The sequence below is a fragment of the Mus caroli genome, unplaced genomic scaffold, assembly GCF_978045245.1.
Source record: "Mus caroli unplaced genomic scaffold, Mus_caroli_1 scaffold_1, whole genome shotgun sequence".
NCBI lineage: Eukaryota > Metazoa > Chordata > Mammalia > Rodentia > Muridae > Mus > Mus caroli.
Genome location: NW_028227256.1, coordinates 127,208,191 through 127,350,334, shown reverse-complemented (window position 1 = coordinate 127,350,334; position 142,144 = coordinate 127,208,191). Strand labels below are relative to the sequence as shown.

The 142,144-nt window shown below is 43.9% G+C and overlaps 5 protein-coding genes and 1 long non-coding RNA gene across 14 annotated transcripts in view; 3 read left to right on the top strand and 3 right to left on the bottom strand.

The window, feature by feature from the left end:
- Positions 1-6,839: 6,839 nt before the first annotated feature.
- On the bottom strand, positions 6,840-22,155 carry Fcamr (Fc alpha and mu receptor). Its single transcript, XM_085834631.1, has 6 exons — positions 22,071-22,155; positions 14,660-14,998; positions 12,979-13,735; positions 12,252-12,370; positions 11,701-11,865; positions 6,840-7,214 (listed from the first exon to the last, which is right to left on the bottom strand). The coding sequence occupies exons 1-5, from the start codon at positions 22,153-22,155 to the stop codon at positions 11,711-11,713; spliced, it is 1,455 nt and encodes a 484-aa protein (XP_085690757.1). The 3' UTR covers positions 6,840-7,214; positions 11,701-11,710.
- A 39,738-nt stretch (positions 22,156-61,893) lies between these two features.
- LOC110300820 (uncharacterized) lies at positions 61,894-89,829 on the top strand. The gene is made up of 3 exons (XR_002378638.2): positions 61,894-62,274; positions 77,795-77,894; positions 89,597-89,829. It is a non-coding gene; the product is annotated as an uncharacterized LOC110300820 (long non-coding RNA).
- CUNH1orf116 (chromosome unknown C1orf116 homolog) lies at positions 78,457-91,165 on the bottom strand. The gene is made up of 4 exons (XM_021171086.3): positions 90,782-91,165; positions 85,319-85,504; positions 81,866-82,046; positions 78,457-80,723 (listed from the first exon to the last, which is right to left on the bottom strand). Exons 2-4 carry the CDS (start codon positions 85,421-85,423, stop codon positions 79,195-79,197), a joined length of 1,815 nt encoding a protein of 604 aa, XP_021026745.1. The 5' UTR covers positions 85,424-85,504; positions 90,782-91,165; the 3' UTR covers positions 78,457-79,194.
- Positions 91,166-98,852: 7,687 nt separating this feature from the next.
- Yod1 (YOD1 deubiquitinase) lies at positions 98,853-105,739 on the bottom strand. The gene is made up of 2 exons (XM_021165618.2): positions 105,302-105,739; positions 98,853-104,451 (listed from the first exon to the last, which is right to left on the bottom strand). Exons 1-2 carry the CDS (start codon positions 105,627-105,629, stop codon positions 103,748-103,750), a joined length of 1,032 nt encoding a protein of 343 aa, XP_021021277.1. The 5' UTR covers positions 105,630-105,739; the 3' UTR covers positions 98,853-103,747.
- A 547-nt stretch (positions 105,740-106,286) lies between these two features.
- Pfkfb2 (6-phosphofructo-2-kinase/fructose-2,6-biphosphatase 2) lies at positions 106,287-134,464 on the top strand. Of its 9 annotated transcripts, none has more exons than XM_029474219.2 (17): positions 107,241-107,377; positions 108,595-108,705; positions 115,059-115,184; positions 115,654-115,750; positions 116,142-116,208; positions 116,343-116,417; positions 116,654-116,710; positions 117,622-117,746; positions 120,722-120,929; positions 121,306-121,452; positions 122,311-122,415; positions 123,081-123,210; positions 123,946-124,008; positions 124,453-124,517; positions 125,097-125,276; positions 125,893-125,961; positions 132,081-134,464. In XM_029474219.2, the coding sequence occupies exons 2-17, from the start codon at positions 108,615-108,617 to the stop codon at positions 132,144-132,146; spliced, it is 1,671 nt and encodes a 556-aa protein (XP_029330079.1). In that variant the 5' UTR covers positions 107,241-107,377; positions 108,595-108,614; the 3' UTR covers positions 132,147-134,464. The 9 variants fall into 9 exon arrangements, with proteins under 9 accessions (XP_085696999.1, XP_085696998.1, XP_029330079.1 ...); XM_029474233.2 differs by having other exon boundaries at positions 125,889-125,961; positions 132,081-134,463; XM_085840873.1 differs by lacking the exons at positions 107,241-107,377; positions 132,081-134,464 and adding an exon at positions 106,287-106,365 and having other exon boundaries at positions 125,889-130,984.
- Positions 134,465-139,405: 4,941 nt separating this feature from the next.
- Positions 139,406-142,144, top strand: part of C4bpb (complement component 4 binding protein beta) — a 7,527-nt gene continuing 4,788 nt past the window's right edge. Inside the window, 4 exon segments of the mRNA XM_085834627.1 lie at positions 139,406-139,409; positions 139,982-140,103; positions 140,105-140,159; positions 140,734-140,827. Coding sequence (XP_085690753.1) covers positions 139,406-139,409; positions 139,982-140,103; positions 140,105-140,159; positions 140,734-140,827 — 275 coding nt within the window.

The window sequence follows — 142,144 nt, the reverse complement described above, 5'->3', positions numbered from 1 at the left end:
TGAATGTGGAGAGAGCCCTGACCTGGCTATTGATAGAAGAAGACTCCCACGAGCTGAGTGGAGATAGCAACTCCTTTCCTCACTACAGCAAGTCCAGGTCATGACCTATTTGGGTCTTCCAGATATTCTCCAGATAATCATAGCCTTCCTGTGTCACACAAATGAAGCCTATTGTTCCACATACATTCCTCTACACCCTCACAACCTCTCCCGCCCCCTTGAAGTTGTATGAACTGTACCTGGGCAGGGCTCACCAGCTCTTCTTTCAAGAGTCTTAATTTCCAAGAAGGGGAAGGGGAAAAGGAGAAACAAGGGCTAGAGAAACAGGAAGGTCAGGCAGAACTCACTCATGTGCACTAACCACCAGACAAGCACAGATTTTTGATGGCAAGAAGAGAAACTATTTTTTATTACAGAGCTCAATTGAAGATCGTAAATCCACAATCTGATGGATGCAAGAAAAATAAAAATCATGGTCACTTTCAGGAAAGCTCAGGCCAAATCAATGGCATTTCAGATTGGATTTCTTTTTCTGTTGGTCTTCCTTTCCCTCCTCTGGGTGGCAACACTACTGCTGGGTCTGTGATTTGGGTCTTGGTTTGCTGCAATGCTGTGCTGGTCTTGTTCCTCAAAAAGAAAAAGTGGTTTTGTGACCCAAGATCGAACTCCCACCTGGTCAGAGGGCCCATTCCAAGGGCTTTGGAGTATCCCCACTCTGGGCTTTCTTGTTGCTATGGCTCAGCTCAGTAGGACTTTGGGGCTTCTAAGCCCTCCTTTGTTGTGATTGTGTAGTGGATTGACTGATCTGTAGCTTCCTGTGGCCTCTTGGAAAACCATGCTCCCATAATGCCTATGTGTTATCTTTTGAACTTCAGAGCTCTCATGTCGTTGGAAGGAAAATGGGGAATGGCAAGACGGTGGACCACTGGTAGTTTAGAGAGGACAGGCAGTATTGCAGCCCGTTGTCTCTGGAACCTCTAAACTGTCTAGATATCATTGTTAATCTCCTCTCTTCTGAAGCTCAGACTCAGAGCCATGGTGGCAAGCGAGAGGACATGTAGACACATTAGTAACCAATTTTCTTCCTCACTAGTAATTTCCTCCTCCCTATTCCAAGGTGGATGTTTTCAGGGAAATGTGGAGGGAGGGGAGATGAATGGGGATAGAGATGACACAAGCCCATTTCTGCCACCTGAGAGCTCCTTAGACAGTTTTCTTTTCCGTGTCTCCTTCTATTTAAATTCAATAGTCAAGGTACTTGTAGGATATGTTTGCTTCCCCCACAAAGCAGGGGGTAGCTTGTGTCTACAGAAGCTTGTGTAGCTTGTGTCTAGTTGTCTGGGGTGCAGTAGGTACTAAGACATGCTCCTGAATATTTTCACAGAGACTTTGATAAAGCAAGGCTTTGCAGGAGGGAAGGAAGTACATCAACCAAACCATCATTTCTTTGCTGCTTTCAGGTGGAGGCCGGACTCATTGCCTACTCCATAGCTTCAGGAGGGTGGGTGGCTCTCTAGATCATGTCCTGATGGCACACCTTCCCCGTGGTGTCCAGAAGTGTCTTAGCAAACTGTGTTAACACCGAGAAACAGCCACATTCTCTCCGTAACCCCACTTAGTGATCCAGCTTTGGGAAAGAGGACCTATGAAAGTAGAACCCAATGAATAATCAGGAAGTAAAGTTCCTGTGGCCAGTTTTGAGTCCAGCCACAGGCTGGTGGTGTGAGCACAGAGACTGGCTTCCTCCCTCATGTGGCAGTTTCCCTCTCTAGAACCCAAGGAGCGACTCCGGCATCCGGCTCTGAGGGAGGAGGGACTGGTCCACATCTAGAGAATGTGTCTATGTTCAACTAAGTGATGATGGTGGCATTACTTTCCAAAACTGACTTCATTTGCTCAAGCCAACCTTCTTCCTGAAATAAGAAACTATGATGTGTTTTCATCCAGTGTGGGGAGGATCAGAACCACAGGGCCTGAGTTAGTGTGCCTGCATTCTGGCTTCAGTTCTACCCCTAACTTGCTGAGCAACCTTTGCAGGATCACTTCCTCTTTGGCTTGTAGGCTTTTCATATGTTAGATGAGAGAGCATTTGGCCAATTGGGTCATAAGACCTTTCCAATTCTAGGTCAGTGTGTGTCTGATGAGCACTGTCCAAGATTGTTGCAGGGGCTGTAACAAGCAACCACAATCTTAGTACTGATAAGCAACAGAAATATATTCCTCTTCAGTTCTGAAGAATAGAAATCTAGAATCCAGGTGGCAGCAGGACCACCCTCCTTACAAAGTCTCTATAGGAGTAAGTGTTTGATTTTTGCTTCTTCTGATGTCTAGCTTCTGCTAGGGTTCCTTGACATTCTTTGATGAGCAGCTGAACCTTCCAGGCTCTGCCCCTAAAGTCACTTTGTCCTCAGTGCATGTCTCCAGAATCTGCTGCTCTTTCGATGACATTTATGATATCATTTATTGGCTGATCACACCATCTGGGATGACTTCTTTGTCTGGTTATCCTGAATTTAACCCTAAAGGAGGCCACATTTACAGGCGTCTGGGATTAGAGTGTAGATATAGCTTGGAGAATAGGTCTATTATAGGCATCTACTCTGACCACGACCCGTTAAGAGATCCAGGGAACTGGAAATCTGCAGAAGTGTGTATTGTTGTTTCCTCGGGGTGTATAGACATCACTCACATACAACACTGTCCTGTACAAGCCAGGAGGTGGCAAGCATGTAGAGGCAGTGCAGCCTGTGAGAAGGGACAGCCTCTGCATGTAGACTGTCCTGGACTGACACCCAGGTCTTTCCATCTGCCAGCCAGGGTGCCTTGGACAATGTGAATTAATGTCTTTAGGCCTGATCATCCTCAATCCATAATAGTGTTATAAAACTCAGTATGTGTAAGGGATTTGAACTTAGCAGATGCTCATCATTCAGTGTCAAAAATGGACCAGAACAGGGACTCAGAACTAAGAGTAATTCTGCACTGAACGACGAAGAGATCTATGGGAACAGATGTGGAATGATGTCCAAGTGTATTTTGAAAGGAGGTGGCAGAGACAGGTCTATAACCAAGACCTGCCACCCAACCCTACCCTGCTGCTTACCAATGCCTTCACATTAAGAATGACCATGTTGAGTTACATTTCCATAGGCAGCAAGGGTTTCTTTCCTATTTACCCATTTGTTTGATCCAGTGGACTGTGGAAGGTCAAGCCTACACAAATCCAACCTCGGGGATTCATTAGCTTCACTCACTAAGCCTATGGTTTGATCCAATTCCTGATGGAGAAGGATTTCCCTTCCTTATTTTGCATGGCCCATCTGTTACTAGCCTGGAGTTTTGACCTGGTTCATTTTTTCTCTGCCTGTTAAAGAATTATAAGGCAAGGAAAATGTCCTAGACCCAGCAGTCAACCAGTGCAGAAAGATGTTTACTAGGAATGAGGAGACACATACAGTGTAAGACACACGAGGGAAAGACCCTACAAATCTAAGACTGGGTAGCCTAAAGTTTAGTTTCTTTCTCAGGACTCAGGGGTTTAAGGGTTTTCTTTCCCTAACCTAGGGTTGATCAGTTTGAACAAAGACAGGGAGGCTGATAGGCCCACAATTTGGGTGGTGGTGGTGGTGATAAGTATGTCCTGATCTAATCTTGAACTTGTTGGACCCATACAAAGGCAGGAGGCCCACCAGGCCTTTAGGAATCAGGAGTGTGAGGAAGAAGCTGGACGCTTGCCATTTTTATTACCTCCTGGAGACCCCTCTGTCTATGTGCCTGCCTAACAGGAATCTGTCGAATCTCTAGTCCTTCACATCTGACAGGGGAATGGTCCCTGTGACTGTTACTATTCAAGGTGAATGAAATAAAACTGAACAGATGAAGGGCTGTTTACCGTCAGCTCTGCTCCCATCCGTAGGTCTTTCACTGAGTCAATATTTAACCCTTGTCCTCGAGTCAATATTTAATCCCGGGACAGCTAGTTGTATAATCCAGCATTCCCTATCAAGCAGTCGGTATCGTCAGGTTGATATTAATCACAGTGAATCTGCCAAGGCTGAATCCTATCTTCTCCACCTTTGAAAAGGCTATCAGGTCTTTGGAATTAGTCGCTCCAACAGTAGCCCATCAGCAGATAACAATACAGTCTCCTGACCTCATGACCTCTGACAGTGCTCCTTTACCTTGCTCCAGTTCTGCCTGGTGCTGGTGGGGAGCTGCATGGGCTGGGGCTATTGCCTCTGTTTGTCCAGCTAGCCACCCGAGTGCTGCTAGCTAGCAACAGAGGATGCGTGCTCCTTGTTTTGAACCACAGCAGGAGAGATGGAACTGAAAAAAGTCTATTTGGCTTACACTAGGCAAGTTTGCTAAAGCTTGCTGAGCCTAGACTGTAATACCCCCAGCCCCTGCAAGCAAGTCTTCCTTTTAAGGGGCAAACAAAGAGAAGGGAGGTTGATCATAAGCAACCCCATTTGTCTGGATATTGGGGACTGTATAAAGCAAGGACAAGTGGTCCAAGGAATGGTTGAGAAGGTGTTTGTTGTAAATATGAGGGAGAGCACAGCCAGAGGCATCTGGAAGAGAAACTAGTGGAGTAAACATGGCCAGTAGATTCAATGAGGTCATAAGGAGGGGTGGGGAGTGAGAAAGGACAGAAGAGAAGAGGGAAAAGAGGAGAGAGGGCCAAGAGAGAGGGGACCAAGAGCCAAGAGAGGGCCAAAAAGCCAAGAGAACACAAGGCTCAAATGGCAGGCTTATGTAGGAATGAGAAGCTGAGGGAGGGAAGCCCATGATCTGGAGTTTAGGGTAAGGGCAGGGTGAGAAGAGCCAGGATGCTAGCCCGGACTCTGTAACAGGCATATGCCATGCTGAAAGCCTGGGGGCTAGCATGAGCTTTGGTGTGGTATGTAACAGACATAAACCACAGTTAGCCATTTGTCCTCCAGTTTCTTTTGGACCTGACAGATAATTCTTTAATGGCTCTGTGAGGATTTGCCTAAAGACCTCATGGCATGGAACATGCCATCTGGCAGTATTGTGCCAACCGGGGGGGGGGGGAGGCTGGCAAGCACGACGGAAGGGTATAGGGGAGTTTCAAAAGGGAAGAAGGCTGTTAGCTGTTTACCGACCCCACTATTTACTTACAAGAGTCACTTATGGGTCAAACACATATTCCTGTCTTAGGGTTCTTCTAATCAAATGAGCATCCCACATGACCTCTTCCATGACCATTTTCCAGCTGTGACACACTTCAATCCTTCGTTTTCCCAGCTGCTGGCAGTCCGTCAGAGGGTGCACAAGCATAACTTTGTGGTACCTGGGATGCCTGTGCCACCTTTATCAGTTTGGCTGAGGGAGAAGGGAAGCGATTGTGGCAGCTCCTCCCCCCACCTCAGGCCTTTCCCCCTCTCCCCTGCTGACTGTTCTTCGCCCCAGGCCAACTATTGAGTGGAGGTAGACTGTTGTGGGTAGGTAGAGCAAAGCTGAATGCAAAATGTAGAAATGGAAAGTTGGCTGTGACCCAATGAGATCTCAGTTCCCCTCGGGGGATCTCCCCAGTCTCTAAGAAGCTTTGAGTCTATTCCAGGTGTCAGGGACAGATGAACAAGTCTTTTTCTGAGATTAGCAAACAACTCTCCTCTCCTCCCTCCTAAACCACCCCCTTCCCGCTCACCACCTCCCACCCCCGCCTGTGCTACGTGCTACTGTGGAGAGGAGGAAGTTTTGAATAGGCATCCAAAGTCAACAGGTGAGTGCCAGGTAACAGGGCACCTCTCACAAGCCACCATGGTCTCCCTGAAGATTTGCTGTTTCCTTGTTCCTGGTTTGGGACAGACCTGTAGCCCAAGGTGTGCCAGGTAGGCAGGTGTTGGACAAACAGCTCCTGTAATACCCTGCAGCCTGGGTCCAGCTGAGCCTTATGTTCCCAAGTCTTTCATACTGGTTTTGAATCCTGTCAGTAATTGTTAGCTGTTTATGCTGCACTGTGGTGGTTGGGAACTGGTTGCATCTTCTAAACAATCTACCTTTCTTGTGTCAGGCACTAAAGAAGCAAACCTTCTAACCTATGCCTGCTTTTTTTGTGTTTTGTTTTCAACTAGTTAATTAATTAATTAATTAATTAATTAATTAATTTTATTTGAGATAGAGTCTCACTCTGTAGCCCAGAATCAATCTACAAACTGACTTTGAATTTGTAACAGTCCTCTGGCCTGGGATTACAGGCGAGGAAGGGTCACCAACCACATCAGCTGCCTTTGCCTGAAATCTTAGCCAAAGTAAACTGCCTCAACTTCTCAAAAGTGACTGGGAAACTTGTTTAATCCCTTCAGACCTAGTACCCTGACCCCCCCTCTTCTTGAAGATGCTCTGAGTCCAGTGGCAGGACTTTGTAACTCAGAAAGCACTGATTCAGATTGAGAGTGCTTGTCTTCTTCAGAACTCTAATTCCCACAAGCCTCTGGGGTTGGGGGTGGAGTCCTCTTGTGGCTGATACCTCTCTGTGGGGTTTCAGCCAACTGCCCAGAGTGGGCCACTGAGTTTACCTGTCTTCCTGCTGACATCAAGGGGAGCAAAGGACCAGTGTCTGAAGCCAAACTATGGCATGTTCAGAATGAAGTGTGGTGGTCCCAGTGACCATATACAGGGTCACGTACAGAGTCCATGTTCAGTGTAGAGTCTCCAAAACATGTTTGTCAAACTGTGAGCTCTAGGGTATCTCCCTAGGGAGGATCGTTGAAACTCCTCATCCCTGTGGCTCATGTGTTCCTGTGTGTTTCAGTGGAGGAACCTTCAATGTAGGCAGCTATTAAATGGATCCAGTATTTCTCAGAGCATCCTATGCGAGGTGAAGAAATAACTCCTGAAGTGTTAGTAGTGATGCAGTCTGGGGATCTTGGAATGATACTGTCTAGGTGTCCTGAGTGGGTTCATTCTCTCTACCAGTTAAAGAATTAAAAGGTAGGGAGGTATGAAGCACAATGGGTAGCAGCCGAGAAACCTCAAGTATGGCAGACAGAACGGACAGTTGAAAGAAGCTATTTATTGGGGGGTGATACAGAGAAAGCCCCTCTGGAGACTCTGAAAGCTGAAAAATCCCATATCTTCTTGCGTGGAACCCTTCAAGCCTCTGAAATGTTTTCTCCTCTTAAGCTACGGTAGTTGATTGGCCCAGAACTGTTGTGTGCCATGTTCTGAGCAGGCCTTGAAGTGGGAGCCTGTTGGTGAGAGAGAAGAGCCTACAGAGACTTTGTTTTAAGTGGCCAGGCTTTTGTCTCAAGTCAGGAGGGTGAGGAAGAAGATGGGCATCTTGGGAATTCCACCACCTTCCTTACGTAGTCAAGGCCCTCTCCCCATTTGCCAGCCAGAGAGTTCCTCTAACTCTGTGTCTCTCAGTAGGGCGCAGTGAGAAGCACTTATACTGAGTGACCTGGGATACATAGACACTCTTATGGGTCCTTGACATCTGTGCTCCATTGCTCCAAATGCCAGCAGGTACCTGAGGGCTAGTGTATGAACTCTCAGCTTTCAGTCTGGCTTCATGAACTCTCCCTACTCCATGTCCCACGAGGCTCAGACTAGAATAAACCAGTTAGTGATTAAGGAAAACAAATGGCTGGAAATGACTGTATGTGTAACTTTCCACACAGGAGTCTCAAGGAGAGAAACACGAAACCTCATGAAACTCTGTGCAGGAAAACACCTGACCAGAAAACAAGGTTATTGTCAGGTCCAGAGGAAACTCCACTTCCCCAAATTCCAAAAGGCAATACCCAGAAATGACCGTCTTGACTCAGGGTCTGCTGACGTATAGGATTACTGAAGGATACTGCCAGCGTCCCTTAGGAACCCATGAAAGAGTTTCTGTCCACCAGAAAGAGGTACAGACCATACCTATCTCCCTTTCCACTAGAAGATGAAACATCTGACATACAAGGATGCATACTAAAGCCCATGCTAGCCCCAGGCTCCTTTAGTCCCTAGCCATACGTACTTGCTATGCATTTCAAAGTGAATGTCAGCCTTCTGGCCCTTCTCACTGGGCTAGTTCCCAGACTGTTGCAGTTCATACGCACCCTTCTTCCTCATACCTCTGTGCCCTATATACAATGGCAAGGTTTTCCCTACCCCAAGCCCAAGCTAGCCTCAATATTTTCTCCCACTCTTCTCTGCTCTTCCTGCTTCCCCAGGCCTGGCCATGTCCTCTCTGCTTTTTCTCCTCTCTCTCTCTCTCTCTCTCTCTCTCTCTGTCTTGCTCTCTCGCTTGCTCACTCGCTCGCTCTCATCATGAAGCAGTCATTTCAGTGGTTTCTTTACTGTGTCCTCCATTACAGCTATCAACAATTACAAACAAGATGGCAGACAAAGTGGTAGCGATCAAGGATAGAGACTGCAGGTGGGCCACATGTCCCAGCTTGCCTTTTCCTTGGAAGTAGGGGATGTTTCCTCTAACAGTGTCCTCATCCCTAAGATGGGAATGGGCACAATTACCTTCAGAAATATGGCATCCAATGCATATAGAATGAGCTGTGTAGAGACATGTGTACGAGACATTAGCTACATTCCTAAATAGAAAGAGGAGTGTTAGAGAGCTGTGCCCAACTGTTTCATCTTGTGAAAATCAGTGTCATCCCTGAACCCTGAAAGGGAGGTGGTCCCCAGAAGTGCCTCTGATTCTAGCTAGGTAAGGAGGTGTTCCCTGCTCCTCACTTCAGTGGCAGGAGCATGGTGCTGGTGGAGTTGGTCTGCTCTGTATGGCTTGTCTTTGACCCATTAAGCTTATAGCCTGCCCCATTCATGTGTACTTCCTTTGGGACATAAAGGAGAAATGTCAACAGGAGTTACCCTACTTCCTTCTCCTGGCATCTACTCAGATCTCACTTACCCGTGCCTCCCTCCAAACACCAGGGCCAGAGATGGATCTCCTGCAGCTCCTCCTAGTGAATCTTGAGGTTCCTTTAAAGCACCTCCACTCCTGGAACCTTCCCTGGCTCCACTATTTAACTGCTGGGTAGGGATCCGTTCCTGCGATTCCCCTCTTCTACTGAGATGGGCAGCAAGACAGGACAGCACAGCTGCTCAGTGCAGTTCAGAGGATGGGGAAGTTCCAGCAAGGAAAAGCAAGAAGCTCCCGAGGAGACAGGTCGTGTGTGTGTGTGTGTGTGTGTGTGTATACATATGTGTGTATACATATACATATATATATATGTATATATATATATATATGTGTGTGTGTGTGTATGTACATATGTATGCATGCATGTATGTACGTATGTATGTATGTATGTACATACAGTATTTTGGAGTCTTACAACTTAATACAGGCATTGCAAATTATGGTTGAAGGCCTAATGCAGCTTCCTGTTTCTGTGAAAGTTTTGCTGGAATGTAGAATAGTCAGTGGACCCTCTCTAGCTACAGAGGTGGGGCTGAGTGGATGCCTCTGAGACTTCTGAGTTATCAAATCTAAGGTATTTGTTGTGTGTCCCTTGGAGGAAAAGTTGACTATGTCTTAGTTTAATGTATTGGCTTCCGGAAGGGATGATCTAAGGACATCCAGTTCAATGCGATGGCTTTGCCAAGCACAATAGTCCAGTGTACATCACGTCCCTCCTCTTAGTTACTCACCATTTTCCCTTGGACAGCTAATGCCCCGAGAAGCCCTGCATGTAAGAATCTGTTGATTAATTTAGAACACCCCAAAAATCTTAAAGCTACAACTTAATTTCCTCTCACTACCTCTTAACATCCCTAGAAGTGATGTCCTGTGGATATTCCCAGTAAAGACTGATTGGATAGGCACACCAAACAGTCTGAACTTTTGGCCCATCCCAGACATCAATAAATGAAGTGGTCTCGGCTGAATGACGTACCCTTCAAGAGCTGCTGGTTCATTGATGGAATGAAGCAATGGTGCCTGTTCCATTTCTCTCACTGATTTCTCAGGCAGGCTGTGCTTGTGGGTAGAACATAGTCTGGAGCAATGGTTGTGGTGTGGCACACTTTTGACAAGCTTTGCTTTGTTATACTGCAGTGGTGAAGTGGAAAGATACTAGGCCAAGGTCATGTGCTCTCTCTCTCTCTCTCTCTCTCTCTCTCTCTCTCTCTCTCTCTCTCTCTCTCTCTCCACTAGCTTTCTTACCTGAGTGACTTCTAACAAGTGACTGCTTCCACCAGGCCTCAGAGTCCCTCTAACACAGTGGCTCTCAACCTCCCTAATGCTGTGACTCTTTAATACAATTCCTCATGTTGGGGTGACTCCCAACCATAAAATTATTTTTGTTGCCTCTTCATAACCATAATTTTGCTTCTTCTATGAGTCATTATATGAATATCTGATATGCAGAATACCTGATGTACAACCCTTGGGAAAGGATCATTTGACACCCCACCCAAGGGTTGAGAACCACTGTCTAGATTAAGCATCCAAAGATTTGTGTTTCCCCCTGGCTAGATGCATTCAATCTGCCTACTTACTTATGACAGGTTTCCCATCAGGACCGTGGATATTTCCCTTGGCTTTCTTGGTACAGTGTCTGGGGACATAGGTGAATAGGTATTTCTGAAGGACTTAATGCCACTGACAGCTTAGAAGGCAAGACTGAGCCTTCTGATAACGTCAGTGTGACAGTTCTTAAATTGGTGTTGGGACTTTTCTTCCCCTACAGCTTATGTTGCTCAATGCCTGCACTGCCCAAGTACAGAATACAGAGCACTTGCTAGCATATCTGGTAAAGAAAATACCAGTTGTGATTGCTGAAAAGATGGTGGGCTCAACAGTGGGGAAAAGTTCCCCAACAGATACTGTTATAAGACAGAATTCACAAAAAATTCCTCTCATTTGTCCTTCTGTCTTTCCCAAACCATCTCCAGCCTTGTCCACAGCCTTTGATACAAAAGATTCATAAACAGTGGAACAAGAGGAGATTGATAATGAAAAGTACCCCTTTCTTCCATCATTTAGGGAAATCCCAGAAAATCTTGACCTGGCCCAAAGACCTACAGTGTAATGAGAACAGAGTCAAATAGGGAGTTACGATATGAAGAGTGGAGGCTCTTTCTTCCTGTCTCATGCAGAGACTACATACTGACACAACATCTAGTGAACCCCCAAACAAAATGAATGGAGACCCTTGGGTGTTCAGAACTCTTGCCAGGAGGATCCTCAGTGCCCACTAAGTCCATGCCATCCCCAGCCAAACAGTTATGGGTGTTTAATTTGCTGAAGTCCCACTGGAGATGTAGTGGAATAGATTAAATACAATTAGTGTCCTTAAGGAGTTATGGTTGTGCTTGCTCAGGCAAGCCTGGTATATGAGAATACTGTTAAATGTGAGCAGCAGGCTTAGTACTAACAGGCAGAGAGAAGGAAAGGTGCCCAGAGGCAGCAGTGATGCACACTGCTGTTTCTGGAGCTATCTCACCCCAGCACACTCCTCTCTGAAAGAAAAGCTTGTAAGGGACAGAAGGCTAGGCAGCTGAAGAACAGTCAGACCTCGAGACCTTTCTTGAAGACTTCTTTGAGTCCTTGTATTGTCATCTTTAGCTTCAGAGAATGCCTGGCCTTCTGAGGCCCAAGCTGGTATGCTCCTATGTCTCCAGGTGGAGACTGAACTCAGTTAGCTTCGTGTAGGTGGAGGGGAAGGAGAAGAGGATGAAGCTGTTTGGGTTTGGTCTTCCCTTCATGGTGACTGAGCTATTTACCTGCCCATCATCAGGCTCTTGGGTCATTCTCCAGGACGGTCAGGCTGGCTTGGGGAGGAAGAAGGTCACTCTGTTGAAAGTTCTTTCCCTCATCAGGGAGCTTATCTGGTACGAAATGTGTCATCTGAATTAGAGTGATCCTGGGTACCCTTCCTTTCTTCTGAGCTGCATAGAGACACATAGAAGGCTATGAGAATTTCCCAAGACACAAGTCTAGTAGCTAGGCCCTTAGAACATAATGATTGGTCCAGATGATTTGATCCCTGGCCCTGAGAACCTCAGCCTCTCTTAATGGCTCCCAGAAATCCTCAGTCTCTTTTCACCAAGACCACACAGCATGGAACATTCACATCAAGAGTCTGTATCTGTGGGACTCTTACACAACCAAGCATAGTTAGATGGCTCAGACTAGAATTCACCTTTTCAACATCCCAACGTGCGGCCACTCCATCTAACTTGACCCGCTCGGTCTAACACGACTCAGCCCTAAGGCTATTGGGTGGAAAGAACCAGTTCTTTCCCTAGACTTGGGTTACTTCAGCTCAACTCACAGGTCCTCTGTCTGCCAAGGCTCCTTTTCAATAGGATTAGAGCAGCAATTAGAAGCAGGGCCAGCACAGTGGAGACTGGAGTCAGGATCCGAGTGTGGCTTTCTCCTTCTGTCAGAGCACTGCAGGGGAGGAATTGGGGGAGGAAGAGATGAGCAGAGGACCACGGAGGTCAGAACTAGATGGAGTACTAAGATGGATATCTCACTTCTCTCATTTCACAGGTGGACAAACCGAGTTCCAGGCTAATTGGCTACCCTTGTCCCTGTAACTTGTTCCCAGCAGAACTGCTCTCGTCAGCTCCTAAAGCCCCAGTCCTTTGCCTCGCTCCACTCTCCTGCGCATGAGCCACAATATGCCACATTGAGAGAGAGAGAGAGAGGATGAGCGAGGGCCAGGATGTTGGCCCAGTCAATTGGCTCTGTGACATCTTTTCCTTGTGCCTTTAGCAACTTATGTCCCTTCTCTGGAGTTCTGCTCCCCACATTAAGCAGAAAGTCCCAAGGGTCTGGCTTAAAAGTGACTTCATCTTATTTAGATTTTTGCTTGCAAACCACTGGCAAGCATTCAGAGAGCATCATCACGGCATGGGCTCTGAGGTGTGAAGGAAGGTAGCTGACGGTTATGCCTTCTATCCCACCCTTTACTGACTGGTAAGATACAAGGGAAAGCTGGTCAGGAATCAGGGCAGACCTGAGGCCCCAAGTCAGAAGAAGGACGCAAGGCTTACCTCTTCATGGATGTCCCCTTGCCAGAAACCCACACAGGGCCTGCTACTGAAGGCTGGCTTGGGGTTGGGGGGCTGCTTTCTTCCGTAGTGTTTTCTAGACTCCCATCAATGCTCCTTCCTTCCTCGGATGCCACTTCCAAACAGGTAGCATTTAAGGTCTGTGCACTTGGAGCTGGTGATAACTCCTCCAGGGAGTGCAGCATTTGTTGCTTAGACACTTCTGTTTTGTCTTGGAGAGTTTCCCAGGTCACATGTTCTGAGATCAGGGCCGATGGCCTCGTGGTTCCTGTGGTCTTCCTGGGTGCTTCTGGAGACATGCTGACGTCTGTTTCATCTCGTGGCCCATCAGTCTCTGGGGTTGTGCCTTGCCTCCTTCCCTCGCTCGTGGTAACACTGGTTGCTACTGAGTTCCTAGTGCTCCACAGCCAAACGCCCTGTGTTGTGCTGGACATGCTTCTTGATTTTGGAGACGGACCCTCTGGAGTGGGGACTGCTGCCTTGATAGAGCCCTCCTCTCTGCTGCCTGTCCCTGGAACCATTGTCCTGACTGTTCTTAAGGTTTGTCTTCCATTGGCTGAAGATGTAGTTTTGCTGGTACCTGTGGTTGGAGCTGTTCTGTCCCATTCTGAGCCTGAGCCTTCTAGGATCTGGGTGATGCCTGAGGTCCATCCGTTGCCTGCTGAGGATGCTGCTCCAGGAGATGCTGTGGTGGGCTCACTGGAAGCTGGTGCTGCTGCATAGGTGGTGTTGGATGGACCTGTGTGGATATACAGAGAGAAATGCCAAGCAGAAAGGCTATCTGGGTCACCTACTCGATTCAGCAAAGGGTATTTGATCAAAACATGTGTTAAGCAGGATGCACCACACTAAGAGATGTGATTTTCCTGCCAAAATGTCCAAAAAATTAGAAGTTGAGCATCTCAACCGGCTTCTATTCTTTTGTAAATATTCACATTTTTTATTCCTATTTTCTTCCCTCAGGCCTATATATTCCCTATTCAGCTACTCATTGATCTACTATGCACGCTACCATTCAGCAAAAGGGCAAAGAAGCTGCTGATTGCATCAGACTGCAGCATTCAAAGGGATTTATATGCTCGCCAGAAAGATGGACTCTGACTAGGTATTCTGCAGAGCAGGCTTTATGGCACATACCCTGCCCTTACACCTCCACCCAAGAGGCTAGATCCAGCCTCTAGAAGAGAGCCTTGGAGGTGTCAGATGTCTTCAGGGAGTTGGTGGGGGGACTCAGCAAGGGGCTACCATAGAAAAGTCTAGCCCCAGACCTTCTGTCCTCCCGTGTAGCCCTCGGCAGTGCTATGTCTTCTCTGCATGACTGAATGCCAAGTTGTCTGGAACCAGAGAAATATTGCCTAGGTCACAGCATTTTTGAAACTTAGCTCAAACATTCACTCTGCAACATTCAGGGTAGAAAGGGCCAGGCAGGAGACCCTGTGTGTATTCTGTTGGGCGCTTTCCCCTGCTATCTGCCTTCTTGAAGATGACTTCTATCTAAATCAAAAGTTTTCCTCCTAGAGTCTTTCTCCTACCCCCTTCACTCACCCCCTTTTATTGCCTAAGGGTTAAAACTTTCTTGGACTTTTGAACCTTCTTTTGTAATCATTTCTTTTGGACATTGGCTTTACAAAAATTGGCCCTTTAGCCATCCATCTGCACATACCTGCAGACACAGTCAGATTCACGCTGAAGAACAGCATGTCGTTTCGGTTTCCTATGCCGCATCGGTAAAGTCCCACATCACCCAGGGACAGTTGGAGCAGCCTCACCACAAACAAACCGCTCTGTGGAACGTCAGTGAGAGCCGCACGTCCACGATAGTCGGGGTGAGTGTATTGGTTGGTGGACACGACAGTGTGACAGATCCACAATGGAGACCCCAGGCGGCACCAGTATTTTCTTTGATGCCTGTTGACTGAGGAGGGGGCATAATGGCAATGAATGGTGACAGCTCCCCCAGTGTTCCCAGTCACCAGCCGTGGGCCTCTCAATGCATTTGTACCTGCAGGCAGAGACAGCAAGTACAGGAGAGTCACTGTTGGAGAGTTAATTACTAACTCCACTTGTCAGAAAATGCAGCTGGGAAGGTGGCCTGTAGAACTGAAGAGAGCACAGCCACTGAGGGAGGAGGCTTTGCCCAAAGGTCTGAGTGGAAGCTGAATTCAAGGTCTCAACACAAGGACTCTTACCCAGTATTTGGCTAACACATATGTGTTAGGAGTTCCCCTGCAAGTCTGTCTAGAATCTGCATTCATTCCACTAAGCTCCATCTGGATGCCTGTAAGAAGGAGGAGGCCACTCCAGACAGAGGGCGCTGGTCATCATGGCACATAAAAGAGAAGTGCTACTTAGTGTGGACATATTCCACAGGTCTGAACTGAATTTGCATCAGTGCAGCTCCATACATCCCAGAGGTGGGGGTGGGGTGAATTCAAAACACATCCCAACAAATAATAAATACCAAGTTGACATTTTAAAATCTGACATACTTTTATCATTATCCTTTCTTGTTTGTTACTGTTAATTTGAAAATCATTTTTTCCTTTTTAAGATTTATTTTTCAATTGTGTGAGTGTGAGTGTGTGTGTGTGTGTGTGTGTGTGTGTATGTGTGTATGTGTGTATGTGTGTATGTGTGTATATGTGTAATAGGATAATAGTCCGGCTTGGTTTGTACATTGCTCAGTTAGATTCTAACACTTTTCTGTATGTTTCTCTTCTCGGTTTTCCAGCTGCCAGCCTCTACTCTTGTTCTTACACACAGTTCACGTGTTGCCTCTTTTCTACCCTCCTCTTTATATTTCTTGGTTATGACCTTCCTTAGCTTTAACAAACTCTAGAATCTGTACCCTAAGAGCATCCCAACTTCCTCCTTCCAGGCTGCCTTTCCAGCTTGTGTTTTTCAAAGCTGACCTATTAATAAAACCGATTCCCATCCTCGTCTACCCCGCTCTCCTCTGAGTCCTAATCTTGGTAACTAGATTGGATATACACCTTGTTCATTTATCTTCCAGTGGTTATTGATGTTATAGTGCTGCTGCTGCTACTGAGCAGGTATAACGGACATAGGTGCTATCTGTTCCCACAGTCACTATTCTAGTCTAGAAGATCAGAGGCCGAAGCTGGCATCCTGTGTTCCTGAATTGAGGAATTAGTACTGAACTTTGCACCTCAGCTCTACCACAACCCAGTCTCATCTGAACATGGCAAATACTTCATCCAAAAGAATACTGTCGATACAAAAATCTAAGCAATGACATAACCCCAGATATATAAACCCCAGCATAAGAATCATGGAAAACCAAGGCTATGTTAAATCTTGTAAAAACAACTAATCCTACAGCATTGTCCCCAATCTTAGTAAGTTAGATTAAATGCTAATAAAGTCTTCAAAGAATTCAATCCCACTTTGGAGAGAGAAGAAAACAATCACAGGGGGTGGGGGTGGGGGAACCTGTGTGGGAGAGGGGAGGGGGAGGGAAAAAAAGGAACATGATCAGGTATGGAGGGGAGAAAGAAGAGAAGCTCTGAGGGCCAGCAGAATGAATGGAAATATGCAACCTCAGGAGTGGGAAGTGGGGGGACCCTCTAGAAAGTACTAGAGATCTAGGAGGTAAGAGACTCTTAGGATTTAAAGGGAGGGACCTTAGATGAAATGCCCAACAGTAGAAAGATAGGGCATTAAGTAGAGGGATAGGGTTGCCATCACTGCCATTCTGACCCAGAACTGTTCTTGTCTAAAAGAACTGCAGGGACAAAAATGGAGAAGAGACTGAGGGAAAGAGGGTCCAATGACCAGCCCCAACTGGGATCCATCTCAAGGGGAGGGTCCAAGGCCTGACACTGATACTGATGCTATTGTGCTTATAGACTGGAGTCTAGCATGGTTGTTCTCTCAGAGGCACAACAAACAGGTGACTGAAACAGATGCAGATACTTACACCCAACCATTGGACTGAAGTTGGGGACCCCTGTGGTTGAATTAGGGAAAGGGTGGAAGAAGTTGAGGAGGAGGGTGACCCTAAGGGAAGGTCAGCAGTCTCAACTAACCTGGACCCCTGAGATCTCTCAGACACTGGGACACCAACCAGGCAGCATACACGAGTTGGTCTGAGGTCCCCCAACAGATATACAGCTTGGTCTGGCCTCAGTGAGAGAAGATACACCTAACCCTTGAGAGACTTGAGGCCCCAGGAAGTGCGGAGGCCTGGGAGGGGAGGGACATCATCTTGAAGACAGGAGAAGGAGGAATAGGATGAGGGACTGTGGGAGGGTGGACCAGGAAGGAGGCAATGACTGGACTGTAAGAAAGAAAGAAAGAAAGAAAGAAAGAAAGAAAGAAAGAAAGAAAGAAAGAAAGAAAGAAAGAAAAGGAGAGGAGAGGAGAGGAGAGGAGAGGAGAGGAGAGGAGAGGAGAGGAGAGGAGAGGAGAGGAGAGGAGAGGAGAGGAGAGGAGAGGAGAGGAGAGAAGAGAAGAGAAGAGAAGAGAAGAGAAGAGAAGAGAAGAGAAGAGAAGAGAAGAGAAGAGAAGAGAAGAGAAGAATCTCATAAGAGCACAAAGGTGAATTAGAGTAAGGAAGTGAATAAGAGATACAGAAATTCTATAAAGAAATGGAAACACAGAGGAAAATCCAAACTGAAATACTGGAATGAAAAACACACTAGGGACTTGGAAGTTCTGTGGAAATCCTCATCAATAGAATGGTCAGAATATTTGAGCTAGAAGACAAGGTGGAGAAATTGGCACACTCCAACAAGGACAGAGGTGACTAGTGTGTGGCTATAGGGGGTACTATAAAGATATGTGGGGCATCATGGAAGATCAACTTAAGACTCACTGGCATAGAAGAAGGAAGGGGAGGAGGAGGAGGGAAAGGAGGAGAAGGAGAAGAAGAAGAGGAGGAAGAGGAAGAGGGGCAGCAGCAGGAGGAGGAAGAGGAAGAGGAAGAAGAAGAAGAAGAAGAAGAAGAAGAAGAAGAAGAAGAAGAAGAAATTTTCATTTTCAGTAAAATCAAAGCAGGAAATTTTAAATAATTAAGAGATGCCAATTCAGATACAGGAAACATTTAGAACACCACATAGAAAAGACCAGAAAAGAAGTCCCCTTGTGATATGATAATTAATCTACTAAATATACAGAAGAAAGAAAATGCATTGAAAATGCCCGAGAAGCATCCAGTTGCATATCAAGGCAGACCCATACATAACAGACTCCTCCATAGAAACTTTCAAAGCCATACGCTTCCGATCCTGAAAGGTAATCACTGTGTTGCCCAGCTAAGTTATCTGTCATTGAAGGAAAAATGTTTTCACCGTAAAAATATGCTGAATGCCAATCCAGCTTAATAGAAGATAAAAATGGAAATTGCTCAGATTGAAGAGAACAACAAATGAGGCCACAGGAAAGAACAAACCACTCTTTAATAATAATAGTTAAGCAAGAGGAATAAGAAAATGCCAAACAAGTTCAATAAACATTGACAGGAATTAATGCACAGCTCTCAATTTCCCATAAAAGGTGGATTAATACCACTTTAGTATGGCGAGACTATGGGGGAAAAAATGAGCCAAGCAAACTGATCTTGGAAACAAGCAAGTGTTGTTTTTCTAATAACATCAAGAGAGACACAGAGGCTATTTCTTGATGACTGAGGGAGCAGTTCTCAATTCTGAACACATGCAGAACCCAGGTGTACCCAGTTTCATAAAGCAAATATGCTATATGTAAAGGCATAGATTAATGCTAACATAAGAGCTGGTGACCTCAAACCCCCTAATCAGTAGATGGTCATCCTAACAAAAACCAACCAAACAAACAAACAAAAAAAACCCAAACAAAACACAACACAGAACCATCTGAGTAAGATGACATCATAAGGTGAGATGGGTCAGTGGACCTGGCAAATCTCTATAGAATATTTCATCCAAACATAGCAGAATGCACATTCTTCTCAGCAGATCAATGGGTCATATGTTAGGACACAATGCAAATTCTAACAAAATAGGAAAATCAAAATAATTCCTTGTATTCTGTATCAGTACCATTGAATAAATTAAAATTCAGTGGCTAAATGACCCCCAAATACACAAAAACTCTTGGAAACTAGGCAGCACACCACTGAAGGATGTTTATAGAAGAAATCAATAAGAAATAGAATTAAAATAAAAATACAACCTAGCAAAATGTGTGGGATATATTGAGGGCAATCCTAAGAGGAAAATGCATATATGTTAAAAATCAATCATGGACACCTTAAATAAATGGCTTAATGATTTACCTTAAGTTCTTGGAAAAACAAGAACAAACTAAATCTAAATAAAGCCACTCCATGGAATGAAATACTTAAGGTCATAGCAGAAAGTAATGGAATGGAAGTAAAAAGGAATGTAAAAGCAGAGAGAGTTCATCCTTTGTAAAGGTAAACAAGGTTGACAAACTCTCAGTCAAACTAACAGAAAGAGGAGACCAGAGTAATAAACCTAGAGATGAAAGGGGAGTGTCAGATGTACTAGTGAAAGGCAGAAAGTTATTAGCACATGCCTTAAAGACACATATCCCACTAACCAGGAATCCAAAAGAAGTGAATGAATAGCTAGATGTATAAGACCTATCAAAAATTCAGCCAAAAGGTCAGGCTGAAGAGATGATGGCTCAGTGGTTCTTCCAGAGGACACGGGTTTAATTCCCAGCATCCACGTGTCAGCTTTCAACTCTCTGTAACTCCAATTCCCGGGCATCTGACACCCTCACACAGACATACATGCAGGCAAATGATCAAAGTGTAACCTTCACTCATGCTTCTGTAAGCAAAGCTAATTAAGGTAACCGGGACACACACACACACACACACACACACACACACACACACACACACACACACACGAGACTTGGAGGCAACTACTTAGAAAAAGGAAGAGGATTAGCTAGAATGGAAGGGGGTGAATATGAACTAAACACATTACATACATCTGTGAAATATCATGGTAAAGCCCATTGTTATATATGAATTCATTATATTAATACACATGAAGCTAAAAAACTGGACCAACAAAACATAGACAACCCAACAACAGCAACAAAAGAGTTTTAAGATAACAACAGCAGAGCATAAAGACAGCCACCTCCTGAGTGCAGATGAATTTCTAAGTGACTTGTATCTTACCTGGGACCTAAGGTCTAATTACAGGAGAGTAGCAACCATAAATGCTTTGGTTGTATCAATACCAATGAAGGCTTAATTAAACAACATACCACAAACCACATGATAAAGGTTACTGGTATTACAGTTTATCATTAACAGTCAAGAATATTAATTATCATTGAAATTATTAAAATTTTATTATTAAATTGTTCCCACCCTAGATTCTAAGAATTCTGTGTCCTAGAGCTGACACATTTGAAAGGGTCACTGTGCCACCATAAATCAGGAGGATGCAGCAGACTGGCTTTGCTGATTGAGAATCTTTGATGGACTCTTGCAATACACTAACTTTTTTATTAATACCGAAATTAAGAACCAATACTGTAGGATCGTGAAAGGCAGTCTGGTTCCTGATTGAGCTAACACTAGAAACCCCAGTGACCCTAAAGGGACGGAAGGCGTTTCAACCTGCTCCCTGGGAACCAGGCTCCTGGCACGAGGCCGTAGCCCTCCATAGATTTGTGACCATTAGGCATGTAAGGGCAATGTCCCGAACCCCTCCACAGGTAGAGGACATGACCTGTGGTCACGTAGACTCAAGACAGATCTCCATTTTAATGAGGTACCTAAAGGCCTGGAGACTTAGCCAATAAACTCTCCTTCCCAGACACTCCTCCCTGCAAAAGGTGTTTAACCTCTGGCCCGCCCTGAGAAATGGGGTACGGTTTTACTCATCCACTTTCCACCATGACAATAAATGCCTTAAAACCATGACTGCCTCTTTTCATTGGGATCCACCATGGGGAGCAATGGAGAAGGCTTTCACCTAAAAAGCCACCATCTAATCTCCTATAGAAGGTCTCTCTCAGCACCCAGCCACTGCCTCAACCAAGTTAAGCCAAACCCAGCCTTCTGCCATCAAGACTCTCCCCTCAGGATCCAGCGAATTTTCCCTTTTCCCCCTCTGCCCTGGGCTAGATCAGGTCCGCAGGCCCTCACTCTGTTCTTAGCTCTTCTGAGGCTCCCAGCAGCACCAGGGTGCCCAAGAGCCTGAGAACCAGGCATCCCTGGCCTCCTTGCAGGTCTGGGGACATCCCCCAGCCCCCAGCCAGTTCTGGCTGTCCCCAGGACCTCAGACTGCGCCATCCTGCCATCCTTGGAGCAGCAGCGTCCTGCCTGTGGCTTCCCCACAACCCAACAGTAGGGTAGGCGTGGTCCAACTTCCACAACCTGCCTCCCCCAGCAGCCATGCCCTGAGGCTGCTGGGACCCCACTAACCCTACACAATACCTCAAGTACTCACGTGGTGAGCTACTAACTATAGCTCTTGGCTTCCATAATGATTTAAGGATTTATATTATATACTAGTCAACTGTGAGAATTAAAGAATGGGCTGGTATTTAGGATTAACTCACCTGGGGACCCTATTGCTAAGTCTCTGCTTCTTGCTGGATGAAGGGGGAGTGGGGCAGGGTCTCACTCATCTCCATCATTGTTTAACCATAGTGTAGTATGTTGCTCTGACTTCTACTGGGGACTGGGGCAGGAACTGGGAGTGAGGCCTGCAGTTGGGGCAGGCCTTACACTGGGATAAGACTTAGTTTGACAAAGGAGATCTGTGGCCAGACAGAGGGAGAAGAGGCTCTATACCTGAAAGGGAGTTCTTCCAGCAGCAAAGGGGTGTGGGAGCTGTGTGTGCTTCCACAGTGTAGAGATGGGTCCTGAACTGAGGAGAGCCAGCCTGCAGCCATCTGGAATGGGACCTTCTGCGTGGAGGGGTCATGGATGAACCTGGGTGAAGAGAGAAGTCGAGCTATCAGGTGCCACCAAATGCCTACAAATCTATTCTTAGGAATGAAGTGTGAGGTCAGCTCTAGTCCCTGTCCCAGCATTCCATGGAGTAAGAGATCAATCCTCACGGCCTCCAGCTTACTCTGAATCTGCTGGGTATTAAGTGGCAGAACGGGGGCAAGGAGCCAGAGACCACACCTCTTAATGTTCACAGAGCCTGTGGTCATGCAGGGATACAGGAGCAGGTCTCTGAGTGGGGATTAAAGTACGGACTGACCTTAGAACTGTCAAGTTTAGAATACTTAGAGACATAAAGTGACTGGTCTGTTTTCTGTATGTGAACAGAGAGGCCCTGTGCCTTCCTGAGGTACAATAAGATTAGAGAACTCTCCATCACACATCACAGAGCAGCAGCGGTGACTGCTGCTACACTGTGACTTGTCGATGAGCCAGACAGTATTATCACAGTACTTTTGCTCATTAGTGAATTCAATAACGATTTGTAGAACAAATCCCTGGACTGGAGTCTAACTGATAAATACTCCACATACACTATAATCTTCAGTGACTCCCCATTACCATCATAACAAAATGTAGGCACCGCTGCATGAGGAAAGGATCAGTTACCCTCTTGCCTGGTCTACACCTGGCTGCCTCAGCATGCCAGGCTGCAAGTACTACCTGGACTGGATTCTATCGCTAATGGAATTGTCCTCAGCTCCTGACACATACTAAGCCCTTTATAAATACCCATTACATGAGTGACCAGTTATATTTTTAATCATGTAATTCCTTTGTTTACTGACTTCTTTATGTGTAGGATAGGGTCTCCACTTTTATGTTGTTAGTGTTGGGCCTGGCGCTTAAGTGTTTGTCAAAGGAGCAGACACTAAGCCTGTAACATTTATGTTTGGCAGTCCTTGGAACCTTAGAATGGCAGAGAGCAGGGGTGGAGGTGGGGGCCTAGGTGGCGTGTGTGTGTGTGTGTGTGTGTGTGTGTGTGTGTGTGTGTGTGCTTGACTATTCTAGATAGCATTGAGCTAGGCACATGCAGTCTCCCCTAAGCTCTCATGGCCTTCATTTCCCAGAGCTCAGAAGATCCACTGTGCAGTGACGTTGGATCCCAGGAAAGAAGGCAGTAGATCTGCCTGGTTGGTTCTGAGTTCCACTGCCAGCTCTCCCACGGTCTCTGAAGCCTGGCTGTTTATGGACTCACCATGGAGCAGACAGAGTATGAGAAGAAGTATTTCCCATCTTGTTCTCAAGCTGGGGACCTGCAGCCAAAGACAAGAGGCCAGAGGGAGGCTTGTGAGAAGCTAGAGAGAGTGGTCCGGAGTCCAGGGCTCGGCACTCTGGCTGTGCATTCTCAGTTTGTTCCAGTAGCTGGGTAGCTCTACCCGAAAGGCAGGGCCAGGGAACTGCCTGTCCTGGCAAGTGAGGTGCTGCCAGGAAGATTTGCTCATGAGTTTGCCTTACTCATGAGATTTCTGTGTTTAAAAGAGACAAATTCCTCTGTGAGGTCCCAGCCCTAGCATCCCAGGGGAGCTCTAAACTGGTGGGAGGCAAAGACCAGAAAGAGTGTAAAAAGCAACTTTGTCTGGAAGGGGCGGTCTCAGGGATCTGCCCTTCTCTGGGGAAATACAGATGTTTCTCAGTACAGGACAGACAACTTGTTGGGGGTACAAAATTCCTGGAATGAAGGATATTACCCCTCTGGTTTTTCTCCTTTCTCCCTTGCAGAGGGGAATTCTTTCAGCGGGGATGTTTCTGTTTCACTGTCCCTGTACAACTGGGTTAAAACTAAATTGTCACCCTGTCACCCCGTTGGCTGTAGGGTGCCGTTCTTCACCATCTTCTCTAGAAAGTCCTCTTGGACCTTCCCCATCTCCATTCTACCCTCTGTTCTACATTCTCCTGCTGGCCTTGGTAGCTCACTGAAAGCAAAGCCCTATGCCGCATCCTTCTATGCTTACACTCTGAAACCAGATCCAGAGCAGAGTGTGAGCCCTGTGGGCAGCTACTGGGAACAGGAGCCCAGTGCTTCTGTCAAGGGACCCCCCAATGGGGTCACGTCTCAGTGATTAAGAAGACAGATCATATCTTACACATATCTTCTGTGTTCTCTGAGGACTTTCATGGGTGTTTGGCTGCAGTTCTCTGGATCTACAGGTGCCACTCTCTTTTCTTTTAACATGAATGCATGCTTTACCAGTTGTAAGAATGATCAGTGCTCCGACTCTAAGTCAGTGGTTTAGTGAGGTGAGGAACCTTCTTCACTCCCAACTATACCATAGAAAGCCACGGGCAGTAGTGCAAGATTGAATCAGAGGAGGAGAGAGGAGATAGCAATAAGGAGAAATGCAAGAGGTAAAGGAAAAGGGGAGATAAAAGGAGAAGGAAAGAGAGAGGAGAAAAGGAAAAAAACTTGAGGCTCCTAGCCACTTGTTAACCAAGCTTAGCTCTGCTCAGCTACATCTATAGAGCCTTTGGCTGCCCTATTGTCTAGAGGCCAAGACAAACTGTGACTTAGTTTGACAAGGCCCAGGTTTCTTACATCTTCCAGCTCTCTTCCTACCACAATTTACCATGTCCCCTCCCTTGGGGACTACTGTCAAGGGCAGTCCTGCTCTTCCCTGCCTTAGCTGGTCCTCTCTAGGCTCTCCCAGGGTGTGGCTGCACCTAGTCCCCAGTTTGATTAATATTCACCAAATCCAGGTTCCCTGCATGGCTGGCTTTCTGACACCACAGGCTCACATAAAGGCCAACATCACTAGGCCACCCAGAACTTTCTGAAGCCCAGTGGTGCTTTAGGAACAAAGCTGTCTCCATGGGACAATGAGGAAGCATTGAAGGGGCCTTGTCAATCTTCACCCTCCCTGCCAATGACCGTCAGGAGTCTTTTCTGCAGGACTCTGGGAGGCCCAGATCTTTGTTACCCCAACCACATTCAGAGCTTAGCAGCTTGGGCCCTCTGGGGTCTACTGGGAAACACAGCCACCTCATCTTCCATCACAGGCAGGTGTGTGATTTCCCTGCCCACCCTTAGCACCTCTGAATCTGTCCTCTCTTCTGCTTTCATCCCCATTCCTGGGATGGTCTGCATGTGTAGAGGGAAGAGCAGAGCATCACCAGGTTTGGCATTGCTGGAGACTGCTAAGTTGACCCTGATGCTTATTGCCCTCCACTTCAAAATAAGAGCCTCTCCTGAGTGGCTATGTGTTCTGTATCTAATGTGTGCTGCTGGCTCTGTCTTACCCAGGTTTCAGACTCAGAATACTTGGCTGCAGTGGAGAAGAGAGTACAGAAAAGGAAGGCCGGGGCTTCAACTCCTGAGTCTTCTCGGCCTTTGTCAGGATCCTCCCTGCTCAGAGGAGAACCCTGGTGCACAAGTTACAGTTGCTGCTGCAACGTACTACCCTTGCTGGGAGCAAGACCGAGACCTCCAGGAGAAAACCACATTACCTTTTGTTCACTGGGCTTAGCTGGGGCATCTTGGTCCATGTTAGTTCCGAGCAAGATGGACCCTTTCTTTTATCTGAGGAGATGCTGGTGTTTGGGGGTCTTCCGGTGGCTTCCTCTCGATCTGGAGGCTGAGAAGGCAGGGTGAGGAGTTGATGGCTGTGGGAACTAGAGCTGGAAGACTGCGGCCGAAGGGGAAGCCTTGCTACTCACCTTTCTGCAAGTTATATCAGGGTCCCTGATATAACTTTTTTTTCGGTTTTACCGATGACAGAAAGTCAGTTCTGGTCTCTTGCCCTCGCTGTCACTTGTTTCTTTGGAACCTTTCCCAGAGCTGGTGACAACAGCTTCAGGGTAGCACATTGATCCCCACCTTCCTTCCTCTTATACCCTGTGCGAGGTCCCAGATATTTAGGGTACCCCATCTCAGCAGTTTTCTTAGGAGCCTCCAAAACCAGTGATGTAACCACCTGAGCTGGAGAGAAGGGGATTTCAGGGTTCAGGAGAGGAAATCCCCCCCAAAGCTGGCTATCAGCGGCTGCCCCATGGCTGACCTGGACACTTCAGCTTCTAGGAAAAGGCATTTGAGTGGTTTGGTTCAGTGACTTTAGTTTAAATTCATGGTCTGGTGTTTACCAATTTGTGTCCTGCACAAAGAACAATAGAACTAATGAGACCGTCTTCACAAAAGAAAGAGACCTGGACAAGTGTGGCGGATGCAGATGATTCACTTAAAAAGCACCCCAGTATTTCCCCTGGGAAAACAGTCTACAGAGCCTCTTTTCTTTGCAAAAGATACAATGTTTGTTCCTATAACTCTTGGCCTTGAATTGACACAGCCTAAACACGGTGAACAAAGGAGCCCAGAAGAGGAAGGGTGCTGTAGGCTGTGCTTAAGTACCCTTTCCACGACCCCTCTTAGAAAATACCACCCTTGGGCCAAACCAAAAGACTCTTCTTCTTTAGCATGGATTCAGTTGGCACTTTGTTACACAACACCATGGGCAGTTGAAGATGTTATCCAATGCTTTCCCAGATATGGAGACATTGAAGTATAAGTGGGATTCTTGGAGTATGATAACCTGCTACTCCCAAATTTATAAGCACAATTCAAATGGTAGTCTGGATATGGCTTGTGTCCTTAGTTATGCTTCAACACTTTGCAGTGAATTACAACAAAACTGATTTATTCCCTAAAACACCCAACATATTCTCTCTCTGTGTCTGTGTCTGTCTGTCTGTCTGTCTGTCTGTCTGTCTGTCTGTCTCTTTGTGTGTGTATGCGTGTGCACACACACACACACTGGTGACTATGATAGTCATGCCTACTGCTATGCCAGGACTTGGCCAGCATAGGTTTCCACTTGGTTCCCATTCCTGAGCACCTGATCTTCATTGGTAGGCAATAACCTCTTGCATGTTAGAATACACCTGCCACATGAGAGGCATCCTCTTAGAAGTGGTACCCTTGAGTAGTGTGCAATAAGAGGAAGTGTGCATACTTCTACCCTCAGAGGCTCATCCCAGAACTAAGAATTCTCATGCAGGTGCTAGAGAGGTAGCTAAGGCCTAGCCCATCTCTTCTCCTTAGGAAACATCACGCTGTGTTGAATCATATAGACTTTGAAGCCATCCTTCAAGGATTTTTGTTGTTGTTTTGTTTTTCTTTGTTTGTTTGTTTGTTTGGGTGTTTTTGCTTTTGTTTTTATGGGAAAGTAATATGAGTCAGATCATTTGTTCTTTTTAAACCTGATTTTCCTAATATGTTAATTAAGAAATAACAGTTCTTGCCTCATGAAGGTATCATGTAGAATAAATGCAAAAGGTACAATAAATTCTCAGAAAATGTCAGCCACTGGTAACATCACTAGCTTAGTTTACAGCAAGAAGAAGCAGGTGTCCTATACTAACCAAATGCTGAAAATCCCTTGCAAGTTTTCATCTGTTCATGAATCCCCCACTGGCTTCCTTCCCTCTCCCCCTCCTTCCTTCCCTTTCCCTCTCATTTTGGTATTTGAAAGACTAAAGTTAAAGTGGTTTAAAAATGTCACTAAATTAAATTTGTATTTTAAAGTCAGCATCTTACTTTCATTTTATAAATGATGTGTATTAGAGTGCCTTCAGAATTTAATCCACTTTGCAACAGTGGACTTCAAAGCTACTAAAGACAAATAGTATCATTATCCCGGGCTACTTTACAATGCACAGACCCGGAGCCAAGCTGTTCTGGCTCTGAAATTTTATGGGAGAGAGAACTTTGTACTGACTCCTATTCGGATAAGGGTGTAACTGAACTTCCTTGCCCAGAACAAAGTCTGTGGTAGCTCATTTACATTGGCTTCTACCAACTGTGACCCCCTGAGTTCAGAATGAAATGTCAGAGTCTAGTGAACATATATTATTAGTCCCTTTCTACCTGTTGCTCCACCCCTGAGCTCCTGGTCTCAGTTTTAGCAAGCAGCTCTATTTGATGAACATGATCACAAAGCTAAAACTCAGCAAACAGAAAAGCTCAGTTCTGAAGCGACAGTGGAGAGCAAGAGATGAATGGTGGCACCTTGGGCTGCTTGCTCGGAGCTTTCTCTTCCTTGCTAGTCAAGACTTATATGCATTCCTGCTGCATGACTGCAGTTTTGCCCCCCTTCTACCTGATGCTTTGAAGCCCTTTCCCCTGCTCTTGTCCTGTGCTGGAAAGATACACTTTTCCAGTCTTGTCAGCATATCAAGGGTTGGAAAACCAACCCTATTACTGCACGTCCTGATCACCTACTGAGAAACTCACAAAGGAAGCTGAACTATGAGCCTTGTCACCACTCCAAGGAACGACAGAGAAAGCTGTTTGGATAGCTCGGGTGCTCGTTTTATAATGGCATTTGGCAAATTTTTACAATTACAACCATCATTTAGCTGATAGGAGAGATTGTGATCCTGCAATGTTCAACCCTGAAACCCGACGGCATTCAAAAAGCCGTTAGGAGAATGCTGGGCTACTTTGACTTCCTGCACAGTCTGCCCACAATGGTGGATCAAAAGATGCCAGGATGGCCTTTCAGGAGTGCACACAAGCTGTTTAAAAACTTCCTCTGTGGTTCACACCAGAATGCTTGGTGTGGATCACCATAACAGCCCACAACTCTTACCACATTTTCAGATGGGTTTGAATCTGGGAAGTGAGAGGGACATTCTTACTGGTTGGGATTCTTTGGTTAAGATCATAGATTTTTTTTTTTGAGACAGGATTTCTCTGTATATCCCTGGCTGTCCTGGAACTCACTCTGTAGATCTTACCCTGTGATAATGCATCATCGCCCTTGCGGAGATTGGAAGGGGCTCTAAGTATTTGGTTTGCTACTAAAGAAGCTGATGGCTTTGTGGAGAAGTGTGGAGTTATACTGGCAATTTGATGTTGCTGGCAGATGTTTGATAGCAAAGTAAAAGCCACAGGACTGGGCTTATAACTAGGTGGTCACGCAATTGCCTAAAATGCACGAGGGCCTTGGTTCTGTTCTCAGTACCCACAAACAGACAGACAAGCCACAGCAACAAAACAGTAGCTAACTCGGCTGACCGTAGTTAAGTGCTGTGCTGTTTGTTAGAACCACGCACAGATGCAGCAGAGGGTGGTGCCCCCTGTGCCAGCGCCAAGTTGTTAAAGTCTTAAGATGGCTGACAGTAAGTGGCTAAGTCATGTGTCCACTTAGGGGCTCAGTGTGTCTTTCTCTGTGGGTTCTCTCTCGGGGGCATTGTCATGCATACATTTAGCCCACTTTCTGTACACCCATATGCCTCTACCCCATCTTTCACTCTTTGTCCATGAAGGCTTCTGTACATGTCTTAACAAGAAGCAGTAGCCAGAGGAGGACAGAGGACTCCCTGCAACTGGAGTTAGTCAGTAGTGAGCCACCTGCTGGAGGAGCCCAGAAGTGAGTATTCCTGGTTGCTAAGAACCATCTCTCTAACTCCCAGCAGACTCTCTTTATTTCATGTAAAATAGATAACTAACCACCCTACTTAGAGTTTGATCCATTGGAAGGACTTTCTCTGCCGTTGTCCTCCGAGTCACACTTCTTGTAGTATGTCTACTGGTCCTCTTCATCTTGACTTCACATAACAGACTAATTCATCTCTGCACAAAGTTGGGGCTTCTCTCTCTTCTACCTTCTTTTGTGTGCTCCATGTGTTATGAAAATAGAAGCAGGGGGACCACTGGGAATGTAAAGTTCAAGTGAGGCATGGCAAGTAGAAGATGGAAAAGAAGGGTGTGGAGGGAGGAGAGAATTATTCAAGATGAAGGATGAATAAAGAAGACATATGGAGACCTACTTGTTTGTAAGCTAATTAAACTAGAGCTGCTCTGTGTGGCTATCAATATCTTTATTCACCAATCAGAATTAACTTGGGGCAGAGTCCCAAGGGCTATGTGCTGGATCCAGGTTTTGGGGGACTCGAACTTATCTTTTTTTTTTTTAAGTCAAAACAAGTTTATATTTATTTTGTCAAAACAAATTCTCAGTCGAACTTATCATTACAATAGACAGCAAAACACAAAACCTCAACATTACAAATCAAGATTAATGCTAATGGCCTCTAGTCCTCTTCTTCTGAAGAAAAAGCAAAGAGTGCAATATACCAAATCATGGCATTCATACACCTAAGAGCACATCGATGTGCTCGTGGAAGATAAGTAGGTGCCGGGAGGGAGTTGGAACTAGTATTCTTTGAGTTGTTTTTCAGAGTCCACCTAGTTTCTGTAGGGAATAGTTGCTGAATTCAAGGGTGACATTGTGGGAGCTCTAACTCCTGTGTATTTTAAAAGTAGAATGGTGGCAATAATATCCAGATTTACTCCCATGAGATAGTGGGCTGTATTTACCAAAGTGGGGCACTTTCAAAAACTTCATCTGGTCCCACTACAAGTCTTAAAACACAATCCTAGGACCCACTGGTCCAACTAGTAACTATATCAATTCCAATTACACATCAATTCCATGGCAATTTTATAGGTGTATACAGTGTATCGTGATTGTATCCACCCCTGATTCCATTCTCTCTTTCCATACTGGTTTCCCTAACACCATCCCTCCTATTTTCATATCCTCCTCTTCTGTTTTGTTGTTATTTGTTTGTTAATAACCAACAGAATCTGGTTAGTATAATCTGCATAAACATGGACAATTTATCAGTGGCTTGAAAAAAATGTCACTCTACCCCCACACTCATCAGGTAGCCATCAACTGCCAATAACCTCTCTGCTAGGGCTGAGACTTCATGGGCCATCCCCAACCCTTTCCAAGCTGTGATCTTGACTAGCTTGTTTTTGTGCAGACCTTGTATAGGTAACCACAGTTGCTATGAATTCATGAGCACAATAGTGAATTTCACAGCACTGCTTCCATCCTTCTAATCCCCTCTTTGGTGATGTTTTCTGTGCTTGTGGGGGTTGATATAGATGCTTCATATAGGGATGAGCTCTTAGTAGCCACTTATTCTTAGCACTTTGGCAAACTTTGAGTCTCTGAGTCAACTATTGCTAACTTTAAAAAGAAGTGTCTCTGAGTAAAACTGAAAGCAGCACTAGCCAATACCTAGAAAGTAGTAGGCAAAGGATATGCTTAGTGAAATAACAGTAATAGGTTCCCCCTAGAGGGCCTATGACCTACTCAACACGGACATTTTTTCTTTGTTTCTTTCTTTGTTTCTTTAGGAGAGGTTGGGGGCTTTCTTTTGGTATGGGTGTTTTGCCTGCATGTGTTTCTGTGCACCATGTGATTGCCTGCTGCCAGTGGAGATTAAAAATTGGAGTTGGATGCTCTATACTTTAGGACTGTTATAGAAATCATAGAGTTATGGAAGATTGTGAACTGCTCAGAGGTGTTGAAAAATCAAATCTGGGTCCTCTGCAAGCTCTTAGCTGCTGAGATACTACTCCAGTCCCACAAAACCATGAAATCTTGGTTAGTTTATAGTAGCAGAATGAGCTATTTCCTGTGGAATCAGCCTTAAATCCAAACACAAAGTGTTGGTTATTCCCGTAGTTGATACAAGTATTTCATCATGGGCATATCTTGCCTGCAAGTGAATGTTGTAGCATTCTGGGTAAGTCTTACCTGCTGGGTAAGTCCACTGATGACTTTTCTCCTCCAGTATCCACATAGCAACTTATGACATCATCAAAGCTACCTTCTAGGTTAATTTCAGCCTGTTTTCTCTTTGAACTATGATCAAAGTGTGGTGCATTTAGTAATACATTCTTAACATTCAGTTATAGTGGGCAACCAAGTTCCTAGCTCATTTCTTTAGGCTTTTATGGATAGTGTAGTTCCTGGACCTTTTCATGGAAAGAAGGTAGGTCTTGTGAACTGACATTCTTGGGGGCGGGGTCAGTGGGGGAACCACACCATGCTAAACATATAGTCAATTATAAATATGTTCAAGGACCTTAAAGAAAATATGAACCAATGTTTTAATGAAGGCTGTGAAGACACAAGTGGGTCAATGGAACAATGAAAGCAGGTCAAGACATAAAAGTAGAATTCAAGAAAGAAAGAGAATCTCTCAAGAAAAATGCAAACTAAGATAAACAACACAGGATATCAAAGAAAAACCGCAGAGGTAATCTTCACCAGCATATTAAAAGGTATAGAAGAAAGTATTTCAGGTCTTGAAGACAAAATAAAAGAAATGGAGAACCCAGTCAAAGCAAATGTTAAACATAAAGATATTCGGGCATAAAACATCCAGGAAATTGTGGACACTATGAAAAGAACAGACCTGTGAATAATAGGTGCTAGGCTTCACAGGCTGTCCATAGATCTGAAATAGAGCTCAAAGGGACTGTATGGAGATTTCTGGATGTTATATAAAAGCCAGCATTCTTCAGGAACATAGGAAACTGATTCCCATCTTCCAAAGGAGTCATTTCCCTTACCTCTGATAGAGGGGAACCTATGGCTCTCCACTGTTATGTACCTGTGGTTACATATCAAATCCCACACTGGCCACCAGGCTCCCTCAGTCCCTATTCACAAGTACCTGCAATACATTTCAAAGGCAATGGTACACTCCCAGGATTCCCTTTTCCCAGATACTAGGTTGTTCTCTTTATAATGGCAAGGACATTTCTTTCCCTTACACCTTCTATTCTCAGGAAAATGCCAGTGCCAAGTGTGAGATATCCTCCCTATGCACTTTTGGTCAGGAAGACATTGGGAATGCTCCTCCCCACATGAATATAGATTATTTGCTATTGTCTTTGATTATATAGTAGAAATAGATGGTAAGGCTGTGACTGAAGACACCTCATACTTTGTTCATAGCTTATGAAGGAAACAAGCAGCAGCCAGACTAGAAGTTTCCTCCCTGACAGCTAGCTTTGATGATGTTAGAAGGTGCTATGCAGGCTGAACTCCCAGATGCCTCTGGGTATTTTATCTCTCTTATGCAAAATAAAAACCTTCCCCTTAACCATATCATGAAATGGTCAAGTTACCAGTTTCTTTACTGCAACTCCTCATATACAATAAGTATAGGGGAAGGAAAAGAAGCCTGGGATCAAAGTCACAGAAAATATGTTTTTAAAAAAAAATCACTGAAGAAATTCCTCACAATCTAAAGAGACACCTATTAAGTAAGCTACAAGATCAAATAGACAGGCCCAGAAAAGAAACTCTCTATAACATGATAATCAGAATGCTAAATGTATAAAACAACAACAACAACAACAAAATAGAAAAATCTGTAAGGAAAAAAGGCCAAGTCACATATAAAGGCAGACACATTAGATAAAGGCTTCTTTTTAATGAAGACTCTGAAAGCCGGAAGGGCCTAGATTGATGTTCTACAAGCTATAAGAGACCACAGATACCAACCCAGACTAAACTAATCAGTCTAAACTGCATTTGTCAATTACAACTGACAGACAAATGAAAATATTTCACAATAAAAGCAAATTTATGCATTTTTCTATTTGCCACTATAGCTCTATAGAAGGTCCTAGAGGGAAAACTTCATTGTAAAGAGGTTAACTAAACCCAAGAGGACACAAGGAATAAGTAATTTAAGAACAGCTAATCAAAAGAAGAAAAACTCACATCATCACAACAAAATAACATGAATCAATAAACAATTCTCATTAGTAGGTCTCAATATTAATAGTCTCGGCCACAACCAAAAGGATACAGACTAACAGATTGGATTAGAAAATTTGATCTCTTATCTACTGAACCATCTCTTGGGTGGTGGTGGTGCAGGCCTTTAATCTCTGTACTTGGGAAGGAGAGGCAGGCAGATCTCTGTGACCTTGAGGCCAGTCTGCTCTATAGAGCAAATTCTAAGACAGTCAGGGTTAAACAAAAAGAAACCCTATCTCTGACCACCTCCTCCCACCCCAGAACAAAACCATAATCTTTCTTTTTGCTGTATCCAAGAAAAACACATCACCATCAGGGACAGATGTCACTTTAGGGTAAAAGGATGGGAAAAGGTATTCTAATTAAATAGACCCAAGAAGCAAGCAAGAATAGATATTTTAATATCTGCCAAAATAGACTTTAAACAAAAAGTAATCAGAAGAGATAGAAAGAACATTACATACTCATTAAAGGAAAATGTACCAATAGGATATTATAATTATAAACATTTGTGTACCAAATGCAAGGGTACCAGAGATCATAAAAAAAACACGAATGTGACAGGGCAATACAGTGCAGAGGTTCCTCCATCTTTTATTCTTGTTGAGGCATTTCAGGTTTAACAAGAAGCTGATCTCCTTGACGGAGAAGGAGATTATCCCATGGAAAATTTTCCAATTCTATTCTAGGAAGCTGAGGTCAAGATGCCCAGCTAACATCTTAGCTTTTGTTAAACTGCCTGCTTGTTCAGTATTTCATTCCAGTTAACTGCTTACCTTAGCTTTTGTTAAACTGCTTGCTTGCTCAAAACCTCTCCCCTGCAGCTGTAGAATAAGATAAAGAACGAGGTTTTTGCCCTCAAAACCTTTTTACTCTAAATGTTATACTCTAAATTTTACTTGGGTCTCAAATACCTGAGTGTAGTCTCAGTGAGACAGAATAATGACTTTCACCTGGTTATAAGCTGTGAGTAGTTATCTCTAGTAGATTCCCTTAAGACTACTACAACTAAAAATCACATATTGACCCTAACTTCATGATAGTGAGTGATTTTTGTTACCCAACTCTCATCAATAGACGTGTCACCCAAATAAAAACTAAACAGAAAAATGCTAGAGTTAAATAATGTCATAAATCAAATGGACCTAACAGATGTTTACAGAACATTCCACTCCAACACTACAGAACATACTTTGTTCTCACCAGCTCATTGAACTTTTTCTAAAATGGATCATGTGTTAGGACACAAACAAAGTCTCAACAGATGTAATAAAATTGAAATGACACCGGTGTCCTATCTGTATCCATTAAAGCTGGATATCAACAACAGTAGAAATAGCAGAAAGAATACAAACTCATAGAAGCTGAACAATATATTATTGAGTATGAGTTGGGTCAAGAAAGAAATAAAACAGGAAATTTAAAACATTTAGAATCTGAAATAAATGACATAATATTTACATATTTAAAATATTTAAAATGGATAAATCTGAAAACACAACATTCCCAAACCTATGGGACACAATGAAGGCATGTTTATAGCACTGAGTGCCTATATCAGAAAATTGTAGGGCTCTCATATTAATAACTTAATGATATTTTAGAAGCTCTAGAAAAACAAAAAGAAATAATACCCTCAAAAAGTAGACAAGGAGAAATAATTAATTAAGCCCAGAGCAGAAATCAATGAAATAGAAACTAACAAACAAACAACAAAACAATACAAAGAATCCATGAACAGTTGATTCTTTGAAAAAAAAGTCAGTAAGATTGACAAACTCTGGCTAAATTAATCAAAACACACACACACACACACACACACACACACACACACAGAGAAAAGATCAAATTAATAAAATTAGAGACAAAAGGGGGTTTATCTCAATAGACACTGGTGAAGACCAGAGAAGCGTAAGGACATACTTTAAAACTCTATATACCACCAAACTGGAAAACCTATGAGAAATGTATGAATTTCTTTATATATAAGACCTGTGAAGGATAAACGAGCACGAAATAAACAATAAACATATCCTCAACCTAGTGAAATAGAATCAGTAATTAAGGATCTGTCAACTAAAACAGTCCATGACCAGAGGATTCCACCAGAACTTCAAAGAATTAATGCCAACAACCCTAAAAGTATTCTGCAAAATAGAAACTGAAGGAACACTTCCTAATTCTTTTTTAAAAACTTTTTATTGATTCTTTGTGAGTTTCACATCATGCACCACAGACCTGGTCATCTCCCAATCCCCTCGAATCTGCTTTCTGCCCTTGCAACGCCCCCGCCCCCAATAACACACACACACACACACACACACACACACACACACACACACACACACACTAAACAAACCAAACCATAGAAAACCTCTCATCATGCAGTACGTCACAGTATGTCCCACAGTATATTCCTCTGACCACACATTTTCACTTGCAAATGTTCACTGCAATGAGTCATTGGTCTGGTTTGACCAATCTCTGGTTTCTGTGACTCCATCAACATTGGATCCTTCTGGGGACTCCTCTCTATTAACCTATTGTTACCCTGTGTCATGGAGACCCTGAAGCTTTGGATCAGCAGGACCAGCCTTTCATGTGCGCCAACAGTTCACAGATGATGTAGATTTTGTAGTGGGCCAACTCAAATCCCTGGCTCTCAGGGGTAGCTGAGCTTGTCAGCATGCAGACTTTCCCTTATCTGCACCACCAGGGTGAACTCTCCAGTACTGCTCCAGCTAGGCCACCCAAGACTGCCATTGTCAGGAAGCAGAGTAAGCATCCCCACTCTCATGCCCTCCTGGCTGGCTCACCAGTGCCTTTGCCTCCAGGGCACCTCTATTGTGCTACGTCTGTGCATAGACAATTTTCACCTGAGTGCTATAGCCAGTGAGGGGCATGGCTAGTTCTCTTGCTCTCATGACCAGGTCTCTCTACTACCACTGATGAGAAGGAGCAAGCAGGGAGGGAGGGCATTATCCCCACCCCCAATGCCACCTCATGGCAGATGAGTGGTGGAGTCAGCTTTCCTGCACTTATGCCCCATGGGTCTGACTCACCTGAGCCCCCTCCACCAGGGCCAGCTCACTGTGCTATTCAGGCGAGGTGCATAGCTCACTTTCCCAAGTGCTGCAACCAACAAGGGGGGAGGGCCAGCTTACCTTCTTTCATGACCCCTGGGCCAGCTTTCCCAACTGCTGGAGGTGGAGAGCGGTGAGGGGAGAGGCATCACCTCCATGCACATGCCACCCCACGGCAATGAGGAGCAGGGTCAGCTCTCCTGCTCTTAAACCCTCGGGGTCAGCTCATCTACTGCCCTTGAGGCCTGGACCAGCTCTACTATGCTTCCTAATTGAGGGGCAGCGTCTGCTCTCCCAAATCCTGCCACAGGGGAGAGGTGGAGCCAGCTCTCCAGAGCACCAAAGCCAGTGAGGGGCAGGAACAGTTCTGTACAAGTCCCTGAACATCCCCATGTGGTCCCAGTCAGTTGCCAAACCGGGTACATCTCCATGTTCTCTAGTGATGATATGAGCCTCATACAATGACACCAACCTCTGCCAATGAGTAGCCATGGACCTATACATGGCCCTCAGTGGCAGTTTGGCCTGGAACCTCACCACGGCTCCAGTGGTGTGGCTGGCCACTTACAACAGGCTACTCCTCTCTACTCTCGAGTCTCCAGTTTGGTCACTCTTTGTAATGCTTAAACTATTCCTCTTCTCTTTTTTTTTTCCTGTCTACCCATCATATACTTGCACATTGTAGTGGCTCCTGCTGCAGGCAGACACCCTCTGGTTGACCTCCTCTGTCTTGGTGTGGTTTCAAGAGGATCTCTAGGAGTGCACAACCCTCCCAAGCCATGTGGCAGCGGGCAAGTCTCAGAGTGTCTTTTCTTGTCTTCACTGCATGGCATGGGAGTCAGCAGGCTATAATTCTTTTTATGAAGCTGTTGTTGCCCTGGTATCAAAACAACATAAAAACCCACCACAAAGGAAAATATTAACCAAATATCCTCTACAAACATGCAGATATCCTCTATGAAATTCTCAATAAAATCTTAACAATTCAAATTCAAGACACACTGAAAACATGACCTACCATGATCAAGTTGGCTTCATCCTGTGAATACAGGGAAGGCTCAACATAAATAAATCCATAAATATAATCTATCACAAAGACTAAAAGCCACATGATCCTCTCACTAGACGCTTAAAAAGGCCAGCAGCAAAATGCAACTTTCCTTCCTGATAAAAGTCCTGGAGAGACTAGGGATACAGGGATTTATAGCACCCTCTCTAGGGCTTGAGTAACATTGCAGAAGATGCCATGAGAAGAATGTAGGAGCCAGAAAACAGGGAGAGAGGAAGCCGTTGTCTACAGTTTTGCACCCACTGCTGAGTCCAACAGGCTGCAATGGATAGCCAAATCCATGTCACTGAGACATCCCTGGCGGCAAAATGTAGACAAGAATATGAGAATTGTATTTGTGGGGACGTGCAAGGGTAGCTGAGGGTAGGGGGAATTGAAGAGAGAGCAGGGGATGAGAGTATTCCTCATACATTATATACATGAAGGAAGCTGTCAAGGGACATCTTTAATTAATAAAAAATAAGAGAAATACTATATGAAATCTACTTTTATGCCCACAAATGTTAGGCTCAACCCAACTTGCTTGGAGTGATCCAATTCAAAATCCGTCTTGTTCTTTGCATAAAGTGGAACACATTACTTATTTATTTTTATTTGGGGAACAAAAATGCTACCTTCCATAAGGCCAGTTTTACTGTGGTGTATGGTTTTTTCTTTGTCAGAAAAATTCATTTTCAGAATTATTTCATACTGTTGCTGTTCTGTGATTAAATGACTCTCAGACCAGTATGGTGTCCTATAGAAAGATGGGTATCAGACACGTAAAAACCCCCATCTTATCATGTTTAGTTATATGGAACACAGAGAGAAAGAAAGCCAATGTTTTTTAATAAAAGTTCAAAATGCACCAGAAAAAAAGGAAGACAGTCTTTTATTCTATCTGCAGCCTGAAGTGTTTTCCTGCGGTAGTTTCAGATTTTAAGTTAAGGTTTCTGAATCATTTTGAGTTGATTTTTGTGTAGCTGAGATGGGGCTCACTCAGTTTTTCTTTACAACTATTTTGCCTAAGAGAGAATAAAGAACCTAAGACAAAATGGATACATCAATCAGCTTCTTGATAGGCCTATGCAGAAGACAAACCCTAAAGTCTCAGTGGCTTGCATAGCCTAGGTTATCTCCAAGTTAAAGAAGAAGGGGAGAGGGAGGGAAGGGGAAGGGAAAGGGGAAGGGGAGAAGGGGAGAGGAGGAGAGGAGGAAGGAAAGGGGGAGGGAGAGAGGTGGAGAGAGAGGGAGAGGGAAAGAGGAAAGACTATGGTGGTTGAACATGGGGTGGAATTTGGGGGGTGCGGTCTTGGCAGGGACTGTTTTCCAACCCTTCTATCAGGGACCAAGCTCCTCCATCTCTTGTCACTGCCCTAGCAATACTTTTCCCTACCAGAAGATCCTGCAAGTGTTCACCAGCTGCAGCAGGGTTTTCACCATGGGCAGCTGCTGCCTCCTTGTGTCAGAAAGCCTCCATGGCTAGAGAGACTAAGGTGGCACAGAGCAGAGCAAGCTTGCAGTCACTGTGTAAGACAGCAGGTGGAACTCAGGGCCCTCCCAGGAAGCCCTTTAGCAACAATGGAACAGGAAGCTTTGCTGAGGAAAATCAGTCATTTTCCTATTTTCTTATGTTTATTCCCAGCATGAAGCCTCCTTTTAGATGGACTACCCTGGCCACCCTGTATGCCTCATACAATGTTGATAGTATGTGAAAGACCTTTGGGTTCTTTCACAAAAACTAAATGCCATTATACTTATTTTAAAAAGACTTTCTGCTCCATCTTTATCCCTGCACATCTTATAATTTTGGTGGAAAATTTGGGTGGAAAGTTTTGTGGGTGGGTTGTGTCCCCCTCCCTTCACTGAAAGTCCTTCCTGGTTAAGGAGTGGCCATTTCAGCCTCCATATCCCCCCCCCCACACACTGCTAGGAGTATCAGCTAGGGTCACCCCCATATCCTCTCAGGAGCCTTTCCTGTTCTAGGTCTCCAGCTTGTCCCAGAGGTGACTTCTTCCCACTGATTCCTCTTCTTTCTCCCAGCCCTCTCACCCCCTACACCTGCTCTCCCTGTACCTGATCCCCACCTCTGTTACCCTCCCCATTCAGTTCCCTCTCTCCATCCACTGCTGATGTCTATTTTATTTCCCCTTCTGGGTCTTTGGATTGTAGCATGGTTATCCTATACTTCATGACTAATATCCACTTATAAGTGAGTTCATACCATGCATATCTTTTTAGGTCTGGGTTACCTCACTCATAATATTTTCTAGTCCCATCCATTTGCCTGAAAATTTTATGATATCCTTGTTCTTAATAGCTGAGTAATATTCCACTGTGTAAATGTATCACATTTTCTTTGTCCATTCTTTGGTTGAGGGACATTTGGGTTGTTTCCAGTTTCTGACTATTATGAATAAAACTGCTATGAACATAGTTGAGCGAGTGTCCTTATGGGATGGTGGAGCATCTTTTGGGTATATGCCCAGGGGTGGTATAGCTGGGTCTTGAGGTAGAACTACTCCCAATTTTCTTCAGGAATAGCCAATCAGTGACTGGTCTAACATGAGACCCACCATGTGGGAGAAAGCCAAGCCCTGACACTACTGATGATACTGTTCTATGCTTGCAGACAGGAGCCTAGCACAGCTGCCATCTGAGAGGCTTCATCTAGCTGCAGATGGAAATAGATGCAGATATCCAGAGCCAAACATTAGGTAGGGCTCAGGGAATCTTGTGGAAGAGTCCAGGGAAAGACTGAAGGAGCCGGAGGGGTTAAGGACAACGTAAGAAGACCTATAGAGTGAACTAACCTGGGCCCATGGGAGCTTACGGAGATTGAACCACCAACCAAAGAGCACAAATGAGCTGGACCTAGATCCTCTATACATATGTATACATATAGTTGTATTGTTGGTTTTCCTCCTGACTTGTCTTGTAGGACAGCTTTCCTGATTTTTGTCTTATAAGGATAGAGTCTCCCTGCAGTACCACTCTTGAGAAACCCCGTTTGTATCAAAACCAACTCCCAGAGACAGCTAAGCAGAGGACAGGAGCAAGCTGCTGTCGTTACAAAATAGGTTTCATGGTGAGCAAGATGGCATCCACTCACGTTCTAGCACCCGAGTAATGGAAGCAAGAATGTTAGGGGATCTAAACCAGTGAGACACTGTCTAAAAAAAGAATTATAAAAATAATAGCTTCACAGTTATATACTTTGAATATACCAAAAGCCAGAGAAAAGTTTACCTACCCCTCTGTCATTTAAAGACACACGGTTTGAGCACTCAAGGCCTATTTGTCCTCCATATTTTCCCACAAAATTGGAACATCCTGCGTTGTTGTTGCTCTCAGGTTTCCCACAGAACACAGATGGTCGCGCTCCCTCCTTCAGGGCGCGCTCTGGGACCAGCTATCTCTCTACAGCGTCTCCAGTCTTCTGGGGAAAATGACAACACTTTCCAGCAGCATGGAAAGAAGTATTGACATCCCGATGAAGGCAGTGGGAGACAAAGAATAAATGACTGTTGAAAAGCCACCTATAACTGGGATGTCTGTGTCAACCGCCACTCCCCAAGGCTCAGGAACCATCATGGAAGTGGGAAAGAAAAGAATGTAAGAGCCAGGGGATGGGGAGACACGCTATGGAATGGTGTCTTCTGTGTGTGGCACGGCCATTGCCTTCACTGCGGCTATAGTTGCCCACACGAGATCGGGGGAACATGGTCAGTGAACATTCCAGCAGGCAGCACTGATTGGAGGACACAGTGGTTACAAAGTCGAAAAGGGGGAGAACATGAGGGGGGAGAGAGATAATGATAACTATGCATGGTTACACATATATGAAACCACATAATAAGAGATATCATTTTTAAAAAAGAAAATAAAGAAACAAGTTGAGAAAAGGGATTAATGTGAGGGGAAGGAACTAGAGAGATAAGTATAATAATATGATAAATATAATAAAAATCGCATGGCAAAATTTTTTAAAGGGTCTACTTATTTTATAGAGACTTCTTTTTCCTTTCCTCTTCCTTCCCTTCCCTTCCCTTCTCCCCTTCCCTTCCCTTCCCTTCCCTTCCCTTCCCTTCCCTTCCCTTCCCTTCCCTTCCCTTCCCTTCCCTTCCCTTCCCTTCCCTTCCCTTCCCTTCCCTTCCCTTCCCTTCCCTTCCCTTCCCTTCTCTTTTCCCTTCCCTTCTCTTTTCCCTTCCCTTCCCTTCCCTTCTCTTTTCCCTTCCCTTCCCTTCTCTTCTCTTTTCCCTTCCCCTTTCTTTCTTTCTTTCTTTCTTTCTTTCTTTCTTTCTTTCTTTCTTTCTTTCTTTCTTTCTTTCTTTCTTTCTTTCTCTCTCTCTCTCTCTCTCTCTCTCTCTCTCTCTCTCTTTCTTTCTTTCTTTCTTTCTTTGCATTTCTTTTATTTTTCATTTATCTATTTATTTATCTATCTATTTATTTATTTTTGAAGAAGCTCTTTTTCATTGAGTTAAGGGAACTAACTTTACCTGTTATCTTCTGCAACACCTTGTAAGATGAGCTGCTTTGATCTGCTGGCTAAGTAACTTGTGTGGGCTACTAGGGGGAACCCAGCTGGAAGAAAGGATTTGGCAGCTCTTTTCTGTGAACAGAAAGGGCTGTTTATTCTTCAGGCTAGTTTTAGTTAGCATATAATCTGGTCAGCAAGTCGTTGGCAACCTGGAACCCTTCTAGAGAATGTGCTTAGCTTAATTTAATTACAATTGGAAACAAGTAATTTTACAAAGTCCAGACAAATGAGTCACTGTTGTTTATTTTTACTTCATGTATGTGAGTGTTTTGTCTACATGTATGTAAACATACTGTGTGAGTGCCTGGGTCTCCTGGACTCCAGGAAACGGTCTCAGATCTGTCTGGAACTGGAGTTACAGACAGCTATAAACTGCCATGTGTATGCTGAGAACTGAACTCAGGTCCTCCAAATGATTGGTATGCATTTCTTTAATTTAAATTTATTATTATTTTTATTTTTTAATGGCAGATGCATTTCTAGTGCTGACAAAAGACAGAAGAGGGAGTTGAATCCCCTGGAACTGGAGTTACAGATGGTTGTGAAAGATCACATGGATTCTAGGAATGAAACCCAGGTCCTCTGGGAAAGGACCCCTTAACCACTCTTAATCCAGTGCTCTTAACCACTGAGCATTCTTCCCAGCTCCTCATAATTATTTCAGATGATCACTTAAGATTCTTAAGCCCTAATGTTGTGCGACTGTCACTTATTCACATTATGTCAAAAAAAAATCCACATAACAGTTCCGACAGCATCACCAAAGGCTCAGATTCTTCTTAAATCCTCAGCTTTAGACTGTTATTTATTTGTCTCCAGTGTTATCATGGTACAGAGATCAAAGCTGCAGCCTGTGACAGCTCTGTCTCTAGCCCTTATTGAATGTCCCGTAGTGCCTTTTACAGATTGAAAAATAGTCAAAGAATAGCTGAAAAACAGGTTCTAATTTTATGTGGTTTTTGTACCATGACTTAAATGATCACTGTTTTTATTGTGGGTCTTACACATGAAGTAAAATGTAACTGTCTGCTTCTGCATTGTATGATGCTATATTTCACAAAGCACTTTGACAGGAGCCAGACATATGCACATCACCCCTCCCCACACTGGGAGGCTGAGGCTGGGGATCTCAAGCTTATTTAAGGATGATATGAGACTCTATTCTAAAACAAAATAAAATCAATAGCCGTGTCACCCCAAAAGCATCCTGATAAACTGAGTGCATTGTTCAAATGAGATTTAAGGTTTTGTACTGGAGATTGAAGTGTTTATTCCCAAAAGTAATAGTAGAAATACTGTGAGCCTTAGTCTAATGACTTGAAGGCATAAACGATGAGGTCTTTTCCTTTTAGATGGAGTCTTGCTACACATCCCAAGCTGACGGTTTAGTACTAAGGTTACAGGTGTGCGCTGAGCTCACTTCTGTTTCCCAAATCCCAGCATGCACAGCTTGACGAGCTCCCTCTGTCAGTCTTTGAGATGCTGTGTAGTGATTCACATTGCAGTGGAGACACTGCTGTCTGGTTCTCCTGACTCCTTTGTCTTAAGTCCATGCAGATAGCGGTCCATGGACAGTACCAACTGAATTCCACAGAATTATAAAATCAGGAAAGAAGTTGTATTTATCCTCAAAGCTGAGAAGTGTGAGCTTTTGGATAAATATAGGTTTAAATATGGAAAGGATCAGCTGTCTAGTTTTGTCTATCCAGCCTACTGAAAGGAGCAATATATTTGTAGATATTTAAGGAAGAGCCGGAATGTTCAATTTATTGATGCTTGCTTTTGATGCTTCTAATAATAGATATTTACTATCTCTACACTCAAAAAGACCTGAAGGTTGGCAAGTGTCTTAGTATCTAAAGGTCTTATCAGCCATGCTTGACAACCTCAGCATCCACTTAAAGGTAGAAGGAGGGAACCAACTCCCACACATTATTCTCTGACACCTCCACTCCACACCTTTGTTTTACATCATGAGCTTCTGTATACACACACACACATACACACACACACACACACACACACACACACACACACACACAGCATGTGGGGAAAATAAAGTAAATTTAAAATTTAGAATTTGATTAGATTTATAACATTTACTTTGGTCTAAAAGTTTGGTCTAAAAAGTTTATTAAATCAACCACTTACTTCCAAAAGACTCTTTCCACCATGTTTCATGCTGTCACTGGTCTGACTTGTTAACTGATTTCAATCACCTCAGACAGTTTGGAATCATTCTCTCACAGGCTCAAACTGTAAGTTATTTAATCAGTCCCTTAGTAGTTAGCAATAAATCGCTTTTGCTAATATAAATGATTTCACTGAATATCTGTATTGATTCACCTTTTTGTATTTTGCACTGATCCAAGTGTGCATCATAAAGGCTTCTATGCATATTTAACTAGACTTTCTTTCATTCTGTGTGTTAAAATGGAGAGAGTGGGCATAGGCAGAAAACTGATATCCTTCATTTTGCCACAAATACTTTATTTTTTGTTTATGTAGGTCTTCTCCAATAGTTTTTCCAAAAATTATGTTTTTCCTATATTGAATCTTTACACACTAATTTTTAGAGTTATTTTAGGTTCTTTTTTAATAAATAAAAATAAAATTATATTCTGTTTGTCATTCATACACAAATAAATTAAAACTATGGTATTAAAGATAAAGCTAATATTTGTATCTTTCATTTACATTGGTTACTTTAGTATATATTCTCAACGATTTAAATAGATATGCAAATTGTTAGACTGAATATGCAAATTACTTGATATTTCCCTTGTGGGATTCATATCATTGACAACTAATAGTTTCTTTTTTTTAATTTTTAAAGATTTAGTTATTGTATTATTTTATGTGCATGAGTTTTTTGCCTGCATGTGCACATGTGCACCACTTGCATACCTGGTGCCATTGGAGGCTGGACAAGGATGTCAGATCTTCTGGGATTGGAATTATAGATAGTTGTGAGCTGTCACGTGGGTGCTTGGAATTGAACCTGGGTCCTCTTCAAGAGCAACAATTGATCTTAAGCTCTGAGCCAACTCTCCAGCCTCCCCCCCCTCCCCCTTTAACATTTTATCTTTTTAAACTATTGCTTTTTTCTTATCATATTGAGCTGGCAGAAAGGTGTACTATACACCCCTCCTGAACAAATGAAACAAAATTAAAACTCCCTAAAACAGACAAACTCAGAGTGCCGCCAGCATGGGAGACTGTGTGCTTGGCATTTGTTTTTATTTGAGAGCAAGTCTTTCCTTGTAGTTCAGGCTGGCCTTGGTCTAGCATGTGCTATGGAGTTCAGGCTGGCTTGGGCCTTGTATACTGTGTCTCCAAGGCTGGCCTTGAATGAGCAGCAGTCTTCCCACCTCAGTCTCTTGAACACCATGATTATTTGCCACCCCTGGTGTTGTATTGGCATTCTATAGTCAAGAACAGAATAGAAAGTACAGTAGTGGTTTTAGTTACACATTCACTACAATTACTAAGAAAACAGTAAAGTACTGTAATCTAAAAATGACTTTAACAAGAAATATGCATGACTTTCATGTAGGAAAAAAACATCTGGGAAAGAACTATTCGAGAAGCCCTAGCTGAAGAGAAAGACAATATATGTTCTTTTCCCACCAGTATATGTTGCAACTTCTTGCTGCTTCTGTGGACTTGGGCTGATTGGCAGAGTGATGTCAGCTGAGAAAGATGCATGTGCTGAGGCAAGACATGTGGAGGTCACGTGATGTTTGGAAGGTATAAATAGGACTTGACCACAGTGACGGAGGCTGAGCTTGGCTTGCTTTTAGAGTTAGCTTTTCAATGTTAGTGGGTCTTCCATGTTTGCAAAGATCTTCACTTCCCTGAGAGAAGCATAGCTTCTCTCCTGGCATTCCTCCTGGTCCCTCCTGCTGACTCATGTGAAGGCTGAGGTCTGGCTGTCTCACTGGTAGTGCCACTGCTGCTGATTGGTACTTGCGATCCCAACTCTATGGAACGGGACTGCTGGTGAGTCCATGAAGTGTTTGTGAATGTATCTAGATGCCGCTACTTACCACAAAGGATATTGGAAGGAATATTTCAATATTAAGAGAAAAATTAATACATCCAAGAAGTCACAGGAAGTAAATAAATTCCAAAACAATCAAATGAGGTCTAATAAAATACATCTATCACAACAAATTGACAGGAAATTAATATACAACCTACAATAATAACTCTGAATGTTAGTGGTTTTATTTCACCAATAAAGAGGCACAGAGTAGCAGAGTGGATTAGAAAACCCCAGTGGTAAAGTCATTAAGACCCTTAGTTACCCTCCAGAACTTGATAGTATAACCCTCTTGCTGAGGTCACCACAGACTTGAGTTACAGAACATGGAAAAATCATGCTGGTACCAACCTAGAAACTTCATCTTTCCTGGATGGCTTTCATCTTGCCAGAGGGTACTGTGCATGTGACCAGGGGAGGAAGGACATCAACAACTTGGATAATATCAAGCCACTGAAATTCCAATGTGGCTGAGGGAGAGGGTCCTAAAGCCTGACCCCTAGCTGAGGAGCTGTTGGAAATTGATTGCTGATGAGAGAGGGAGAGTCAGTTTTTATTTGGGACGCAGTACCTGAGAGGCTACCCATTCTCCAGTAGATGGCTCTAGACCCATTCATTTACAGGCAGCACTCTGGATTCTGTGATTTCAAAACAAAGCACAAAAGCTATAAAATTGGGAGAGACTATTGGTGTTTAGGATAGGCAAAGATTTGGAGGGGAGAAAGTTGGGGGTGAATTTGATCTATCTGTCTGTTTATCTAATCTATTTATCTGCACAATAATATATAGAGTATGTATGTATGTACATATGTACTCTACATATTATGTATATATACATACAGACAATATATACATTATATCTGTTTATCTATCTACACACAATATGTAGCATGTATTTATATCATATTATATATATATATATAACATACACAATATATTATATATGGATAGATTAGATAGATTTTGTGTGTATGTAATTTTCAAATAAATAAATATATAAATTTATTTTCAATATATAGTTAGTTGAATATGGAGATGTAGATTTTTCAGGTAAGAGCACTGGTTATACTCTGAACCTATAGAAGAATGTAGAAACATTGTGTGTAACAGAGAAAGATTGAAACTAACCCATCGATTTCTATCAAATATAGAATGTGTTTTATAAAATGCAGTATATATAAAAAATGGATGCCAGCAGTAATAGACATCAAAATGAATGGATCTAAAATTACCCTGGGAGTTCTCTTGGGTTTCTGTTTGAGAGTGTGACATGGTTCAGTTACTTTGGAAACCAGTCTAGCAGGTTGACAGAAAGCTAAATGTAGATTCTCCATATGACCCAGTAAGACCAACAGAAGTAAAGCTTTCGACTATGTAAGAAATTCACAGCAGCATTGTTTGTAATCATTCAAAAGCAGAAACAACTCAATTGTGTGGTAGGTGAAAATGGATAAATAGAAGTGCATTTTCACACACTGAATGGCGTTCAGCCACGGGAAGGAAGCGCAGGCACGGGCTTGGTGTGGACAGACATCAAAAAACAGGTGAAGCCAAAGAAGCCAGACATGTTTTGTCAGATCCACTTACATGAATGGACAGGGGCATACTCACAGGCACAGAGGACAAACAGTGGCTATCTGAGACAGTCTGAGCGGGAATGGGAATGACAGTAATAGCATTGCATAACTGTTTCTGTTTGAGCAGTGAAAATATTCTGGAATTGATGATCCTTGAAAAAACTTTTTAAATATACCAAAAAAAAAAATCATTGTGTTGTACACTTCTAAGGAGTGATTCTTTTGTTACTGATGTACTAGTAAAATTTGTACTTGAAAATAAATATAGCTGGGCTTGAATAATGCAGTCCCGAACTCTCAACTACTTGAGAAGCTGAGGCAGGAGGATTTGAGGCCAGTTTGACCCATATCAAAATAAGAAAGAAAAGAGGACAGAGGGTATTGGCTCAGTGACTGCACATTTGCAGAGCTGATGGAGGCTTCAGTGCCCGACACCACAAAGACAAAACAAAACCAGAGAAAGAAAGAAGACAAAGAGCAGCACCCCCAAAACAAGCATAATATTCAGGAGAGTGATGCAGACAACAGAATAGGAGAAAAATCTTTCCCAGAGATTCATCTGACAGATTAATATCCATAATGCACAATAACTCAGAAAACCAATCACCCAAAGATCATATAAGTCCATTAACAAGTAGTCAGATGAATTGAATAGGCATTGTCTAAATGAATATGTACAAATGATATGTAAATGCATAAACGGGGTTTAAAGTCTTTAATCACATGGAAATGGAAATGGCATTGAGATTTCATATGACCCTGCCAGAATCCCTGACATTAAAAGAAACAAACAGGCTGGCCAGATGGCCTTGCCATATAAGCCTGGAGACCTGAGTTCAACATCTGGAGCCCACGTAAAGACGACCAACTCTACAGTCGACCTCTGCAAACACAACATGATTTGTGCACCAATCTACACCTACACAGTAAGAATCAACTGAACATAAAACAAGTTAGCAAAAAAAAAAAAAAAAAAAAAAAAAAGAATGAAAAATGCTGGTGAGGATGGGCGGGAAAAAGAGCTCCTATCCCACTCCTGTAATGTAAGTTAGAAATCAGTATGGAGGGCCCTGAGAAAGAAAAGTAGCTCTATCAAACGACCCAGCTGCGCTACTGAGTATAAGCCTGAAGGAATCAAAGGCAGGTGACCATGGTGGCACCTCATGGCGACGTCTACCACAGTGTTGTTGACAACAGTCACACTGTAGGATCAGCTCAGCTGCCCATCATCAATGAGCAGATAGAGAAAACGTGATCAAAATAGAGTTTTATTCATCCTAAAACAATAATGGTATTATGCTATTTGCAGGAAGGTAGATGGGGTTGGGCACGGTGGTATACACGTATAATTCCAGCACTCTGGAGGCTGGTGTAGGAAAATGGTGGATGTGAAGCCAGCTTAGGCTACACAGTGAATTCCAGACCAGCATGAGCCACCCAGAGAACTTTTCTCTCAGGCAGACAAGCAAATCAACAGAATAGTTGGTCAGTATACAAGTATTTGTCATTTTATTTTTGATACTACATTTAATTCTTAAAGTGAACTTAAGTGTTCTCTCTCTCTCTCTCTCCCCTCTCTCTCTCTTTCTCTCTCCCTCTGTAAACACAAAGAGACCATCAATATGGTGTAACTTCCAACCCTAGCCCCTCCATCTCCCTCTAAATCCCCATTCCTTTTCTGCCTGTGCTCCCTACTTTACCTGCTGCTCTTCCTAAAACTCCTTTTCTTCAAAATATTTGCTGACTTCATCCATATGCTGACAAATGTTTTCCTGGTTCCTTTATTCGATCATATCTATGTCATTTCTAGATATCTTTATCTATGTCTATATTTATCTAGGTCTACATATGTCTGTCTATCATCATGTGTGTATGTGTATATATCTGACTATCATCATGTGTGTGTGCATGCACACATACATGTGGTTGAATGCCCTTATGCCACACAATGCATGTGAAAGTCAGAGGACAGCTTGTGGGAGTTGATTAGTTGGTTTTCTCATCCAACCATGTAGGTTCTGGAGATTGAACTCAGGTTCTCAGGCTTGGCAGCAACTACCATTACTGTCTGAACCATCTTCCTGGTCCCTGCGGTTGCTATATTTTAGTTTCTTTATTATGACTTAGAAATATCTTGTAGGTAGTCTAGAAAATGTGGTTAGTATGTTTGTCATTTAAAATGATAATCTGGGTTACTTTTCAAATAAAAATAAAGCAAAAGATAAATAATGTTTATTGAACCCTGACTCTGTGCTATGTACAGTTCTAGAACTTTTGTTTATTTTTACACACAATATTCTGGGCCGAGTACTCTTACATTTTCTTGGTGTTGTAGATGAGGAAACTGAGAGACAGGGCTGGTAAATAGCTTGCCCTAGATCTCAAAAACAAGGAAGCAGCAGAATGAGGATGTGACGACAGCCAGTCTGAGGCCAGGAGATCCACAGATCAGCTGCCCTGAAGGCCCTGTAAACATAGGTGGTAGGTGAGAGGGTGAGAGGGTGTAGAGCCCACACATACAGAGGAGCTGACCAGCGCAGGCAGAGTCACTAGCGGGAAGGACAGACACAGCTGTGAAGTGAACTGGAGCAATGTGTCCCCAGCTCAGTCTACTTTTTGAGTGACATCTGCTTTTTTTTTTTTTAACACCCTGACCTGTCCTCGCAGGTCATTCTTCAGTGACAGGGTCCTGGTGGGGAGGTGCAAGGGGGTGATAAAGGTAGAGAAGATGGAGAAGATAAACATTGGGGTCTTGAACAAGCTTTTCCTTACGCTAAGCAAGTTTATTTAAAAGAATAGCATCTTATATTCTATTTAGAACGACCAAGGTCAGCAGAGAGCTAAGTCAGATGATGTTGTCAAAAACAAACAAACACCCTATGGGGATACATCAGACACAGCTGCCAAAGGTCTGACAACCACAGCCCAAGGGGAAAAGTTGGGTTCCCAGATATCTAAACCTTGGCTTCTTTGGGGCACTGGCTCCAGCCCTAGACCAGACTTTTGAGTTCTGATCTTGGACAAGGACACAGGACTAAAGTTCCCTTTGTCCATTCAGCTGAGCTTCTGAGTAAGTTTTGGGTTGGTCTGGTCCCCACAATACCTTTATGCCAATTTTATTCCAATGGCAGGAGTATTAGTGGGGATAGCAATTGCTTATCTGCCTTGACTGTGACAACATTCAATTCTTCTTATGTCTGTTCTGATGCTCAATCAAAGCCAAAACCATTTCAGCTCTCATCCCCACTTCACTGAGATGCCCCTCACAATCCCAAAGCAGGATCCCCAACCTTTCCCAAGAGGCTTTTCCTCTTGAACCCCGTTAGCCATTCTTCTGGAATACCCTACCTCACCGCATGGAGTCAATCAGTGAATCTAATTACGTCAGACTATACACATGTGCTATGAGCTCTCATATATACATGTGAACCCTCATAGATTCATTTCTTTGCCTTAAATCTGACTTTCTAAACATACAGGGCACCTTAATAAAAACCTTGTTGGAAGCCAGGATGATGAAAGAATCCTATGATTCCAGTACTCTGAAGACTGAGGCAGGAGGATCAGAAGTTCAAGATTCTGTCTCCAATCAATCAATCAGTTAATTGATCCTAACAATGACAATAGCAAAAGAAAACAGAGTCAAGGAGAAGGCTCAGGAGGTGAATGTGTTTGCCACCCAGATATGATGACATGAGTTCATTGTCTGGAACCTCCTGAGTGTATTGGCTCACATCTGTAAACCTAGCTTTCATATACAGAGATCAGAGGCAGAAACAAGAGACACAGTCAGAAGCTCACGGGCCAGCCAGCCTGGACCATATACCACAGCACAAATAACGTGTGAAGAGAGAATAGTTTCCTGAAAATTGTCCTCTGGCCTCTATACACATGCCTTGGCAGGAGTATGTGTATGTGCATACCATTCACACATCACAGACACAGACAATGGTAATGATATAATAAATAGGACACCCTCCAAGAACAAAACAAAACAAAAAGAAAAACAAAACACAGCGATCGAAAGGTACATGGGTACATGTAACCACTCAGTCCTCCAGCTCGCCTTGGCTTGCTTGCTTATTTATTTATTTATTTATTTATTTATTTATTTATTTATTTGTCTGGTTTCTGGGCACCAAATCCTTCCAAGAATCTTCTTAATTTTAGACGTTGGTTTTAATCCTGTTTGGGCTGTTGCAACTGCCATTTCCGGGGTGATGGTTATGTCTTCCCATATCCCTCAGAAATACCTGCTGCTCCAGTCACGTGGAGCTTTAGAGTAATCATGTCTCAGCTGAAGGAGGGTGGTGCTCCCCCATCCGAGCATGCCATGTCCCTAATCTAAGCAGCACAACTAAGAGTCAAGCTTCTGCCTGTCCCTGACTGCCTTAGGGTTGGGGACAGGAGGATACATTATCAGGGGGGAACTATGTGCACTATTCTGTGAGCTCTGGCCAAGGAGTGAGTCCTCAGTGCGTTGATGCCAATAAATGAATGAATCACACACCACGAGGCAGAAATTATTGTTGAGGCACTTAAGGTCACTTCCATCTTCCTTCTCTCTTATGAAATGTCCATGTCAGGGCTGGTCATCTCCCCATCTCACAGTTAAAGAAAACAGACAGAGAGGCTGTGTGTCTTGCCTACAGTAAAGTCCCTTCACCCCAGCAAAGGGTCACTTCAGTTCCTCATCTGATTCTGGGTGTCTGTGGTGTGGATGTGCTCATGAGTCCTGATGCATGGACCAGTAGAACTGGAAACTGGTTTTTATTTTCACATCTGGAACTGAGACCTACCTATTAACTGCTCCTTCAGAAGCTGCCCAGCCCTGACAGGGGAATGGAGCCATACCCTGGACTGGGTTATGTAAGTGGAGGCTAGGCTGGTGCCAACTGTCTGGGCAGAGAGGGTGGAGATGGGCCTCTCACCTCCTGAGGGTGAGTGTGGGCTCAGGAATGTGGTGAGGCCACTTTGAGCTGGGTAGGATGGGCCTTTGCCTCAGAACAACCTCTGGACAGGTTCAAACCAGTTTGTAGCTTAGTCTATACTTCAAAGGGGTGGGCATTACGTTTCTACCTCACTGTAAGTAGCTGTCCCACCAGAAGGAAGCTAGTGGGTCAGACAGGAGGCAGTGGGGGTGGCCCTGCCTCCGCTGCTCTGAGAACAAGTCCCCGATACCACCTCTCAGACAAGTGACCAAGGACACTGCACAGCCTTTACTGGGCATGTCTCAGACACCTGTTTTCTTTAGCTCCATTCTCTTCTCTTGAATCTGCCCTTGCTCTTTCATATACAGATAACCCAGCAGCCAAAGTAAGCTTCTGAGATAGCACGCCTGCATGTCACTTCTCTGGCCGTAGGCGCCCACTGTGTATCTTATCCAAATTCTAGGCAGGACCAACAAGGCCCACAGTGGCCTTACTTTGTCCCATCTCCTGATTGTTAGGCAAGCCAAGTTGAAGTTCTTGGCAAGGACCCTGTGTTGCCTTGCCTCAGACCTGTGTGCCTGCTGTTCTCACTGCCTAGGGGAGCTCTCCTACTCCAGGCCCTTTCTACTCTTTGATACCACTTGTATTATTCCAGTCCCTGTGTAGGATGTATGGTCCCTGTGTCTTTTTCACAGCTCTCTACCCACACTCTGCATCCCACATTAGGTCCTTATGTGTGCTCCAGGTGTTCTACAATATACCTTTACTGATTTGTCACAAGTGTAAGAAGCAGCTGCTATTTACTTGATGTCAAGCTCATAGTTCTATATAACGAAGGCTCCTCGAAGACCAAAGCTCACTGTAATTCTACTCACTGCAACATCCCTACTGCTGTGTATATGTGACTTAGGGGTTCTGTTGAGGATCTAGGACTCAGATTCAGCAAAGACTTACCAGGTACCTCTTTGTGTCTAACATGCTGTATCTTTATATAGATTCTTAATTTGTTTAATGTCTACATACTTCATGCTAGAGTTTGACATTTCCGGGCCAGAGTTTCTTCCTTGTCTTCCTCTCCTTCCTTATTCTTCCTTTTTCTTCTTCCTCTTTCTCCTTTCTTTCTCTGTTTCTCTCTCTCTCTCTCTTCCTTCCTTCCTTCCTTCCTTCCTTCCTTCCTTCCTTCCTTCCTTCCTTCCTTCCTTCCTTTCCTCCTCCTCCTCCTTCTTTCTTCTTCTTCTTCTTCTTCTTCTTCTTCTTCTTCTTCTTCTTCTTCTTCTTCTTCTTCTTCTTCTTCTTCTTCTTCTTCTTCTTCTTCTTCTTCCTCCTCCTCCTCCTCATATTCCTCCTCTTCTTCCTCTTCCTCCTCCTCATCTTCCTCCTCCTCCTCCCTCTTCATTTCTCTGTCTCTCTCCCTCTCTCTCTGTGTGTGTGTATAATATATAAATTCTTTGAGAATTTCACGCTCTGTTCTTTGATCATCTGTATGCCCCCTCCTCTAACTACTTCCAGATTCACCCCATTTCCTACTCACTCAGCTTTATGCCATCATTTTTAAAAGCCATTGAGTTCAATTAATGCTGCCTCTATATTCCCAGGTGTATGGCTATCCACTGAAAAAACCCTCAAAGAAAAACAAAGTTTTCCTTTCCTATCAACTACTAGTTACCCAAAACTCCTTAGCCAGGGCTAGGATTTGGTAGCTCCCTGCTCCCTTCCATTTGAGATTTTGTCTGGTTAGCTTGTATAGGTCCTGTATATGAGGTCACATCTGCTGTGAGTTCTTATGTGCATCTGCCCTGTTGCATCCAGAAAATATGGTTACAGTGTAGTCATCAACCATCTGTGGCTTTTATACTGTTTCTCCACCCATACCACACCCACTCCTTACGTTGAGATTTTGAAGACTAGATGAGCTCATACATTTTGAAAACAGACCTGGCCCATAGTATGTGTTCAGCAAATGTTTCAAAGGACAAAGCAATATTCTGATGAAGTCTTTTGTAGCTGAGAAACATGATGTCCTCTAATTCATAGTTGATGTTGGAGCAAAGACTTGGTTTCAGGTCTAGAGGTGTGACTTCAAACTGAGTTCTGTCTTCCCACCCAGGTCTCCTGGCCCACCAGGGAACTCAAAATATCAAGAGGCTTCAGTTTGCCTTCAAGGACCATTCAGGAAAGGGGATAAAAGATAATGACCCAAGAAAGCATAAAGGCATGGTTTCGTGCTTCGAAGGTTAACACAGTAAGTGAACTGAAACTCTATGAGGAGAGAGATCCCCAGAGCAAACAATGAAGCCTCTTGTTAGAGAGACAGGAAAGGGCATCCAGGCAATGAGATGACTGAAGAGAGCTGAGCAGAATGAGCCCTCGGGAAGAGATCCCTCCCACCAGCCTTGTATATTCTGAAGAACAGGTCTGGAAGACTAAAGGACAAAGTAAGCTGGAGGGCCTTGAATGGCAGAGTGACAGAGATGTCACTGGACTTGGCAGTGGGGACCCATTCAAGATTTGCTGAAGCTGACTGGTACAAGGCAGGCTTTGGGAGAGAGAAGTCTAGGAGTGCTGATGGGGAGGAATTGTGGGGTCCACACAAAAAGAAGGGAAGGCGCGACAGAGTGGGCAGGGAAGATGGATGGAAAGAACACTGTATTTGTGGTCCACCCATTTAGTGGGAGCTTTCTAAGTCATCTCATTTGATCTTCTCAGCAACAATACATGCTGTGTATCATTGTCTCTGATGGGCACTAGGAAGATGGCTCCATGGTTAAGAGCATCGTTCAATTCCCAGCACACACATGGCAGCTCACAACTATCTATAACTAGTCTATACATAACACACATGCAGACAAACACCAATGAGCATAAATAAATAAATAAATAAATCTATCTTTTAAAAAAATATTATCCCTGCTTAGCACATAAAAAAATTGGAGTTTAGAGAGGTAGAGTAATTTGTTCATAGTCATTTTCCTAGACAGGAATCTCTACTAATGCTTTTGTTTTGCATCTAGGTCCTGCCAGCTTTCTTTAGACTGCAAGGTCTACTGGACTAGGTACACAGTTAGTGGGAGACTGCAGCAGCAGGTGTGGTGGCTCTGAGTTTAGAAAGGCTTTGGCACTAAGATAAGTGTGTCTATCTCTGAGTCCTGGCTTCTGAGGCATCACAGTGGACACATTGAGGTGGTGCTGCTTGAACTTATTACTAGTGAAGTCAGCAGCAACGGAGGGTCAAGAATGGAAGGAGTGTCCAGCTTGGAGCTACGTGGAGTGCTGACTCCAAAACTAAGTCCCTGGGTGGGTGCCAGGTGAGCTGGACTCGGATCCTGGAAGCATAGCTTTGGGCCATTGCCCGGGGCCATTTTCACTTTCTCATTCGAAAAGTCTTTGAAATCCTGTTTTCCCTGCCTTCCAGACCCCAGGAAGACTGACTGGGCTTGTTTGATTACAGAGGAATGCTTGGCTAGAGGAAAAGGTGCTTGCTTGAGAGTAGGACAGTGGCAGGCCACTGGATCCAGGATTGACTCAGAGGGCAGGCAGCCCTTGCTCACTTGGGATTTGATATACACCCTTGCTGAGCCACCGCCCTGCACTTGTGCCAGCCATTACCCACTCCTCCTTCTAACTGCGACATTTCTAATTAGTGATTAACTATTACTTACCAGCTTATGATGGCCGGGACGCCTGACAGTCAAGTCAGCCTGTGACAATGTGGCTGAGGAAGCCGGGACTGGAAGGTTCTTCTGCTTCATGGAGCCTCCATTTCCTTGCTTGGGAAGTTAGTATTTCCTCGAATTTTCTTAGAATCCCCTGGAAATAAGCCAAGCTTTGGCTCAGGCAAATGCTGCTGATGTTAGTAAAGTATCTACCCCATGTCTTGGACCCTGGTTTCAGAAAGCAGAGGTTCCCTGGAGGACTGAAAGGCAGAGGCCAGGCATGGAGTGAGAGTATCCCAAGGCAGGCCGGGTGATGAACCAGCTGCTTACCTTGCTGGCCTGAGGTCTTTCCATACACACTTGCTCCACTATGCCTCTGGGTGCTTGATTTAGCTGTGAGCAGTAGCCCCTGAAGCTGGCCTTACTTAGGAAATACATGGCCCCATCTTCTCTCTAGGTTGAGGCATGTCAACCCATCCAATCTATGTACCCTTGTCTTCTCTCCATCAGACTCCGTCCTCCTGTGGGCAGCTTGCCATGGCTTCTCCTCATCTATGGCTCTATAGGATTGGAGCCAGGAAGCTGCTCACCTTCTTCACATGTTCTGGGAGAAGCGCTTACCTCTGGCCCAGCCCTCTGAAAGCCCTCTTTATCCTTGCTCAGTTCAGGAAGAGAACAGCAAGAATCCTTGCTTGTCACCTGAATTGTCTTTTCCCCTCCCCAGTGTTCAGGGCTCATAGCTCTTCTTCCATGAGCTGCAGAGATGGCTTCTGGTTGAGTCCTGGTGCCTCTGTGAAAACAGTTCTGTGCTCTCAGATCACTTCATTTGTGGTGTGTGTGTGTGTGTGTGTGTAAACTGATGTCAACTTGGAGTGGGGATTCCAGAGCGCTCATAGACTAGGACATTCAGGAGAACTGGCCCCACTGGCCCAACAACCCTTTCTGGTTCCTTTATCTGCTTCCTCACCCCATTTTCTGCAGTGTTATCCTTGTCACTACTACCGGCTTGGGTCTCTCCCACCTTCTTACTTGGAGAGGCTATAAGCATAAACAAGAGTCACCCAGGAAGTGTTGGTCAGAGAAAAATGGATAGTTAGAATGCTGGCTCAGGGATTCACCTAGGAAAGGCCTTATTGCAGATGTGTGCTGTATGTATATGTGAGTGTGGTATGTATAGATTTTGTGTGGTGTGTGATTTGTATGTAGTGTATGTAGTATGTGTGGTTTAGGATGTGGTATGTTTATGATATATGGTGTAGTATGATGTATGTGTATATGTGTGTGTATGTGTGTGGTGTGTTTGTGTGTGGCATATGTACTATATTGTGATATGTGATTTGTGTGTACTGTAGATGTATGTGTATGTGTGTGTGGTTTGTGTGTGTGTGTGGTATATGCAGTATATTGTGATGTGTGATTTGTGTATAGTATATGTATGTATGGTGTAGGATGTTTATGTGTATGATATATAGTATAGTATGATGTGTGTGTGTGTGTGTGGTATATGTAGAATATTGTGAATGTGTAATGTATGTGTATGTGTGTTGTGTGTATGTAATATGGTGTGTGTATATGTATGTGTGTATTGTGTGGCATATGTAGTATATTGTGATGTATTATGATTTATGTGTAGTGTATGTAGTATATGTGGTGTGTGTGAGATATGGTGTGCATATGGTATAATGTACGTGTATGTGCTGTGATGTGGTGTGGTATGGTTTGCCTCAGGCTACCAGATAAAAAACTGCTATGTAGTGTGAAGCCTTACTGGGGGAGATTAACAGATAGCAGATAGGACAGTGTCCAAGTGGTCCCTCCATTGTACAAGCACATTATGTTAGAGGACAAGGACCCTTGCTTCACCATTGCCTACTGGCCTTGTTTTTCTAAGTATAGTCAATGCTGATTTGTAGAGAAGATGAGTCTGTCTGCTGAGGTTCCTCTCTAGAGGTCTTCTGTTGCCTGAGAAGAATACTGGACCATTGTCATTTCCTGCTGGGACCCTGTCCAGATGTAGGAGTCCTACCAGAGCCTCTACTTTGGTTTATGGCCTTGGAACCAAATAGGAATCTAGATGTGAGCGGTGCCCCTGGGACAGGCTGATGTGATACCCACAGGTGAGGAGTTGAGCACCTCTTCTTTCTTCTCAAGCAAAGCCTATTCCAGAATAGTTTCCCTTTTGCCTATCAGGAGGGCTTTCCCCTTCAAAATGGAGCTCATTATCGTTTTTTCTTACTCACACGCCTTTTATCTGCCCTGCCTGCCCTCTCTTCGTCATCCCTCAGGTCAGATGTACCCACTGGGACTCAGTGTCCCACATCGGAATGCTCTCTGAAGGCCAAACTTCACCCGAGACCTCCCCTCTTTGCACTTGTATCCAGAATGCAGTACACCCAGTTCTTTAAATGTTTGCTCTGCTCTGATTCTTGCCACACCTCTGCCAAGGATCGTATTTGAAAGACCTGCGTGGAAGGACAAATTACGTCAGTGAGAGGAAGAAGCTGTAGGAGAGAAGGAAGAGTCCAGTCCCACAGCTGCCTGTGTCAGGAGACTGCGCATGAGCGGCATTGCTAGTTTACACACAGCTCAGTAGCCACCCCTTCAATAAGTCTGCCTGAAGTGCGCTTAGCAGGAGTCCTCCAAGCTGTTTGTTTCAGGAAGTGGGGGAGAGTTCTGAGTCTAGTAAGTCACCTGCCTTCCCCACAGTACTCCTTGGTTCTCATTTCTGAGAACTGAACTCCTGGGAGGGAAAAATGTATTCTCAGCCTGTGGGACCTACAGTCTTGCTCTTAAGACAGGCAGGACCTGTTAGCCCAAAGGACTCCATACCGGACTTCTATTCTGATCTTCCTCAGAGCCCTTGATTGTCACTACACACGAAACTCCAATTGAGCCTCTTGTGTGTGGTTCAGCCCCTTTCACCTCTGCCCCAGGTAACGTCCAGTTTCTCACATCTGGGATGACCAGTTGGGAGCAGAAGCAGCTTGTTCCATATCCCAGGCCATTTTTTGAAGTAGATCTTCTCCACCATTTGAACCTAACAGCACCCCTGACTACCCTTCATGTACACAAGATGTATTTTCACACACCTTTCCTTTAAGCACTAAAAGGAGACTGGAGGGTCGTCTTACACTTTCTGGAACTACATTAAGAGAACAGCAAATTGACTTAAATATTTGAAGATCTTCTGATGAAGACGTGCTGTGGTAACTATGGAACGGTGAATGTGGGGCCTCTTTCAGAGCACCTGAGAGGGATGCGTGGCCCAGAACTTGTCCTGAAGAATACAAAGGTCACCTTACTGTCTCCATGCTCGTTGTGGTCATTGTTCCAAACTAAGTATTTCTCATTCCTATTTCCCATATTTCTAAGCCCCCTCTCTTACCAAGCTCTTCACATTATGCTTTAGTTATGACTTTGTTATTTATTTGTGTCAGAGGCAGAGGCAGAGGCAGAGGCAGAGGGACAACCTGTGGAAGTTAGCTCTAACCTTCTTCTTCCATGAGAGTCCTGGGGATAGAACTCAGGCTTGGCAGCAAGAGCCTCAATCTCTCTCTCTCTCTCTCTCTCTATCTGTGTGTGTGTGTGTGTGTGTGTGTGTGTGTGTGTGTGTGTGCACGCGCGCGCGCCGCACGTGCTTCTGAGGATTAAACCTAGGGCCATGTAGATGCTAAGCAAATACTCTACCACTGAGCTATTCCCTCCCTCCCTCCCTCCCTCCCTCCCTCCCTCCCTCCCTCCCTCCCTCCTTCCTTCCTTCCTTCCTTCCTTCCTTCCTTCCTTCCTTCCTTCCTTCCTTCCTTCCTTCCTCCTCCCTCTCCCTTCCCCTCACTTTCTACATTTCCCTCTGTTTGTTTATTATTTTGAGACAGGGTCTCACTAAGTTGCCCAAGCTCATCTTACCTTCTGTACTGGCTTGTTTTGTGTCAACTTGACACAGCTGGAGTTACCACAGAGAAAGGAGCTTCAGTTGAGGAAATGCCTCCATGAGATCCAGCTGTAAGGCATTTTCTCAATTAGTGATCAAGGGGGAAAGGCCCCTTGTGGGTGGACTGGTAGTCTTGGGTTCTATGAGAGAGCAGGCTGAGCAAGCCAGGGGAGGCAAGCTAGTAAGGAACATCCCTCCATGGCCTCTGCATCAGCTCCTGCTTCCTGACCTGCTTGAGTTCCAGACCTGACTTCCTTTGGTGAGGAACAGCAGCATGGAAGTGTAAGCTGAATAAACCCTCTCCTCCCCAACTTGCTTCTTGGTCATGATGTTTGTGCAGGAATAGAAACCCTGACTAAGACACCTTCATTCTGTAGCCCAGACTGGACTTGAACTTGTGATCTTCCTGCCTAAAACCTCTAAGTAGCTTAGATACCAGAGTTGTCACACCTGACTTCTCTTTGCCTGGTCCTTATTTTCAGCAGCTCACAGGGCTTTTCAAGTTAAAGGGGAAAACGCAATCCATGAGGAAGAAGTCCTTTCATTTCCTGTTCTTTCCTGATTGTATTCCCTTTTCTGTCCACGGTCTCTCTCGCCCAGACCTGGAGAAGTGCTGACCTTTCCCAAGAACCCATTCTTCTTTACTAGACCGTGTCTCATCCACTTTCATTCTAGAGCCTCCTTCCGACCACTTTCCTCATTCTTCAACTGACTCTTTCCTTCTAGCATGTGATCAAGTTCAAATCTATTTTTTTAAAGCAAAGGATACAAAGATACCTTGACCCTTGGTTAGTATTGGTCAACTTCCCTGGCTTGCTTTCTCTCCACCTTTCTAGCTCAGTTTAATGCTATGCTCCCTGAATTTCCCACATCCTCCAGTTAATTGTCCATGTTCACCTCTCCACTGAGCTGAGCTTGGTAGAACACACGTGCCATGCCAGTGCTTGGGAATCAAGATCAGGAGGAGTGTGAATTCTAGGCTTGCTCAGCCTATACAGCAACACGTGGCCTCAAAATAAACAAACCAGGGCTTGGAGAGATAGCTCAGTGGTCAGAGGACTGAATACTCTTCTAGAAGACCTAGGTTCAATTCCCAGCACCCACAGGGCAGCTCACAATCATCTATAACACACTCAAACAGACATACAGGCAGGCAAAACACTAATACACATAAAATAAAAAATTATAAACAAAACGAACAAACAAACCAACCAAATTAACCTCCATGGAGACAGTTTGTGCTGGGATTATTAGGGACTTCTTTTCCAGCCTCCGTCCCTGCCAGCCCAAAATAGGTTAGCTGAGTTTCAGGTGTCTACAGTATTTTCAGTGCTGGCCACATCTTCTTTTAGAATGTTCCAGAGAACACCTTCATCTAGTCATTAAATAAATATTTGCTGAATACTTGTCCTGTGCCAAGAATCCTTCTGCAAGGTGTACAAAGTCTTTGTTTTCATAATGTTTATATTAGGTTTATAGAAAGAGGAAGTAAATAAAATGAAACAAATCAATAAACAAGGAGAGATAAGACTGTGGCAAATGCCACACAGGCAATACAATGAAAGCAAAGACTGGGGTCACCTTTAGAGGACCCAGCAAATGTAACCAGAGCCCCAAAGAGTGGTAAGGAGCTGCTGTAAAAAGACAGGGAAAGAGAATCCCCACAGAAAGGATGTTGGGGCAGAGTTCCCCAGCTGGTTCAAACTTGATGTTCTTAAAGGCGAGCATGCAGGTACATCTCTGGAATCTATGAGGACGAGCTCACAGCCGGGTTGCCAACTGTGTCAAAGAAGACTACTGTGAGAAGAAACAAACACTAAACCGAAACCGCATCACAACACAAGAAGGCCTACTGAATCTGCCACAAAGAGCACCACTAGTGACTCAGAAACTCATTTTCAGGAGTCTTAGGGCACATTTGTGTTTTAAGAAGTGAAAAGGCGTGACATTAAGGTGGGTAAGAAGATGTTGTGACTACTTCACGAAGCATTTCCAGGTAGAGTACAGCAGACTGACCAGAGCTCGGTGTCCCACACTCCACACCCACAGGTGAAGTTAACTTGGAGACTTGGGGTGCACGGGTGGTTAAAAGCACTTTTTACTCTTCCAGAGGACACTAGTTCAATTCTAAAAGTCCACATTGGCAGGAACACAGTGTGTTCTAGGGACTTTTACACACACACACACACACACACACACACACACACACACACACACACACTTTTAGCAACTTTAATTTTGATTAGTTAAAATGAAACATACTTAAAAGTTTGGTCCTCACTGAGGTGAACTAGCTAGTTTTAGGTCTTTGTGTAGCTCCATGGAGCTAGTGGGTACTCAGCTGGGCAGAGCAGGTGTAGTGTGGCTTTTTTAATCTTTGGGGAAAGTTCTAGTGGACAATCATGCCTTTGAGAAAGTGATGCTAAGTTAAATTTTTTCTTCTTCTTTGGCTTAGTTTGATTGCTCTCTCTCTCTCTCTCTCTCTCTCTCTCTCTCTCTGTATGTGTGTGTATGTGGTTGAACCCAGGGCTTTACACTTGCTACACAACAAGTAGATTGCCCCTGAGCTCCATCCCCAGCCCTTTAAGTTTTTGAGACCGGGTCTCACTAAGGTGCTCGTTGGTCTTGAATTCACCCTATATCCCAGTAAGGCCTTGAACTATGACCCTCTTGCTTCCGTTCTCAAGTATCTGATTATAGTACTTGAGAATATAAGATTATAGTCATGCGCCAGCGTATCCAGGTTGTCTGCTGTTAAGTTTTCTATATGAAGGGGACTAAGCACATTCGTGATTATGTCAAAATACAGGGTGCAAATATTAGGTTTCAGAGGCAGTCTAGAGAGGTGGCAGAAGGAGACCCGGCAAAAATAAACAGATCTTGCTGTTTATTTCAAACAGCAAGGGGCAGACACAGCAGGAAAAGGGTGTCTATGAAAGGGAAGGGGACACTTGGAGTTTATATGGGGGTGTTGGAGAGTGGGAAGTTAACCCTTTGCTTCAGGGACCTATGTGTCAGCTCCCTGGTTCTCCCTCCTGGGGTTGTTTGTCCTGACCAGGCTGTTTTATCTTCAGACGCTGCCTTTGTCCTGGTTATCAGGATGCAGGTGATAGTGGGTGACCGAGTTAGGCAATAACTGTGATGAGGGAAGGGCTGGAGTTTCAACATGGAGACAGGGGATTTCAGCATGCCTTGGGAGAACACAGTTCCTTGCTCAGGGTCTGGCAGCGTCTGTTCAACGTTATTCCAGCGCTGAGTTCTCTTTCTTTAACCACCTTCAGATGTCAGCAACTGAGACCCATCCAGAACACCACTCCTCCTTCGACAAAGGTCACCCTTACTCAGTCAACTCTCTCCTGTTTTGGTGGTTGTTGCTAGGATGTCTTCCTTCCTTATGATCCTGGGGCCACGCCATCCAGTAGTTGTATAACAGGTTTTCAATTGACAAACCCCAGATGGACTCCCCACCCCCACCTCCCCTCCCCCAGTACAACCCCTACAGCATTTCTATCCACAATGCGGGTGTCAGTTTGAACTCTTCTTTCTCCTTTATCATTATACCCCATTGTTCTCTAAGAGGCAAGTTAGAGTTGAAAACACATTTAGAATTGTTATCCTCACCCCTGTCTTTACTGGTTTGGAGTTCTGGGGGATGCATCAGTTAGAAGAATGCTCATGCCCCAGCTATTTTCTGTATGCTTTCGTGAGCTCTTTGAGGGATCCTGATAGGGAGTTCCAACTGGAAGACAGAACAACAGCAAGAGGTCATGTTCTTCCTAAACTAGCCCCAAAACTCATGACCTGGACCCAGAGTGCGCTAGGTCCAGCAGGCCCATAGAGTTGATGGCCACTCCCAGGTCATTCTCTCTCTCCCACTCCTGAGTTGGCCAAAGCCCACTTTGGTTCCACATTCTTCCACATGACCTCATTAGCTAAGCTAAGAGTGGAGGTGACATTTCCAGACACTGTCAACATATATACTCATATCCCGATGTTACAGGTAGAGAGTAGAGTAGCCACAAGAGTGGTCTTTCGAGAGGTCTTTTATACCAGACCACATACGTTGAGTTGGTCAATATTGACCTGTTGAAAAGATGGCAGAGAAGACACAATTTTAAGAATTTTGTTTAAAAAGACAGAAATCAAGTAACGTTCAGATTTGTTACAATAACAAATAACTGAAATAGTCACTCTATAAAGATAAAAGGGTTGCTTGAGAGAATAGCTTCAAAGGCTCCAACAACTGGGCGATTTTCTTTACTTCCTTTTTATTTTTTAATCTGTATAGTAATTTTATTTTCTTTCTTTTTTTTTCCTTTTTTTTAATTAGGTATTTTCTTCATTTACATTTCCAATGCTATCCCAAAATCCCCATACCCTCCCCACTATTCTCCCCCCACCCCACTCCTACTTCTTGGCCCTGGCGTTACCCTGTACTTAGGCATATAAAGTTTGCAAGACCAATGGGCCTCTCTTTCCACTGATGGCAAACTAGGCCATCTTCTGATACATATGCAGCTAGAGACACGAGCTCCAGGGGATACTGGTTAGTTCATAATGTTGTTCCACCTATAGGGTTGCAGATCCCTTTAGCTCCTTGGGTACTTTCTCTAGCTCCTCCATTGGGGGCCCTGTGATCCATCCAATAGCTGACTGTGAGCATCCACTTCTGTGTTTGCTAGGCCCTGGCATAGTCTCACAAGAGACAGCTCTATCTGAGTCCTTTCAGCAAAATCTTGCTAGTGTATGCAATGGTGCCAGCGTTTGGAAGCTGATTATGGGATGGATCCCCTGATATAGCAGTCTCTAGATGGTCCATCCTTTCGTCACAGCTCCAAACTTTGTCTCTGTAACTCCTTCCCTGGGTGTTTTGTTCCCAATTCTAAGAAGAGGCAAAGTGTCCACACTTTGGTCTTTGTTCTTCTTGAGTTTCATGTGTTTTACAAATTGTATCTTATATCTTGGGTATTCTAAGTTTCTGGGCTAGTATACACTTATCAGTGAGTACATATCAAGTGAGTTCTGTTGTGATTGGGTTACCTCACTCAGGATGATGCCCTCCAGGTCCATCCATTTGCCTAGGAATTTCATAAATTCATTCCTTTTAATAGCTGAGTAGTACTCCATTGTGTAAATGTACCACATTTTCTGTATCCATTCCTCTGTTGAGGGGCATCTGGGTTCTTTCCAGCTTCCGGCTATTATAAATAAGGCTGCTATGAACATAGTGGAGCATGTGTCCTTCTTACTGGTTGGAACATCTTCTGGATATATGCCCAGAAGAGAGGTATTTCGGGATCCTCTGGTAGTACTATGTCCAATTTTCAGAGGAACTGCCAGACTGATTTCCAGAGTGGTTGTACAAGCTTGCAATCCCACCAACAATGGAGGAGTGGTCCTCTTCCCCCACATCCTCGCCAGCATCTACTGTCACCTGAATTTTTGATCTTAGCCATTCTGACTGGTGTGAGGTGGAATCTCAGCGTTGTTTTGATGTGCATTTCCCTGATGATTGAGGATGCTGAACATTTTTTTCAGGTGCTTCTCAGCCATTCAGTATTCCTCAGGTGAGAATTTTTTGTTTAGCTCTGAGCCACATTTTTTTAATAGGGTTATTTGATTTTCTGGAGTCCACCTTCTTGAGTTCTTTATATATATTGGATATTAGTCCCCTATCTGATTTAGGATAGGTAAAGATCCTTTCCCAATCTGTTGGTGGTCTTTTTGTCTTATTGACAGTGTCTTTTGCCTTACAGAAGCTTTGCAATTTTATGAGGTTCCATTTGTCTATTCTTGATCTTACAGCACAAACCATTGCTGTTCTATTCAGGAATTTTCCCCCTGCGCCCATATCTTCGAGGCTTTTCCCCAGTTTATCCTCTATAAGTTTCAGTGTCTCTAGTTTTATGTGGAGTTCCTTGATCCACTTAGATTTGACCTTAGTACAAGGAGATAGGAATGGATCAATTCACATTCTTCTACATGATAACCTCCAGTTGTGCCTGCACCATTTGTTGAAAATGCTGGGTTTTTTTCCACTGGATGGTTTTAGCTCCCTTGTCAAAGATCAAATGACCATAGGTGTGTCGGTTAATTTCTGGGTCTTCAATTCTATTCCATTGGTCTACTTGTCTGTCACTATACCAGTACCATGCAGTTTTTATCACAATTGCTCTGTAGTACAGCTTTAGGTCAGGCATGGTGATTCCAGCAGAGGTTCTTTTATCCTTGAGAAGAGTTTTTGCTATCCTAGGTTTTTTGTTATTCCAGATGAATTTGCAAATTGCCCTTTCTAATTTGTTGAAGAATTGAGTTGGAATTTTGATGGGGATTGCACTGAATCTGTAGATAGCTTTTGGCAAGATAGCCATTTTTAGTATATTGATCCTGCCAATCCATGAGCATGGGAGATCTTTCCATCTTCTGAGAACTTCTTTAATTTCTTTCTTCAGAGACTTGAAGTTATTATCATACAGATCTTTCACTTCTTTAGTTAGAATAAAGTCAAGGTATTTTATATTGTTTGTGACTATTGAGAAGGGTATTGTTTCCCTAATTTCTTTCTCAGCCTGTTTATCCTTTGTGTAGAGAACGGCCATTGACTTGTTTGAGTTAATTTTATATCCAGCTACTTCATCCAAGCTGTTTATCAGATTTAGGAGTTCTCTGGTGGAATTTTTAGGGTCATTTATATATACTATCATGTCATCTGCAAACAGTGATATTTTGACTTCTTCCTTTCCAATTTGTATCCCCTTGATCTCTTTTTGTTGTCGAATTGCTCTGGCTAGGACTTCAAGTACAAAGTTGAATAGGTAGGGAGAAAGTGGGCAGCCTTGTCTAGTCCCTGATTTTAGTGGGATTGCTTCAAGCTTATCACCATTTACTTTGATGTTGGCTACTGGTTTGCTGTAGATTGCTTTTATCATGTTTAGGTATGGGCCTTGAATTCCTGATCTTTCCAAGACTTTTATCATGAAAGGGTGTTGGATTTTGTCAAATGCTTTCTCCGCATCTAACGAGATGATCATGTGGTTTTTGTATTTGAGTTTGCTTATAGAATGGATTACATTGATGGATTTCCATATATTAAACCATCCCTGCATCCCTGGAATGAAACTTACTTGGTCAGGATGGATGATTGTTTTGATGTGTTCTTGGATTCGGTTAGCAAGAACTTTATTGAGGATTTTTGCATCGATATTCTTAAGGGAAATTGGTCTGAAGTTCTCTATCTTTTTTGGGTCTTTTTGTGGTTTAGGTATCAGAGTAATTGTGGCTTCATAGAATGAGTTGGGTAGAGTACCTTCTGTTTCTATTTTGTGGAATAGTTTGTGAAGAACTGGGATTAGATCTTCTTTGAAGGTCTGATAGAACTCTGCACTAAACCCATCTGGCCCTGGGCTTTTTTTTTTTTGGTTGGGAGACTATTAATGACTGCTTCTATTTCTTTAGGGGTTATAGGACTGTTTAGATCATTAACCTGATCCTGATTTAACTTTGTTACCTGATATCTGTCTAGAAATTCGTCCATTTCATCCAGGTTTTCCACTTTTGTTGAGTATAGCCTTTTGTAGAAGAATCTGATGGTGTTTTGGATTTCTTCAGGATCTGTTGTTATGTCTCTCTTTTCATTTCTGATTTTGTTAATTAGGATGCTGACCCTGTGCCCTCTAGTGAGTCTGGTAAGGGTTTATCTATCTTATTGATTTTTCTCAAAGAACCAGCTCCTCATTTGGTTGATTCTTTGACTTGTTCTTCTTGTTTCCACTTGGTTGATTTTGCCCCTGAGTTTGATTATTTCCTGCTATCTACTCCTCTTGGGTGAATGTGCTTCCTTTTGTTCTAGAACTTTTATGTGTGTTGTCAAGCTGCTAGTGTGTGCTCTCTCTAGTTTCTTTTTGGAGGCACTCAGAGCTATGAGTTTTCCTCTTAGAAATGCTTTCATTGTGTCCCATAAGTTTGGGTATCTTGTGGCTTCATTTTCATTAAACTCTAAAAAGTCTTTAATTTCTTTCTTCATTCCTTCCTTGACCAAGGTATCATTGAGAAGAGTGTTGTTCAGTTTCACGTGAATGTTGGCTTTCTATTATTTATGTTGTTATTGAAAATCAGCCTTAGTCCATGGTGATCTGATAGGATGCATGGGACAATTTCAATATTTTTTTATCTGTTGAGGCCTGTTTTGTGACCAATTATATGGTCAATTTTGGAGAAGGTACCATGAGGTGCTGAGAAGAAGGTATATCCTTTTGTTATAGGATAAAATGTTCTGTAGATATCTGTTAAATCCATTTGTTTCATAACTTCTGATAGTTTCACTGTGTCCCTGTTTAGTTTCTGTTTCCATGATCTGTCCATTGGTGAAAGTGCTGTGTTAAAGTCTCCCACTATTATTGTGTGAGCTGCAATGTGTGCTTTGAGTTTTACTAAAGTTTCTTTAGTGAATGTGGCTGCCCTTGCATTTGGAGCATAAATATTCAGAAGTGAGAGTTCCTCTTGGAGGATTTTACCTTTGATGAGTATGAAGTGTCCCTCCTTGTCTTTTTTGATAACTTTGGGTTGGAAGTCGATTTTATTTCATATTAGAATGGCTACTCCAGCTTGTTTCTTCAGACCATTTGCTTGGAAACTTGTTTTCCAGTCTTTCATTCTGAGGTAGTGTCTGTCTTTTTCCCTGAGATGGGTTTTCTGTAAGCAGCAAAATGTTGGGTCCTGTTTGTGTAGCCAATCTGTTAGTAGTCTATGTCTTTTTATTGGGGAATTGAGTCTATTGATATTAAGAGATATTAAGGAAATGTAATCGTTGCTTCCTTTTATTTTTGTTGCTAGAGTTGGTTTTCTGTTCTTGTGGCTGTCTTCTTTTAGGTTTGTTGAAGGATTACTTTCTTGCTTTTTCTAGGACGTGGTTTCCGTCCTTGTATTGTTTTGTTTTTTTGTTTTGTTTTGTTTTTTTCTGTTACTATCCTTTTAAGGGCTGGATTCATGGAAAGATAATGGGTGAATTTGGCTTTGTCGTGGAATACTTTGGTTTCTCCATCTGTGGTAATTGAAAGTTTGGCTGGATATAGTAGCCTGGGCTGGCATTTGTGTTCTCGTAGTGTCTGTATAACATCTGTCCAGGATTTTCTGGCTTTCATAGTCTCTGGTGAAAAGTCTGGTTTAATTCTGATAGGCCTGCCTTTATATGTTACTTGACCCTTTTCCCTTAGTGCTTTTAATATTCTATCTTTATTTCGTGCATTTGTTGTTCAGATTATTATGCGTCGGGACGAATTTCTTTTCTGGTCCAGTCTATTTAGAGTTCTCTAGGCTTCTTGTATGTTCATGGGCATCCCTTTCTTTAAGTTTGGGAAGTTTTCTTCTATAATTTTGTTGAAGATATTTGCTGGCCCTTTAAGTTGAAAATCTTCATTCTCATCAACTCCTATTATCCGTAGGTTTGGTCTTCTCATTGTGTCCTGGATTTCCTGGATGTTTTGAGTTAGGATCTTTTTGCATTTTGCATTTTCTTTGATTGTTGTGCCAATGTTCTCTATGGAATCTTCTGCACCTGAGATTCTCTCTTCCATCTCTTGTATTCTGTTGCTGATGCTTGCATCTATGGTTTCAGATTTCTTTCCTAGGGTTTCTATCTCCAGCGTTGCCTCACTTTGGGTTTTCTTTATTGTGTCTACTTCCCTTTTTAGGTCTAGTATGTTTTTGTTCATTTCCATCACCTGTTTGGATATGTTTTCCTGTTTTTCTTTAAGGACTTCTACCTGTTTGGTTGTGTTTTCCTGTTTTTCTTTAAGGATTTGTAACTCTTTAGCAGTGTTCTCCTGTAATTCTTTAAGTGAGTTATTAAAGTCCTTCTTGATGTCCTCTACCATCATCATGAGATATGCTTTTAAATCCGGGTCTAGCTTTTCGGGTGTGTTGGGGTGCCTAGGAGTGGGCAAGGTGGGAGTGCTGCATTCTGATAATGGTGAGTGGTTTTGGTTTCTGTTAGTAAGATTCTTGTGTTTGCCTTTTGCCATCTGGTAATCTCTGGAGTTAGTTGTTATAGTTGTCTCTGGTTAGAGCTTGTTCCTCTTGTGATTCTGTTAGCCTCTATCAGCAGACATGGGAGACTAGCTCTCTCCTCTGAGTTTCAGTGGTAAGAGCACTCTCTGCAGGCAAGCTCTCCTCTTACAGGGAAGGTGCACAGATATCTGGTGTTCAGACCTGCCTCCTGGCAGAAAATGAAGGCCCGAAACAGGGCCTGTCCCAGAAGCTGTTAGCTTCTGTAGTCCACACTTTCACCTGCGCAGACTAGTCTCAGAGGGATCCAGGAACCAAGATGGCACCCCCAGGTGCTCCAGCAAAGCCCTCCTGGGCGGGGCAGACACTTCTTCTCTGGCAGGAAAGGTGCTTGGATGTCTGGAGCCCGAAATAGTGTCTGCCTCAGAAGCTGTCCTCTAGGGGTGTGTCTGCCAACTTCGTGTCCAGGTGACCCGGTGCTAGCGCTGACCAGAAGGGATTTGTGACCCTGATGAGGCCGGCTTTTCTGCTTCCCTAATGCTGTCTCAGGTCCCGTGCGGTTGGATTGGAACAGAAGTTGTGTTCCACTCAGCGGTGGGCCTAAGACCACGTGGAGAGTCCTCTAGGGGAGCTTGGGGGTATCCGCAGACTCTGCGCCCAAGGTGACTCTATTTTCTTCCAGGCCTTTTGTGGGGGTGTTGGGTGGTAATGGTAGGGAGCATATAGTAGATCAGAATCACTCCTCTCATGACCAGGGACCGATACAGAGTAACGGGTCTTGGGACCCACAGCCAACTTTAAGGCCAGCCTCTCAGTGGTTTAAGAACCTACACTAGGTACTACTACCTCTTGACGTGCTCATTTTTCTAAGGGCACCAAACTAGGGACCAGGCTTTATCACATGTCCTTTTTCATTAAAATTCTCAAGATACTGTTCAGTCTGTCCTCTCGAACTATCCTCTGCTGCCTCCGAAGACTCCAAGCATGGGCCTACAGAGTTGTTATTAACATGGCTGGTTAGGACCTCCCCCAGCACCCCAAGGCCCTGGATTGAGACAATGTCTACACATATGTGTGTCAAGGCTGGCTTCCAAGATGACAACTGGAAGATGACCATCTCGTTACATCCCACGTGACAAGTCTCAGTGTGAATATATAAATTATGTTATTAAATATACTTTATTACATATAGTATATTAACCAGGCATGGTAGCACACAGCTGCAATCCCAATAAAGAGGTTGATGCCAGATACAGGAGGATTGTAAATTTCAGGTCAGCCTGGCCTACAATGAGACTCTGTCCCAACTAAACAAAAATTAAAAAGATGCACCTAAGGCTTGGAGAATCAAAAGCGCCCCACCTTTTGTTTGAATTCTAGGAATGATGACCTTTTGTAGCACACTGCACCCTATTTAATCATGTGTTGTTCAACAGATGTCATTGCATGCTTACGTCACGCAGAGTGCTGAGCAATATGGATGGTATGTAATACGGCATTGCTTGCTCATCCTACGGAGCTTTGTCTAACAGTGGCACTGACGTTAGCAAAATATCTATGAGCAAATGCTTTTGGAGGAAGCATACATTTCTATAAACTAGAAAGATGATTGCAACTCAGGAGGGAAAAGGCAGGTTATGCTGGAACATACACAGTTTGGAGTCGATGTTTAAGAGTTTTACTTGGGATCAGTGAGAATGTTCAGTGAGTTGAAGTACTTGGTGTCAAGTCTGATGACCTGAGTTCCATCCCTAAAGTGTGCTACTACTTCTGTGTATGTCCTACAGCATGTGCAGCACACAAATAGATAAATAGATGTAATTTAGAAAAAAAATATTTTGGTCTGTATCCTAAGAGTAGTGGGAAAGTTGGTCATGATGAATTCAGCTTTCTATCTTGAAACTTTAAATTATTTTGCAATGATATTGAATTTATAAAAGGTTACAGAAGCTAAAACATTGATACTCAAAATATACAAAAGTTTCAAAAATATATGAGTTCTCACATAGGCTTCACCCAGCTTTCTCAAATGTCAATATCTTGCAAGGCTCTGTTAGCAAATTAGAATGTCCTTTGCTAGTGCAGGATTCAGCCCACGGTCACATATAGCCTCCGTGTGTTATCTCTCATGTCTCTTTCAATATGTGATGATTTCTTAAGACTGTGTTTTTCAAGACCTTGAAGTCTGTGAAGAAAAATACTGGCTAATGCTTTGGTGGACTATCTCCCACTTTGTATTTGATGTGTTCTCATGCTTAAGGTGATTTATTTATTTATTTATTTTGGCAAGAATAACAAAAATCTTAAATTTTGTTGATCATTGAACATATCTGCTAAGCATTTATTTGCAAAGATACTATTTTCCTTCAGTATATCTTTCATTTGTTTGTTTTTAAGACAGGGTCTCACTAGGTAGCTCTGGTTGGCCTGTAATTTGCTGTGTAGACCAGGCTAATCCAAAACTCATAGAGCTCTGCCTGATTCTGCCTGCAGAGTGCTAGGATTAAAGGTGTGCACCACTATTCTGGGCTTGTAAGGTGTTCTGTTGTTGTTTTGTTGAGACATATGCTGAGGTTATGCCAATATCTCATTGTATTTCCTCTGTGAGTTTCAGTACACATTGATAATCCTACAGTTTTCTGAATGATGCTCTTTATTGCTGACAATCATCTTGCCTTTATTTATCAGAATTGTAGCATGTATCTTTTTCAGGATTTAGTATTAATTAACCTAGTTATTTATATCAGTATAGGATCATTGGTGTTTTCTTTTATTCCAAGGAGTACAATCCATACATTTATTTGTTGCTCAACATTTTTGTGTTTAGCTAAGAGAACTTTGTGTTCTGCTGACATTCTTCCAACGTGCCACTGTCATTGCTTGGATAGTCCTTTGTTTTTTTGGTAGCACAAGGAAGGCATTTGAAGCCCATTGTATCTTCTTTCTGCACTTGTGTAGAACTCTACAAAGAGTTCTCTTCTTCTGGTAGGGAATGGTGTTGAGAACTCATAGTTTGGGTGTTAGATATGCTCATGGCTACAGGGATCCTTTTGTTCCCAGATTTTTTCAGGGAGAGAGATAGGAAAGATGTCCAAGTAAATGTATACCTATGTCTCTGTCTATGATTATCTATCATCTGTCTGTCTGTCTTCAATCTGTCTATCTCCCATCTACCCACAAGTTACTAGATTCCTCCAATTCCAAACCAGCTTACAGGGTTCATTCGAGCCTTTATTTTAGAGTGTATAGCTCCTTTTCCCAGCAATAATGTTTGTCTTCTTTATTCATAACATAGTCACCTACTCATTGCTGTAATACACATAATGCACTTTCAAATTATTTAACCCGTAAGGGTGATACACACACTTATGAAATAGTATCTGCCTATTTTGGAAAAAAAAAGCACTGTCAAATTATGGTGTGCATGTGTGTATGCTCGTGTGTGTGTGTGTCCACGCGCACTCGGATATATGTGTGTTGTACACTTGTGTGTGTGTGTTCATGTGTGCATACATATTTGTGTCTATGTGTGTGTGTTCTTGTGTGCTTGTGTATATGTTCCTGTATGTGTATACTCATATGTGTATGCATGTTCTTGTGTGTGTGAGATCATGTGTATGTGCTCATGTATGAGTACATTCATGTGTGTATGTGTGAATGTGCTCATATGTGTATGTGCTTGTGTGTTTATGTGTGCGAACACTCGTGTATGTGTGAGAATGCATGCTCTGTGTGTGTGTGTTGGGGATTTGAACTCAGATCCTCATGTTTGCAGAGTAAGTGTTTTTACTCTTCTTATTTTAATTTCCTTCCTTTCCCCTGTCCCTTGATATGATTTCTAGCACAGTTACACCAATGTCTTCTATTTGTAGTCCATTTTAGAGTGCCCCTCTCCCTCTCCCTACACTATGGATGTTGGTTTTCTTGCTGGTTTAGTATTTGATGGCTGTGTGAAATGGCACCAAGGCTTTTAAGTTTGAACTATGTACAAAGGTATACAGAGTATCCCCTTCTGTCCATTTCCACTCCCCCTGTTTCCATGGCTTCCCTGCCTGAATTTTACATTGACTTATATACAAATACACGTGTCCCTCTTTATTACAGTGAAAACTAGTGCAATGGGGCAAATATCCTCCTGGTTCTTGGGTAGGCATGGACTGAGGCAGATTGGTGGTGTGAAAAAGCAGACAAGCACATCAGTGCTGTAATAGACCTGGTTACATCTCCTACCCCATTTTATGAGCAAGACTGAAATTCACTGGTCCAGGGCTTTCCCAGGATGTCATCATATTTTAGACTATTTTGAACTCTTCATCCTTGGCAGATGATCAACAAAGATGAAAATTCTGCTAGGGAACAGGCAAGAGAATGACAGTCTAGAATGCTTCCTGTCTTTAACTCACGTGTGTGTGCCTGGTGCCAGTGATGACCATGACAGTGATGATGGCTCCTGTAATCCCTAGGATCCTGACACCAGGAAGGGTGAGAGAGCCCATCACATGCCCCTCTTGACTCTTCCACACTAACAGCTGATCCATGCCAGAGAGATGCCAATCTTAGTTTTACAAGGTGTTCCAGGAATCTTGAAATATTTTTAGCTTTTATCTCTTGATTTGGGTACACGTCCTTCCTTGAGCGTAAGTTAGTAGGAAGATGAAGAAGCTGACAGTCTGGTCCCTGACCATATAAGATTGACAATCAAGGAAGTTGGTTTTGAATATTCAGAAGCAGGAAGAATCAGGCTTAGTCTCAATAAGACATAAACATCAGATTCAGGCAGATACTTTCATTTTCCAACTACAGGAAGCAAAATGTGGGTGCTGTTGTGTGGACTGGTGGGTGAGCCAAAGACTGGACTACTTTGGACTTCATAGGTTTCGTGTTTCCTTGAAGAATTTAGTTTCCTGAGAACTTGGCTTCCAACTTTGCATATACTCCATGAGAGAGAGGGATTTAGAGTTAAAAGGCTACACTGTAATTTACTGAGTTGCTACAGTGTGCCTGTGACTGTTCTCTATGTGTTTAATATCCCTTATTCATCCTCACAATCTTAAACTACTAGCAGTACTACCCTCATTTCACTCATGAAAACTTTTAAGAGTCAGCGGTGAAACCCACAGATTTCTTGATTTGTCTATAATGAATTTTAGATTTGAGAATGCGTTGGTAATGCCCCATAGTCACCCACAACACAGAAATTTCAGAGAAGCATTACATCTGCAATCCTGCATAGAATCTGATGGAGAAGAACAGGAGAAATCCTGTCTATCCTGGACCTAGGAGATTGAAACCTCACATACCGATGGCATACTCTTCCACTCACACTGACAACCATGTAAGCCATAGAGAGGAGAGGGCACCTTGCTCGTGCCTGTGTCCCTTCATTCTTCATTTTCAGGTCAGATTCAGCACATGAATGAGAGAGCCTGTACTCTCCCTCTTTAACCTGCCTCTCTTCCCACAGAACACACAGCAATGTTTGCACCGTTACTCACTCACTCACAGGTCATAGGATGGCTTTTGCCAAACTATGCTTCCTCTGTGGGGAAGCACAGAGGTGAGCGAGCCTGTCTGGACTTCACTGTAAGATGGCGTGAATGTCTGTCTCACCACTCTGCAATCTCAGTGCTGTGCTCCTAGGGTAGCACAGAAGTGGTGACTCAGGGAGGCAGCTATCCATACATCTACAGGCACGTATCCCACTGGGCCAGGCTTGGGGGAAGCCTACCTCTATATTTGGAAGATGGCTTGCATGCAGCAGCAGCAGCAGCAGCAGCAAGACTCTGGTGGGATATCACAGACATCTAAAACCCAAGAGAGAGTAGAGCAATCTGGTCTTTAAAATCATACATGGTTTTGCAGACCTTTACACAAAAGCTCTTGACAAGAGATAGCAGCTCTTAACCCACTCCCACCTCACCAGTGCAAGACGACTTAAGGGGTGCCTAACTGGGTACAAGAAGATAGACCCGTCAGAATGGTTGGATGTGATATCACTTTGGGGGAGATGATGTCCTCACTGAACCTTTATGCCCCTCTTTAAAATGAAGATGGACAAGTTTGGGTTGATATTCTTGAATCCTAAAAAGCATTCTCTTTTCCTTCTTGTGTATGTGTGTGTGCCTGGAGAGAGGGGGGGGGGAGGGAGGGAGGGAGGAAGGAAGGGAGGGAGAGAGGAAGGGAGGGAGAACATGAATGAATGAATGAATGAATGTGCACATGGAGGATTCCATTTTGGTTTTTGAGACAGCATCACCCAGAAAGCTCCAGAAATCGTCCTCTGTCTCTGTCTCCTCAGAACTGAGATTATAAGCATGTGTTACTACGCATAGTTTCTTTTTCATTTTTGCATTTTTAAAAAATGTGTTCACAAGGGACTGAACTCATATCCTCATGCTGGTGTGGTGAACATTTGCTTTCTGCTCTCCTCAGCTTTTTAAAGTAGATTATTCTCAGAAGGACAAGCATATGGGAAACGTGGATCTTCAGCTACAACAGAAAGGAGTCATTCACACTGTTGAGTAAAGATGCCCTTTAGGGGATGGGGGAATGAGGAAGACACTGTGGTGAAGATACAGAGAGGCAGGTGCGGGCTGTAAGTGGCTTGGAGGACTGAGATCTTTCCTTTCTTATGGATGAAGATGTTGCCGGTGGCACTTCTGACCAACACAAGGCTACCCTTGTGTTGCTCCTAGACTCTCAGGAAGCCTCAGTACCAACTGAGGTTTTATTCAGGGTTCTCTCTTAATCATTCAGTGAGTAGGGAACCAACTTGTGTCTTGAAATACACATAGAAAATAGCACCTAATAGAGCAAGCCACGTCAGTCATCTAGAATTGGCCTTCTGTGTTTTGAGAGGCTGTAATAATGGAGCTTGGCCAATGTGGGAGTCCCTACCAGCTCTGAGAGATCAGGTCTTCACCTGGGAAACAGGTAGCAGACATTTGGGTGTGTGAGTATGTGGGGGTGTGTAAAGAGTGTACACAGAAACTGCCACACCCACACCCCACATACCATGATGGGGTGGAGTCATGCATAGCCCTTAATCCTAACTGTCTCATTGTTAGTTTTGATCTTTGACAGCAATGGGTCTCTAAGGACACAAAGCAGAGATGAACGAAGGACCTAAAGAGCATCGTTACACAACAGTTGCTTACCTGCTCTTCTTGGGCATCTCCATAACCACTGGCACACAGCTATCATAGCATACACTACTGAAAGGAAATTAGAGCCATGTCTGGCCATACTTGGTTATTAAGGCCACAAGACTTACCCAAGTCACTCAAGATGTATAGAACTTGTTGGGGAATTTGGAGGAAGAATAGTTCTGAGTTACTAAGAGTTACAATATACACTCCTTGTTAAAGAAAAAAGAACCAACGGCATCACATAGTATTCCCAATAGTTCACTCAGTGCTTTGGAAGATGCTTTAGAATTCAGAAGGTTCTAAGGCTGAGTCTCTTATTATAGTGACAATGGACGTCTGAAGTGCTGTGTGCAAGAACACTGACTAGGGATGCAGTGGAGGCACAATGGAGTAGCAACCTGACTGACCTGACAACTGTCTTAGGTGAGCTGCATCATATGTATATTTTTTGTCCTGGTTTCAGCTTTAGCTGTTACTAAATGGCAGGTGTACTGATGTAGCACCTCCTTTTCTGGTGGCTGCAGGGAGCTTTAAGATCTCTCTGAGTTCCAATTGTCTGTGTATGTGTTGGGTTTCCATCATCAGAGCTGAGAAAACCTGAACATGTATGTGTGTGTGTGTGTGTGTGTGTGTATGTATGTATGTATGTATGTATGTATGTATGTATGTGTGTACAAGTTCAGAAGTCTTTGGAGGCCAGAGGAGAGCGCTGGATCTCCTGGATTTGGAACCGGAGTTATAGGCAGTTGTGAGTAGGTGCTCAGAATTGAATTTGGGTCCTCTGAAAGAGCTCTTAACCATGGAGTCCCCTCTCTAGCCCCCAGGAAACCTGAACACTTTTGAACAGCAGGGAGAAGTTCAGAAATGACTCTGTGTGTTTATAAAGCTGTTGGGCTGGGCTGGGCTTCCAGCTCAGTGCTGACGTGTCCTGAAACCAGCCACGGAGACAGAAAGCAGGAAGAACAGGGACTCCAGAATTGTGGGCCATGGCACAGTTTATTAATGTATTCTTCAAGCTGACAACAAGAATCCTTCCAGGTAGAAATGGAGGAGTGTGTGGCCATATATTCAGTTTCCTCAGACCTGGGAGTGGCCCCCTGCTATCCAATGGCTTTGAGATCTAGAGACAGGCATATGTCCTAGCCTGCAAGAAGTGATAGGGAAGGCAGTGGGTAAAGACACCAAACCAAATCCCCTTGGCCTCAGGACATGTCTGGAAGGCCCTGAGAGAGGGGCACAGCAAATACAAGCCAGTCTCACTCCAGTTACTGCAGAAACTCAGCCTGTATTTCATGCCACCATAGTCTCGTGCTCTGTGTAATTCATCTTTTTAAGTTGCTTCTGCGTCCTTTGTGTCCTTTGACTTTGCTTCTCAGGTTTGGCCACTCTGCTCGACTCAGTACTGGGACAGGCTGAACTTTGCACTTGGAAAATCTCAACCAAGAGCAGAGTTCTGAACAGTGACTCCTTTTGCTATAGAAACAGTGTCAGTGATATGCAAGTCCCCCCACCTCTCTCTCTCTCTCTCTCTCTCTCTCTCTCTCTCCTTCTGTGAGTCTAATCAGTAGCACAATTGCCTGAGTACAGACATCTCCTTGGCCTCAAGCCTCTTCCTTCTTCACCTCAGACAGGAAGGAAGCCAGCTCTGAGCTGTGAGGTTGCAAAGGCTCTAGGTAGAGCCAGTCTCTTCTGGCAGGTTAGCATGGGCTCTGCCATGCCTACGCTACTCCTTCAGCAGCCCCAGCTTCTTCAGAGCCTCCCTCCTGTGCCCATCAGGAATGCCCTTTGGGGATATCTTGACACTGACACAGGGGGGTCGAGGAAGCTTGTCATAACTCTGTCCTTTGAAGGATGGCTGCTGGGAGCACTGGTCCTGCTCCAGGCCAACCAGCTTGCCCCCCTGGATTCCTGCAAAATCCTTTCCCATGCCCAAGGAGGCAGGCCGGGGCCGGGAATTACGAAAGGCACTGGGTGAAACCTTGTCCAAGAAGGGGCTCTTTCCCAGAGATGTGCTGGTTTGGCCGCTGGGGTCTTTTTTCTCAGCTGCTGAGAGATAGCTGCTCAGCCCTACGCCTGAACGCTCCAGAGTATTGGACTTGAAGTTCATCTGTCTCAGGCCAGGGATGCTACTTTCCTGGAGGGTCAGCCGTGGGTCAGGCTTGGGCTGTGTTCGGGAACTGTTCTCCTTTGAGGCCTTAGGGATAGGAATGGGCATAGACTTGGCCTCTGCAACCTTTCCTGGAGGGGTTTCCTGGGTAGGAATCCAACTCTTGCTGAGAGAGTCCATAGGAGCGACAGCCTTCATTGGGGACACTTTCCCTGCTGCAGAAGCAGTTCCCAAGACCAGAGCTGGAGATGCTGGCCGAGCAGGAGCCCGGGCCTGGGAAGGGGTCTGAGGCTGAGCCTCCCTGACTTTGAGGGTACTGGTATGTTTATTTACAAGCAGACTGGGATCATCTTGGTCCTGGGGCAGTCCTAGCTTTTCCAGAGCCTCTCTGCGGGCTTTCCTTTGTTCTTGCAAAGAAGAGACAGGGTCTGTAGCTTCAGTGTGATTTGACAGCCAGTTCTGGGGATGGCTGTGGAAACTGCTTCGGCTGCTCTTCAGGACTATATTAGGTGGCAGCTTACGGGCCTTTGAGGTTGTGAGAGGAGTCTGCTGGATGTTTGGCTTGACCCCTGAAGGTAGAGAAGGTTCTTCAGCTTTCGTGGGCTGAGATGACTGGGCCGGAGGCTGCTGTAGTTGCTGCGGCCCCTCTGTCCAGCCTTTCTCCGTGGCTTTATGGGACACGGTTTCAGAAGACATTTCCACTTTCTTCTGGGAATGTGGACTTCTCTCCAGAGAGTGGACCTGTGGTGTGTGTGTCTGTTCTCCTGGCTTTTTAGGTGGGCTCTCTTCCCCACTTTCCTTTGGTCTAATGTCCTGAAAAGCTTCTGGCGGGGGTATAAGAACTGTGTTCAGGTCAAGGGTACCCTTCTGGGATGGGAATGGTGGCTGGATGGTCTTAGCCTTAGCGCCCTGGCTGGTTTGTCCTTTCTCAGGCTCCTCTAAGAATACCTCAGATGCTTCAGAGATGGGGCTTTTAGTCTGGGTGGCGCTTTCCCTGAGGTTCTGGCTTCTGCCAAGATGAAGGTTTCTGGGAAGGCTATAGGAACCAGACCTGAGACCCAGGCTGTGAGACTCAGGAGGACACGAGGACTGGGCTGCTCTCTTTGGCACTGGCACCTGCTGAATGTCTGTGGCCTCTGGCTTTCCTGTGGGGATTAAGGAGAACAGAAGGAAGGAGTAAACAGACTGAAAATGCTGCTAGAGCAGAAAGCACATCCCTCCCCAACTCTCTTCCCCAACAGTGGCGATTGCTTTCTTTGGTCTGCTTTTAACAGGGCAGCTCTGTTTTCTGGAGGTCACATAGACTAATGGATAAAGAATGGCCGGGTTTTTGTGGACTGAGAACTGGCTTTTCATAGCAGTTGGAAGACATCACTTCCGAGTTGCTTCCAATCCTTGACTTAGGCTCTCCCAGCCTTCTGTTCCTGCGCCAAAGTCAGGGAGAGACTTTAAGATCTTTACATTCTTTGTAGCTATCATGGCTCCCAGGTCACAGAGCCATGGAAGTGCCTGATCTAAACTTGATGTGCTTTGGCCTTCTACTGTCAATTCCTAGGAGAGCTTGGTGTTTCTGTGATAGCTAGTGATCATACCAGTGACTGACATGGTATCTTGCCCTAGTGATCTTGGCAGGTATGTGAGGCCCACTGGGCCCAGTGAATTAGCTTCAGGACACAATGAAGTTTCCATTTCTACTCTGTCTAGATGGTGGGGGGGGGGGGCAGCCCAAGGCCATGTTAATAAGTACTTACTGAATTAGCAAACAATACCAGTGTGACATCCACAGTAGCAGTGTTTTCTGTTTACCCTGGAACACATTCTCGCACACTTGGGTGCCACCCCATGCTCTTTTCCTGAGTTGGGACTCCACAGGCTTTCTGCTGTGTCTTTACAGGGGCCTCAAGGTACCACATATGCTGGAACACCCCTCTCTTATCTCCCAGTCTTGTTCTCTGGCTCGCCCAGATTAGCTCCCCTACGCTGACTCATTGTCTCCTAGGCCAACTGCTTAGGCCTCCCTGACTCCTCAGTACATGAGGTAGCCTATCACTTTTTAAGTTCTTCCCTGACCGGAAGAGAGCCAGGCAAACTCCTTTCTTTCCGAGGTCTCTGTTACTTCGTATAAAACCACAGAAAGCTGGTTTCTCAGGAAGCCTCTCCTTGAGTCTGGCTAGGAGAGCACAGGGCTCCCTTTTCTGCCTGGGAACTTGTCCCAGAGGACAAGCAAGGTGGGAAATGTTTAGGAGACTCTGGTCTTCTGAGTGCTGCTTCCCTGACAGACTCTTACCTTGGGGAGCCTGTTGGGTGGTGGTGGGTAGGGCTCGGAAACTCCGAGGACTGGTGGCTGGCTCTGACTCGTCTGTGGAGAGCCCACTGTCAGCTTCAACCTCCAGGGAGCCAATGGTCTTCTCCAGGAAGAGCAGACACTCCTTTTCTTCAGCAGACAGGAAGTCGTAGCTGCTGTCACTCTGTTGGGAGAAGCAGCTATGAGGTTGGTGGTGGGGATGGGAGTGTTGAGACTCACCCTGCTGTTGGGGAAGAAGCTGGCAAGCTTTCCCTGGCTCTGCTCTGCCAACTTCTGAAGCTGCTTCCTGCAACAGTGGGTACCAAGGAGAACTGGCAGGCTGAAGCCCACCAGGACTCAGTTCGGAAGGCTAGGCAGGCAGGCAGGTGGCAAGGGCACTTTTCTGTTGTTTAGTCCTGAGTAGGTAGACTATTTAGGGGCACAGATCAGAAGCAGCCCCAGGTTTTCATTCCAGTCCTATGAGTCCTTAATATTTCAAGAAGTATGTCTTCCATCTAACCCTGAATTGTAAAGGCCAACAGCACAGCTAAAACTTGACTGGTATCTGGTAGCTCCTTTAACTTTTCAAAGCACTTCTGCCTCTTCTCAACTACTACCTGGCAGGCAGGCCAGTGCCAACAGCAGCTACGTGCACGCCAAAAGGAGCCATGGGGATACTTGGCATTTGGTCTGAGTTTTTGCTTGGCATTTCCATTCCTTGTCACATTGTCTGTGATGCTTCAGATCTGTGACTGTTGCAGCCTCCCTGAGATTGCTGGTGAAGGTTACCAGACAGGCTTAAACTTTCCTGGGGAGAAGAGATGGTGATACAACCCTCCCAGTCGGGCCTGTCCCATAAGTCACCTGCCAGATGCCTGCTCAAGGGAGAGTCCCCCAGACAGCTCTTGCCATTAAAAGATCTTCAACACTGCCCTCTGCATCTCTCCTTTACAGATGACCCAATGGAGCGTGACTACTCTAACTGATATCTTCCAGTCAGAAACAGGATGATGTCTCTGTGTCCCCAGTCTCTCATGTCAAAGGGAAGATGGGCATATCCTGCGAGCACTTTGGATTTATATGTGCATGCATTGGCTTTTCTACTCCCTGTTTATCTATCAAAACTTATTATCTAGGCATCCAGGTGTGCTGGGCACACTACTGAGTTCCAGGAATACTCTATCTCCAAAACTAACGAACGACCCATAAACCCATTAACTATATTAAACATTAACATTTGGTAGAAACCTTTCATAAACGTCAGATTTTCTCTTCCTTTCTTGTCTCCTTCTCCTTTTCTTTTTTCCTGAGACAGCACCTCCTGTAACCTAGGCTGTCCTTGAACTTGCTCAGTAGCCAAGGATGCCCTTGAATTTCTGATTCACTTCCCTCCATCTGGTATTTAACTAGGTTTTGTGTGTGTCGGGGATCTAACCAGGCCTTTGTGCATGCAGGGCAAGCACTGTCCCCCTCCCCCATCCCCCCCGCTCAGGCGTACACTGTGTGTAAGAATGATGAGCAGCAAAGCAATGCTTACGTTGGGATGGAAGGCACACCTCCTCCTTCATTCCAACCTTATAAGACCAGAGTTTAAACTCAGGCCCAGAAAAAGGATAGTTTCTTCCATGCCCTCACAAACAGATAAGCATTGATTTTGGACATTGATTCTGTCTCTGTTCAGAAAGGGCCATTTATTTTCTACATAGGGGCTTTATTTCTTATACTGTTTAGAAATCTTTATTACTTTGTACATGTGTATGTGTGGGCATGTGTGTGCTACTGTACGTGTAGAGATCAGAAGGAGTTAGTTTCCTCCTTGTGCCCTGTGGATTCTGAGAATAGGACTCCATCTTTATTTCCTGAGACATCTTGTGAACTCTGTTTATTTAGAAGGTTTCACTGTACAGTCCAGCCTGGCTGATAATATGTTGTCTCCCTACCTTAGCTTTCTCTGTGTTGAGACTGGATGTGTGTCAATATACTCACTAAGAATAGCTTCTTGTTTTCCTTTTTCTTACTTCATAAGGCACTGGGGATGGACACACTGGCAGCAGCCTAGCTTTCTAGACGTTCTTTTATGATGCTTAGCTGTTGTCCTTTAACCCCAGACACTCCCTTTTGGGGGGAACTTCTAAGACTCAGCTGATAAAACTTAGATTGCTCAGTGATCTCAGAAAGTCACAAGGTTCACATAGCCCCTCCCCAAGGTTATGTAGGCAGTAAACAGATGTGTGTTGGGGGGTGGGGAGAGAGCAAGAGAGTCAGAGAGAGGCAGGGACACAGAGACAGAGACACAGAAAGAGGGAGGGAGAGAGAGGGGGGAAAAGAGAGAGAGAGAGAGACTGACTCTTTGCAAGTTGGTCAGGGAGCTACAAGGAACGGGTTTTGAGCTGTCACCTATGCTGGTGGCTTTTTGGCAATGCCTGAGAGTCACACATGCTTCTGTAAGTAGACTCCATATTAGGATCATGTCTTCGGTCTGTCTGTGCCCTATCAAGCCTCCCCAGGGAAAGTCAAACATCACATCCATCTTATTACTCCCTTGAAAACCATCATCACTGGGTGTTAATATTTTCCCTACTTTGAAACTGAGGAGACGTGCCCCGAGTGGTGGTGCACACCTTTAATCTCAACACTCGGGAATCAGAGGCAGGTGGATCTCTGTGAGTTGAAGGTCAGCCTGGTTGACATAGTGAGTGCCAAGGCTAGCCAGAGCAACATAGTAGGACCCTGTCTCAAACCACAAACAAACAGCCGGACAGCTCCCAAATTGAAGAGACTGATGCTTAGAGAAATTGGTGATACGCCAAGGTAGTATGGCTTCTAAGTAAGGAATCTGGACTTGTTTGCTTCCATAAGGGCTCCTAACTACTCTGTTCTCTTTGACTTTTGTGGGAAACTGAAGCCATGCTATTCATTGCAGTGAACCCTCTCATCTCCCTCCCCCCTCACTCCCCCTCCCCTCCCCCTTCTCTCCACTAAGACTGGTCTCACTACTATGTTCTGGCTATATTGGAACTTGATCTGTAGACTAGGCTAGCCTCAAATTTACAGAGATCCACCTGCCTCTGCCTCCTGAGGGCTGGGATTAAAGGTGTTTACCACTATGCTTGGACATCACCGAGAATTATAAAAGTCCGTGTGCTACAAAAATCTACTCTCCAGTTTCCAGCCTGACTTAAGTGCCTGCTCCTTTTCTCCACCTAAGCTCTTTGATCTAATGAAAATAGGAATGGGTAGGTATCGATCCCATTGCTCTGAGACTGTCCCACCCAGTTCTCTACAGAAGCAGATGTGACTCAGAGGCAGGAATCCAGTGATTCATTCCCTGGTGAAGAAGATGAAAGAGAAGGTGTGCTGAGTGACAGTGGGTGGCCCAGCGGGGTAGGGCGGGGCGGGGCGGGGCGGGGCCAGTGTGCAGAGCGGACCAGGCTGCGAGAGGGAGAGAGTACATACAGATCCAGAGTGGGTGGAGGTGGTGCTCATCATGTCGCCACAGCTGCCGATGTGGGTCACAGGTTCTGAGCACAGCCCTGCTGGCCAAAGCTCCCTCTTGGGCATCGCCTGAAGCAAGGCGCAGGGGTGGTGAAAGGGGCTCCCAGAGGGGAAGTGAATGGAAGTGAAGAATGTCCCAAGCTGGGCCTGAAAAGAGAACAATCAAAGCCACGTGTGAGCTGAGGCTTCTGCAAAGCTCTGTTCAGGCCCTGGGGTTCTATGATGGCAAGATACCAAGGAAGCAGCGAGCTGGAAGGGGGCTGTGGACCGGCCATGGCCATGTCTGAACTCCACCCCCAGTCTGCATGGAGGGACACACAAGCTGGTTCAAATGCATGCAGAAAGATGGATTCAGGGAGCAGAGGGCAGGCCAGTCAGACAAGAGGTTCTATTCTTTCTCTTAGTTGCTTCCTCCCATTGTGAAGCAAGGAGTTTAGCATATTTTCATTACCCCACCCAGTACATATTACACGGTTGAGAGCTTGGGTTCTGGGTTCAAATTCCAGTTGAGCCACTTAGGTATTTGATTTGAGGCAAATTGCTTGTTAACTATGATTAATGTAAGGATTAAATGAGTGGCCAGTTAGCACACAAAGCTCCATTGGTAGCAGATAATCACCAAGTGAATTTAATAGGTAAGTACTATTGTTCTTATAAAAATCAGACAAGATCCATCTCACACCAAATTAAACCCAAGCACAGGGAGCAAGAAAGAAGGGTTTTGAAGAGAAGAGTCTCTGTCTAAATGGGGGATTCCAGGCCCTTAATAGCATCCTTCTTAAAGTCATTATGAGACTCTGGTACAATGGAATAGCCTATGTAGAACACACTGTATAGGATATGCCCAATAATGTCAGTTGCAGTCATTGTTAATAAGTATCATAAACATGACATGTCACCAATGAGACTCAAGTCATCTTTCTGCCCTGGGCCATCTGAGCATGGCACCTGCAGCAGCCGAGGGCCGTCCTGTTTCCCCTGAGTAACACTTGTCTTCTGCTCTTGCCTACATTCCCAGTGAAGTTTCCTAGAGTACAGCAGATGAACAAGAAAGATGTCTAGTTTAGCTTCTCTCAGACTCAGCTCCGTGTGTGTGTGTGTGTCTGTGTGTGTGTGTGTGTGTGTGTGGTGTAATATTTCAAGTTCATTTCAGAGGCAGTAATAGCAACAAAGCAAACCAACCAACCAACCAAAAACAACTTCATTGCTGCTACTGAGCTTCCCAAGGATTTTCACATCTGGTTGTGGGAAATAGTCCACGAGAGCTGGGAAGGTCAAGAGTAAGTCTCTTTATGGAAAATGAAGGTTTAGAAGAATTATGTACAAACTTAGTATCAGGAGCAATAGGAACATAGGAGAGAGATAGATTTTATGTGATACAAATCCATATTTTGCCTGTAACACTGTACTATATTTTTAATCATTTCTGCTACTCTCCTGAGAGAAGGTAAACTGTCCTGGGACAATCTTGAGATCTGGGGACCTGGAGTTTAGACGCCAGGGTACATACATATTCGTCTGCTAACAGTTGCTCCAGTGCCAGTGTCAGGTTTGGGCTAGATTAGGTGATCTGTCTTCCAGCTCGGCTGCGCTGGCAAGCATAAGGCCTCAACAGGGCTCCCCTCTTGCTTAGGAGAGACCATTAAATAAATCAGGGGAGGGTGAGCAAAACACCGGGGAAAGAAAAGGCAGGGTTCTGAACCAGACACAAGAGTTCAGAGCCTCTCAGGAGATAAGGACAGTGCAGGAGGGAAGGGACAGTGATGAAGCCCTGTGATAATTACCATGGGGTAAGGCAGCTCTAGGATTTCTGCAAAAGGTCAGTTCCTCAATATCCCCAACCCAAAGAAACAGAAACTCAGGAAGCTTCCAGCCTAAGTTCACTCATCCCAGCCACGCAGTTCAGAGCCGTTCCTTCCTCTCTGCAAGGTTAAGGCCACTCAAAAGGAGAAAACAGCTGAGTTCTCAGTCCTATACTGCCCTCGCCAAGGCAGAAGAGCAGGTAGAAAGACAGAAAGACTAAAGGGCCAGAAGGGATGGTGGGGTGAGGGGAGAGATTAGAAATGTCATAGTCTAGGCAGGGCACACCGATTGTTATCGTGAGCTCTCAGCTTCTCGAGACTGCACCGGGTCTGCACAAGAATCACCCACCAGTAGCCAAGCAAGGATGGGAGAGGGACCCAGAGAGCCTTTCCCCCCAACTGCTGAACTACTTCCTAGGGATAGATTCAGGAAAAGAGGGAATGTGACTTCAGTGTACCCCCAGGTGACCTCACCACTGGTCAAAAGATGGCCCTAGATAAACTAAATGGACCACATGACAAAGTCCCAAATCAGGAATCTGGAAAAGGAGCAGGTAGAAGGGAGGAAAGGGTGACAGGATAGGAAGACAGTAAGGATGTGGGAGAGAGCGAGCAGAATGAATTGCATACTTGCATGAAGTTGTCAAAGAGCTTAACTTAATAAAGAATGCAGTCCGAGAAGGCCAATCATCGGACTACTGGGTGAGCTACTTGGAGACTTTATATTACTTTATTTCCTGTAAAGTCAGCAACCAAAAGGAATCTGTGGAATGTTTGTTTAGATTAGCATTTGTGCGCACCTAAAAGGCATTAGGGGCCTGACACTGCATAAGAGAAAAACATCATTTTCAAGGAGTCAGTGTGGATTCAAGGGACTATTTTTGGCTTCAATATTCCATGTATAACCAGAGTAATAAATCTTGAAGGTGACTCACTACAATTAATGTAATCTTTCCTCCAATGGGTGAGGTGCTGCCTCTTACTTTTAGAGAAAATTACTCCCTTTGTTCCTTCATGTGTGCTTTGGGCTGTACTGTGGGTTGCTGGCTTCTTGTTCCTCCCAGGAAGACCAGTGAGCTCTCATTTCTAAGCCAGAAGCAACTGAAGAGATCCCAGACAATGGGCACGGCTCTGCTTCACACTCTTTGTATGCTATTGCTACAAAGTGCTCTCGGATTTGCTAATCAGATCTTCAGTAGAATCTGGTTGTATTGTATTCATTTCACGTCTGAGAAAACTGGCGACTTTCCAAAATTCCTAAGTAGGAATGACTCACACCTACAAAGGACATCTCAAGATATTGACTAGACGCCAGCATACTTAAGTCAGGATCACTGGCCACTCTGCTACTGAGAGCCCAGATCCCCTTGTCTTCTATATCATGCCTTGAAGTCTGTGCATCATCTGGTTCAGTTTTGTATTTCCAGATTGGTCGGTTATTCTGACAACACACACATGAATAAAAACACAGCTCCAGATGCAGTTGCAGAGGATGCTGTTGACACCACCCAGTCACGGGGCGAGTGAGGATTTCCACACCTAGTTTTCTGATACAAAGAATCTGAGCAGAAGAAGTCTTTCTTTTCTCACCACCTTCTCACTCTCCACCCCTGGCTCGGCCTAACCTAGCCGCATTGTGCCCTTCTACCAAATTTATAACCTTGAAACTTGTGTGCTGTATCAGGGCAGCAATCGAAACCCTAGGCATTTCTGCCAGATAAGAAACCTGAGAAACAAGCAGAACAGTCAAGGTGAGAGTTTCATTTCTTTTCACCCTTGACCTCTTTTGGAGACTTAAGGGCAAAAGGAAACAAACTAAGAAATGTGCACGGCCTATAGTCAGGGCCACCTATCCAAAGACACATTAAATATTAACTACATCTCAGAAACTAGCCAAGCCTTGCAAGAGAGTAAATAAATGGCACACAGAGCCCTGGCATCTGGAGCAGTGGGTGTGGAGGAGGGCCGGAGTGCTGTTCTAGGCTATGTGAATCAGACCTCCTCACCATCCTCTCCTATGAGCACGCCTTCCTAAGGACTCATCCTGGAGTCACAGGACAGTTGCTCTTAGGTAAGGGGCTCTGTGTGTTGCTGACGCAGAATGAGCCCTGGCTGGAGAACACCCAGAAAACCTAACACAAGCTCCAAAAGACTAAAATCTGTACCATGTGTACAGCGTTAGTCTCTCTTTTACCGGTGCTTTTGTGGGAGGGACTTGGTAGAAATGCCCTCTGCATAGCAGAGCCTTGTTAAACATTGCAGGTGACTCCTGTGGCCCCTGCTGATGAGTTTATCATCCGTGATAGCAAGTGAAGAGGCTGGCTCTGTGGAGTAGGGGAAAGATAAAACTTAAAGCTCCAGCATTCAGGACCAGAAGCTCGATACAGTCATCTAGGGCTACATGCTGATGTCTTTCCATGTTCCTCTTTCTCTGCAGAAGGCCAGAGGTAAAGTTAGCTGCTGTGTGCTGACCTCCATGCTGATGGGAGCGAGCTTACTTGCTCCCCTGACTGCACTTCTGTGGCAGCTTCTCTAGACAGATGCTCCAGCTACACTTTGTGTCCACGGGGACATCTGAGCCTCTTCTCCTGAGGACTCTGCCGCATCACTCTGACCTGAGCACCAGTTGGAAGTCTGGCTAGGTTTGGTATGTTGAGATGAAATAAAATGTGGGTGAGGCCCAGCATGGCCAAGTAACTTTTTTTTTTTTTTTTTTTTTTTTGGTCTACATCTATCAACAGGTAAAACCAGAGATTTAACTAGCTAGTAGACCCGGAGTAAATTTGATCCGAGTTAGAATATTTGTGGGTTTTCCAAAGATAAAATGCTAGCTTGAGTTGGAGTTTCCTCCATATTTCCAAGCCTCAATTCTCCTTGCAAATAATCTAGCTCGGTTCAGACTTTACATATCTGCACAGAGTGCACCATTATCAACTCACACACACACTGCACCCCTTATTTAAATAAAGAGAGACACTGAGCCACGGAGAATTTCCTTTTACAAATGGAATGGAAAACTAAGGTATCTGGCTCACTCGCATGACCCTCCCCTCCATTTGACTCCCTGTGCTCCAATTATCCAGTCACTCACTCCCTTTCAAAATCACTACTTCATCTTAGTGCTCTAGAGATGGAAATTTCCAAATTCTAGGAAAAGGTGGTTTTTTGTTTTGTTTTGTTTTGTTTTTTGTTTTGTTTTGTTTTTTTGTTTTTTTTTTTTTTTTGGGTCAGGTCTTTCCAAGTAGGATAGGCTAGCCTGGAACTTGCTGTATTTCCCAGCAGCCTGGCTTCAAACTTTCCATCCTCCATCTTCAGAGTACTATGATTATGGGTGGATACCACCATGCCTGGGTCTGGCTTCTGTTTGCTCAATATGATTATGTAAGTTAAATAAAGAAACGGAAGAGATGTCCCCCGGTCCTCCATAAAAATATTCCAATTCTGGAAAATCTCAGGCTGACGGAGAGATTTGATCAACAGAGATTGAAAACCCCAGGTCCGGTGTAAAGGGTCACACACTCTTGCGGCACACCTCAGCACAGCCCTATATATAGCTTTGCCTTCCCTTAAAATCTTTTCCCTTGCTGCAGAATAAGCAATAGTTGGTTAGTGATTGACTCACCTTCTCTGGGTTGGGGTCTGAAGACAAGAAAGTAACGCCCTTCTATTCCAGAGGGCAGAGATGGAGACCGCTTGCCTCTCAGGCCGTGTCTCCTACTGGTTTCTTCCTTTGACCTCCTCCTGACTTACCTAGACAGGTAAAAGCTTCACCCGCGCTGCATGGACACACCCTGCTACTGACTCTAAGCCAATCCTAGCTTCCCTCCCTACTCCTCATTCCAGCTGTTCAGTCAGGGAGGACTCGGGAGGGGAATGAGCGGGGAGGTGCTTCTTTGTCTTGGTCAATCACCTCCTGCCCCCGCCTCCCACCCCCACCCCCCTTTACTTAGAGAGCCAATGAACTGCTACAAAGAAAGGGTAGGCGTGATAGAAGGCTGGAGCTGGTTTGAGCTGAGTGGAAGGAGAGTAAAGAGAGTTTGGCAGGGTGGAGGCAGATCAATGGGACTTGATTTTCTGTCTTGAAAGGGACGCATCAGTCTGGCTGCGCTCTATGGGCCCACTGAGAACCGGATTTGTTGTTTAGACTAGTCTTCCTCCACTTGAAGCTGAAAGTATTCTCCAGACTGCCATTCTGGTGCCTAATTTTGTAACCAGCTTTTCTAACTGCTCAGTCATTGACAGTTTCATATCCAGAAGAGGTTTCAAGGGTCTCAAGGTTAGGGATGTAGCTGAGTCACCCAGTCCCCAGAGCTTGCTGACAACTGTCCTGGCTTTTTTGTTTCTGGGGAAATAAAACTAACTTCTCTCTCTCTCTCTCTCTCTCTCTCTCTCTCTCTCTCTCTCTCTCTCTCTCTCTCTCTCTCTCTCTCCTATAGGAGGTAATTTCCGGATTAAAAAAAAAAAAAAAAAAAGAAGCTTGATCAGCCAAAAAGGAGAGATAGCACTCACTTGAACTCTGTCATTTGGGTCTCTGGTCCCTTTTGGCTGCTTAGAGAAGGTGGCAATAGATATTAAACAAAAATAAAGTCAGCTGCCAACCAGTCTAGCAAGTACTTCTTTTGAGGGGAAATGTCTGGCGTGCTAATGGAGAAGAGTAGGTCAGGGATCCTCCTGCTTCCTGGAAGAAATCACCTCCAGGTACAGAGGCCACTTGCCAGACAGCAGTTCTGCTATTTCCCTGAATACAGGCCATCCCCAGTAGCCTTCAACTTTTAAAGGTATATCACTTGCCAGCAGCAAAAAGAAAAGAAAAATTAGAAAAACCAAACCAAAATACCTCATGCAAGAACCACTCAGTTTAAGCGCCTGCTGTATGCTGGTTATTACCTTAAGCATTTCTATGTCTTATTTAACTTTTGCTCCAACTTAGAAGCATTGCCCAATTCTTACAGCCCACACTTCACCAGGAGGTTAAATGACATGCCTGATATTTCCCAAGTGGGTAGTAGAGCAGATATTTTAATCCAGATTGTCCACTCCCAGCTTGCTTCATAGTTACTGTTCCCGATTCTGTGACTGGATGCTCTGGTGAAAGCAATGTAAAGGAGGAAGGACTTGTTTGGGTTTCATTCAGTTCAAAGGTACACCATGCTGGGAGGTCCTGGTGGTAGATGCTCCAGCCAGCTGGTCACACTGTATACCTAGTCAGGAAGCAGAGATGGCCAGTGGCCGACTTACTTCCTCCTTTTTACTCAGTCATCCAGGGTCCCATCCATGGAATCGTCCTGCTGGAATTTAGTATTTGTGTGCGTGGGTGGGGGGCTCAACTCAATTAACCTAGTCCACAGGCATGCCCAGAAACATGTTTTCTAGATCCTGATGCAAGAAGCAAGACCACCATTCTGTAGTAACAATTTCATGAATAGAGAAATGTAAGTTTTAAGTACTCTAATGTAGAGACACCAAGAATAGCTGGCATGGAATTTTGGCAGGAAACTGGTTTTTAGAGTCCCTAATTTTGAGAAATTCTGGCCATCTTTTCCTCATAGGCCAGGACCTCAGAGTGATATTATCTTTGATTTCTTCTAACATTTCTTCTCAAAGCCCCCATTACATTGGTTCAGGATGTAAAGCCTTACCAAATGAACATCCTGGGGCTTGAAAATGTCTCATTTTTTTTTGTTGGTGGGCTCAGTCATCCTCACATAGCTGCCTGCCATCTTTCAACTCTCAGAGTTCTGAGACAAGTAGGCACCAGTGGCCAGCTAGGGGAGGGCGGGCCTAGTACCTCCTGCTCATTTGTGAATGCTCTTGTGCTCACTGCATACGAGGAGCCTAACCATTCATTCCCTGCATTGTCAAAGTGGCAATCACAATCAACCATCAGAGCTGCTATGCACGTCTGCCTATGCTTTGGAAAAAAAATCCCAGTGGGAAGCATAAAGTTCACATCACAGATAACTTGTATAATTAATTCTAACAATTTGCTTCATTCCTTATTTAATTTCTGGCCTGCAGCTGTTTATATGTTTTATAGGAAGACGCATGGTGTGATGATGGTTTGTATATGCTTGGCCTAGGGAGTGGCACTATTAGGAGGTGTGGCCACTATGGGGTAGGTGTGTCACTGTGGGTGTGGGCTTAAGACCCTCACCCTAGCTGCCTGGAAGTCATTATCCTGCTATCGGCCTTCAGATGAAGATGTAGAATTCCCAGCTTCTCTTGCACCAGGCCTGCCTGGCTGGTGCTGGATTCTTGCCTTGATGATTTTGGACTGAACCTGTGAACCTGTAAGCCAGCCCCAATTAAATGTTGTCCTTTATAAGACTTGCCTTGGTCATGGTGTCTGCTCACAGCAGTAAAACCCTAACTAAGACACAGTTCCATCCTTTCTCTGTGATTGTAGGTGGGAGGGAAGGTCTCTACATTATCCTGAGACCAAGATGAGGAAGATAATCTGAGAAAGTGGGAGACAACCCAGTATCCATCCTATCTGCATCTTGTGGATCACATTGACTTCAGGACTATGATCTCTGTTTCTAATACATCATCTAAATATATGTGATGTCACAATACTAAGAAAACAGGAAGGGGATCTCTACACCAATTCACTGCACTGGGGCTATATTTATGGCTGGGGTCACTGGATTTGATCCAGGTTTTTATAGGTGAGTGATTTAAACGTTTACTTAAAATAGAAGCAAAACTTTAACGAATCTTTAAAAAGACTGAACACTTTCTCAACTTCCAATAAAATTAGAATAATCAGGAGGGTCTCCCATCTTTTCCCAGGTAAGTGACTTACATTAAATAATTCTTTGACTTTCTCTTTCGCCCTAGACATTTATTTACCTTGGGAAATGTTTCAGCTACCCAGGCACAGCACTCTGCCATCTACCACTCAGTTATAAAATACTACCATTCTAGCTGAAGTTATGCATAAGCATTGGCTTGTCTCCCCATTCTTCAAAGCACACATATGTCCTGGTGGAAATAAACCACTATTCTAATTTGAATGCTTCCTGCCTTCCATTTCCTTGCTTTTCCTGGAATTGAGCATGGTTTTCTTTGCTTCACTTTTTTTTAAAATTTTTTTTTGGAAAAATACAAACCTTTGAGGTTCCAAGTGAATTACAAAGGTGGCCTGGACTACAGGCAAGGGAAGACTTCCCAAGTCAGGAATAAGGCTTGATGGCTGAGGTAGGTCTTTGGGGAGAGGTACTGCTGATAGTTGGAAGTGAATTCTTGTTTGATGATCTGATTCTGACAAAGAATTACAGATCAGCTTCCATGACTCCTCTGTTTTCAGTCCTTGTTTCTGCTGGTACACTGTTGTGGTATGGTTATCACCTTCTTTAACTTAAAGGCTAGTTTACTATTTCCTTCCTCAGTCAGTGAGCGAGGCAGTCACTTAAGTGACCCAGGTATGGGCAGGTGTGCCTGAACACACATCCACACTCATTCTAAGTCAAAATAAATAACTTTGGCTCCTTAGGGTAGTTTACAAAGTCAGACTGCAAAACAACTGTGGGCCTCCATCCAAACTCTTCATGCTCGACACACATCATACTGACCAGGCCTTTCCTTTTCTCTTAAAGGAAACATGTTTTCTTTATCCTCAGGAAACACTTGGTGCCCTCTCTCTTCATGGTAATATGTGCTGGGTCTCTAAGTGCAGTGACCTCTAAAATTCTGACAGACAGGAAAGTTTTTCAGTTCAAGTAGAGGCTGGGGAATGAAGTGCTGACTTTAAATAAAGCAGAGTTAGGGATGGATTCAAGAGAGTAATTGTAATTAGGCTACAAACCACCAAGCTTTCATCAACGTATATAAGTCTGAAGCCAAATGTGAATGGAAACGAAGCCATATACTAAAATAGACCTTAGTTCCTAACACTATTTAATTGCTAAGTAGTTTTCAGGAGCGGGTTCTTCCCTATTTCTTTGTGGAAGTTTCTCAGCCCACGTGCTGTGGAAATCTAGAGTTTATAGGTTGGGTTTGGATATCTTTTCCCTACTGAGCGAGACAACAGCTTTGTTTTTTCTACACTACTCTGTTCCCATCACATCTGTGCCCTCATTCTCACCCCCAGGTCTGTCTCTGTCTCTATTACCCAAATGTTGGCAGTTGGGTTATTAGGTAGAATATGGTCACTCTTCCTTTTCTATGCATCTTTGCACCCTTCACTCCCATCATGTAATTTCCCCCTCACTACACTAACATATACCTCATGTTTTCTATCAATTCCATCCTGAAGAAAAATTTCCTCCAGGCTTCAGACCTGCAGCAGTTGGGGCCGATTGGTCTGTAGGCTACTCATTGGCTCTTGTTTTGGTATCTTCATCAATAACTGGGATAAATCCCTTTTCTGTTGGGTTATCTGGAGTGTAGACCTTCTTTGTTGGCTCTCTTCTTTTGGCAGAGCAGTCTCTACTAATTTCCTAAGGACAAATGCTTAACTAAACTCCTGTATGTCTGAAAATATCTTTCTTTTTACCCTTGTATTTGATTGAGAGTGGCTGCAGAGTTTTAAGGTACATCTTTTAGCTTCCAGTATTGCTGTTGAAAAGCCTCCAAAGTATTTCTGACTGTAAATTTTAGGCCCTTTTCTGTTTCCAGTATTTAGAAATTTACACAACAATGATGATGTGTTTTTAAGAGTCAAAGACTTTATTTGAAGCTCTGGTTCTAGTCATATCAAAAGCTCTTGGACTTCCCACTAAGAGCTAATAAAATTCCTTTGAGACAAAGATCTGACGATTCATTGGAATGCTTTTATGTCCTTACACTGACTACAACAAACAGCAAGGTCAATGTCTAATTTCTTATACTCTGAATTCATTTATTCATATTCATATATTCATATGTAGATATTTGTTACATGCCCAGCGTTTTACTTGGAGCTGAGAGCACTGTAATAGCAAACCAAATTGGCTCTGTCCAGACAGAGTAAACTGAAGATAAATACACATGCACTCATCTGTGCACACACACAAGTACATGTAACACAAGGCCTTAAAGTAGCCAAAGAGAGCAAGAATCTGGGTCCTTGCCCACTTGTAAAAGCATCTTATTTTTCTCTTCTCTCACCTGCACTATGAGCCGACTGGTTGGGAGATACTTCCCATAGTACTGAGTTTATAGATGCTGCATTTGCTGGTTGGAATGCTCTTCCTACTCTTTAAAGGACTAATTCCTCTGTGGCTTAGTGTCCATCCTTCATGCCAGTTTTTCTAAAAGGCTCTCCCAGACTCATGAATTTTAAATTGCTGCTCCACCTCACCCCTGCTGTTCTCTCCATGGACCCATACCATACTATTTCTTTACAGCATTGCATGCATTTTTCCTTCCAGTGCATAGAGCACCCAGGGCAGTTCCTGACATGATGGCACTATCCAAAAACTGCTCACTGAGGGGATCTGTCATTTTGTAACCCTGAGATAGGTGACAGCATACCCCACAAGGATATCTTTGGAAGGGTTTATCAGCTTACCTGAAATAGTTTAGCTGCTCCTAGACAAAGTAAAACGTTTTTCTCCGTTTTCATTTTGCGATTAAGAAAGACAAAACTGGAGGCAGGCACGGTAGTGCATGCCTATAATCTTGGCACTTGGAAAATATCAGGAGGAATGTCTCAATCCTGTTCACAAGCCGGAGCCTACCTAGATTACTGAGTGATACTCTCAAGGAAAAACAAAACAAAAACCACCCCACACAAACAATTCCCCAAATCGTATGTTTTGATATTAAATGAACATAATGGGAGGGTCACCTTTGCAAAAGGTCATACATAATTCAGTCTGCCCCATAGTTTGCAGGTTTAAGAACTTGATCAGCTTCTCCTGTAATACTAATACTCTAGGAGAAGTAATTCCATAAATACCATAAGGAACATTGATTTCCTAGCCTCAGTAGGAAGTAATTTCAGTCATAAAACAAAATGTGCAACTCTTATTAACTGTTAAGTTTGGTCTACAATTTGGGTGAATATTTCAGTACAATATCTGCAAGGAGGAAGGGAACTGATAGAAATGTTCATGCTACCTGCTTCTACCTCTTTTCCTCCTCCATCTGCCACTTCCAAGTTATACTCTTCCGCTTTGTAAATTTCATGGTAAATTTCATCTGTTGATAATCACAAGACAGGTAAGTGTCACAGACATCCATTTCTAGAAATGTTGAACCAGGAAATTCAGATGAGTCTTCTGTTGCAGTAATGAAGAACAAAAAGGGCAATAAAGAATTTGGTACACGACTAGGTCTGGAACAGGGAAAGGGTAGGCGTGGTGTGGTATGCCTAACATCTGGGGCCACATTTCTTCTGGAGAATTTGTTCATTTCAGACTGGGTAGCTGAGATGCTGTACAGCTGAATGGAACAAGGACTATACCCAGTGTATGCTGGCACCCCAGTGCACTACACTCTCAACTGAGTGGCAGCTCTTGTTTGATTTGTAGTTTCTGTTACATTTAGTTACTCTGACAAAAGGGCATCCAGATCAGAACAGTTTCTTTTTTTTTTTTTTTTTCTTTTTCCGAGACAGGGTTTCTCTGTGTAGCCCTGGCTGTCCTAGAACTCACTCTGTAGACCAGGCTGGCCTCGAACTCAGAAATCTGCCTGCCTCTGCCTCCCAAGTGCTGGGATTAAAGGTGTGAGCCACCACTGCAGAACACAATTTCAAAAACAATGCTTATCTGTGGATTCCCTGTTTCTAACCACCGAATTTCATGCTTAGAGATGTAGGATCTTTACCAACTTGGAAAGTATGCATTAGGCACAAATGGAGGCCTGCTTTGCAGCTTCTCCCACACCCAAGCTTCTCTTCCCCAAACTTTAACAGAATAATTGGGAAAACCTCCGATTCTCTGTGTGAGCCTGCGATACTGTAATACCATGGGAAAGGAGGAAGAAATTGTTTTGTAATTATCTTATGGCTAGTATTAAAATATTTTTTCAAGATTGGCAGAGACCAACTGACTTTTTTTTTTTTAAAGATTTTATTTATTTATTTATTTATTTATTATATGCTGTCTTGAGACCCTCCAGAGGAGGGCATCAGATTTCATTATGGATGGTTGTGAGCCACCATGTGGTTGCTGGGAATTGAACTCAGGACCTTCAGGAGAGCAGTCAGTGCTCTTAACCGCTGAGCTCTCTCTCCAGCCCCCAACTGACTTCTTATATAACTCATAATGCAGAAGACTTAAGACAGGATTTGAATTTAAAAAAAATATTAAAGCATTCATTTCTTTCTATTCTTGTTAGTTTCTGTGTGCTGTGTATGTCTATGGACTTAAGTCTATTAGAAAACTCTGGCCAATTCTAACAACTCCACAGTTTCTAGTGTTTAACTGCTGACACTGAAACATTATCCAGTGTTAGAGAAGCCACCATCTTCAAACAGATCTAAACCCACCCTGATTCTACTCTACTAAAGCCAGGAACACCCAACCTTTCCAATTAAACAATCCATCAGCCAAGGTTATTAAACTTCAGGAGTTTTAGAAAGAAATTTAGTCAGTGAAGGGAAGTTCTGAGTGCCTTCTGGCATCAGTAAAGAGAAACACTTAACCTCTTGAAGGTTGTGGGAAGCAGTTCCACAAATCCATGCTGTGGCCTGTTGGTAATACGTAACTTGAGTGTAGTATTCTTTACTGGCCCTTTGCCCTGATCCCAAAATATGCTCGCACAACAATGTTTTCACTTCATTTATTCCTTTAAAACAAGTCACTTCATACATTCAGATATTGAAAAAGTCACATATCATAAATAAAATGAATGCATCTTAATAACAAAGGCAAAATCATGAGTTGTATAAAATGAAGTCAGACATCTCCCAGAGAGCAGCAGCACATTGACCTTGGAAACTTGCTGGCAAATGACAAAGGAACATTCTGGAAACAGCACTAAGAACACATTTTCATATGTCAGGAAAGAACTCTTTCTGTTTGGCCCCCTCTTATACTTTTGAAATTATGTTCTGAGCTCTGTATTTCAGGCTTTATTGATGATTTTCTTATTTAAGGAACCAGAGTTCCTTCTACTGTGCTAGTACAGCCACAATAAGACTATTTTTCATTCTGAACCTTTTGACAAAGGCATTCTTAAAGAAAACAAATAATTTGGTACAAACGCATTTCCTGTGGCACCTTGAATGGCACAAACGTGAACAGGCAACCCCTGTCCTTTAAGTAACTGATGGGTTACACTCAACTAAACATTCTATATGCATTCTGGAGCCAAGCCACATCAGCTTGGTAGAAATCCTCAGCCTCCTTACCTATAACTTAACCACGTCATTCATTCACTATACTTAAATTACTAATTACAGGTTCATGTGTTTCAAAGCTTGTGTTCATGGCCGTATACATCTCCTTTTCAGTAGTACCCATGCTTTTCACTTGAAAATGCCATGGGAAGGATAACACCCTACCTTAAATCAAATGAATTTAGACACAAACACTTCATAATTCAGTAAACATAATACTTTGTTTTCCAAATAAAATAGTCAAAGCACTGTAAACAAAATGTTAGCTAATTTTTGAAGAAAAACAAAACCACAAAACAACAACAAAAACCAAAACCTTTCCCACAACCATTCATTGAGTTGGATGTGCTGCACATTACAACAGGCACTAAGAAACCATCCCGGGGTGGAATGCAGATTGCTAAGCACTTACCCTAGCAGCAAAAAGCCCTGGTTCGATGCTTAGCATGAGTAACAAACTAGCTTATTCAAATAAAGTGTTCCTTTAGATTTGCAAACACTGCTTGCATATCTTACTCAAAAATCAATTTCTTCCAAAATAAGCTTGCTTAAAATGAATGAAAGGTTTGATGAATGGATTCTTTAGAGATCACATTACAGAAGTAATATTCCTTATGTTAGGACATAGACCATGGTCCTAACAGTGAGTGAAATTAGACTGTATCATAAGATACATAAATACTGATGGCAATAGCAGATGAGAGCCACTGGCTAGCAGCTGGCTTGGGGTTATATCCTTACTGCCCTCAAGATCTTCTAGAGAGCTATGTAAACTTTTATTCTCTAATTTTTAAAGTGCTGCAAATGAGCCAGGCGTGGTGGCACACGCCTTTAATCCCAGCACTCGGGAGGCAGAGGCAGGCAGATTTCTGAGTTCGAGGCCAGCCTGGTCTACAGAGTGAATTCCAGGACAGCCAGGGCTATACAGAGAAACCCTGCCTCAAAAAAAAAAAAAAATAAATAAATAAAATAAAAAAATAAATAAATAAAAAAAATGCTGCAAATGATGTTCCAACACATGAAAAATGTAAATTTTAATATATGTAAATTTCAGAAGGCCACCCGATTTTTAAATATATAACGTGTGTGGATCATTGCTGCTTAATTTCACATACATCCTACTGTAATTTTTCCACAAAGACAGAAAATTCACCTAGGGCAGCTTGAAGGGAGGAAGCTAGGCAGACAAGTAAGTTAGGCAGGAGCAGTTAGGCGCATACCTGGGCAGGGAAATAATGTTAATTTGGGATTCTGATTTTTCTGGGACTTGAACTCAATAGAGTATTCAAATGGCATTAATGGTATCAGTTCCTAACAACAAGGTTAGGTTGGCCAGTAACCCCTTGCCTATGACTTCATTCATGGAGAGCTTTAAGAAATCAACCATGAATCACTAGCAAAAGATGTAGTAGCATCTAGATGCCTTCATGTGGTGTCATATCACAAAATTCCCAGGGACATTAATTTTGACTACTGCTGTGACTAGGGTATCTTTATAAAAACACACTGAATCTTTAATCCAAAAGAGTGGGGGGTACTGGGGAAATGGGGTCAAAGCATAATTTTTATTCTACCACTAATGTAAATTGACTCATTTTAATTAAAAATAATTCTTGTAGGACAGGCAAAAACTGGACAGAAAGGGTTTCATTAGGACATAGGTTTTCTTTTTGTTTTTTTGTTTTTTTAGCTTTGCTGCAACTAAATTCACAGATGTTTTCAAAAATCTAAAAATGAGTTTCCTCACAATTTCAAGAGCTTAATACATACAGGAAAAAATATAAAACAAATCTTTTAAATTCTATGAGGCTTAACAGCTTGTATTTGGAATGAACAGAAATTAATAATTAAATAATTTGCATATAATGCTTCACCTGGAATGTTTCACAACAAAAACACTACTCTCAAACCAGTTCTCATATCAGCAAATGATTAAAATGTCTTTTTGAAAGCCATTTTACTATCAAGTGTCTACCTGACAAACCAAGCAAAAGATAAAAATAGAATAAGAAACAATCCCCTAAATAAATACTAAACAAGACATACAAATAACACTTAGAACAAAGACTTGATTTTTAAGATACCAGTGCTCATTCTATTTCTTTACGTTTACTAAACAAATCCTCTGTACATTATATAGACTCAATTTTTAAGTGACAGGAGTTTATTTTCAAAAAATAGAACATGCCTGACACATTATAAGTTATTCAATAAATACTTGTTGCATGAACAAACTTGGATCCAAATTTTTAGAAATATTGAATTTGGATGCTCAAGTGGTAAAGGAAGGTAAGCTTTATAAATACGATGCATAACCCAATGTTACAGTTTTAATGTACAGCTTTAAATTAAATATTTTACAGAGAAAACAAAAGAGATTTAAAAAATCTAACCCAGAGGACAGGTCTGAAGAGACTTTTGTGACAGTCATTACATGTCATGACCTCCAAGTGCCCGGCATCCTAGCTCACTAGAACTATCTTTAAGGCTCAGTTCAAAAAAGAAAAACATTTTCAACTTATATGAATATAATAATGCCATTGCCTGACTGGCTATGTGCACAAAGGGCATTCAAGAAAAGTCATCTGGCCAGGTATGGTGGCCCCTACTTGTAATCTCAACACTCAGAAGGCAGAGGCAGAAGGATCACTTTGAGTTGGAGGAGCCTGGTTTATATAACAAATTCCAGGCCAGCAAGAAACACACAGGGAGACTTTGTCTCAACACAAGAGAGAATCTCATTTGATGATCGAAGCATACTTTGTGAATTGTTCAATGTCCTTAAAGGAACTTTCTAAATTGTTCACTTTAATATTCCTTAATTGACATGGTCACGATTACCATGTAAAAGGCTAAGGGTTGACTTTGATTTTAAAACACTTGCTAAGAAGAATCATGGAAAGATGTTAAGTGCTTTAAAGCACATTGGTGTAAATGGTTCTCTGAGATATTTAATAAATAAGATCAAGATAACAAAACTTCACAACATTATGCCTCTATACACTGTATGACAGATATACAACAAATTATAACTTAGCATCCCTGATCTTTAGAAGAATTAAGAGGTAGAAAACTTTACCTGGAAGATTCTATAGTGAAGCTAAGTTTTGAGAGCAAGTGCCTTGAGGATCAATCCATCAAGCAAATGGCTACATACCTGACACTAGGTAGCAATATTCTGAGAGAGCTGTATAAGGCAAGGATTTTAAAACTTTGTATATTTTCTAAGTGAAACAAACCAAATCAATTATTTAAAAACTGAAAGTCAAAGATCACAGATGAACAAAGTACTAACTTGCAGAAATGTGAAATATCCAAAAGATCATAGTGGATCTATGAATACTGTTCTCTACAGAAAAGAGTTTCAGGAAACCAAAATATACCATTGACACTTTAGAGGAAGACTTGTTAGTAAGAAGTGCTTTGAGCTGAAGAGCTGAGGAAATCAAATCCCTCCAGAAAAATTTGTATGTATGTAAAAAAAAAAAAAGCAAAAGAACTAAACACTCAAAATTTCAAGATACTTCTTGAATTTTAAACTAAATTAGCAATTAAAAAGGCATATCCTGCTTCATTGAAAAAAAATTACCTAATGTGACAAATACCAATACATGAATTGCATTAAAACAAGAGGCCAACAGTCTTTTAAAGCTTCAGGAAGCTGCTTCAGGCACCTTTCCCCCTTATACATTCTACTTTTATACACTAGAAATCGCAACAGGACCATATTAATCCCTGTTTTAGATAACATTCTCAAGGGACATACTTCTCCCTGTAAAATTGCTTTTAATATACTTGTAAGTAGTTAGATACACTTATAAAGTCTACCAAATTGCAATATAAAAAGTTTTGACAATTCTGAGTATCTTCATTTGATGAATCAATTCAGAATTTAGAAACTACTAACTCATTCAAAGTTATTAAAAGGAATCAACTACTGGAGACATTGTGGTATATGTCCAGTGGCCCTCCACAAGGCTTTCCACATTACCTAAAATATGATGTTTTCTTCTATAAGCTAAAGCCGCTAGGTGCTGGTTTATAATACAATCCAGTCTTCGGGTTAGCATCCGAAGTGGCCAAAACCACCTATTCCGACACCCCAGTAGAAAGAGGGCATGCCACTAGTGTAGACACACATCTGTAAACTTGCACACTGATTTTAATCTTAACAAGGAATTTCAGTGTCAGTCATACTAGTTTAGGATAAAAGGATGGTCCGAGCATTGTGTTCTATTCTGTAGGGTTATGAATAGCTTATTGGAAAACCCAGAGCCTTCTGGATCTGTGAGGTAGTAGGCTCCCACTCTTATGAACAGATCACACCTCTCCAAAGTTGGTATGGCCTGTCTCCCTGGCATGGTCCCTTGCTTCTGCTTGTCCGGTTAGGCCCTTCTGACACACCATGCATCTCAGGGTGAAGCGGTTTACATCAGTGAATTGTCTCTTTCTTCTAGCTTCATCAGCTAATTCCAGTGCTTGTACAAGAACAATATCATCATTTGAGGAGAAAATGGTCAGAGGAGGGGTATCTGGGTCAGGGAAGTTACGCTGAAGCGGATCGTAGTGAATGCCATCGTAGATAAGCAGAACTCTTTTGGTATATCCTGCATCTTCCCCAAAACGATCAATTCTGACTGTCTGTGTATCTACTACACATATTTCACATTGGTAAAACTTAGACAGGATTGAGATCTCGATTGCTCCCCCCCACGTATCATCCCTTCTGATCCAATCACAGTAGTCTTCGTTTGTCTTTCCCAGTATCGCCTCACTATACAAGTCTGGATCACTTGCTACAATTTGTGCTATGAGTCGTCTCATCTCAGGGGCACAAGCTGGATTCAAGACTCCTCCTTCAACGACATAGTACACACTGGTAAAGAGGCAAGAGTTGTCTGCTGGGACTGCGGTTCTGGTAAGCACAGGCAGAGTTTCCCTGACATAACTAGGAGCACCATGTTTTGAAAACGCAGGTGAAGCTTTTGGTCTGGTTTGGTCTTCTTCAACAATCAGCATGTCACCTGTCAAAAATAAAACAAATCCAGAACTGCAGAGAAATTATAGATCGGGTGTTTATTAGCCAACTCAGTAAATTAGAAAGCAAAGGAGTTAAAAGTATAAAGCGGGTTACCAAGGAGAACACAACTTTGTAAACAAGAGGCCAGTAACTCTCTAAGTTTGCTTGTGTTTAGTTCACAGTGTCTTCAGAAAGAGGCAAACAGAACAAAATGCTCCGCGCTGCGTTTCAACTTAAAAACCAAATCTTTCAGATGTTCTCCACAGACTAGGTAGGTCACTGGGGTGTTCTTTGCACTTCGCATGCCTATACCATCTGACAGTTCGATTCGAGGGGCCTTGCCACAAAATGGAAAAAGCTTTGAATGGTCAACACTGACGTTCAAGTTCTAAAACTGGGAACAAGTAACTGCTGTTGGTTAATTCTACAGCAATAAACACAACGTCCAAGTGTGTATATATATATATATATATATATATATATATATATGACACAAACTAAAAAGAAATTAACACACAGGGAAAACGAATTAAGACAAAAAATTGGTATCTCAACCACTGACCTGCTGATAGGGATAGGGAAAAAGAACCGTCCGGTCAGGGAACAAGGGTCCTGCTGTCCTTTGGGAAAGCAGAGGAAACGAATGACCTGGAAGCAGGCTTGGGGAACAGGGGACTTCAAGACTCCAGCCTTGTCTCTAAATCACAAGTAAAGGACTTGACACCTGCCTCGGCCTTCCCGGAGTTCTGGTCCTTGAAGCCCCTAGCTGTCACATAGGCACTCTGCCTTACTGGCTTCACTCTTCTCCCCTCCACGTCCTCCAAGACTTCCCCGGCCCCGGCCGGTGCCCGTACCTGACTGGATGGGCAGGTCCCCAAGAGTGATGTCCCGGTCGCTGAGATCCAGGCACTCGGGCGGGTAGCCGACGAGGATTCGCTGACTGCCCGGAGCGATGCCGGTGATAGCGGCGATTTGGCCCTGCAGCTCCCGTAAGCGGGTCCGGCTGGAAAGACCCTGCAAAACGTGGGTGCCACCCTTGGCCTTGCAGCGGAGCCGCCACATAGTGTCGGCCGGCCGGCCTCCTGCGGGGCCAGCCTTGGTCCCAGCCTCAGCCTGGGGGACAGCGCCGGAGTAACCAGCGGGGGGGACCCCAAAATGGCCGCCTTTTGCGCCTCCAAACATCGCGAGAGGTGGCCGCTGGGGCGCTTCTCGCGACACCTCGGTGGGGGGGAACTCGGCCTCGGCTCTTCCAAAAAAACCGGCGCGGGCTCTTAGAGTGGCAAGGGCGGCCGCGGGTGAGGGCGGGGGGTCGGCCAGCTCTCCCGAGCGCTCGGGTGAGGCGAGCTCCGCGTCGGCAGCATTTATGCTCCAGGGAGGAGGGCGGGGAAGGAGTTCCCAAGTCTAGCAGAGCAGAATGTCACCTTGCAGGGAGGTAGCCAATGATGAAAGCAGCCTCTCAAACACCAGGCAGAGCCGACTCATCCCCGGGAAGGTAAACAAATGCCAAGAGAGGTCAGAGGACCCGCCAAACAGTCACGCCGCTGGCGGGGTTCGTGGCTGCGCCGAACTGATTCATTGAGGCCAAGTGGACGGGACGAGCGGGGAGTCCCGTGAGACGAACTTGAAAGCGTCCATCTGCCACCTCAGAAAGACTGTATGAGGTCAGCAGCCGTGCCCGGGGCGATCGCCTCACTCCCGCGGTTGGTGGCAGGGCTCAAGAGGACTCACTCTTGGTCATCCGGATTCCAGTCCGATTCCTGGTATCCCAATAGGAAGACACTTCATCATGGCAACGCAGTCCTCGTGGTGGCCGAGAGACAGAAGACAGACGGGCAGAGAGGAGACCTGACCAGATAGCTAGCCAGTTTCCAACTCTGTAGCCCGGGAGCCCGAGACTGCCTTGATCGTAGTTCTAAAGGTGTGCAGTAAACGCCGAATAATGACAGTTTGTAGCACGCTGGAACACGCCGGGGGCTGTGAAACCCATACTTGGATTGTGTGGAAGATGACTTGACTCTCGGGTCAAGAAGGAAGGAGTGAAAACAGTTCTAGTGCCCCCCCTTCCCCCACCGTTTAGCCAAAGCAACAAACAAGTCCCCCTCCCCACTCTGGACTGTCAAGCACTGTCAGGTACCAATGGTGTGCAGGGGGAGTGACTTTGAAAAGTAGTTCTGGGAGATAAACCCCACTGGAACAGCCTCTACTGTGAATCAATTACAGCGAATCTGTCCCTCTGTACCCTCACACACACTTCTCCTCCTTGGCTCTTGCAGATGACCACAGATAATGTAGCCTGGGTCCAGGGATGGAGGGGGTAAATCAAGGAACGTGCTTTGGAGTCACCTGTCTGGTGAATGGGAAGCTCCTGGGTCCATAGGCTCCAAGGATGCTGACCAGAAGTTGTAGTTAGTTAGCTCTTGCCTTCTGGTAGCCAGCCAGGCATCTTTATAAGCCGACCTCAACCTCCCAGAACCTAGCCTAGCTGGAGATTCAGGAATGAAGGCGTTAAGCCTCACTTTTCACCAGTCACTCCCACGCAAGATGTCAGCCAAACAGATCTCGCGAGAATAAGGGAAGGAAAAAAAAAAAAGGGAAGGCTTTTAATTCACCCCGCCTCCAGCTCCATTTGTTTCCAGGCAACGATGCCACCAAGCTCCCCTGGGCCCGCTGCTTTGCGAGTTGACGGCCTTAGGCTGTCACAGGTCCTCCCAGACCCCAGGAGCCCGCCCCCTGCCCTGTAGGTGCTTCATTGGTCCAGCGTGCCTCCAGGTGAGGGCTGACGCCAGCGTGGGCGGGGCCAAGTACCCCACGTGACTCGCCCCAACCCCCGGAGCCCAGACTACTTCAGTCTGTCTGCCAGCTTTGGTACCCGGTGCTCCGGTGGCGACACCGGGTCTACAGCAGGGAGGACGAATAGGACAGGTCATAGGGTGAGCAGTAATTGAGCAGTCTGGACCGGGCTGGGGTGCTGCGCGGGCGCGGGGATGGTGCAGAGCGACGGTGCTTCGTGCTTTCGGGAAGTGTAGCTCCGGTGACGCTCCTGGGCGTGCAGCCCTTCAGGGACACTGAGCCGCAGCTGCGGAGTGAGGAATGGAGAATTGGCTCTGTCAGGCCAGGAGCCGTGCACGGGTTTTCTTTTTTCTTTCTTTCCTTTTTTTTTTTTTTTTTCCTTTTCAAATAGAATCTTTTGTCTTGAGCTCCTTGGCATCGGGGTTTGAGTAGTGAGTCCCAGTCCCTCTCACCCTAGTTGATATCAGGACCCAAGGCTTATTTTGCAGGTAACATTTCATAAGTCATTTACTTCCGCTGCGCCCTAGGGGATGGATAGGAAAGGGCAGGGAGGGTGGAGAACGTCAGAGAATGTAACATGCTAGGGCTATCTCAGCTCCACTACAGTTCTTCTTTCCTAGAGTGTGCTTTCACCCCGTCCCTCTCACCAGTTTCCAAATTCATTCTCATTCTCTCCCTTCTCTCCCTGTCCCCCTCTTCCCCTCCCTCTCCTTCCCTCTTCCCCTCTCCTTTTCCTCCTTCCCTCTCTCTCCTTCCCTCTCTCCCTCTCCTTCCCTCTTCCCCTCTCCTTTTTTCTCCTTCCCTCTCTCCTCCTTCCCTCTCTCCCTCTCCTTCCCTCCCTCCCTCTTCCTCCCCCCCCGCCCCCCTCCGTCCCCCGCCGAGACTGAGTTTTTTTCCTTTGGATTGGGGTTGCTTTCTTGATCAAGTGCACTTGATCTTTCCGCACCTCCAGCTCTTCTGATTCCCACCTCTGTTCTGTCTGTATTCTTAAACTTAGAATGTGAGGTCAAGAAACTTGAACAAGGTACTTTGGTTGGTTATCTTCATTTGTCAATTCTGTAAAATAAGACGAAGTAATCATGCTAGGAAAATCTGCTTTAAGATTATTGGAAGGCTTGCTGGGTTTGAGATGTATGAGTGTGAATCAAGTCAGCAAAGAACTGCAAAGTTGGAGTGCAGCTGTATAGGTGAGGAGTCAGGTTTGTGACTTATCCAAGAACAAGTGTTTGTGAAGTAGGAGCAAGGGGCTGGACCTGGATCTTGGTAGGGGCTTCTTCCTTTTGTCACACTAATCCTCTGCACCATTTTTAGGGATACCATCCTTCCCTTCCTTCTATTTTATTATCTCTTTTCCCAGGTGCCTCCTGAAGAACTACCATGTCTGAGAATAGTACATTTGCCCCGGAAGACTGCAACAGCAGCTATAAACCCCACGCCTCAAATCTGCGAAGGGCAGGGAAGAAATGCTGTGAGTTCTGGTAAAGAGTGACTGACTGCGGATCCCTCTTGGGATTTTTGTCCCAGAAATGTATTTGTATCCTACACTCTTTTTCTCTGTGGGGGTGGGGAGTAATTCTTTGCATGGCAGTTTATGTTTTATTTATTTTGCGTCTGGATCTCAGCACAGAACCCTGACTTGCTGGGGACTTGCAGTGTAACCCAGGCTGCCCTCTGACTCATCATGCAAGTTTCCTCTTATAACCTCTTGAGTACAGATGTGTGAGACACATGGCTTAGGACTTAAGACAGAGTCCACAGTGAGCAGTTCCCTGTCTCAAACTAGTAGGCTTAGTGTCCTTGGGACTTCTTGATGCTTTCATTAGTGATATGTGGGAGCTAGAGCAAGTTATTTTATACATAGGATGGCCAAGTGTCAAGGTACACAAGTAACCTGGGGCTGTCACTCCCTCAGTTCCTTTTATCTCTTGGACTGTGTTCTTGGAAGGCAACACTCATTGCATATATTGAAGGCAGAAGCCGGGCCTGTTGGTCCCCACCCATAATCTAAGCCCCGGTGAGGTGGAGGCAGAGGATAAGGGGTCCAAGGGTGTGCTTAACCACACATACTTAGTTCAGAATAAGCCTGGGTTACTTGAGACCTGTCTCAAAAAACAAACCCAAGTTGCAGGTGAGAGCATGCCCTTGTCCAGTTCCTCCCTGCCCTGAGGGGAATGAGCTCTGACATGTGACTCAGTGTCAGGTGCTTGAAGTTCTTGCAGGGTTAGCTTTGGGGTTTTGCAGATTCTTTCACACAAGCATTTTAATGTACAGGGATGGCAGAAATGGTGGCAGGGGAATCAAGCATCATTTCTTGTCCCCTGGACTCTACATCCCTAAGCAAGGCTGTATACTTCCCTAGAAGTCTGGGGCATTGGTCCTCAGAGGTTTCTGGAAACCTCAGGAGCCTTCTAGCACTCATCCTTCTGGAACCCCCCTGGTCAGTTCTCCCTTTATGGAGAAGTGCTTATGTGTATGCATAGGGAGAAGGAGGTGGTTAGCGTGAGAGCTGTCTGGTCAGTTATCTCAGAGCTGCATTATGGTGTCACGCTCTTTCTTGTTATTTCATGCTCTTTTTCTGGCGTCCATGAGGCATGTGCTGGATTGATGCAGTTAGAATACTGAGCTTGGCATATCTCTGTGGTTAGGGTCTCCTTTTCTTGCCAGGGCAAGAAGCTGCCACCTAAGGCAGACTGTCTCGTAAGTAAACTTACAGAATGATGCTTAATTATAGTCCCTTTGGTCCGACTTCCAGGGTTTGAATGGTGGTTTTGCTGTTTCCTAGCTATCCCTTGAGCAATTTACTTAACCTCTCTCTTCCTCAGTTTACCCTGTAAGGAAGCAAGCCTCCTTTCTCTGCCCTTTTACCTTCTCCTCTCCTTCCCTTCTTTCCTTTGACAGTGTCTCACTCTGTAACCCAGATCAGCATTAACTCGTCATTTTCTTGCCTTAGACCCAGAGGGCTAGGATTACAGGTGTACACTGTCACTCTTAACCTAGTTCACTCCATTATAAAGTGGAGACACTCTAGACTTCATAACAGAGTAAATTGTTCTCCCAGGAATGATGTAAGAAATAAATAAGTATATATAGACAAGTGCTGAGATGAATGTTGGACATAGCTGCTGTCATTTTTCACAAGTGACTCTTTGTATTTACGTTTGAAACATTACATATAAATAGACTTACCATTTAAATGCTATTAACATCTCCTAATTTAAGAGTCCTGTAAAGAGTCATCTTTTCAGTGTTCTGACCATTTATTCTGATCCGGTGTCTCCCTCTTAAAAGGAGTGTGCTCAGGTACTAGCTGTGTAGTCCAAAAGACAGCAAAGAAGGGTGGGAGTGGACTTCAGAAAGCTAGTTCATATCGTCAGTGCTTCTAGCTCTGCCTTGTTCTCAGCCAGCCACTCCTGCCTGCTTTCCTAATCCTTTCACAGCTCTTGGAGGGCTTTCAATCCCAGCATAATCTCTGCTCTCATCTCTGCTCTGGACTCTGGTGGGTTTTTGTTTTTTGTTTTTGTTTAGTCTCTACTCTTTTAAAACTGCTTTTTCTACCCAACTAAAGGACTCTGAGTTAGTTGTCATTTCTGTACTCAGTTTTTCTTATGTCATGGCTAGCCCATGAGATTGTGAGATCCTTAGAATACGGTGTGTTTTTCTCCGCTCTGCACAGAGACTTGGCAGTTTGATTCTTATAGACATCTTGTTCTCATCCATCTTACTAAGGAGAGCAGATTCATAGTAACCTATTCTGTTTTGCTGCTGTGTCTTTTTTTTTTTTTTTTTTTTTTAAAGAACCTCACTCAGGGTAGGTATCTTCTAAATTGATAAACCCAGCCTCACCCTGTTTGTATTGTGTGGAAAAGGTGCCCTGTTACAGACTCCCTGGTTGCCTGTGTTGCCCTGTTACAGACTCCCTGGTTGCCTGTGTTTCCCTGTTACAGACTCCCTGGTTGCCTGTGTTGCCCTGTTACAGACTCCCTGGTTGCCTGTGTTGCCCTGTTACAGACTCCCTGGTTGCCTGTGTTGCCCTGTTACAGACTCCCTGGTTGCCTGTGTTGCCCTGTTACAGACTCCCTGGTTGCCTGTGTTGCCCTGTTACAGACTCCCTGGTTGCCTGTGTTGCCCTGTTACAGACTCTCTGGTTGCCTGTGTTGCTTTATTTATAGCCCAACTCCTGTCCCTTGCTGCTTATTACACCTGCTTGCTGACTCTGAATCTGAGAAGTGACTGGTTTCACCTCGGGCAAAACGATGGCTGTAGTGAGCCAGAACCTTCAGAGGAGCCTTTTGGGGACTTGAGTCGTTTCAGGGATCGGGTTGTAGGGGTGCTGCTGGATGGGGTACTTTTAAGGTACCCAGGTGAGGAGTCTTAGGGGTCACTGAAAGTAAGGTCTTATCTGCTTTCTTTACTAATTTTCTCTCTTTCTCATCTTTTGTTTCTTTTATTTATTTTAAAAATATGGCTAGTGGATTTGGAGAAGACAAATGTATTTTCCTGAACTACAAAAGCAGTGCAAGTTGAGAAAAGCTCAAGTAATGCAAGGAGAAAACATGGAGAGTGAAGCACCTTCCCGTCTCTCCTGTCTTCGCTAGATTCACCTCTTTTAGGTGTTTATTTCTGGGGTGTCCCATTAACAAACACAGGTGTGCTCATGATATACATACTCTTCTGTTGCCATTTCCTTGTAAAGAGTTTACTCTACCTTGGACTCTTATTTTTTCATGTTGGTAAATCCAGATTTACCTTTCTACACTGTGTGAATTTCAGCCAATAACTGTGTGAAACTGTTCACTCTCACACAGAACACTTCAGTGAACACAGAATACTTCTCTATGCTCACATCAGCAGCTTCTCTTACAGAAGTAAAAGGAGTGTGATAGACCCAGTGGAATCTTCATCCACATGGACAGTGTGTTCTTTGAATGTTCAGTGCCTCAGGATATTTATTTGCTGGAGGTTACTGGGTATTACTGACTGGAGCTACACTGCTTAACAAAACTACCAGTTTTCTAGTATGTGCCTATAGTTCTATGAGCTTATTTCATGCTTACTCAGTCACATGGCAGAAGACAATCAGGTTTTGAAACTTCGAATGAAAAAAATTAAGATAATATTAATGATATATGCCTTATGGTTTTCATATTTCAAAATGTGGGGCCCATTTAATGTTGGTAATGAAAAAAGTCCTTGGCCGTGAGAAGATCTGGAACCCTTCCTCTCCTAGACTCCTCTCAGATAAGCATAGAGAACACAGTTGTGTTTTCCATGGAACCTTTTGTCAGGTGCTAATGTGATGGCCAAGAAGCAGCAGATTAGGCTGAATAGGAGGCAGTCATGAGATCAGTCTTGTGGCTGAGAAGCCTGACCTTGACTGTCTTTTGTGGTCCTGTGGGCCAAGCTCTTCCCTTCTCTGGGCTTTAGTTTTCCCATTTATATGAAAGAAACTGTCAAGCTCTCATTCTGACTAAGCAGGTTCATAAAGAGAAAATGAGTTGAAGCTGAATAAAGCCAGTTTAATTTCAAATACAGGAGACAAAAAGAATCTCAGGGTTGAAACTGTTCTTCATGTTAAGAAATGCTGTCCCCGTGTCACAGGTAGGTCAGTGTGAAGGACCTTCCATTCTCCCATTCAAACTTAGCGGTGCTTTTGCGTGTTTAACAGATAGGAGACCATCTTCCTAGTTTTACCAGTGTGGCAGTTTGAGAGAGGAAGTGTTATTTAGTTTAGTTTGTTTTTCTTTCTCTTTTTCCAGAAAATGAGAAGGCCTCGTTATAGCGTGTGTGTGTGTGTGTGTGTGTTCGTGCTATGCATGTTCTAGAATGAGGTTGGTGGTATGTTGCTGAAGAATAGGGGTGTGCAGTGCCTGTGGCACAACCCTGTGTTTTCTTTAGTACTTAGCTTTCTTTGGCCAGTATGGTGAACACAGAGCAGCCACCCCCTGGTTTCTTTTAGAGCAGCTCACAAGCAGGTTTTCTTTCTAAATGCTGGTGAGGGAAACAGCACCTTTGGGGAAAGTGGCTAATGATCTGGAAGATGTGGCAGAGGAGTGTGCATTAAGCCGGGGAATATGAAGACTCAGGTTTTCCTACTCCACCCTGGTGTCAGGTAAGGCTGTTTGCCTGCTGGGGTCAGTGTTCAGTGACTTAGGCCACAGAGGCTGTATGGTGCTGTTTACTCTCTCTAAGCTCCTTGTTTGCATAGAGATGAAAACTGCTTATGCTGCTTCTTGGTGGAACAAATTAGCCAGAGTCAGCAATATTCCCCATGCAACAGGGGTGCGACCTCTCAGTAAGGGGTTTCTTAGTTCTTTTTGAAGGAAAGAATCCAGTCAAGAGACATTTATTTAACAGAAATTTATTTAGCAAAGTGAAGCAAACAACCTAAAGAGACTGAAGTATGCCTCTTCAAAGCAGGGGACAGGCTGGGTGGTTCTGAAATGTGGGTTTTAAAGGAGCCTTTATGAGTATCTTGTAGGTGGGTGCCTTTCTCCTCCCAATTGTAGTGGGCCACTTTTCTTTTTTAGCTTATTTCTTCCCATGTTCCCTTCAGAAGGAGAGGTGTCACAACAGCAATGCACATGATACAATGATTCCGGTCGAGAATGCAGTCCCTTAGGAGTGCACATGTATGGGAAATGCCCTGCTGCCTTAGCTTCTGGCTTGGTGAGAGCAGACTCACTACAGCTTTAGAGATGCTTAATCTAGACTGACATCCTCATCCTCATGGCACATGCTGAGGGCCCCCTTTTCAAAAGGGTGCTGGGAAGCAGAAGCTCAGGGTGTATTCATTTTTTCCCCTTTGTTGTCTATGTATAGTCTTTCTCCATGGAGCAAGCCTCCAGCTTGAATTCTCCTGGACAACCTTAGCTTGGGTCTTGACTTCAAGAAAGAGGTGACCAGGCACAAATGCAGGTCCTTTCTCTACCACTGCTCTGTGGGAGCATGGCCAGGGAGGAACCAGTTCCTTTAGCAGACTGAAAAGGCCTCTTGTTAGGAGAAAAACTGTCTGGGAAGCACAGGTGTGCTTCCAATGCTAGGTTGACACTTGACTAATTTGTGTGTTGTACAAGTCACTAGCCCTCTAAGCCCACCAACCCAGTGAAACTTAAATTTGTAAATGAATAATGGTGAAATAAGTTAGTTACTATGGAAAGGTAAGCAAAACAACTATCTTGCTAACCAGTCATCTTGCTTTTATATGAGCTGTTGAAACAGGCATCCCTCCATGCCCTTGTGTTTGATCCTGAACCTTTATGGAGTCTAGTCAGACCTTTACCCTGTAGGCTTTGCCCACCAACTATCACTGTAACTTAGAAATTAAATTAAAGGAGGAGCTTATGACCTGAGTGTTGTGGCCAAAATAATTTGAGGTAGGGTTCTTTTTGCAAAGACCATCAAAATCTTGTCTGAGGCTCTGGAGGGATGGTTAGAATCCTCAATGGAGAGACTCTGGGATCTATTTTACAGTCATCTCAGCCTGGGGTGAGTAGAACCATAGCTACAGTGCTATTAGGCCTTCTCTCTCTTCCTACTCTTACATACTATTTCTTTTCATCCTGGGAATCTCTCTAAAGACTTGGGAAAGAACTGCCTTGGTGTGGGCACTTTATGGAAGTCTGCATGATCCTTTAACTGTGTTTCAGGAGGATATGCCAAATATAGCCTCAGTCTGCCCTCTTACCCGTCCTAGGCCTTTCCTCTCTAGGTTTATGAGGATTAAATGAGTTGATGGCTATGAAACTTCTCATCTCATGTGTAACACTCATGATATGTGTCATAATTTTATAGCTCTATCTCTTTCTTTTTCTTTTTTTTTAGCATGGGCTTCCTATATGACCAACTCCCCAACACTCATTGTTATGATTGGCTTGCCAGCCCGGGGTAAAACTTATGTGTCTAAGAAACTAACACGCTACCTCAACTGGATTGGAGTGCCCACCAAAGGTAGGTGCAGGCCATTCGTTGGGAAGGGAGTTGATTAGTTATGGGCCCCACAGGTCTCTGAGAGACTTCATCTTCTTCGCATCAAGGTCATGTAACGCTTCTGATAAACATGAACATGGGTTCTTCATTTGCTGAATGTGTTCCCTGGCCCTAGACTTGTCTCCTCCAGGCCCAGGCAGCTCATCCTAGTTTTGATAGAATACCTTTGGTAAAAGTATTCAGAATTAAATGAGAAGGTGGTATCTCAAAACCCTTGGCACATGTGTCATATTTTTGAACCTTAATGGTACTCTGGTGAAAAAGTAATTGAGGAGGTAGAACCTCAGCTCTTCTCGTAAGTCAGGACTTTAACCCAACTTTTCTTAATTTGGTATTGTTCCCAACATACACATTGCTCTTTCCATCCCATTGGCCATTCATAGGCCAAGAAGTCTCCTCTAGTGGGGCCATCGTATTGTTTTTGCTGCAGTGTTTAATCTTGGGGTATATCGACGTGAAGCAGTCAAGTCCTATCAGTCTTATGATTTCTTTCGCCATGACAATGAAGAGGCTATGAAGATCCGCAAGTGAGTCTTTTTTTAAAGGCCTGACTGAAATCAACTGTTTTTAGGCAGTTGTGAGATTGAATGTGTTAGGGTCCTGTTTTTCTCAGGAAATATTTTGAGGGGATTTTAAGGGAAATTATTAGATTGAAAGACCAACTTAGGTTGGATGGGTAGCAGACAGGACTCTAGAAGATGATTTTATGTGATGCCTAAAGAGGTATAAGTCCTATGAGTTGGACGGGGGCAAGCTGTAGGATGGCGTATGAACTCCGTGGGAGAGTTGGAAGATTTAGTTAGGGCAGACATGACAACCAGAAAGATACTGAGGCTGAAGTGATACCTACAACTGTGCTTACCTCTGGCCGTGTTTTACCTTAGCTCTCCTCACTGATTTTCTTTGTTCTCATGTCAGACGGTGTGCTCTGGTGGCACTGGAAGATGTTAAAGCCTATTTTACTGAAGAGAGTGGGCAGATTGCGGTGAGCCTTGTCTCCTTTCCTTCTTTATGTTCACTCTTCCAGCATCCTGACTACTCAGCCCCATGTAGAGTCAGCATTGGGTGATCTCTCATGTGTTTCTTCTGATTCACTTACTTTGTATGCTCTCTGTGTAGGTGTTTGATGCCACCAATACCACTCGGGAGAGGAGGGACATGATTTTGAACTTTGCCAAGCAGAATGCCTTCAAGGTGGGTTCTGACTCCATGCTGGAGGAAGAGAGGAGTGGAAGTGGGGAGCAGGGTGGAGAGACAAGAGTGTAGAACCTCTGACTCTGCTGAGCTCAAGGTTTGGATATCTGAATTTGAAGGCCACTTTATGAAGCAGATCCTGCAGATATGGTAGCTGGTGGAGTAGATGAGCCTGTGCTTTCAGTTAAGAACCTGACAATTTTGATGGGTTTGTCATGCCTTCTCTCCATGTCCAGGTATTTTTTGTAGAATCTGTCTGTGATGATCCTGATGTCATTGCTGCCAATATTCTGGTGAGTGTCATCCCTGTCGTCATCAGTCAGTCAGTCAGCTAGTCTCTGTTTCTGTCTCTGTCTCTGTCTCTGTCTCTGTGTGTGTGTGTGTTTGTGTGTGTGTGTGTGTGTGTGTGTGTGTAATAGGCTTACCATCATAGAAATCTTTACTTGAGAGCATTTGTACCTTTATACTTTTATATTTTCCATGGGAAGAGTCTGGGTCTTTGAGGAATACAGTAACAATGAGTTGCTGAATGGGGAACAGCTTAGACTGTGGGAGTCCTGGCTTTGTGTTCTGATATTACCTGATACTGAGACTTAAATATTGCATCAGATTAGACTTCTTTTTCCTGCCCAGCCACCTCGTAGGAAGATCATATTTCTTCCGTTGTTTAATGTTCTGATCAGCATTGAGTACTGCGCTTCTGAGTCTTATGGACACATCAGCAGACAGTATAGTGGGTAGGTTGTGTTTTGTTGTGTGCCAAGTAGGTGTCTCTGTCTGCTCTCCTAGAGCTGCCCTTCCATCCTAGGAACCGTAGTTGTTGTATTTGAGGAAGAGGCAGTGATTCATTCCTAAGTCAAATGCTGGGTCACATACCCTATGCTGAGTAGCAATAGAGGGGAAATTAGAGCTCATTCTGTGTTCACAGGCAAACGTATAAAGGGATTGGGCTCAGAAGCAGCGTTAGCTGCATAACTGCCTCTGTCCTTTGGCCAAAGGAAAGCACATGACTCCCCACCGTCTTCCCTGTCTTGGTTGCCAGGGTCACAGGACAGGATGAGAGTGTTCAGTGACTGGGGAATGCCAGTGCTCTGGTGACAAGCTGCTTTAAGGACTTCTTTTTCTGTTCTTTAGAAGAGGCTATTTGTAGGACGGCTCTTAAGAACAGAACTCTGACCAGGCCTTTATGTTGCTGTGATTTCAGGAGGTAAAAGTGTCAAGCCCTGACTACCCTGAAAGGAATAGGGAGAATGTGATGGAGGACTTCCTGAAGAGAATTGAGTGCTACAAGGTCACTTACCAGCCCCTTGACCCAGACAACTATGATAAGTAAGGTTTAACACCATGATCTGAGGGTTGAGGCAAAAGGAAAATTGTCTTTCTCTTTTGGTCTCTAATTTCTTCTCGTAATCTAAACCTATGATATTTGTATCATTTCACAGAGCAGAGTTTTTTATTGTGATATTGTCTTAGAATTACTATTGCTGTGATGAAACACCATGACCAAAACAAGTTGGGGAGGAGAGGTTTATCTGGCTTGGACTTCCACATTGTTGTCTATCATTGTAGGAAGTCAGGACAGGAAGTCAAATAGGGCAGGAATATGGAGGCAGGAGCTGATGCAGAGGCCACAGAGAAGTGCTGTCTACTGGCTTGCTCCCCAAGGCTTGCTCAGCCTGCTTTCTTATAGAACCGAGGAGCACCAGCCCAGGGGTGACATCACCCACAATGGACAAGAACCTCCTCCACTGATCACTAATTAAGGAAATGCCCTACAGGTCGCTTACAAAGCTCGCATTTTTATCAATTGAGAATTTTTTTTTAATTCGCCTTTCAGATGACTTAAGTTTGTGTTAAGTTGACATAAAACTAGCTAGCACAAATACTTATTTGGGTTGTGTATTTTACTTAATCATGCTTAACCATATTTTCTTATCAGTTTTTCTGTTCAGTTGCTTTATTTTCTAGAGCAGCAATTCTTAATGTGTGGGTTCTGATCCCTTTGGGAGTTGAATGAACCTTGCACAGGAATCACATATCAGATATCCTGCATGTCAGATATTTATATTATGATTCATAACAATAGAAAAATTAATGTTATTGAAGTAGTAATGAAGATTATTTTATGCTTGAGAGTCACCACAGCCTGAGGAACTGTGTTAAAGGGTTGCAGCGTTCAGAAAGTTGAGAATAACTGCCCTGGAGCAAGGCTTTCCATCTAAGCATTATTGACATTTTGAACTATGGAATTCTTTGTTGAAGGGGCTGCTCTGTGTATTATAATATGTTTAGCAGTCTCCCTGGCCTCTGTCTACTTGGTGCCAGGAACAGATCCAAGCTGTGATGACTGAAATGTTTTCAGGTACTACCAAAAATCTCTTAGGAGCACAAATCATCTCTAGTTGAGAACCACTGCTCCAGATTTAGCAAATTGGAACTAGAATGCTGTAGGATATCTCTTGGAGATGTGTCATCAGTTTTAATCAGATTTAAAGTTTGCTTCACTCAAGAGGAAATGTCTGATCAGTGTGAGACATCATGACTGTGGTAGTATCTCATAACAGTGAGGCATAGAATACAGATTGGCTTGCCTGGTATGGGGTATAGTAAAATGTTAAGTCCATGCTGAAGGAAGAGAGCATGGAGACTATGGGAACATTGCCTTAGGAAATGTGTTTTGCTTTGTGTTTTTGAGACAGTGTCAAGGAATCCATGCTGGCCTTTGACTCACTGTATAACAGAGGATGACCTTGAAATCCTGGTCCTCCTGCTCCCAACTTCATAGTGCTGGGATTACTGGGTACACAGTTGTATCTTGATGAAACAATGTTATAGTCACTAGTTTTCTCCTCATTGTGACAGAACATGTGACATAAGTTACTCAGGAGAAGTTTGCTTTGGCCCAGTGCTCAGCAGGTACAGCAACCTTGACAGCGAAATCACAGGAGCAGGCCTGTCTTCCTCCCACAGGCTGCTGCTTATTTATATCTCAGGCTCAAGTAGCAGGAAAGTTGTGCTCACTTAGCTTTCTCTTTCCTCTCCCCCCATTTTTTGATTCAAGATCTCAGTGTCCTAGGATAACCTTGAACTCAGAGCAGTCCTGCCTCTGCCTCCTAAGTACTGAGAAATGTGAGGCTCCATGCCTGGCTCCATTTTCTCCTATTCAGTCCATGACCTTCTAGGCCATAAGATGATGCTGTCCACAGTCAGGGCGAGGGTTCCTCCCTCATTTGGTCTTCTGTGGAAACACCGTCACAGATGTACCCAGAGGTGTGCACCCCTGATTTCCTAGGCGTTGCTTACTTAGTCCAGCCAAGCTGATGATTGAGAGCAGCATGTAGGACATTTAATAAGACATGGTAGACAAGCACAGTGCTAAATCATTGCAGTCAGCTCATTCATGTTTACAACTTTGCATTTCCTTCAAATGGATTTACCAGAATACTTGTATTTAGATTTCTAAATACTTGTATTTAGAAACATTTCCATAATAAATGGCTGAAAGGCACTGCCCCAGATATGACATAAAGAGGTATCTTTAGTTTGCTCTAAGTCCTGTGTAGGAAAGCATTCTAGAGGGATATTCATATTTATATGTATGTATGTTTGTAGGGTTTTATCTCTGATGGGAGATCCATGATGAGTTACCTTGTTGTGTCTTTTTTCCTTGGTCATTATTTTGAATGAGCTCTTATTTAAGTTTAAGAAAAGCCCCATGGCTATACAGCAGATAGTTGCAGTGCTGTCCTGAGAAAGGTTGATCAGGTGTCAGAGGGTACGGCAGGCAGCCTTAGAGTGAGCGTGTGGTTTGTCTTCCCCTCCCTCTCCTCCCCCGAGTTGCCATGTTCTGTCTAGATTTTGACCATGTCATGGGGGCCCCAGATGTCTCACAAAAATTTGAATTTAGCAAAATCTTTAAGTCACTTAGTCTAGTCCCTAGAAAGCCTGAAATTCTGTTTTCTACACTTAGATAAGCTACATGACTCAGGTTGGACACTGAAGAAATAGTACTTTCTTGCTGGAAATTCAAGAAATTGTATTCCATCTTGGTTTGGAGATGTACTGTCTCTTAGCATTTGGTTCCATAAATGTGGCAATGATGGGGGAAAGAGGACGAATTGATGAGGTGCTACAAGCCAGTATTCAAATCATTCTCTCTAGACTTGTTTGTCTTGAGAGCATCAGACTGAAGCCCCCCTCTACCTTAGCCTCCTAAGTGCAGGTGCTGATAGCCTTGCCCCCCCCCCACACCTACTTTACTTTTAGATTTTCTTACCATGAAATGTCCTCCTCCCCTGTCCCAGGGATCTTTCTTTCATAAAGGTGATAAATGTAGGCCAGAGATTTCTGGTCAACAGAGTTCAGGACTACATCCAGAGTAAGATTGTCTACTACCTGATGAACATCCACGTCCATCCTCGCACCATCTACCTTTGCCGGCACGGAGAGAGCGAGTTCAACCTTTTGGGAAAGATTGGGGGTGACTCTGGCCTCTCGTTGCGAGGAAAGCAGGTGAGTAGTTAGCCAGCAGGCTGGATTTCCTAAGCTTAGAGTTAGAAGGGCATGCTGGAGGTCATCTGTTTTATCCCTCTTGCTTAAATCCCATTTGGGCTTAGGCTGGGGTTTCACACAGCCAGGCAAGTGCTAAAGATGTTCTCTGCTCACTGTTCCTAGCTCTGGATTAATGTTCGGGTCATTTGAGACCCTTTCTGCTGTGATCCTTCAGCCATCAGATTATTGGGCACCATTTGTGATAAGCATGAAAGGACTCTAGCTGAACTTTATTTCCTCTTGGGTTTATAATTTGGCCATGTCTAGTAGTCTCTTTGTGTATTGCATGTGTGGTGTGGTATGTTTTCTTTGTTTAGCTTTTATTTCCAAACCCTAGTTTGCTCATGCTCTGAAGAAGTTTCTGGAAGAACAGGAGATCCAGGACCTTAAAGTGTGGACGAGCCAGTTGAAGAGGACAATTCAGACTGCTGAGTCTCTTGGGGTGACCTATGAGCAGTGGAAGATCCTAAATGAGATTGATGCTGTGAGTAGGCATTTCCTATCAGGGAGTCCTAATTTATATAACGTAGAAACCAGGTCATCAGTGAGAAACCAAGGAATCTGAACCCTGCCACTCCACAGGTTAGGAAGAAGGGATAACTATCCTTCATCAGGGCTTCCTGCCTGCTCTAGTACCTGAACTCAATGTGAGACCCAAGCCAGTCTTTATAGGAGCCATTCTGGCATTTGCAGAGAGTAGAGCTAATAAGGATTCATTTTGTTTCCCTCCCTAGAAAAAGAAATGCCAGTCACTCAGTTGTATAATACTTGCTTTAATCGGCTTGCTAGCAGTTCTGAGAAAGTCCTCCTAATTTCTCTTGGCAATTCTTGTCACTTAGTCCAGATATACATTTGTTTTTGTTTTATTGATACCAGGGCTCATTCTCAGCCCAGGTTAGCTTGGAACCCATGCCCTTCCTGCCTCAGTGTCTCAGATGTTGAGATGCTAGGCATGAGTCACCATGCTCAGCTTAGACATTTTTCTTTCCATCCTTCTCTATGCCTTTATCCTTCTCACAGGATTCTCTTCCCCTCAGTTTCCTCCCCTCCTCTTATTCCTCCTCTTGTTGTCCTGTAGACTCTTTCTGACCTGTGATTTCCCTTGTAGTAGTAGGATAGAGTTGTAGTTCAAGCTAGAGGAACCATCTCTCTCTACAGTGCCTCCTATCCTATCCAGGGCCCCTTGTAACACCCTGACATCCTGGCATAGACATGTGCAGTACAAGGAAAGACTTAGCACATGGCCTCAATACATAGTAAAGCACTGGTGTTCTGAAATGTCATCTTCCTCATCTGAGATGGAGAGAGGCCTACATCCCAACTCTGGTATGGCTCTTTGCAGGGCGTGTGTGAGGAGATGACGTATTCAGAGATTGAGCAGCGGTATCCAGAGGAATTTGCACTCCGAGATCAAGAGAAGTATCTGTACCGATATCCTGGTGGGGAGGTGAGCCTTCACTCCGAGTAGCTGTCTAGTGCTTTGCTGGGCGCTGACCTTAAAGGGAGGAGAAAGGGTGACTTAGGAACCATTTGTTGTCCCGCCTTTGGTCATGCTGTTGAATTCAGCTTAGACAAGCAGTGCCTTACACTTTATGAACTGGTTAAGATCTCTAGGGAACAGGGTGAGAAGCTATCTTCTGATTGAGAATGTTGTAGAATGAACATGATCCTCTTACACTTTCCATTCTGTTCCTTCTACTTCAAAGCAGATAGAGTCACTGAGTGAGTTCGAGTTACTTCCTCACCGTGGTTGAGGCACTGTCCTATTGGTGTGGTTTCCTACTGTAGGGAAGTGGGTGTGGCAAAGGGGAATAAATGAAATGGCAGAGGTGCGGGAAACCTGCACAACTCTTTTGTTGCTACACACTGCTTCTTCTAGTGCTGTGAGGAAAAGAAAAATAAATTGAATTCACACTTAACATTTCTGGAACTGTGGTGTTTGATCTAAATATTACTTCTGAAAGATCTGAGTATTCCTTAGAAGCAGGACTGGGGCAGTTAGGCAACATAGAGGCACTCCATGAGTAGTCTCTTGACTCTGGAACTCCGCCACCAACTTGGCTGCCAGCATGCTCCTGGCCTCTTACCAGCTCTCCTTACTTCCCCTCAAAGTCCTACCAGGACCTGGTGCAGCGGCTGGAGCCTGTCATCATGGAGCTAGAGCGTCAAGGCAACATCCTCGTTATCTCTCACCAGGCTGTCATGCGCTGCCTCCTGGCCTATTTCTTGGATAAAGGCGCAGGTGCCGTTTGAGGGAAGGAATGGGGGAAGGGGTACACATCCAAAGGGATAGGCTGGACTTGGTGCTAGCGGGATTCTTCACTACCGGCTCTCCCTTTCTTCCACTCATATTAGAGACATTCTTCAGGCAGCAGTGAGGAGCTCCCAGCAGCCATTGGTCAGTCACTACTCCCTTCAGTCTGCTGCCACAAAAGCTGGCAATGGAGGATGGCCGATTTGATGCTGCCTGATCTGCCTAAAGGGCCAGCCTCAAGCTGACATTACTGGCAGCATCAGGCTGGTGGTTGACCGTTGAACAGTCAGTTTGTCTCTAGCTATTGCAGATGGTTTATTAGAACAATCTTCACCCTTTGGGTCAGGAGTAGAGCAGTTGTTTTAGGAAAGCAGTAGGAAGTGCTACTCTGGCTCTTTCTTTCCCCAGTCCTCAGGCCACTTGAAGCCTTTGACTGGCTCTGAGTGCTCAGTAGGCCATAGTCTTCTTTCCAAGAGGCCTTGGCTTCAGAATCTCCTCCTTTTTTGCTTGCATTTCAGATCTAGATTGCCCTTCCTTCCTGATCACTCAGTAGTGTGGGTGACTCTTTTGGACTTGACAGTTTCCTGAATTTAGGGAAGAAATGGTATAGCTCTAGGTGATGGTCAGGGTGAAAAAAACTCATGAGCTCCTTATATTCTCTCTTCTTCACATGAACTTATTCTGTAATACTAAGACTTCCTCCCTGGGTCTTCTTTCTTTCAGATGAGTTACCATACTTGAGGTGCCCCCTGCACATCATCTTCAAACTTACTCCTGTGGCCTATGGTAACTATGAGCATGAGCTGGTGAAAGGTGGGGACTGTGGACTGTCAGGACACAGAAGTTGTCACTTGTGTCTAAGGGATGTCCCATTTATTGCTTCTGCATGGAAATAGCATGTGCACATATCTGGGAGTACACACATGCCCCCACATATGCTTTGCTGTGCTTAGACTAAAGTTTTCTTTTAAGCTTCCTCTTGATGGCTTTTCTCTTTTCCTCCTCCTCTCCTTCTAACCTACCTACATTTTGTTGATTGTTTATGTCTTGTGCTTGGTTTTATTTTGTTTTGCCTTTGAGATGGGGGTCTCATACTAGTTGGGTCTTGCTTGGAACTCCAGCTACTGTGGGACTCGTGACAGTTCGCCTGCCTCAGCCCCCAAGCACTGGGATTTCAGGGAGTGAGCCATGTCACTTGGGCCTGACAGCTTTTCTTCCCTGTTTTTTCAGGTTGCAAAGTGGAAACAATTACACTGAATGTGGATGCTGTAGACACACATCGTGACAAGCCGACTGTAAGTATTTTCTGCTCATCCTCAATCTTGGAATCTTTGGGATTAAGAGACTTGGGTTTCTTTTGTGTACCAAAAACAAATCCAGAGTTCATGTCCTGTATGTCTCTTTATTTCCAAGAGGCAAAGATGGCATCTTTTAAATGAGTACTTTAGGAATCTTAGCCTTGAAAGTTAGCAACTGGGAATTGAGTTCAATATAGAAAGTGTTTGCAGAAGTGAAATGTACAAATTCCCTGTTGTATCCCTAAGGAAGCCTCCATTTACAAAACAGGATCCAGGGGGCATTGCCAGTATAGTCAGCAGATGCAGGTTACCTCCAGGGTCTGTTCTTGGCAATCTGTGTGGTCAAGTAAACCCCTTTGTTGGTTCCCTTACTGCTCTTCAACGTGATGGCCAGGATCTTCCCTTGTGACAAACCTTTCATTCCTCTGGGGGCTAGGGGCCCAGCCTATGGCCTGCTCATCCTGTGTGCAGGGGAGCAGAAGGAAGAGCAGTTATGCCCAGGAGCATTGTTTGACCTCTATGGGTAAGGTTTGGGTGTGGCTTTCACGTATGTGGTGTCCCTCCATTTCCAATCAGCACAACTTCCCCAAGAGCCAAACCCCTGTAAGGATGAGAAGGAACAGCTTTACGCCTCTGTCCAGTTCGAACACAATAAGGCGTCCAAGAAATTACAGTGTTGGGAGCCGACCCCTCAAGCCCCTCAGCCCTCTCCGTGCCCTGGACATGCAAGAAGGGGCGGACCAGCCGAAGACCCAAGTCAGCATTCCGGTGGTGTAACTGTGTGTTTCCCTCCAGCTTTGGCCTCTTGCCCTTGCCACTAATCAACCAAGAAGTCATTTAACTTTCCCCCACTCCTGTCCCAGCGTTAATCTGAAAACGGCATCTGAGCTCATGCGTGTGCAGAGCAGCCTCAGCCATTCTCTAGTGTAAACACCTCACCCGGGGGCAAGATGGCAAGTTGGGTCTTTAGGACATGTCCCCAGATGGGATGATCTGAAAGAAGAGGAGCCAAGCATGAGTCATAGAATTGGTTCTTCTGTTTCCTGATGTCTGACCCAGTCTGTGAAGTCTATGTGTGTGTATGTGTGTGTATGTGTGTGGAAGGGGGGTTGTTGGGAGGGAATGTTAGATAGTGTGAGATGTAACAACCTAATTGTCCTTCACATGTGTCCTTTAAGTCTATCCTTATATCCTTAACTTCCCTGTCCTATAGCTTCTCTTTGGGTTGTCTGGTGTGATGCATGGCATTATGATGTCTCAAAGTAAGGGACTGTTGATAAGTATCTAAGCCCCATTGGTGCCGTGTGCACTTGGGTCTGGATCTGCACTGGGAGAGTCTTTTCCCTTCCCTTCTCCCTTCCTCTCCAGCCAGGTCCAGCAAGGGTCAGCCCAGGCTACAGAACATCCACAGAAAGCCCTGGAGTTTGCAAATGGACATAGGGTGAGAGCTCTTGCCTCTTTTCATGAGAAACAATCCTAAGTCTTTGCTGCCCTGGAGAGCTGGCTCTAAGAATGTGCATATGTCTTGGTGTGCGTTCCTAACTTGAGGAGCCCGACAGTCCTTTGCTGGCTGTGAAATGGGGCTGGGCCAGGGTAAAGTCTAGTTCTTAGAAATGTACAGTTCAGAATTTTTGTCCTATGGCTCTCGTTTTCTTTGCCATTCCAATAACTTTCCTGTAGCCCATGACCTTTGGGGCTGTTTAAAAGCACCATTGAGCCCTGAGTTTCTCCAGGCAAAAGTGAGGGACTCCAGTAAGTTCAGTAAAGCTGCTCATTGTTTACCAGTACTTTTTGGAATAATTTCCTAAAGCTAAGTTTTTACATGAAAAGTTATTCTTTGGTCATGAAAAAAGTTTTGATGATGAATTTATAACCTGACTTATTGGGGGCATTTTGTTTATGTAAGAAAATATCACAATATTTTAAGAAGTCTTCTGGGATTTGGCTCCTGAAAGGGGATTCTCCTTATTGTCCCAGGGCCTGTTTTTGCTAAGGGAACACCCTGCTGCCGAGCTCAATGCCAGGCCACTCTGGAACATGTTTCTAAGGGACAAATCTAAAGGTCTCATGAGATTTTTCAGAAAAGACAGGTGACTCCCTACCTCTCAGTTTGTCATGTGGGGCCAGGTGGTGAGAGAAAGTTAGCAATTTTCTTTGTTTTTGTCTTGTAATAGAAAGCTTTTTTGCATGGTTCTTATCCAGAAATACTCCTTAGACTGTGCCGTAGAAATTTTGAAATATAGACATACATACATACATACATACAAATATATATACACATACATACATACATACATACCTCGGTTCCCTTGAGACAGACTGAGTACTGCCTCCAAACTCTCTGGGATTGGGCTCTTTATATTTGGGTGTTTAGATAACTTCCTAAAGAGTTAGTCCCAGGTTTAGAATGCCAGTTGAGCTGGAGAGATGGCTCAGTTACAACAGCACATGCTGCTCTTCCAGAGGTCCAAAGCTTAGTCCCTAGCATGCCTATTGAGTGGCTTTCAGCAGCCTTTAACTCTAGCTCTGGGGCATCTGATGCCTTCTTCTGGGCGCCCCAGGTACTTTCACATATGTAGCTCATATACACATAGGCACACATATACACATAAATAATACTAAAACTAAATCTTTTTTTTTCAGTCCCACTTTATGAAGCTGAATAGAAAAATTCCAGTCTATTGGTATCTTAGACAAAGTATCAGACTGGAAATTATGAATTCTTGGTTCTGAAAAGACAATTCTTTGGAATTAGATGCTGAGGCAGAACAGTTTTGACAGAAGTCACCCCTTCAAAGGCAGGTTGCTTTGTTAGAAAGGTATTCTAGATTCTAGTCCCATCTTTTATCCTTGGCACTGCAAGGGGGCTATGCAACAAATTATTGATTTAAACACATGTTCTTGGTGCACACTGAAAATGTACTCAAGGTGAAATGCACTGCCATGGAATGCATGGCCTGATGGGGGCTCTCATCACAGGCTGCTGACAGCTGATCCCTATAGATGCTACCTACCTTCCTGAAACTCATGCAAGACAAAGCAACTGGGAAACCCAGTCAGGCAGTGTGTACTGTCCCCTGTTTGTCTTTGATGGCGGGCTCTGGGTGTAGTGTGGGAAACACATGCAAAATGACAGAACAAAAATATCCAGTTCCCTGGACCTGGTGACTACAAACCAGCAAAACAGGAGAACAGCAGCAAATGACCTCTGAGCGGTCAGACGTGTGCCTGTGTTCACGGCTGAGATTAGATAACCTATCTACGGGCTTGTTCCTGGAGAAGACTGAATCTTCCTCTCTCAGGAGCCATTGAGTACATGTGGCTCTTCATCTAGAGTGGATATATATATATATATATATATATATATATATATATATATACATATATATACACACGCATGTACATGCCACAATAACTAGAAGGGATTATGATCTTGAGGGAGTGGGAGAAACCTTGGAAGAGTTGGATGGGGAGCAGGAGGCCTAGAATACAGTGTGTGTGTGTATGTGTGTGTGAAATATTAAAAATAAAAAGGACAGGAGATGCAATTGATAGATGAATATCTGAAAAACAATCAAACATTCTAGAAGAGCTAACATTAGAGTAGAGTATAACTTGTCCTCTGACTTTCCTTGTTCTGTGGCTGTGAGACCCAAGGGGGTGGCATGTCCTCTCATCACAGTGTGAGGATGAGATATGGCCTGCGTGGTGTGTCTGGCACTTTTTTCACAGTTGCCTTGTCTACTGCTTAGTTATTGCAACTCTGGTCCAAATTGGCATTCAGTCTTTCTTCTGCTGCAAGGCCAGAGTAGTCCAGAGCTACTGAGTGGGAAGAGAAAGAACATTGATCTAAGAGCTACTAAGGATCTAGCTTGTAAGAGGAGACTTTTCTGACCACTTGGAATTGAGCTAGGCTGTTGTACATGCCATCTTTAGGAGTGGACTCTCAGTCTACTGCTTGCTCTTCTCATTCCCACTGTGTTAGTTCACTTCTGTAGGAAGGGGTGCGGAAGTCTTGTTATCCCTGCATGACAAGGACAAACCTCAGAGCTGAAAAGCAGCAGGAGTCTCAGCATCCTTCAGCTTTTAGAACAAGGACTTCAGAGTAGCTGAGCAGGAGCAGCAGGGAGACACGGGTAGAAAGTACTTATTCCAGAGTTTAGGGAAGTTCCACTTTCATCCCCTTTCCCCTTTGCCCTTGTTACTTCCCAGGAGGAGGTTTACCAGGCTGTGCTTGTGTCTATGTATCACAAACCCCACAAAGAGAATATAACTTCTAGAGTACCTGGAGTTGAGACTTTCAGTTTTCTCATGGGGAAAATAGGTGAAGACTTGAATCTACCTGTATAAAACAGGGAAGAGAAAATAATAGTTTGCTTATTTATTTATATTTATTTATTTTTTAACACACAACTGAATGGAAAATAAAACCCTGAAAAATGGTGGGAGGGGTCCTGGAGATATAGTTGGGTGGTAGAGTACTTGCCTAGCCTATAGGAGGGGTCCTGGAGATATAGTTGGGTGGTAGAGTACTTGCCTAGCCTATAGGAGGGGTCCTGGAGATATAGTTGGGTGGTAGAGTACTTGCCTAGCCTATAGGAGGCCCTGGGTTTCATCCCCAGTACTGGGGAAAACAAAAAACAAAACACAAAACAACACTGAATGAGAAAGTCAGTAAATGGACTTGAAAGAGCAACTGAAAGGAGATTTAGAGAACCAGTACTGTCCTGCCTTGTTTCCAAACTAGAATTTAGCATTTTCTTATCATTGGGGTAGGGCTTTTTCTCTTGGTAAATGGATCATTTAATCATTCTTAGACATGCATTATGCTGTGTGCTTGCCATTATTTCTGGTTCCTAAGGCAACGTTAGCGATACAACATACTTCTGTTCTTAGACCAAATGGTTGAGCAGTTCAGACAAAGATCTACTTAGTCCTTGTTGAAGTTGGCAGTTGATCTCCACACATCTCATTTAAGAAAACAAACAGTAGGCGGACGTGGTGGTGTACGCCTTTAATCCCAGCACTTGGAAGGCAGAGGCAGGCAGATTTCTCAGTTCAAGGCCAGCCTGGTTCTACAAAGTGAGTTCCAGGACAGCCAACAGAGAAACCCTGTCTCGAAAAACAAAACAAAAAACAAACAAACAAAAACCAAAAAAAAAAAAAAAAAATCCAAACAGTACAGTTGTTAGGGAATAAATCTGCCTGTTGATTCTTGTGGGGACAGGTGTGATCTAAGTCCCAGAGGAGCTCATTAGTGCTTGGAGTGGCAGGTGACAGGAGAGACATGCCAGGGAGTTGAGGCAGCTCTGAGTGATGAGGTTTCGTGCACCTTCCACTGCCCTGCCATCTCAGAAGAATGTTGTCTTTGCTGACAACAGTAAATCACCCAGCTCTCCTTCCTTGATAGACTTGTTTGTGTTTTAAGGCATTTTTATTTTAAAAGTGCCTAACAGTTAAGCAGGACGGCTATGCAAGATCAGAGGTGATGGACACACATCAGAAGTATGCCTAAGAATTTAGTTTTGTAGTGTCCAGAAGACTAATGGTCTTTTTGCCAACATTGTCCATCCTTTCTCATTGTGCTGACTGGTAGGATATGCACATTAATATATTTCCTTGCCTAGTATTCCTATCAGAAACCCAACATTTTTTTTTATGTTTCCTTTATGGAAAAGTTCTGTACAGCATGGCTTTTCACAGACAATATTGTAAAATAGTGGTTCAACTTCTCCTTATTTTTCAAAAGATGATGCTGTAGATTACTTGTGTGACATTTTGTGATCTGAGCTAAGGTAATGCCAGAAGAGTTGTGACTTTACTTGAAGTCATTTCATCCAGTCTCCTGCCTCAGGGTAGAACTTTTCTTTTACTATCTGTTCCTGAACCTTCTGTATCCTTACCCTTCCCTGTTGTGGGCTGTAGTATGCTCACTGAGAGGGCTGCTGTTTTTCATCTGCTGTGTGTTTAGCCTTTACTCTTAATCTTATACAAAGGGAACTATGTCCCTAAGCGTGAGTCAGAGTATCCCTTCCCATGAGCCTTTTACTGGGTATGTAACTAATATGCATATGACTTGGTTTCAAAACAGTCAGAATTGTGTGCAGTTTTTTGTTGTTGAAGCAACAAAGTCAACTTACTCAGATGTGGATTTTCTGTGGCAAATGCAAAGGGCTTACTTCTCACAAGTGGCGTGTGATGTAGAGAGGTGCTGAGCATTCCTTGTTTGGATGGAAATGGGCAGAATTGGGAAGCCCAGTAACAGAGTTTTATTGCAGATTTCTTAGTCACAGCTCTGCTGAAAGTGAAGATGTTAATCCTTAGTAGCATTCTGATTTATTCCTGTGATATTGATAATGAAATATTGCAACAGGTCCATTTAAAGTGTATATAATTGTATTTGAACTGTGTTTTATGTGCATGTCTGTATAGAATGGGTTAATAAAATTGTTGAGTAACTTGAACTTATTGGAAGGCTTCTGGTTTATTTTTTATTTTTATTTTTTTGCTTTGTATTTTGAGTTATACTTCCCATCTGTCTTCTAAAACTGCCTCATAATTGACAAGCTGATACTTAGCAAAGCAACCTAAGTTCTCAGAATGCTTGGTGTCCTGGGTTATAGGCATGGCTCTCTTTCACCACCTTCTGGGGGAAGATGGGAAGGACATTATTGGTGGTAAATATATCAACCTTGGTGGTCATGTGCACTTCCTGGTACCTGTGCAAGAAATGAGAATTATAATAGGCCATACAACATGTAAGCTTGTTATCTATTGTGAAGAAGAAATTGGAAGACTTTTCAGAATTCACTGCGCTGTTGTTTCTGCCTGTTTCTCAGCAGACTTCAGCCAATGGTATGAGACTTCTCCTGGAGCAGACAGATGGCTGGCCATTGTTCTTTCTCATTCCACAGTGCGCTAGCAAGGACCCAGAGCTAATTAGTAATGTAGAGTCAGAGGCTTCCTCCAAAAACTACTAAACCAGGATTTTAACAGGATTACTAAGTAGTTGGATCGTTAACTACATTTAATACTTTAGAAACAAGCTTTATAAGGTAAAGGATTTCTTACAAGGTAAACGTTAAATACCAGTTCAAGGTTGACCAACCAGAAGTTGATCTACTGATGATGTCAGGGTGGAGTAAGGTAACCATATCATTGGAACCCTTCTTGGAAGTGATATGACCCATGACTTTATTGCTGTGTGTATGTGTGTGTGTGTGTGTGTGTGTGTGTGTGTGTGGTCTCTAGGTTGTTGCAGTCTGCATTACCACAGATCCAACCCACCTGTGCCTTATATCTTAGGCATGTAGCTTATGGGCCATTTCTGAAAAAGACTCATGCCCCATCATTGTCATACTGTCATGTTCTCTGGAAAGAAGCCATTAAAGTCTACCTGAGTCCCCAGAGTCAGGTGTGTGCGGGCGCAGCACTGTGTCCTCACACGTGTTTGGAGGTGGGGATTCGGTAAGAGAGCAGGGTTGGGGATGGATTATTTTCTTTTCTTTGCTCCTCATCTGGCTATGGTATAACAGGTTTGCTTCTCTTTCTGACTCCTAGGAAGTGGAGAATTTGCTGGCTGAGCATAGACACCCCTCAATGGCATCCCTCACTTTGCTCTCCTGATGTGAGGCTGAGGCCAGACCTCTCCGAGGAACTGGAACTACTAAAAAGCTTGGGATGCCAGCATCACTGAGGCTAGAACAGGAAGTTAAGTGGGAACTTCTCATTTGAGGCTAACAAAAATGAGGCCTGGAAAACCTTCACTACATTTCTTCCCCTCATGCCTAACAGGAATAGTACTACATTGTGCCTCAGAAAGTCTTCAACAGCCTGAACAAGTTAGTTCTTGTCTCTTTTGAACCAAGTTTGCAAATACCATTCTACTTAGGCATTGAGTACTCTACCTATGGCTGGCTGACTGCATCCTTAGCTGGAGATCTGCCTAGTGTGTGAACACACTGTTTCAGAATTGGTTTCTAGGTGAGGATGAGCTTCAGGAGACCTCTTCTGCTCACTGGAAGCCGCTCTTCTCATCTGATGGAGGAGAGCAGGCTGAAGTGCAATATGAATGCTAGTGGTCACCTCTTGCAGTGTGGAAAATGAGACAGACCACCAGGTAAATGGAGGGTGTCAGGAACTAAGCTCTCAAGTGCTTTCTGGTGGCAGGAGAATAGTATCCGTGGCTCCCTTTTCATCTAGAGAGGTTTTTGTTGTTCCATGCTCTTTGGTGCAGGGTCTGCCTGCTAGACTTCCCCAAAGGGGACCAACTTTTACATTCTCTCATAGCTACTGTTTTCTCTTGGAGGCTTGTACCTCACACACTGGACAGGACTGATTCAGTGCCTCCTGACTGAGAGGTTGGGAATGAAGGCTAGGCGGGGCCATCTCTAACCCATAAGGAAATAAAGGTGGCTTCTTGGAAATAAATTACACTGTTTTTTTTTATTTTTATTTTTTTACTTTCAAAATGGGTAGAAGCAGACATACATGCCCCTTGTGTCTGTCTAATTGATGTGATCTCTGGAAAGCTGTGGCTGTAACTGCAGGAGCAGTGGTCCTATGCTGGGTGCCTCTATTCTAGCTGTCACTACTGTGATCAGCTGGTCTCCCTCGACACGTGGTAGATGCAGCATAGCCTTGGGGCATCAGTGAGTGGGTGTTTTCTTTCAGAAGAATCAGATTGTTGTTGGAAGACCACTGAGTGTCTGATGCACACACACTGTGACTATGAATGCACCCCTACTGTGTTATTTCTGAAGAAGAGTGCAGAAGCCACAAAGTGTATTGTACCTTACCAGTAGAATTCAGTGTTACTGGTTTTTTCTCCATTTTATTTTTATTTCCTTTTTACTGGAGCTGCACAGTTGTTGGGCAGAAAGATAAGTAGCAAGAAAAGTCATAAAATGTGCTTTTTCTAAATAGTTCTTTTATACTGTAAAGCCTGCCGACTGTTCCCTAAGTGGGATGCGATGAACTGCTGGCGGTTCAGTGACTCCCAGGTTGCAGCTTACTTTCTATGTACGCATGTCACCTGGAGAGGCTCCTTCCTCTGCCTAGGACAGGCGTTCTTCCCTCGGCTGATTGCAGCATACTGTACTACAGGGCTTTTTTCTTGTGGTATAGGATGCTTTCTGCATTGAAGTACACTCCTTTCTGATGATCAGATGGTATTTTTATGAAGCTATTTATTTTGTGTGTTTGCATGTATTTAATCAAAATGTAATTTCTGTTCTGTGTTCTGCTAGCAATGTAGGTGGCTTGAACCTTGAGCCTAATGTCCATAGTATTTCCTTAAGTTAAATTTGTAAACCATAAATGTCTGTAAATGTTAAAGAACAGTAACTATGTTATGACTGTAGATTTTAAATTTTTTTCTCATTGATTTTATTATAAACCAAGAAATGTATTTCTCTGGAAAAAGTTCTCTCTTCGATAAGTAAAATCATGCTGAAATATCTCAGTAACATATACTGCTTTTGTAATAAAATAAAGTTATTTTTTATTAAAAGGTACAATGAAATTTTCAATTCACATACAAAACCACATCATTTGATATATTACATATGCACAAAAATTAACATTTTCAAAATGTATTTGAAAGTTTTTTAAGGAATGAGTTTGACGCTGACACCATTGCATACACTAGCAAGATTGTGCTGACAGGACCCTGATATAGCTGTCTCTTGTGAGACTACGCCGGGGCCTAGCAAACACAGAAGTGGATCACAGGGCCCCCAATGGAGGAGCTAGAGAAAGTACCCAAGGAGCTAAAATCTGCAACCCTATAGGCAGAACAACAATATGAACTAACCAGTACCCCGGAGCTCTTGACTCTAGCTGCATATGTATCAAAAGATGGCCTAGTCGGCCATCACTGGAAAGAGAGACCCATTGGACTTGCAAACTTTATATGCCCCAGTACAGGGGAACGCCAGGGCCAAAAAGTGGGAGTAGGTCGGTAGGGGGGTGGGGGGGGGAGGGTATGGGGGACTTTTGGGATAGCATTGGAAATGTAAATGAGGAAAATACCTAATTAAAAAATGATTACAAAAAAAGGAATGAGTTTGAAATTATTAAATGGTTATCTGTTCCCAGCTATTGTAGTGTTTCAGTTAGTAACTATCAAGTTCCTCTAGTATGTCAAAGTCAGGTAAGGACTCAAACCAAACAAGTCAGGTTAAACATACTTCCTTAAGTTGGGGTGGGGGATATCAATGCCTTGGAGGCTATTGAGGATAGGCCCTTCCTGGTTGATGAACCCACCTCTGGTTTTCTTGATGAGTCTAGAAGGCCAAGCCCAGTATGGTTTCAATTACTGTATGAAAAGATGGAGGCACCTGGGCATTGTTGAGGTCTATTAAGGTAAAGCTACTTTCTCCTATCAAAGGAACAGGATCTAAGTTTTACCTCTGTCCTTGGGTAGAGACCTGACATTCTAAGCCTCCCCAAACATTATAAACTATTGTCTGCTGTTAAGAATTAACTAGCTGGACCTGTCAATGACCTGGCCAGGAGTCAACCAGCAGGAAATCTGATTTGTTTGATGCAGTGTTTAGGAGAGGGAAGAATAATTAATGAAATCAGGCAGTGTGGTGGTTTGAATATGCTTGGCTCAGGGAGTGGTACTATTAGAAGGTGTGGCCTTGTTGGAGAAAGTGTGACACTGTGGGGGTGGGTTTTTGAGACACTTCTGGCTGCCTGGAAGCCAGTCTTCTCCTTCAGAATAAGATGTAGAACTCTCAGCAACTCCAGCCCCTTGCCGGCCTGGATGCTGTCATGTTTCCTGCCTTGATGATAATGGACTGAACCTCTGAACCTGTAAGCCATCCCCAATTAAATGTTTCTTATAAGAGTTGCTTTGGTCATGGTATCTCTTCAAAGCAATGGAAACCCTGACTAAGACAGAAGTTGGTACCAGGGACTGGGGTATTGCTCTGATAAGGCCTTACCATTTGTTTGTTTGTTTGTTTGTTTCTTTGTTTGTTTGTTTGAAGGAATATGGATTTGGGGACTTTGGATTTGGGAAGCACTAGAATGCTTTAAGTGGGGCTTAATGAACCATCCTAGTGGGAGTAGAAATATATTGGTGCTGATAATGATTTGAGCTGTGCAGATCTGGCCCAAGAGTTTTCAGTGGAGAAGAATGTTAGTATGTGGCCTAGAAACTGTTGTACATAGTTTTAAAAGACACTACTGCCTTTCCTGGGAACCACTACTCTGGAGCTGCTGCCAGTGGTCTGACTCTTTTTGTTTTCCCAGGTTTAGCTTTGCCAGGTTTAGCTGCTGCCAGTGGTCTGACTCTTTTTGTTTTCCCAGGTTTAGCTTTGCCAAGCACCAAGCCAGCTTTTCTCTCTACCCACCTTCGCTCCCTGGATGAAAAACACTCAGACAGCTTTATTACTTTAGAATTTGTCTATACCACAATTGCTGGGCTCAAATACCTCCTGCCTGGAAATGTGTGGCCTTAATAATTTATTGTCCCCATCTCACCTCCTGCCCTAAGTGTAATGTCTCATATCAGCTAGCCTCTGCTGACCTTCAGTTGCAGAGGCTGCTGAAAAGCTCCCTCTCTTTTTCTGTGTCTCCATTTTCCTCCTGGTACCCGGAAATCCCACCTGTCCCTTCTGTCCAGCAATTGGCTCCAGGACTTCTTTATTGACAGGATCAAGAACCAATTAGGGAACCAGACCTTAGTATCAGCACCTCCCCCTACAGACTGTATATGAAGAACATGGCTGGTTTTTTTGTTTTTGTTTTTGTTTTTGTTTTTTGTTTTTGTTTTTGTTTTTTTTTTTTTGCCATTGTTCAAAGAGTCTGCCTGAGGTTTAGGTGAAGAGATTTAGCTTAAATTAATTCAATAAAGGAACTCTCAAAACAGCTTGGTATAAATTCTGTTGTGTGGTTCTCTCTTATGAAGAGTATTTTAATGAAAGGAGACAACTGAGAAAAGAACAATGCAAAATACAAAATGTATGGTTCAAAGTAGAAGGGAGCTCAATCCCATGTTCAGTGTTATTAAATGAAGTTAAGGGATAGCCTTAGGGCAGGCAAGATCCCACCCATCTAAGCTTATTGTTTGTTTGCACTTGGACAAGGGATCATTATACTATACTAGGTGTTCTTACCTGGTTATTGTTTTTATTTGGACTTGTAATCTGAAATGAAATACAATCTGGAAAATGGAGGGCACATCTGTGATCCAGAGCTTGAGGCTGGAAGACATAGTAACCATGAAAAGCTTAGGTCTAGGCATGTTGGTACATGCTTTTAATATCAGGGGACAGAGGCAAGGAGATCTCTGAGTTCAAAGCAAGCCTGGTAGAGAGCAAGTTCCAGGTAAAGAAAAGCATAAGCCCAGGTATGGTGGTATACACCTTCAATGCTCTTCAATCCTAGCATTCAGGAGACAGAGCCATGCAGATCTCGAAGTTCAATCTACAGAGCAAGTTCCAGGACAGCCAAGCTTAGGCAATTGGAATGAGTTGGAAAACAGAAAGCTGATGATAGTGTAATAGAACAAGGTTGGGAGGTATGTTCCAGCCCCAGCAAGCAGCAGAACTCTGCAGCTTTGGCCACGTGGCTCTAGCTATAGAGTCAAGAATAGAAGGGACTACTGGGACAATTGATGCTGGTTAGCTGGAGGTAAGAAATTAGTGGTGATTAAGAAATGACCAGCATCTCTGAGGTGAAATATTCTGGGAAGTATTTTCTGAGAGTACAAAGAAGCTGTGTTCCAGAGATACCCAATGATGTACCTTATGCTGCATCTGGAATTGATAATGAGCAAGACTCACCCAGGTGGTGTTAGTTTTGAAGGCATTAAGGAGTTATGAACAGCGGCTGAGACTTGGTACTGAGAGAGGCCAGGGAAGACCACTGGTGAAGCTGCAGCCTCAGTAGCAGTTGATGACCCAGGACTGAAGGGGTCATGCAAAGTTGTTGAGCCTAAGAGAGGCCTAGTTGCAATGAAAAACCCCAGTGCGTTAGAGATGCTGGTTTCATGGGATTGATCACCAAAAAACAGCAGCAGCAAGAGCCTAGAGTTCTACAGAGGTCAAAGCTATAGAAGTGACTCAGTCCTTTACATGAACCCAGAAGTTCATGTATGGATCCCAAATATTGGAACAAGAAGCTTTAATATTGAAGACCCCAAGGTGTTTGAGATACCAGAACTGTGGGACTCCTGCAGAGGAAAGCTGTTAACAGGGAGTTGAACCGGCCCAAGTGAATGAAGTTTGTTGCTGCTGAATGCCAAATCTGCCAACAGCACTCAACAAGGATAAAAGAGTTGGAGACTTGAAGAGTGCTTTGATATCAGACATGAAGACCAAGTTTGGAGTTTGTCCAGCTGGTTTTTGGTCTTGCTTTGGTCCAGTATTTCCTCAGTATGACTTTTTGGACTAGTAAAGTATATCCTATGATGTTGGAGGTAGGTAATCTGTATCTTGATTTTGATTTTAATAGGGTATTACAGTTTAGTGATTGGATGAATCTCACTGGAGATTGAAATTTGGACCTTTAACATTAAGACTGTTATAGACTCTGGGGATTCTTGAAGGTGGACTAAATACATTTTGCATTATGCTATGGCTAGGTATGGTACCTTATGTGTTTGAACAAGCCTATGGGGGCCGGGGAGTGGAATGTGGTGGTTTGAATATGCTTGGTCTAGGGAGTGGCACTTTTAGGAGGTGTGGCCTTGTTGGAGGAATTGAGTCACTGTGGGTGTGGGCTTTGAGACCCTTCTCCTAGCTGCCTGGAAGACAGTCTTCTAGTTCTCTTTGGAACAAGATATAGAACTCTCAGTTCTGTACCATGCCTGCCTGGATGCTGCTGTGCTTCCTGCCTTGATGATAATGGACTGAACCTGTAAGCCTGTCCCAATTAAATATTGTCCTTTAAAAAGAGTTGACTTGGTCATGGTGTCTCTTCACTGCAGTGGAAACCCTAAGACAGGCTGTAAGCTCTACCCTGCTGATGTATATGCTCTATACTCATTACGAGCTTAATATACATTGATGGCAATCTTGATCCCTGAGATAGGATCCAAAAAAAGTGAAAGTTTCAAAATCCTGAGATGCCAACTATTGAATTGTCTAGGACTGAGACTTGAGAAGGGATTGCTTGTTCTGGGAAAGGTAACTTGTAGCTGAATTTAAATAAAATGCCCACTATCTGTTTGGAAATGTAACTTTAGAAATTCCTGGAGAATGAGAGAAGAGGATACACATACAATGGAAGAGATAGGCCATGAGTCAGGATTAGTCCAGCAAAGACTGGAGGGAGCAATCAGTGGGATGTCTTTGCAGCTGGTGATAATGCCAGATGATTCTGTTCCCCTTTTCCTCCCATCAGGGAGCTGTTCAGAACTTCCTCCAGTGGACAATAGTGTAGTTGTTGATAAGGAAACAGAAGGACAGATTCAGGGAATTTACCTGTGTATCAAGGCTACCACTTGGTGGGAAAGCAGTCTTTGGTCTTTGATCCCTCAAAGGAATGGAATGCTTCCCTCCCAGAGTGCCAGTGTGAGTTGTGTTTTTCTGTCCATATTGTCATCTCCTATATTCTTTTATATCCTGCTTCCTGAAGGCCACATTAAAATTGCCCATCATGTTGGTCTGGAATTTAATATGTAGCCCCTAGTGACCTGGAACTTGCAAAGCCCCCACCAGTGCTAGTATTTCAGGTGCATCAACAGTGTCTGGGCATTATATAAATTATATTGTTTTTGTGTATGATCATGTTGTATGACAGTATTCCTGGGCAGACATAAAAAATGTCTACCCATCCCAGATAAGAAACTAAGGACAGACTAAAGATAAGTATACTATCAAAATCCAGCTTGATAAATCCATGAGTTCAATGTGGTTATTAGCAGAAGTATGCGTGAGGAGTTAATTATAGGAGCACAACTGACTCAAGGACAGCTGCCTCACCAAAAGCATTTATGACGAGTCACAAAAGCTGGAAACCTGCAGCTTTCTGTACAACTTGCAGAGAAACTCAACAGGTTGAAAAAACCTTTTCCAGGCCTCCCAGCTGATCTGAGCAGGTCCCAGCAGTCCTTACTGTTGATCTAACCTTAGGGAGGGGAAGAACTTGCACATCAGGTCAGGTTCAGGAAGTTCCAGAAAGTCCTTAGATAGTTACTTGCTAAATCTTTTCCCTTTAGAACTTCCACAGTCTTAATGAGCCTTCTTTAGAAGGTCATCGGTCTTAAAGAACTTTGGAGGAAATTTCCACAACAGATCAATACCTTTTATCCACAATTCTAATACCTTTGGTTCCACTCATCCTGTATCGATATAGCTTAATAATATATACCTATCCTTTTAGATACATGTACATCATTAAGTTCTGATTTACCATTGTCTTTATGAAGCCATACTTCCTAAAATGGGAAGTGGAACTGTTATTTCTTCTAACCCTCTTAGAGAACTAACTGATCTCTTCTTCAGAGGGCCACTGTCCTGACCCTGTACTGGAAAATGGCAAGATCAGTTCTTCTGGGCCTGTGAATCTAAGTGACAAAATCATGTTTGAGTGCAGTGACAGTTACATTCTCAAGGGAAGCAGTTTGAAGCCAGTGTCTAGAGGACCACAACTGGGCCCCTCGCTTTCCCATCTGCCAAAGCAGTAAGTGCTGATTAATATTGCCACTCTGGGGTAAAATTGCTTTTTGGAGCCATATTAACACACAAGCTAGAATTAAAACCTTCACTTCCTGTCTTGTTACTTCTGTTTCTCCTATGCTCCCATTTTTTCCTCTCTCCTTTCTTCCTCTTCCCTCTCCTGCTCCCCCAACTTCGGATCCTCCAGTTCCCACATCCTGAATGCTGGGATTATAGGTGTGTCGCCATTCCTGTGATCTGGTACTGGTGGTTAAACCCAGGGCTTCATGCATGGTAGGTAGGCTCTCTACCAGCTGAGCTACACCTTCAACCCTAGCTTGCCTTTTCCTGCACTCTCCCAGTTGGCAGCTCTACAGTGTATAGCTCCATCCCTTGAGCTCTGCCAGTTCCTTGTAACTCAGGATAAGCTGGTGTGAGTCTTTTCTATGGAGAGCTATGATTTTCATGAGAAAGAGCATGCTCTGGGTCTCACTTAGACTGTTGCAAAGATGGCAGACTCTAGTGTACACAGAAGGGGGCACTGCCCATGGATTGCATGTGGCTCTCACAAATCTCACTCCAGTGTGTCTCTCCCTTAGGAGACTGTGAACCTCCTGGGTCTCCTGTCTATGGCTATTTTGAAGGAGAAACATTCACTTCAGGATCTGTTGTTACTTATTACTGTGAAGATGGGTAAGCACATGGCCTTGCAAACAGGGGATAATGCTCTACAGTTGCCTTACTTTGGAGAACGGCTGTCTGTGTCTCCCTAATCCCCTAATTTCCCACTGCTGGAGGATTCTGGCTCACTCAGATTTTGAAATCATTAGCACACTGTTAGCTCTCTCCAATTTTCAGAAAGCAGGCACCTGACAGAGTTCCCTTCTTAGCTTAGTTGTGGTAATTACTTCTTTATTGCTGTAATAAAACACCGTGACCCAGGCAATGTGTAGAAGGAAGTGTTGATTTGAGCTATGGTTCCTAAGGGATAAAAGTCCATCCCTATGATGACAGGGGAACATGACAGCAGGTGAATGTGGCTGGAGCAGCAGGCAGAGAACACATGGCTTTAAACTCTCAAAGCTCTTCCCTAGTGATCTACTTCTTTCATCAAAGCCATACTTCCAAAACTCCCCAAACAGTGCCACCAACTGGGATCGAGTGTTCAAGTGCTGGGGACTATGTGGGGGACTTCTCATTAAAATGACCACACTAATGAAAGTGTTTGTTTCTTCTCAGTTATGCAAAAAACGTTTTCTAAATAGGTCTTCTAAATAATCTGTTACATAAACCCAAAGCCTCAAGAATGATGATTATGTCAAGATACCAAAGAAAGAAATTTAGATGACTTTTATTATTAAATAATCCTTGGTGACAGCTGGCTAGGAGACAAGGTCTTTACCATGCCTACAAGCAGACTGCTACCTATGCACAGAGGGAACAGCAAAATGGGAGTCTATTGCTCAGTGCTACAGAAATGAACTTCTCTTCGGTATGCTTTGCTTCTCCATTAGGCCTTTTCTTCCTTCTCTGTCTTATTGTTTGCAGAGGAGGGAAGTTATCAGTAGCTCCTCCCATGCCAGCACATATATCTGTAGTCTGCAGAACACCTGCAAGGATAGTGATGCTGTGTCTGCCTCAGCTAAAATGAAATGCTTCCCCTCCTTCACTCCTTCCGAGTGTGATGCTTTTATTATCCTTTTCTTTCATATATCACTCTTTATCTTCCAATCATGTGTTGAGGTACATTTAGATGTAACAGTGCCAGTGTAACTCCCCAACACAAGAGTGCGAGGTTAAGAGCCTTGCTAGCAAGGAGTGCAGAGCACATGACCATTGGAACGACAAGTTTGGCTTACAATTTGGAAGACTCACTAGTTGGTAGCATTTATTATAGATCCAGAGGATAGCATTCCATTGACTATCCACCTGTAGAACAGCCAGCCCTACCATTGAACTGGCCAGATGAAATCACCGTGATCTTTTCCTCCACTGTGGGTGTCTCAGGGC

Excerpts from the sequence above, each read along its gene's own strand:
- Pfkfb2 (XM_029474219.2), top strand. The coding sequence starts at position 108,615 with ATGTCTGAGAATAGTACATTTGCCCCGGAAGACTGCAACAGCAGCTAT. Across the intron at positions 121,453-122,310 it reads TCCTAAATGAGATTGATGCT|GGCGTGTGTGAGGAGATGAC; the intron begins GTGAGTAGGCAT and ends GGCTCTTTGCAG. Across the intron at positions 125,277-125,892 it reads CGGACCAGCCGAAGACCCAA|GTCCAGCAAGGGTCAGCCCA; the intron begins GTCAGCATTCCG and ends CTCTCCAGCCAG.
- CUNH1orf116 (XM_021171086.3), bottom strand. The coding sequence starts at position 85,423 with ATGCCCAAGAGGGAGCTTTGGCCAGCAGGGCTGTGCTCAGAACCTGTG. Across the intron at positions 82,047-85,318 it reads CCTCCACCCACTCTGGATCT|AGTGACAGCAGCTACGACTT; the intron begins GTATGTACTCTC and ends TTCTCCCAACAG. Across the intron at positions 80,724-81,865 it reads CACCCAACAGGCTCCCCAAG|GAAAGCCAGAGGCCACAGAC; the intron begins GTAAGAGTCTGT and ends TAATCCCCACAG.
- Yod1 (XM_021165618.2), bottom strand. The coding sequence starts at position 105,629 with ATGTTTGGAGGCGCAAAAGGCGGCCATTTTGGGGTCCCCCCCGCTGGT. Across the intron at positions 104,452-105,301 it reads GGACCTGCCCATCCAGTCAG|GTGACATGCTGATTGTTGAA; the intron begins GTACGGGCACCG and ends TATTTTTGACAG.
- Fcamr (XM_085834631.1), bottom strand. The coding sequence starts at position 22,155 with ATGACCACAGGCTCTGTGAACATTAAGAGGTGTGGTCTCTGGCTCCTT. Across the intron at positions 14,999-22,070 it reads TAATACCCAGCAGATTCAGA|GTACAAATGCATTGAGAGGC; the intron begins GTAAGCTGGAGG and ends CTCTGCCTGCAG. Across the intron at positions 12,371-12,978 it reads AAGGGGACATCCATGAAGAG|TGCTCTGACAGAAGGAGAAA; the intron begins GTAAGCCTTGCG and ends CCTCCCCTGCAG.